Source organism: Microtus pennsylvanicus, chromosome 12 (assembly GCF_037038515.1).
Source record: "Microtus pennsylvanicus isolate mMicPen1 chromosome 12, mMicPen1.hap1, whole genome shotgun sequence".
Taxonomy (NCBI): domain Eukaryota; kingdom Metazoa; phylum Chordata; class Mammalia; order Rodentia; family Cricetidae; genus Microtus; species Microtus pennsylvanicus.
In genome coordinates, this window is record NC_134590.1 from 75,976,494 (window position 1) to 76,120,672 (window position 144,179).

The 144,179-nt window shown below is 39.4% G+C and overlaps 1 protein-coding gene, 1 long non-coding RNA gene and 1 pseudogene across 2 annotated transcripts in view; 1 reads left to right on the plus strand and 2 right to left on the minus strand.

Moving 5' to 3' along the window:
* Nucleotides 1-29,388: 29,388 nt before the first annotated feature.
* On the minus strand, nt 29,389-115,186 carry LOC142832328 (uncharacterized). The gene is made up of 3 exons (XR_012907225.1): nt 115,106-115,186; nt 52,841-52,969; nt 29,389-29,513 (listed from the first exon to the last, which is right to left on the minus strand). It is a non-coding gene; the product is annotated as an uncharacterized LOC142832328 (long non-coding RNA).
* On the plus strand, nt 96,997-100,677 carry LOC142832719 (chromosome-associated kinesin KIF4 pseudogene; annotated as a pseudogene).
* Nucleotides 115,187-141,046: 25,860 nt separating the features above from the next.
* Nucleotides 141,047-144,179, minus strand: part of Sec61g (SEC61 translocon subunit gamma) — a 7,290-nt gene continuing 4,157 nt past the window's right edge. The window contains exon 4 of the mRNA XM_075944386.1: nt 141,047-141,236. Coding sequence (XP_075800501.1) covers nt 141,227-141,236 — 10 coding nt within the window. The 3' untranslated portion in view covers nt 141,047-141,226. The remainder of the gene's footprint in view (nt 141,237-144,179) is intronic.

Below are 144,179 nucleotides of genomic sequence, written 5' to 3' on the forward strand. Positions count from 1 at the left end.
TACTCTTCTCTCCCTTGTGAATTTTAAATTCTTAATTTTCATCACTCCGTCACTCCACCCTTTGAACCCTTCATCCATCCATCTGACATTCTTTCTTTTTTTATGTTGCTTATCTATTTCAGGCTTTTTCATAGAAAGATTTTGTGGTGATTCATCCTTTCTATTTTTGTTGATGGTGACTTTTTCAGTTGGAAATTACCCATAATTTCTAGCTTCTGGTTTCTTTTGGTAAATTACATTTTACATCCAAAATTTCCATTTCTATTATTTTATCTCTCATTAATGAGCATTTAATGTCACACATTTTCATAGTGCTACACGTGGTTTTATAATAAACATTTTCTTGTTTTCCTGATGCAAAATTCCAGTGCCCATTGTTGAATCGGCATTGTCTCTACCTGTCAACCCCGATCTTCAGAGGGAAAAGATCACAGATGGGAATGACTCAATATTTAAAAGCCGATGGCACCCAAATGAAAAACATGTTGATTTCATAATATGTTAGCTTAAAACAGAAATGTTTAAAAAAAAAACAACCAAGATTCTTTTGTTGGGAAAAACGCAACACAGAAAATTAAATTGGGTAAAAAATAAATATTTACTAGAGTAACTTCAAAAGGATCTGAATTCTCAAGGCAAACATTTAATAATATAAAGCTTTCAGACTTTCTGCATTAGGAGCAGTTCAATATACACATTTAGATCTGTGAGTTTTTTGCAGTTCAACATACACATTTAGATCTGTGTGTTCCTTGCTTGTATTATGAAATTTAAACAAGTAGAGAAAAGTGCTGTAGGAATAAAATGCTATAACAAGTTTATCTTACTATTACAGTGAATTAAAATATACTAGAATGTTTAATAACTGGATTTATAAATAGGATTGTGGAATTTTCTGCAGATTAAATCTCTTCAGCATCAGTGTAAGAAACTCAGAATTTGCTTCAGTTAGAAAAAGGTCAGACCCATCATTTGGTATTCCTACTATAAAACTAAATCTGTGGCAGGATTAGAAGAATCTGTACTTCTGAGAGACTGCAGTACAGAATCCCTTGATCCCACAGCACACTGAGAACAAAGTTAAAAATTACATGTGCTAATAAACAACAGAATAATGACAAAGAGCTAAAGCACACCTCAAATTAGGAAGTGTGCTTTAATAATTGTGGGCAGTAATAATAAAAGTGGGCAAAAATAAGCCAAATATACATGTTATAAAAATGGAGACCAATCCCAACAGATACATCCACAAAACAACCCCACATCTAAACCTCAGGAATCATTGCAGATGAAAAGGCAGAAAGAATTTTTTTTTTTTAAGAGCTGGAGAATCAATGTATTTGCTGTGAGATTGTAACTCTTGGGAATGTCAGAAGCTACACCCATGAAGTCTCACCAGCTTCTCTCCCTAAACATGGGACAAAGACCCCAACCACAAACATATTAATGTGGACTAAGTCCATGAGGGTTTCGTCTTTACACAGGGAACTACAGGCAACCAAGGAATACTAGGAGCAGGAAAAATAGTCTTTTCCAGAGAAGAGTACACCAATTGGCTACCCAATATCCAGCCTTGAAAACATACACATACAAGTAACATTATACTGACTGGGTAGATTTTATTTATGTATTTAGGAATATACATGTATATACACATACACATATGCATATAAATGTAGCAATTGATGGAAAGAGGAAGTCATGAGCTTGAAAGAAGGGGTGGGTATACGGGAGGGAATGAAGGGAGGACAGGAGAGGGAGCGATGACGCAATTGCATTATAACCACAAAACATAAATAATTTTAAAAGTGAATTCACAAAAATAAAATGAATTGAATAATCTTACAGACAATTATTGAAAGTATACGAGGGTTTAAATACTAGAAAATGAATTACTATATTAACGGCTGTGAAAGTCACAAATAATCATTCTCAGAGATGGTAGTTGTAGAGGTGAGGCATTAAATCATTTCCCATAGCAGGAAATTGGCTGATGAAAGTGTAATCTCTGTAACTAAACAAGAGCAGTGCAAGTGTGCTCAGTGGGAACACAGCTAAATGCCAGGAAAAAATGACAAATGTCAATTGCAGTTACCACTTAGGACCAGGAAACAGAAGTAGAAAAGTATACATTAAGAGAAGCAATTCTTCTGATGGAGGATTTGCAACTGAATTTGACATTCTAAAATGTTTACAAGTATACAATGGTAAAAATTAAAATTTAAAAAGACATATGCCCCCATTGTATACAGTGCAAGTACACATGTATTAAGCAACATGCATAGCTTTAGAGTGCTATCAGATCTTTTATAAAACTTTCTTTTCATTTATTCTTTGTGCCTTTCACATCAAACATCTAATCCCATTTATCTCCCCTTCTATCAACCCTCTGCCCTTGCAACCTTCCTCCAAAAGTATAATAAAATAAAATTTAAGAGGAAAAAGAAAGAAAATTCAATCTTGCCACGTAAGCTCTAATGTGACACAGGGAGTCACACATTAAACCCTTTTATCCTTTTATTTTTATTGCAAAGAGTCATCGGTCTGGTTTGAGGCCTGTTTTCTGCTCATTTATAGATGCTCAGCCCTCACTGGGGCTCCTCTTGGATATCTTGCTTGTCCAATCTGGACAACATGCATTTTGTCAGTGATCAAGGCATGGGCAGTTCCCTGCCCAAAGGCCAGTTTTGCCAAGAAGAAAACAAGCTCCAAGTGGAGTGTCTTTGGTGCTGAACATTCTCTCAGGAATAGATCAGTGCTGCAAGGAGCAATCTTGTCTCACGTTAACAGAACTCTAAGTTATTTAAATTCCATTTTTTACAGTTTTTTTGAAGTGGTTGAAGATTACCTGTCTATGCAGAATACAATCTCTATGTATCTAAAGAACCTGATTAGCCTAACTATAAGTATGACAAACATGAGTGACTATTGACCTATAATACTTAATACCTGTATAACTTAAAGACTAAGACTTTATATCAGCAATTGAGGACAATGACCTCAAAATGTAAACAATGAACAGGTATCTTGATCAGAAGTAGAAATGTATAATGCAATATGATAAATATATTCTAAAATTGTATTAATATACAATATACAAATGTCTTAAACATGCATGCATACAACCTGACAAAATAACTTTGCATAGGTGTACAAATATTGTAAACAGAAATAGGAGCATATTCAATACAACAAATATAATTTAAACTTCTATACAAAAATCTATACCAATGTAAATTGTCCATAAATAATAGCTCACAAGTATTCATTCTATTACTCATTAGTATTATTGTTATTAGTGTGAGTAAGCTCACTCCAATCTACCTATCCCACTCAATTTTAAAGATCTCTGAGTCTACATAATTTCAACCCCAACCCTATACCAGTAATAATCAACCCCTAAATGATATCCTTAGCCCTGAGGACAAACTTTGTTGGGAGAGGGAGTATCATCTTCTAGAATTCAGCTATCATGGGTGGGTGATTTATTTCTATGGAATCCTGTAAAATAAAATGATAGTTAAATTTCAAAATTACTGGCTGGTATAATTGCAAATAGTCTCTGGATATCTGATAGGGTTTTTCTGAGGTTTGTATTTGGAGTTCTGGCCAGAACATTTTAGGAAGGTGCACCATTTCAGCTAACCAAGTTGAACCATCTTGATCTGGTGGTACCCAAAACCGGTCTTAAAGTAGTGCTATCAGCATCATGACATTATATCAACCAAGCGGAATCATTGTTGTGGGGCCACATCTTTGTCCTGGAAGCTTAAAGGATTCCTGTGAAAAAATAGTTTATTGTGGAAAACTTAAACATTATTTATATAGACATATATTCAACGAAAGATATGATATAAACAAAATAGGTACTGAGAAAAGTAAATGAATACATGCGATATTTGTCTTTCTGGGTCTGGATTACCTCACTCGAGATGATTTTTTTTCTAGGTTCCATCCATTTGCCTTCAGACTTCAGACTTCATGTCAATGTTTTAACACATGGCTAATATTCCATTGTGTAAATGTACCACATTTCTTTATCCATCCCTCTTTGGAGGGACATCTAGGTTGTTTCCAGATTCTGGATATTAACCCAGGTAAGACTCCTAACAATAGTGGATGTTGTAACCTGAACTGAGCCATCTCTTGTGACCAAACAAGACTTCCAGTGGAGGGAGTGGAAAGCCAACCCAGCTATACAACCTTCTACCTACAGTCTGTCCTGCCTATGAGATGTGTTGGGGTAGGGGTGGCCTAGTGATTGAGGGAGTAGCCAACCAATGATTGGTTTAGCCTAAAACCCATGCTGGGAGAGTATACCCACCAGACTCTGCCTATAGCATTAGGACCCAGAGGCTGGGTGACCCGGAGACCTAGGATAGAACCAAATGTGACTGGTGAAAAAAAAGTGTCCCTTTAGTGATTCCTAACGATATTCTACTATACTCACAGATTGGTGACTAGCTCAGTTGTCATCAGAGAGGCTTCATCCAGCAACTGATGGAAACAGATGCAGAGACCCAGAGGAAAGCATTAGGTGGAACTCTGGGAATCCTGTAGAAGAGGGGGAGAAAGAATTGTAACAGTCAGAGGGGTCAGGAAAACCCAGAGAATCAACTAATCTGGGTGCGTAGGAGCTCACAGAGACTGAACCAACAACCAGGGAGTTGGCAAGGGACTGACATAGTCACTGTGCATATGTGTTACAGCTGTGTAATTCTGTAGTGTATGGAATTCCTAACAGTAAGATCAGGGGTTGTCTCTGATTCTATTAATGGCTCTTCATACTGGGTCACCTTACCCAGCCTTAATACATGCAGGGGTGCTTAGTCTTAATGCAGATTGATATGCCATCTTTTGTTGATACTCACGGAGGCCTACCCTCCTGAACAGAAAATGAAGGACGAGTAGATTGGGAGAGTAGAAACAGAGAGGGTGAGGGCAGGACTGGAAGGAGAGGAAGGAGGAGAAACCAGCTGAAATGAGAAAAGAAGGAAAAAAGGAAGGAAGGAAGGAAGGAAGGAAGGAAGGAAGGAAGGAAGGAAGGAAGGAAGGAAGGAAGGAAGGAAAAAAGGAAGGAAGGAAAGAAAGAGAAGGAAAAGAAAAAGGAAGAGAAAATAGAGAAGTAAAGACTAGGATTATAGGAATGTAAAGGAACAAAAAACACATTGTGCATTAGAAGTACTTCATGCTTCCTCCATCTCAACACCCCACTCCCCCACGTTCTCCCCAGTCCTCCCCTTCTCCCTTCTCTCTCCCCCTCTCTCCTTTCCCCCACCCCATCCCCACCCTTATGCTCCCAACTTTTGCCTGGCGATCTTGTCTGCTTCCAATTTCCAGGAGGACCTATGTATGTATTTCTTTGGGTTCACCTTATTACTTAGCTTTTCTAGGATTGTGAACTATAGGCTCAATGTCCTTTGTTTATGGCTAGCATCCACTAATGAGTGAGAACATACCATATTTGTATTTTTGGGTCTCGGTTATCTCACTCAGGATAGTGGCTTCTATTTCTATCCATTTGCAGGCAAAATTCAAGATGTCATTGTTTTTTACCACTGAGTAGTACTCTAATGTGTAGATGTGCCACACTTTTTTTTTTCCATTCTTCCATTGAGAAACATCTAGGTTCTGGCTATTACAAATAATACTGCTATGAACATAGTTGAACAAATGCTTTTGTAGTATGATTGGGCATCTCTTGGGTATATTCCCAAAGGTGGTATTGCTGGATCCTAAGGTTAGTTGACTCCCAATTTTCTGAGAAACTGCCACACGTATTTCCAAAGTGGTTGCACAAGTTTGCATTCCCACCAGCAATGGATGAGTGTTCCCCTTACTCCACATCCTCTCCAGCATAGGTTATCACTGGTGTTTTTGATTTTAGCCATTCTGACAGGTGTAAGATGATATCTCAAAGTTGTTTTGATTTGCATTTCCCTGATAGGTAAGGAAGTTGAACATGTCCTTAAGTATCTTTTGGGCATTTGAAATTCTTCTGTTGAGAATTCTCTGTCCAGTTCAGTACCCCATTTTTAATTGGGCTATTTAAGGGAGCCATTTTGGGGTTGGTAAGAGTCTTGGCTCTACAGGGGTTCCCAGGTGTCCACGGGGATGTTCCCAGCTAGGACCCTGGACAGTGGAGGAGAGGGTGCCTGAACTGGCCTTGTTCTGTAGTCAGTCTGATGACTATCTTGAATATCACCATAGAACCTTCATCCAGCAACAGATGGAGATGGAGACAGAGACCTACACCAGAGCACTGGACTGAGCTCCCAAAGTACAGTTGAAGAGCAGAAGGAGGGCGAAGATGATCAAGGAAGTCAAGACTGAAAGGGGTTGGTCCACCCACTGAGACAGTGTGCCTGATCTAATGGGAGCTCACCAATGCCAGCTGGACTGGGACTGAACGAGCATGTGATCAAACTGGACCCTCTGATTGTGGCTGACAATTGGGGCAGACTGAGAAGCCAATGATAATGGCACTGGGATTTGTCTCTGCTTGCAGGTACTGGCTTTTTGGGATCCTAGTCTATTTGGATGCATACCTTCCTAGGCTTGGATAGAGGGGGGAGGGCCTTGGACTTTTCACAGGGCAGGGTACCCTGGATGGTGTGGGGAGGGCGAGAGTGGGACCGGGGAGTGGGAGATTAAGGGGAGGAGGGGAGGGAGTGGGAATTGTGAATGGTATTATTTATAAAGCAATAAAAAATAAATAAAAAAGAAGTACTTCATGCTTAATTGACATACTAACCTGTATCGCGTCAGACTCGCCCCCCACACTTCTACTGCCACCTGCAGTCTGTATAGCTTGGGCAACTATTGCTTCCATCCAGATGCTTCATGATATTCCAGGAACTTAAGGGTATTTGCCCTTCCTCTGCTGAATTACCTGTGAGTTGTGGCAGTTTCGTCTCCTTTTGTATTCCAACAGACTGCGTTCCAGCCTTTCCAAGTTTGTCTCAACAATCCTGCAATCCAGTGATATTACCATTTGCTCCTTTGCCCAATGGCAAGGAGGAGAGACTGAGCGTTCTAGCAATCTTTCAGTTACAGATTCTTTCTAGAAAGTATGTCTACTGTTCTGTGTTGCTAAACCCCGCCTCTGACTGGGACTTCCAGCAGCAACCGCTGTCTATAAGTGCCTCTAACTGTCCCTGGTACTTCAGACTCTTCTGCCAGGTTGAGCTCCGAGCATGCTGCTCAGCAAGGCCATGTACTTGCTGCTTTCTTTGTAGAAGACATCTTAGGAAGTTTTATTTCTGCCTTGTTTTTCTTTTTATCTTCAAGTTCTCTGTTAGTGGCTATACTGGTTAATTTTTGTCAACCTGACACTAACGAGAATCATTTGTAAACAGAGAGCCTTATTTGAGGAATTACTGCCATGGAATTATCCCATGGTTGTGCCTATGAGATATTTTATTGACTAATTATATGGAAGGACCTAGATCACTGTGAGTGGTGCCATTCCTGGGCTTATGGTCCCATATATATATATATATATATATATATATATATATATATATATATATCAAGCCATTAAGCAGCATTCTTTCATAAACTACGCTTCAGTTACTGCCTTCCAGTTCCTACTTGAGTTCCTAATTTTGCCTCCCTTGATGATGGGCCAATCATATTCCTTAATAAGCCCTTTCTTTGCTTATATTGCTTTTGAGTCAGGGCATATATCATAGCAATGAAAAGTAAACTAAGACAACTAGCTTTTCGTTGTAATTTTTTTTCACCCCAACCCTTGATCTTACCCATAATGTTTCTAGTCTCCCATCTTCTCGAACCAGAGAAGCAGATTTCTGAGTGTTAGCATCAGAAATAGAATAAATCTCCTGCTTAATATAGGCTATTATCCTGATCTGATTGTTACACATGGAACACCTGTGTTGAAAGGTCACATTGTACCCCATTCTAAATATATGTTTGTTGAAGCAATCCCTATAATAATAAAAATAAAAACTTAGAACATTGCTTTAAAAAGCTCTATCAGCTAAATTATGAGGGGCACACAGTTCTATTATAAAAGAACCAAGATACAATCAGAAAACTCATTTTGTTCCTCACAATATTTGCATTTTTGAACTATCTGTACTACTGAAGAAGTGTTTATTAAGTTTAAAACTTTAAATATGTAAATGAATACAAGCATTGTATTAAGTATGGAGGGATACAAAGAGGAGGAGTCTACATGCAGCCAGCAACAAGGATAGAATCCAGAATAAAGGCAGACTTTAAAGATGAACCTTAACTGCATCGGACCCCTAACCAAAGTCTTTAACTAATACACTGTTTTATCTTTGTATTTTGTTGCCCCAAGACTGTGATGGAGGAGGAGGCAACAAATCTTGTGATCGCTACTGTAATCTGAGAATAAAGGCAGCCTGTGTTGTTCACTGTCAGAATATTTTTATAGAATCAATATGAAGCTCTGCTGACTGCCTTGCATGCTACAATGCAAGAATAATGCATTAATTATTTGGAAGTCATTTTGTAGGTTTCTTCTTGCTTTTTTGCAGTATATCAACATTCCTTCTTTGAACTGGTATATCCTTAACTAAATATACTCCAAAATATTACTTTAATGTGAAAGGCTGATTATCTTTGCTAACAGAAACCCAATGGTGCAACTGGCTAATCCTGTGGTACTTATATAACTATACTTATTATTGCTTAGCATTTCTAAAATTTTCTTTTAGATAGATGTCATAAAAATTAAATCTTTTATCACAAAACAAAGGTATGTGGTAGACAGACAAACAGTAGGCTAATAGGCAGTGACTTTTCACAACGAGTTTGAAGTTTTATAAGATGAACCTATCAACAGATAGAAAAATGCATCTGGATAAAGACCAATTGCCTGCAGTTACATGCAATCTAATTTTATACACCTCCTACCCCAACTAGATACGTGGACAATATCATTGAGTCACTTTCCTGGAACAATTGAACAAGATTGACAAATCCATAATACTTCAGACCGTGTAATTCCAATTGGTCCAATCACAGATACATTTATCATGTATTATAAATACAAGTCCTCTTGTCTCTCTCTGTGATGATCCTGAATGAAATGGAGCCAGGGTTGACTGTAACCTACTCAGCCATGTATCTTTAGATAATATTTCTTATCGCAGGAACATTCTGCAAATTAATTGCTTTTCTTGCTAATTCTATTGACAAATACCATTACAAAATTGTATTGGGAAGTGTGTCTGCTGTGAGTAGAAATCATTGTATAGGAATAAGAAACATAAATTGTCTATCTCTGTGGGATATCCCAGCTGATAATTATAAAGTACCCTGTGTCCAAGACATGGGGCACAAAGAGGTAACCAAGTAAAACTGCAGGTGTGTATGGGTAGTTAGGTTGTCTGCTGGTTAGAATGCCTTTTTGTGGCTAAATATTCTGTAAGCTAAAGTTTAGTTCTTCCTCCTACATCAGAAATGAGCACCAGGGAATTTTCCCAATTGTCATATAAATGAAATAAAGAAAAGTCTATGTCCTCAAATAATTCTATATTCACTATAATATAATTTAAGCTGTGGAGTTTTAATTGGTTTGCTTATTTTATACATATGGATATTTTGCCTACATATACTTCCCTGTACCACATGTGTTCTTGGTACCTACAGAGGCCAGAAAAGGGTTTTGGATACCCTTTGACCAGAGTTACAAATGGTTATGAACCACCATGTGGGTGCTGAGAACTCATGTGAACATACACAGAAAAATAATTAAAAATAAAAATAAATCTTAAAAATACAAAAAAAAGGTGGTTGTGTAATTCCAATGAGCTTCTTAGGTATAAGTCACGATTGGAAGAGAACTACAATTAAGCATGTCCAGAAAAAGCTCTTCATGGCTTCTTCTGGCTCCACTATGTATCTTGCTCTTTAGCTGAGCCTGGGTCCTTCCTCTGTGATAAATTGTATCTATGAGTTCAACCATATGCTGTATCCTGCATCTATTCAAAAAATTTGGCAAACTGGAAAATGGGCATAGAAGTTACTTGATACATGAATCCTCTTTAGTCTTGGAATTCATGCATATACTTTTTCTAGATTTTCTACTCCCTTTGGATTTCTTTCTTGTACTTTCTGGTCTGGTTAGGTGTATGCAAACCAACATTTTCACTCTCTGGATCCATCCAGTCCAAAGCAGTTTCTGCCCAGATTTCTTCCTATTCCTGTCTTGTTTACATCAATATTTTTATTCTGTCCTTTCATGAAACTCCAGGAACTACTTTAAAGATAGGCTGTAATAAAACTATTCCTAGAAATACATATATACACTGAGCCTGTGAAATGGTCTAACATTCTAATAAACATTGAATTCTTAAAGTCTCTGAACCAAATGAGAAAACAAAGCACTTAAAGTCACTCAGGCAGGAAGGATTTAATAGGACCAGCTGTTACCTGTGGCTCGAACTCAGCTCCATATTCTTTGAAATGCTATAAATTCATCCCAAATCCTCGAAGGATTCTGCTACTTTTACTTTTCAGTGTCATGAATTTTCATCTTCTAGCTTTTGCGGGGAAGTTGCTAAGTGAGGAAACGGAGAATCAAAGTGGGACCCTGAGCCAGATGGAGCGCTTTAAACAATAAATGTTTCATGCATTTCCTAGCAAGGACTCTCTTTCCATTTAGTGACTTTAGCAGAAATCATGATGTAAGTTCTAGTCTGCAGCACTGTTAAAAAAAGTGTCTCTGGTAATTTAATATGAACTCTTAAAAGACAAAAAAAAAGTATTCGAATTAATTAGAGATAAAAATGGCTTTTATCTTCCTTCATGGAATGCTGCGTCTGTAGAGTGAAATTAAGTAGCTTTATAAAATTAAGTCCCTTTGCACAAGCTGCCAACTATGAAAATAATTTTGTCATTTTTAGAGCCTGCTGAAAAAGAACATGGTGTGCTATATCGAATGGAAGGAGATGGCTTCAGAACTGGCAGATGATGGCTGTGTTATCAGAAAAGAGAAGGTGAACATCCAAATGAAAACTTCATATGGGAAACACTAGATGGCCAGGTGTATCCATCAGCAATAAAATTCCACAACAACAGTGTGGTGGTTTGAATAAAAATGGCTGCCATAGGTTCGCCTATTTCAGTGCTTAGTCACCAGGGAGTCGCACTACCTGTAAAGATTAGGAGATGTGGCCCTGTTAGAGTAGATGTGGCCTTGGAGGAAGTGTGTTGCTGGGGGTGAGCTTTGAGGTTTCAAAAAAAACTTATTCTAAACCCAGAGCCTCTCCCTTCCTGCTGCCTGCGGATCTGAATATAAAATTCTCAGCTACTTCTCCAACAACTGTGTCTGTCTGTGTACCACCTTCCCACCTTGATGAGAATGGGCTACACCTCTGAAAGTGTTAGCAAGCTCCAATTAAGTGCTTCCCTTTACTGTGGTCATGGCGCCTCTTCACAACAATCGAACATTGACTAATGTCAACAAATAACCTCGAAGACTGAAGACTGCACCTGGTACCATTTGATCCCAACGTCAGAGTTTCAAAACAGCAAAAGAGAAATGCAGGGAAGACACCCCAGAGCAACAGGGTGGGAAGGCAGGTACCACTATAATGAACAAACACATGATGGAGAATTAGAAAAGACAGAAAAATGGTGACAGGTGAGAAAGAGGGCTGAGGTCAACATGCTGTCATTGCCCAGGAGGGACTGCAGGGGAGTATACTACAACATCCTGGAGCTTATGCAGATTCAGACTCTAGCTCTGAACCTGCCACCTGGACTGGGGATCCCCCTAGCTCTGGGCAACAACCCAGGCCCCAAGATGAGGAATGATTCACTATCTGGATTGGACCTCATCGAAGGACCACTGTGATCCATGATGCCACCAGAGACCATGCTGATGACTGTGGTCCATGCTTCTGCCCCCTAGGACAATGAAGTCTGACATCCATGTGGACAATGCAGTCTGGGCTGCTGCCTGAGGCTTTGATGATGTCCTCGGGCTTTGTTGCATCTGGGGCCATGCTGATGTGAGTGGCATGGGTAGCCACCTGAGGCCATGTTGAGATCCAGGGACCCATGAAGCTGATGGTGGCCATGAATGGGATGGTGGTCCTGATATGGCCAAGGCTCATGTTGACGTCTATGGCCCAAATTGCCATCTAAGCACATATGGCTGTCTGTGTTCTGGGCTGCTGCCTAAAACCGAGGATGCCAAAGAATTGGTCCTGCCCCCTTGTGGAAGAGCCAGACTTTTTCTCCAGTCAAAGCATGGAGACACCAACTTTGTCATGGGCTTGGGAGAGCTACACCCCTCACTGACAGCAATACAACAGTCCCAACCATGGTATGAATGTGGGAAAGACAGCCCCATAACACAGGTGGTGGAGTAGGCAAGGGAAAGGTGACTCCATTTTTCTCTGGCCACCCCACAGCTTTTCCTCAGTTGATGGCTTCTGGCATAGATGCAAGCTGAGAAAAACTCCTCCTCTCGTGGAAGGCTGTCCACTAGGAACTTGGCCATTCTCCAATAAATATATGAACAACAGAAAATGGACTTGTTTTCTTCTTTTTTGGAAGGTGTGGGTCATGAGGGAGGGGAGGCAGACGTGGAAAGACTGGGAGGTGAGTGAGATCAGGGTGCATGATGTGAGATCCCAAAATAATCAATAAAAAATGGTGTGAGCAAAGAAAGAAATACAGCTCCATTTTCATGAATATTTCCCCTTGGCTTCTAAATGCTATGTCTCTATTGGCAAAGATATTTCCTCGAGTTGTATATTAACTACAAGATAGGCCTTTCATTTTCTGACTCGCTTCTATGATATGTTTTTTGCTTACTTTCCAATGTTCTAAATATAACTTATTTTAAAAAAGTCCTGCTTCACAATTTCTGTTTGTGGTTTAATGGAATACAGAGTTCAACAAATCCACTCTTTCTCAAAATGACACAATAAAGTAGGATCCAACTGTTAACAACACCATCTCAAGACTGAAATGTGACCAGTGTCAAAGCAAAAGTCTGAGAAGCTTTGATGAACAAATAGTCCTGAACCTCAGGTTTGGAGAGTTAAGTTTTTTGAGCCCATCCTGCAGTGGTCCCAGTTCATTTCCCAGCACGACCTCAATGAGGGTCCTGATGGATAAACATCTTCTGCCAAGCATGTCTGTACCACTGCTGGTGGAGGCTCATCAGCCTAGAAAAGATGCTGACACTCTCCCTCTATCAGACAGAGTGGAATTCTGTCATTTGCCACAGTGTAGATGGAATTATAGGTAATTATAGGAAGTAGAATAAGCCAGGCACAGAAATATAAGCATGATAGTTCTCAGACTTTTGTGGTCATTGAAGACTAGAAAGGATGGCCCAGGCCGGACAAGTGACATCTGAGCAGAGGATGAGCTGATTCTGATTTTCTGGAGGACAGTAGGAAAACAGTAGGTTATAAAAACATGTGATAGATTTAAAATAATCAGAAAAATCCAAAATCCCGATGCACTAAAACACATAGAAATCATTATGATTTGAGGAGATGTAGAAGGAATCATTACTCTAATTTAATCATTATGCATTGCCTATAAATACATAATTCTCTTAGTGTTCCCAATAAAGATGCAAAAATGCTGTCTCGATAGGAATAGTCAAAATGAAACCAAACAATTAGATAATTCAGGGCAAGCAACAGAAAATGGGTTGCTTGTCTGAGGTTGTAGTTCTGCAAAGAAGAAACAGTGGCCCCGAAGATTAGCTAAAACATCAATAGTGATCAACAACGTTATCATTTGTGAACTGTGCGTTCAAACTCACATGGGAGACAATAATGCAAAGATATGATTGCGGCTTTTGATTTGCATCCCGCTAAAGAGAGCTTTCCACGTGCCTGTTTCCCCGACTTCATGACTTTTTTTATTAAAGTGTCTCTTGCCTTTTGCCTATTTTCCACATGAATAAATACTTTCTTTATTGCTCTGGAGTTATGAGCGCTTAACATTCTAGACTATAACCATCTTTGATATGCGGGCTGCAAATATTTTCCATTCTGCTCTTCTTCTTTTTATACTCTTTTTTAACAGAAAATATGAAGGAATATATTGAGTGTATATATATATATATGTACATATTATATATATATTATAGATATATAATGAAGAAGCAAAATCAAGTTTCTTTTTATGATGTTCAGAGCAACGTCAGTTGTTTACCTTTCAAGTTGCCTTTTTCAATAGAATTTTATTATTAAATTTACTTATTTTCAGTGCTTTTTTCATATAATATGTTTTGATTATATTATTTCCCATACCCCCAATGTCTTCCAGGTCATTCTCATCTCTCTACCTTCCCAACTTCATGTCTTTTCTTTGTCTCTCTTTCTCTCAAAATAAAAGGAAAAAGTCAAAATAAATTCTTTGCAGAGTCTTTGGCAGAAAAAAGTTTTCAGTTTTGATGAAAATGAATTTAACAACTTCTATGCTAAATCTAAACCTGTATCTGGAATATTTTATGTATGTTTACTTTCTTCTAAATATCTTTAAATTCTACATTTCACATTTAAGTTCATTATCTACTTTGGGTTAATTGTATAGGTTTTAGACATGGGCTGGACTATTGCTTCTGGTTGACCCCTTACTATATGCTGAAACTGCTATTCTTTTCCCACTTAATTACTTTTAGGGTCCTACCAAAGCCACTGGGCATGTTGGGGGGCCAGGGGTTAGTCTGGGCTTCTCTGTTCTAAGTCCACAGAGTCTCCCTACCACATAGTATAGTTTTAGTTATTATGTTTGCATGCCTTGAGTTGGGTAGACAAAATTAATTCCTTATCCTATTTCAGAATGTTTTGTTAATCTAGATACCCTGTGTTCCTGTAAGAATTGTGTATTGATCTCTAATATGTCTACTAAAAAGCTCTATGATTTTGGTAGAAAATAGACATTTAGAGAGCAATAGCATCCTCATTATGTGAGTCTTCCTATCCATTCAAACCATCTGGGATATGTGTTGAAAGGAGAGGGTGTGCAAAGAGAATACATGAGGGTTCTAGAAGTTCTTACAACAGGAAGGGCCCTGACTGGGGTCCATGAGCCCGTTTCCGTGCTCTGAGAAAAAGGCTAGAGTATGGGGTACAGGTTCATACTTCTAGAGACTTTACATAGATATCTATCATCAGCCAAAGTTATCAGTCTAAATTCTCTGTCTTTTTCTGTACAGCATGAAAAGTTGAATCTAGCCAGGCGGTGGTGGCACAGGCCTTTAATCCCAGCACTTGGGAGGCAGAGGCAGGCAGATCTCTGTGAGTTCAAGGCCAGCCAGGTCTACAAGAGCTAGTTTCAGGACAGGCACCAAAGCTACAGAAAAGCCCTGTTTCAAATAAACCAAAATAAGAAAGAAAGAAAAGAAAGAAAGAAAGAAAGAAAGAAAGAAACAAAGAAACAAAGAAACAAAGGAAAAAAAAGAAAAGTTGAATCGAGAGGCTAATGCCATCTAGGCTTATTAGCATAAGTCAAGTCTGAACTCTTGCACACTTAAAACTGTGAGATAGGTCTATGTAAAACTCATTTACAAATGGAGACCTCTAGGACAGAATTAATTGTAAGGGAGGGGAATGCTGTAGGACCATGGTTTTGTATTTTGTAAAGATTTGTCAGTTATATTGGTTTAATAAAATGCTGATTGGCCAAGAGTCAGGCAAGAAGTATAGGTGGGGCAACCAGGCAGGAAGTATAGGCATGGCAACGAGAACAGAATTCTGGGAAGAGGAAAGACTCAGTCTATAGTCGTGACCCAGAAGAAGCAAAATGAGAATGCCTCGCTAATAAAAGGTACCAAGCCACATGGCTAACACAGATAAGAATTACTGGTTAATGTAGGATGTAAGAGGTAATAAGAAGCCTGAGCTAATAGGCCAACCATTCTATGATTAATGTAGGCCTCTGTGTGTTTCTTTGAGACTGAACAACTGAGGGGCCAGGTGGGACAGAAACCTCTGTCAACAGAGAATTGGTTAGAAATGTCTATAAACACAGCCATAACAGGTAGTGAAGGAAGGCAATTTTGGTTTTATAAAGAATCTCTCACAAAAATTCACCCAACCTGGCCCACATGTCTGGGACTCCTGGCTGAACTCCCATGAGAAGGGAACAGGAATTTAAGATGTGGAAAAGTGATTGTTCACTGTAAAATATGTCAGATGTGAAGATCCAGACCAATACTATCTGCTAATCCTCAAACTACACACAGAGAAAAGCAAGAGAGAAAAAGTTTCCAGTTCTTCACAGAGCACAGCATTGCTTCAAATACACTGAGAGTTTGAGAAATCCAGTGATACTTGGCAGATGGTGGTCTTTATGAAGCAGTGATGAAGGCTTCCAGCAGCATCAGCATAGCTACAAACGGTGTATGATGATGGAGAAGCTAGATGGAGCTAACTAGCAGCAAGGGAAGTGCAAAAGAACACCAAGAAATGGAAAAGAGTGCAAGTTACAGCTGGCCTCAGGAGCTTTGGTGCATTGGAACTCAGTCCTGGCACAGACACCTGAATTCTTAGTGCAGTGTCTGCTACTAGAAGCAAGTGTGACCAGGAAGGAGAATGGCAGCTGCACCTTTGCTTAATGGTACTATTAATGACCACCCTGGGCCTTGTTATTGGATGGCATTCCTATTTCTGCAGAAACAGGTAGAAGGAGGAGGAGGCTGAGAAGATGTAATAGACATCACATTGCTTCAGATAGACGCAGCTGAAGTACTCTAATCTGTCCCAATGACCTCTTGGACTCCTTTACAACCAAGGGAATGGAAGAACTTAGCTTGCCTGGGTGTCTATGTTTATAGTTAATTTTGGAAACAATGTATCATGGTCTGTTTCAGTTGGCGGAATGAGACATGGTTATCAATAAACAAAGAGTTGTAATTCGACTTGTGGTTTCTGGTAGCTGGAAAATTCTAGATATATACATCCTGCTGAAGTCTTCACTCTGCTTTAACTCATGACTGAAGATAGTATAGGTGACGTGGACGAACACAGAGAATCATGGAGTAACTTTGCTTCAGACAACCTGTTCTATTTAACTGTTCTAGGCCTGTGACAGGAAGGATTCACTCAGTTCAGGAGATGACATCAGTCCCTTCATGAGGACAACATGCCCATGACCTGTGATGAATTCGGTTGCTAACATATCCTATTTGGGGAGAAGATACTAAAGCCATTTCATGATTCGTGTGTGTGTGTGTGTGTTGGCTAAAAACAGAGTGTGGTAAACATTTAGCTTTAAGCACATTAGTCTTAATCACCCATTTCCTATTGATAAACCCAAAAGACCAAGAGAGTGAGCTTAGTGAGCAGATGTCCCCATAAGAGAATGACAGCGAACGGCAGCAGAATGCGCACACACTGGAGTCCATTTGTCCTAAGAGCACAATTTTTATCTCTGTTTCATGTTTCCTACTGCGGTTTGCCTCGTAATTCTTTATACAGGATTTTCATTATTAAACTATTTCTTATTTTTCCTGTGGGCTGAAAAAGAAATTCCCAGATTAAATTGTACTATATCGCGTTCACCACATTATTAGTCTCTGCGTATTGCACCCGCTGGCACTGGGAGCTTCAAGACCTTTTACTCTTGCATATTAATAGCTTCAGTCTTGACATCACAGAGACATGTCATGGCAGGTTTTTTTTTCCTTCTGGATAGAACTGTAGGTTAAAAGAATAAAGGGGAAGAAACAGAATGTGGGGAGGTAGCTAACATTTGCACTCTGCCTTGCCAAATACTACACTTCCAAAGAGAGCTTCACACGAGGAGAAACACACTGGATCAAATAGAAATTCAGAAAGTCAGGAAAAACCGAATGTGAAAGTAGATTTTCTTTAAAAATACTAGCTCTGTCTTGCCAAATTATGCACATTCAAATTATCTACCTCCTGTTTAATTTTTTATCATAAAAGGAATATATTTTCTTTCATTCCAAATTTGCACTCTAGGAATAAAAATGGAAAGAAAAAAGCACTCAGTCGCAATTAACTCCAAACAACCATTTTCTTATTTGCTATAATTCTTTCAAATATTTTATATGGCTAGACTCTCCATTTAGGGATATGAGGTGTGTAATTGGTTTATTATTTTTAGTTATCATAAAGCAGAACATTCCATGTTTATTGTAAGTTCTCTAGAAATACTTTAATTTGGGGTACTTACTTTGAATTTATTACGAAGACTGAAAATTCAGACAGCATCATTTCAAAAACCTCCTCCTCTTAAGAAGAAATATGAAAGCATATAATAATTTTCTTTTGCTTTCTTTTTTCCTATGCTGTTTATTATTATGTTCATACTTAATTAGCATGGAATAATGGGATTTTCATAAACAACTTTTTGATTGATCCTCCTCTCTTAGTCCCCCCTCCCATCATCTTGACCCATGGCCCGGGCCTCACCCTCCTCTAAGTATCTCTCACCTGCTTCCATCTAGAAACACTGTAAACACAGTCATCCCTCTTACCTGAGTTCACTAAGTTCCAATGTAATGAGCATCCCATGCTTGCCCTGCTCGAACATACGCTTACTAACCACATTAAAGCAGACAATCTCTCCTTCTTTATTTCACATATTTCCTCACAATACATTCCAGTTATGAGACTGCAGACTAATTACTTTCTAATAAAAGTTTTAAAAAGTGTAGCTACCGCTTAACGTATGCATAAAATGGCCGTTTATCATTTCTCATTTTGCTTCTGTCATTTAAGGAAACAACGTTTTTTTTTTCCTACTCTATTGGACTAAGAATAACGCAATTATTTTAATAAGTTATAACCTTTTTCCTAAGTTGCAATAAGAGCAAGCATTTCTGTGCAGTTATGCATTAGCTAGCTTTGCTGGAGGCAATGGTGAGGTGTCTGCAACTTATTTGGAAGCTGCTGCCTTGGGGCAGGTGAGGTGGAGTGCTGGGAATGAGGTGGGCTGAGATGCAATGAGATACATGGCTGTCGTGATAGCCATGTTATAAGGAGTCACGGAGGAGCACAGCAGCGTGCTAAGTGGGCTTGTTTGCTAGAAACACAGCAGCCTCCGTCACAAATAAGAAATGTACCTTGGAGCATCCCAGGGCAGCAAGAAAGGACAGAAGACTGAGCTGTTGCCTGGAAAACCTGTTTCCAGACCCCAGGGTGCAGAGCTTTGCCCAACCTGGGCTGGGAGCGGGAGTAGGAAGAAGGTGGACCCCCAAGGAATCCTAAAAGTCATACCAGTCTGCTAAAGGAACTTACACTTGTATCTGTTTCACAGTTTACCCACTGGAGCCAAGGAAGCAAGACAGGCTGGTGAACACTATGTAAAAACCGGGCTTGTGAAGCAGGTTCCCTTAGACATATCAGACAAGACAAATTAATTAGAATTGTAAGGGAAAAAAATCTGTAAACCCACAATTATTTGTCCCTTAAAATAGTGTATAACCAAAATATGAAAACATGCATAGCAAAAAAAGTACTTAGATCTTTCCTGAAAAAAAAGCTGTCCACCACTTTAAATGATCAGTATACAAAATATTATTACATGAGATTCTCAGCCATTTGCTATTATTCATCTGTAGCTCCATGTAAGATTCTGTAATTGATGTCATTTTAATAGCCTATAGCAGATACCTAATTCCTCTAGAAATCACTCTTCATATTTTCTGAGCACGTGTTATTAAACAATCTTCATCAAGTTTCAACTTTAAATCTGGGGTTGTTGTATACACTACTTTTAATTAGATAGATACATCTCAAACAAAAATTTTGAATGAGTACTTCAGCTATGTGCAGGAATCAAGCCACACAGAGTTTTAACTGATTTCAGTGCCCCCAGCTTTATCTTCTTGACCAGGAAGCATATGTGTAAACACTTTCCTGATTATACATATGAAGATGTTTCAGCATAGCATTAATGTTTCAGTCAGTAGGTGACTAAAGTCAGTTGCCCTTCCCAGTGTGGATGAGCCTTAACCCACCTATTAAAAGACAACAGGCAGAAGAAGAAACCTTCTATCTGTACCTGTCTGCCTTTGGGTGGAGATATTGCTCTTGGAATCAGACACAAAATAAATCGTCTCTCCTGAATCTCCAGTTTGCCAAAGGAAGATATTTGTGTAACGGCGTAAACGAATGCAGACAGATTGTAAAAATATATATACAGCTTTAATGGCGAAATAGACTTACAAAACCACCCTTCCTGTGGAGACCAGGAAAGCAGAAGGGAAGGCTGGGAGCACGCTCTCCAAATTTATAGGCAAACATTAGCCCGAGGTGAACACGCCCCCCAAGGGGCGGGACTTATCCCTACATATTTGCGTTTGCTCTCTCTATATAACTATAATAGATAAATACATAGCTATACAACTATATAGTATAGTTTTATATATATACTATATGTATATTCTCTCCATGCCTATATCTATGAACCTCTATCTGTAAATCTAAAATAGATATGATTATTAACATACAGAGTTACAAATATCTAATTTATCTTAATGGTTCTATTCCTCTGTAAATCATAGCATGAAACAGTAAGTGAGTTTTAGGGACGTTGCAAAACCCCTAAAATTTTATCAAATATTTCCTCATACTCATACTGGCATACCTGTTCTTTTGGGTGGACATCTATAATTTTCATAAGATTCTTAGAATTCTTTCATTGAATAAATGTTGCTAAATAATGCCTTTTAATATGATTGTATACGAGGACCTAGTTTTCAACACTTGTCCCTTTTTTCCCTTTAGAAACTGGAGGTCTCGAGGTCTCTGCCTTTTCAGGGACAGGAATGGAACACTGGAATCAGCATAGGTCAGGATTTACTTCACTTTTGCCTGTTGCCATAAATGCAGCTTTGCAAGTCCCCATTTTGCATTTCTATGTTGTAGGTATTTTAAAGTGTGTGGAGAAGATGCCACTGATATCCTTATACTGATACCAGGTTAGTATTGTTCAGCTTGTTGTTACGGGGAGAACTGTGGGAAGTGTTCGTTGTTTTTGATCTAATGTCTGGAAATTCACGGAGGCATGGACCCTGTGAGTCAGGCACAGATAAAGCAATCTCCCCTGTGCAGTATTTGTGCGACATGATTCTGGGCTCTGCCCTCTTCCCTGGAGTGTGGGGGGAAGCATGAGATGTTGCCTCAAGGATCCCCACAGGTTTATCTGCAGAATATCCCCACATGTCCTCCAGGGACTCGTTACTGTGTTTGGGGGAGGCAGGATTGTCACTTCTCTGGCACTTCCGTTTCTATCCATTGGCAAAAGTAGAACAAATTACTTTACTTCCTTAAAACGAGATCTCTTTTTCTAATTTCCAAAGCAATGAGAACCTTTCCCTCACGTCTATAAATCTGATGAGTCATCTCAGTGAGCTGTGACAGGAGACAGAATGCCCAGAACCAACTCACACATTGTATTTTCAAGCTAAGCTCCCGCCACTCTTATCAAACTGTGAAGCCTTATAATTCAAACGTCCTCTGTTAGCAAGGCTGCCACTTACATAAAAGTCTGCATTCTCTCATTGCTGTGGAAGGCTACTACACAGCTCCCTTTCAGTTTCATATTTCTTCCCTAGAACTTGACCTGAAGGCGAGAAGAATCATAAAGCAAGTTTCCCTCACCTTTGCTGGAAAGCGGAAGCCGTCTGCATTAGTATTGGTTCTGGTAATGGAGTCCTGCCTGTCTTTTACACTATCTGTGGTACACAGGCTGATGGCTTTCTCTTTATCAGTGTCATGATTCTAACAACAAAATAGCTCTGGCTAACGGATAGTGACAGGTAAATCATTTAAAAACAATTGCCCAAAAAAGTTCTTTTCAGCTATGATGATCTTTCTTAATAGTATTTGCTAAACCTGTCCATCCTAATGATTCATGAAATCACTCTCTAATAGTATATAAAGTATGTACTGTCAAGGTTTTCAAATTTTATAGTTGTTATAAACCTGAAAAAGATGTTCCTTGCCTCTTCTCGCCTGGTGAAGAAATAACACTTCAAGTTTATGCTCTTAATAAAATAAATAAAAACAGAGAACTTCATACTATAGCAATGGATTTTTTTTTATTTTCACAGTAGAAATAACCTGTGAATTCCCATGGAATGACACACGACAGAAATGTTTAAGAGTGTTGAAACAGAAAACAGGAAGAAAATCTTTTTTTTTTCCAGCCACATGGCATTGTTGCATGGTTTTTATTACTGCATCTTTATGACTGCTTTATGCATGGTGTGGTCAAAGTGCACACTAGCCCAACAGGTGCAGGATAGACTCATTCACACTCACTATCCAAGACAAGAGACGAGTTAAGAAGACAGTAATCTGATTTCTCTTTCGGAACTAGCTCCCTGTCTTTGAACTGTGAGTCACTGGATAAACTGGTCTTCATTCTAAATTTCTTCTCTATCACTTTCTCCTCTCAGTTCTGTAACATTAAATATTAGTAAGATTCTCAGCTTAGCTGTAAGGGGGCTAATGGAGAGCAGCGGTGACGTGATGTGGATAAACAACTGTGCCAAAATGCGTGTGAAGTAAGAGATGCGATTCTATTTCCATGTTGCTCCTAAACATGGTCAACTTAGCTATGCTGGGAAAGATAGACATCAAAACAAAACAGAGGGATCAGTGGATCACTTGATATAAGATCAGCTGACATGACATTCCTTGACTTCAAAGGGTACACGATGTTGGCATAGTTATGAAGGAAGAAGGCAGGGACAGCAAGCATTATTTGAAGGGAGGTGCGCAGGACCAAGTTATAGGAGTCAGAAGATGGAGCTGAGCAGATGCCAGCCCTCACTGACTTTGAGCTGTAGCTACTGTGGTCACAGGTACATTTCACTGTAAAATAGGTTTGAACCAAAGTCATGTCTTTGTTTTCTTTTTAATTGTTGTTACACACACACACACCACACACACGCACACGCACACTCCTCAATATAGAAAAACAACTTGCTCAGTGTTTCTTACATGTATATCATCTCAGCAGATGCACATGAGAGGGTTTAGAGGGAGGAAAGGGAAGAGGGAAATGTGTAGGCCCATATTTCCTACATGGTATGACAGCCAAGTTCTTGGGCCATGGTTTCTGTGGCTACCTAACAGAAAGTTCAGGATGTTCTGCTCCTTCTCTTTGTTATTAAGTAGATCGCCTGGAAAGAGGTGTAAATTCCAAGCTGGTTGACCAAGTTGCAGGTGTGACTGTACTCCCAGCATCCCTGGAAAGAGAATATTAATGAGCTTCCACCTTGGTTTACCTAGGGGAATACAAACTGTTTGAATAATAAACACGGAGACTCACTTCTGATATTCCTGTGTGAACTGTGTCTCATTTTTTTCCCATGCCTCCATACCGGTACTGTTAGGGAAAAGTAGTTGTATGTTGGGGCATCGGACCCTGACAGAAATGATGTGATTATATTATGATTTCAAAAAATTTTAAAAAAAATCAATTTTTAAAAAGGAAACATTTTAAAAGATGTTAAAAAAAAGCCACAGTGATGGAGCAAAAGGTAGGAGAGTTGGGTGCCAGGTAAAGCCTCAATGTGTACATGAAAGACCTGCAGTGAGGACACTGCCTGTGTAGACAACGGGCCTATGGAATTCGCCTCGAACTGACTTTATAGAGTTAATGTGGAGAGAGGAGAGGCGCAGAATCTGGGAACATCCCCCAGGAGTCTGATTTCAAATCCGCTTGACGTCTACTTGTTAGATATTAGAATGGCTATACCAGCTAATACTTAGGTCAATTTGCTTGGAAAATATTCTTCCAACCCTGAGGTAAAATCATTACCAGTCCTATCTTTGATGTGGAGGTGTTTCTCCTCTGCTGCAGAAAGATGGTCCTGCTTTTGGATCCATCTGTTAGTATGTGTCTTTTTATTGGGGAGAAATATCAATGATCAATGACTGTTCATTCTTGTTATTATGTTGTTGCTGGTGGTGGTAGCGTGTGTGTGTGTGTGTGTGTGTGTGTGTGTGTGTGTGTGTGTGTGTATTTTATTTCTTAGAGCTTTGCTGTTTTGAGATTGTCTATTGCCTGTATTTTCAAGAGTGCAATTATCCTCCCTAAGTTGGAGTTTTCTTTCTAGTACCTTCTGTAGGGTTAGATTTGTGAATAAATATTGCTTAAATTTGACTTCATCATGGAATATCTTGTTTTTTCCATCTATGGTGATCAAAATTTTGCTGAGTATAGTAATCTAGGCTGGCATCCCAGGTTTCTTAGAGTCTACAGGACATTTGTCCAGGCCCTTCTGGCTTTTAGAGTCTCCATTGGGAAGTTAGGGGTAATTCTAACAGGTCTGCTTTTATGTATTCTGTGTCTTTAGTGTTTTGATTATTATATAGTAATATCAATTATATAAATTATAGTTATATAATAATTATTATATTATCATATTTATTTTCTGATCCAATCTATTCAGTTTTCTGTAAGCTTCTTGTACCTTTATAGGCATGTACTTCTTTAGGTTAGGAAATTTTTCTTCTATGATTTTGTTAAAAAATATTTTCTGGTCCTTTAAGCTGAATCCTTCTCCTTCTTCTATTTCTGTTAATCATAGGTTTAGTCTTTTTGTAGAGTCCCAGTTTCCTGAATGTTTTGTGTTGGGGAGCATATAGATATAGATATTTCTTTGACAGATGAATCTATTTCTTTATTGTGCCTTCTACAACTGAGATTCTCTTTTTTATCTCTTGTTTTCTGTTGGTAATACTTGGGTTTGAAGTTCCACCCTTTCATAAGTTAGTATTGTGAAATGACACGCTGGCTTATCCTAGAAGATGACACTTTAATTTATGAATATATTATGCCATGTGTGACACTGCCAGGTAGAGAAATGTAGCTTCTTTTTATTTGTACATAAGAAAGAATTGATTTAATTTTTGAGAACTTACATTTTGAAAAAGAAGGATAACAATGTATTGAAAGAATAATGTATTAAGCATGGCAAATACTTCCTTTCAGTATTTTGTCTGGAAGTATATGACAGAACTTCTTACACTATCAAAACACTGATCCAATTTTCATTGCATTCCTAATAATGCGCAGGGTCATTGGGACAGTGGAGATGCAGAAATGATTAACCAACCATCCCTGTCCCAAATGACTTGTCTTCTAGTAGAAGAGATGGTGGAGACAGGCAGAACCCACTCTATTAACAGCCAAGAGGTTCCAAGGGTCCAAAAGTAGAAAAGAAGAAGAGGAAGTAACAAGCTGACCAGAGTTCCCTCTCACCAGGCAGTGAGGAAGGTGTAATTTTCTCAGCAATCCAGACTCAGGAAGCAGGCAGTGGGGAAAGGCCTCAGCTCTTGATCCTGTTTCTATATCTTACATCTCTTAGGAGCACATCAGTCTAGCACGAGGCATGAGATATGATGAGTCTGTTTAGAATGTATGTCTGTCTGGGATCTCTTTTCTCATATTCTGACATGGAATGCTCCTCAAGTCGGGTGCAGTCATGGGTTGCATCTGTTTCCTGTGCCTTCCCAGGTATTTCAGTGAGACATTTAGAAAAAGCTGTTTCTTACATCACAGCTACTGCATTGTATCCCTGGCTTTGAGTTGAAGAATACCTCCTCGTGAGAAAAGTCCTAAGTAAGCCGGGCGATGGTGGCGCACGCCTTTAATCCCAGCACTCGGGAGGCAGACGCAGGTGGATCTCTGTGAGTTCGAGACCAGCCTGGTCTACAGAGCTAGTTCCAGGACAGGCTCCAAAGCCACAGAGAAACCCTGTCTCGAAAAACCAAAAAAAAAAAAGAAAAGAAAAGAAAAGAAAAGAAAAATCCTAAGTATAAAAGCCAATGTAGAAAACATAAAATGCAGGTGCAAGGACTGCATTATCATTAAATGTTTTAAGCTGAAACTTAATAAGAAAAGTAAATATTCATTTCAAAATAATATTAATATAATTCATAGGTCTTTTTAATCAATTAGAAATAACTACATATAAACTTAATGGCAAAATATAGCAAAGGGTGTAACTTATCCTTGTATGTCTTGCATAGAGAAATGGATAATAAATAGGGTGACAGCTGAGATGTAGAATACAGGTGGGAAGCAAGATTCATAGGAGGAAATGACAAGATTTGTTCTAAAATATACAGATGGGACCATCTTCAGCTGGGTCTGAATTCATACCTGGGATCCATGAATCCCCAAAAGCCCAAAACTCTGCAATGCTGAGGTTAATCACTAAAATTTGTGTGCAATTGGAACAGCTGGGCAGAAAAACAAAGCACTCATTTGAAAGTCAAGAAGAAAACTAGAAAACTTTTTTTTTTCAAAATTTTATTTCATGATGCTAGAGCAATTCAAGGACAAGTGAGAGGCCAGGCAAACAACAGTCAGATAGAGGGAGTCAGATAGAGGTAGCTAATAGGAGTGCATGCAGCAAGGAGTATATGAAAGGCAGTCCTGAAAATGTCCCAGTTGTCAGTGGTCTTGGTGAGCCATTTCCACTAGGATTGGATGACGTAACGTTAGTTGAAAGTAAGGAACACAATGTTGTTCTTAAAGTGTGATTTTAAATAGATTGGGAAAAGTGTTCTGAGAAAACATACATGATAAAATATTAATTAATCTGTTCTTGAAATCAGAAAAAATTGGCTCCTGCTTATATGTTTAAAACTTCACAGATATAGCCGGGCGGTGGTGGCGCACGCCTTTAATCTCAGCACTCGGGAGGCAGAGGCAGGCGGATCTCTGTGAGTTCGAGACCAGCCTGGTCTACAAGAGCTAGTTCCAGGACAGGCTCCAAAACCACAGAGAAACCCTGTCTCGAAAAAACCAAAAAAAAAAAAAAAAAACAAACAAACAAACAAACAAAAAAAACCTTCAGAGATATGAAATAACTTAGAACATATAAAGTTTTATATAAAGAGGATAAATACATGCTATTCTGTGGATCATTGAGAAGAGTGAATAAGTCAGATAAATTTACATGATTATATTAAAAATAAACATATTATAAAATTAAAGTTTTCTCGAATACAAGAAAAATAATGAATAATAATAGTAAGAGAGAATATAAAAATTTGAAAGGCTATTTGTCACCAAAATATGTCATACAAAGAAAAATATTTAAAAGACTTCAAAGATGCAAAACACTGGTAAGGCTCATGGTTAGGGGAGAGGAAACTGGAGCTTTGACTCATGATCCCTTCTTCAGTATGGAAGTTACACACAAAGCTTCCAATCCAAATGAAAATTTTTGAGTATGTGCTAAGATGTAAAAAGAATAAACTGCCATCCCACCCCACCCCCAACATCCCACTTTTCTCCCCGGCAATTTTGTATACTTCCCTTATCCAAGAGGATAACTATATGTTTTTCCTTGGGTTCACCTTCTTACTTAGCTTCTTTAGATTCGCCTATTGTAGACTCCGTGGTCCCTATTTATGGCTAGAAACCAATTATGAGTGAGTACATCCCATGTTCATCTTTTTGGGTCTGGGATACCTCACTCAGGATAGTGTTTTCTATTTCCATCCATTTGCATGCAAAATTCGAGAAGTCATTGTTTTTTACCGCAGCGTAGTACTCTAATGTGTATATATTCCATACTTTCTTCATCCATTCTTCCATTGAAGGGCATCTAGGTTGTTTCCAGGTTCTGGCTATTACAAATAATACTGCTATGAACATAGTTGAACAAATGCTTTTGACATATGATAGAGCATCTCTTGGGTAAATTCCCAAGAGTGGTATTGCTGGGTCCAGGGGTAGGTTGATCCCGAATTTCCTGAGAAACCGAAACACTGACTTCCACAGTGGTTGCACAAGATTGCATTCCCACCAGCAATGGATGAGTGTACCCCTTCCTCCACAGCCTCTCCAGCAAAGGCTATCCTTGGTGTTTTTGACTTTAGCCATTCTGACAGGTGTAAGATGATATCTCAAAGTTGTTTTGATTTGCATTTCCCTGATCGCTAAGGAGGTTGAACATGACCTTAAGTGTCTTTTGGCCATTTGAACTTCTTCTGTTGAGAATTCTCTGTTCAGTTCAGTGCCCCATTTTTTAATTGGGTTAATTAGCCTTTTAAAGTCTAGTTTCTTGAGTTCTCTATATATTTTGGAGATCAGACCTTTGTCTGTTGTGGGGTTGGTGAAGATCTTCTCCCAGTCAGTAGGTTGCCTTTGTGTCTTAGTGACAGTGTCCTTTGCTTTACAGAAGCTTCTCAGTTTTAGTAGGTCCCATTTATTCAATGTTGCCCTTAATGTCTGTGCTTCTGGGGTTATACCTAAGAAGCGATCACCTGTGCCCATCTGTTGTAGGGTATTTCCCACTTTCTCTTCTATCAGGTTCAGTGTTATCGGGCTGATATTGAGGTCTTTAATCCATTTGGACTTGAGTTTTGTGCACGGTGATAGATATGGGTCTATTTTCATTCTTCTACAGGTTGACATCCAGTTGTGCCAGCACCATTTGTTGAAGATGCTTTCTTTCTTCCAGATGGGGAGAGAAAAGGTAGAAGGAAAGGAGGGGGGACTTGGGGAAACAGGAGGATCGGGATAAAGGAAGGTTGGATAGGGGAGCACGGAACCCCATTTCTTAGTTAAAGGACCCACTTTAGGATGGGCAGGAGACTTGACCCTAGAGGGGATCCCAGGTGCCCAAGCTGAGGCCCCCAGTTAGTTCCTTGGGCAGCTGAGGATAGGGAACCTGAAATGACCCTATCCTAGAGCAATACTGACGAATATCATGCATATCATCCTAGAACTTTCATCTGGCGACGGATGGAGATAGAGACAGAGACCCACACTGGAACACTGGATAGAGCTCCCAAGGTCCCAAGGAGGAGCAGAAGGAGGGAGAACATGAGCAAAGAAGTCGGGACCACGAGGGGTGCACCCACCCACTGAGACAGTGGAGCTGATCTACTGGGAGCTCACCAAGGCCAGCTGGACTGTTACCAAAAAAAAGCATGGGATAAAACTGGACTCTCTGAACATGACGAACAATGAGGGCTGATGAGACGCCAAGGACAATGGTACGCGGTTTTGATCCAACGCAATGTGCTGGCTTGGTGGGAGCCTAGCCAGTTTGGATGTTCACCTTCCTAGATATGGACGGAGGGGGGAGGACCTAGGACTTACCACAGGGCAGGGAACCCTGACTGCTCTTTGGACTGGAGAGGGAGGGGGAGAAAAGTGGGGGGAAGGGGAGAGGGGTGGGAGGAGGGGGAGAAGAATGGGAGGAGGGGGAGGGAAATGGGAGGCTGAGAGGAGGTGGAAATTTGTTTTTTTTTTCTTTCTTTTCTTTATTCTCCTTTTATCAATAAAAAAATACATAAAAAAAGAATAAACTGGTCTATGAAAAGTCAAAATTTCTTTAAGTCTTTCAAAATGAATATATATATGTATATATAATATTGATTAAAATAATAAAAATCATCCACTAACACAGAAGGAAAAAGCAGAACTTCCCAAGGTAAGAAATAAAAGGTCCATTGACTATGCAGACATTGAAGAGTGAAATAGAAGTCCCATATGCCAACAGAGTTGACCAGCCCAAGAATTGGTTCCTGAAAAAAAAAAAAGGAATTCTAGAAAATGTATAAAAGTAAAAAATAATTTTTAAACAATTCAGACATTTTATAACTCTGCACATCTGATGTTAACATTTAGTGTATCTGGGTATTAGCAGCAAGGAGCAAAACAATAATCCCATGAAGCTGAAGCAATCACTTCATCACGCGGTTATTATCCCCTTCGCTTTCATCTCTCTGAATAACATGTGAAACGTATTAATCAGTGTGCTCATGGGTTGCACAAAAGTGGTTCATTATCTGTTCTATTAATAGAAGCCAGGTTTTTGAATCAAGAGTCGGTTGCTCAGAATGATTAATATTTAAATGTGTTGATTTTTCTCGGTTGAACTAAGATCTGATAATAAAATAGGAATGTGTGATTGAGAATAACACCAAGATGACCATTTTCCTCAAAGTCCCCTGTGTTCTTCTTGAAGACGAGAAGTTCATTTCCCATGACAGCCATCTCTCTGGAAAACAGGGACTTGTAGGTTATGACTGGGAGAAAATAGGTCCAGTGGGTCAAAGGCTACAAGTCCACAAATACAGAGGATGAGCAAATGCAATACAACTCATAATACTAGTAGACTGTTGCCTTCAAGCCCTTAGCAAAATAAGGATACTGTAGTTCATTTTGCAGAGAAAATGGATAAATATGATAGTATGATAATTCTCATCTGTTTAGTGAACTACACTAACCATTTTAATAGATGTAGACTTCATAACACCATGGTTTTGTTTTGGTTTAGCTTAGCTTTGGTGATTTGAGATGGAACTGAAATCATGACCCTCTGCCTCTACCTCCAAACTCTTTGGATCACAAGCTTTGCCACCAGGCCCACTTCTAATGTTATATTTTATTCCTTAAGTATTCCCAATAAGATGTATTTTTGAAAATATCTCTCTTGACAAGCAGGAATAAAGAATGGATACACTTATAAGCACAGTCCAAGGAGGCTGAGGAAGAAGGTTCATAGGTTGGCGGTCTGTCTCTTCTACACAGTAAGGCAATAAGAGATAGAAATAAGAGTCAAAATAGATACAAAGCCCACCACCAAAAGAAATGTCCCTCTTTCCCTCATCTTATCACCCAACTCCTTTTAAATTATTAACTTACCCATGGGTATAAGAATAAGATTTAGAATGTAGTAAGGAATTATGCAGGTCTAGAAAGGAGGTCATGGCAGGTTCTCTTTGAAGATCCATGACCCCAACAGCCCTGGGAAGTTGGCAAGATTTCCAGTACTGGGCCTGATTTCCCTTCTTTGAGTGGATCTCAAGTACAGCTAGTTACCAACATGTGAGTGCCACTTCCTGCACCTTTATGAAATCTTGACATGCTGGTAGGTTGCTGTGTGTCCCAGCTAGATAGGATTACAGAGTTGCTTCCTTCCCCTGCTAGAAAATACCATGGAAGCCAGACTACAGGAAAGAGGATTTCAGATCAGAAAGGCCAGCTCGAGTCATCTGAGTCCTATCTTCTAAGTGTGTGATTTTTTCAGCAATAGGGGGGTTACCCTCAACCACTAAGAGGAAATCAAAGCCTACATCAGTAATCTATATTGTTATGGGATTCACTTGGACTACCCGGATCAACCATTCAAAGGGAGTTTCTTGTGCTTCCTACTGGGGCTTCAATTAAAAACACATTTTAAAATTATGAACTTAATTTGTCTCATCTTCATTTAATGTTTCCACAAATTCATAAATTCTGCAGTTTCCCTCAAGAAGCTTATTTTGTCTTTTAAGGATCTCTCTCTCTCTCTCTCTCTCTCTCTCTCTCTCTCTCTCTCTCTCTCTCTCTCTGTGTGTGTGTGTGTGTGTGTGTGTGCGTGTGTGTATGTGTGTGTGTGCATTTGTGCGATTGTATTGTGTATATGGGTGTGATGCCCCTGGCAGCCAGAAGAGGCCTCAAATCCCCTACCACAGGAGTTATAGATGATTGTGAGCAGCTCCATGTATGTGCTGGAACCCAAACTATGGTTTTTATCAAGAGTCATAGGCGTTCTTAACTACTAAGCCATCTCTCCAGCTCCAAATCTATTTTCTCTTAATTTCTATCCGATTGAACCCATCTGCCTACATATTGCTGTTGACAATCATGCAGTAACATCAATATAGTCCATGATCTGACCATTAATAAATCTCACCTATTGAGGATTTGTGTTTTTTCTGATTAATAAAATAACTTTTCCCTCTTTGTTTTTGATTTGTCTGATAATCACATACATGCATGCTATGTGAATTGATCAAACCATCTCTAACTCCTCTCATACCCATCACCACGTTTCCCTCCCATATTCATGTGCTCTGCCTTTCAACCCCGAGTCCACATAGTAGTGTCAGCTATGTGCATGGGGGAAGAGTCCTCTAATGGAACATAAGCAGGTTATAAATAAAACATTTTCTCCTTCCTACAGAAATTCTCAGCTACCTCTGGCCCTCACAATTTTTCCACACCCTCCTTTCTGATGATCACTGAATCGTAGAAGTTTTACATGGAGAGAAGCATGTGGTGTGGATATCTCATTTATGACTAAACACTCCATAATCTTATTTTCTGAACTTTGACTAGTTGTGAGACTGTATTAATCACCAGCTGATGAAGAACAAAGCTTCTTGAACAAGGGCGAGAGCTGAATTAATCTATTAGTATAAAAACATATATTTATGTTTAGCAGAGTAATATAGTAGTTCTTTCTTGGGGCCCATGACCTATCCAGCTATGGCTTCTTGGCCACGTTAGCAGCAAAGTTATAAAATTTTCAGGTAAATGGATGGGGCTTTAAATAATCATCCTGAATGAGGCAATTTAATCCTTAAAAAACCCTAATTTTTAGTCTGTATATGTTATGTTTAATCTGAAGTACCTATAACATCTAGGAAATTAAAGAAAGGCCATGGAGGTTGGAGTTTCAAAGGAATGGGTAGTAGAATACTGTAGGCAGATTTTTCTGTCCTGCCTACCAACTCCCAAATCATGAAATGGAGACTTATTATTAATTATAAAAGGCCAGCCAATAGCTTAAGCTTGTTCCTATCTGGCTCTTAGAATTTAAATTAGCCTGTCTTTTTATTGATCTACATTCTACCAGGTGGCTTTTACCTCTACCCTATTTTGTGTGTCAGACTCGTTCCATGTCTGTCTGGATTCTTAGCGCTTCTTCTTCCCAGAATTCTCTGTACCTGGAAATCCTGCCTAACTATTGGCCTTTCAGCTTTTTACTAAACCAATAACAATGACACATATTCAAGGCATCCTAGATTACTCTGCACCAGAACATAGGAGGTATGAAGAGCAAAAGAGGAATAGAATGACAGGAGTGAGACATAGGATGGGAATGGGACAGGGCAGATAACACAGTGAGAGGGGGGATAACTAACACTAAAGACCTTAAAAAAAAAGCCAAATGGAACCATGTTATTTCAGAAGCTCCCTAAAAGAATATATGCATGCATATATAGAAAGGCTTAAGTTGAGATGTCTCGTATAAGAGGGAGAAAGTTCCTCTCCCACGTGCCAAAGGCTAATAAACAAATTCGAAGGGCCACGTTTATGTCATCTCCCTTCAAGTTATTGTTCAGTAGAATCCCATAAATGCCCAAAACAATGCAGGCAGTAGTCTTTGCTGTGCTACAGAATTTGATGGTAATATCCTACTGCTGAAGATTCCATCAGCTTGAGTCATAGGATGTAGAGAGATCAAGCTGGTACTGAACTGGAGGTTTAATCCCTACTGGTTGCCTTTCATAGTTGCCAGAAGATGCTCTGCAGGGAGCTGGAGGGGAAAAGTCATCAGTGACATCACCTACCCATGAAACTTACAAGCAGCAATAACAACTGGCCTGCCAAGATATACCAATTTTAGCAAGAGTGGCATGAATATTAGGAAGAAACCAACTTAATTTTAAGCCAAACTTAAAGCCTCCTCACAAAACTAAGAATCTGATTACATTAACAATTAAGTTTATCTAGTTTCTTACCCTCCTCCTCTAAGGATTAAAATTCTGTCAGACAAGAAACGAACAAATGAGATGTTCTCCATTCCTTTTATAGCAGAATATTTACTAATGGATAAAAATGAATTAATATTTTAATGAAGATTATTATTATTGTTATTGTAATCACTTTACAAAAAGCCTTTAATTGCTTTTAGTAATGGCGTGGTTGAAGGGTCACAGAGCTGTAGAAACCCACAGGGTCTCTTTTTCTTTGCTTTAGTTGAGCAGGACTTCCTTTCATTAGCAAACAGATGAAAAGAAACAGCAAATAACGCAAATGCCCAAGGTGCCGGAGTTTGTTTGTGGGAAGTGTTCCAACTGTTTCAGAGTCTCTTGTGGTTCTTACATCTGTGTCTTATGGGGCCTGAAACAGGTTGAGGAAATCTATGGAATCCTCCTCAATACTCAGATTTAAACCCATTAAATCTCTGAGTGTTGGAATTAGGAAGCAAAGTGAATGCCAGGAAATTGAGGGAATGCAAACAATTTCACAAACTTGGCAGAACTTCTAGAAAGAAAATGCTTACTGAGGTTGCAAGTAGGTTTCTGATGCCTCAGATATTGTTAGAGTTTAAATCTGGGAACCCCTAAGATGAAGCCATGTGTTAAAAACAGGCTTTGCTCCCAGGGTGACGCACTATAAGGTGATAAGCCTTTTAGAGAAGGACGTGTTGGCTGTCATTACAGAGGTGTTCTCAAAGGCCAGATGAGATCCATAGTCTTCCTTTCTTTAGTTACTTAGGCACTGTGAAGACAGCACCTTGTACCCCAGTGCACTCCCCACCATGGTTTACTGCCTTTCGCAAGCCCAAAAGCAAAAAGACCAAGGAACCAGTGACCTCTAATGCTATGAGCCAGAGTAAACCTTTCTCGCATCTTTTCCTAATTATCTCTGGCTTTTTTTTTTCAGTCTCAGAATGCTGATCAATACAGATGTATCATACCTGAATCTAGCCCTATCTCAGGTATTTCGAAAACCGAGACTGGTGGGAGATGAAAAATAAGAACAAGGATTCTGACTTGGTCTCTTAAAGGGATCATTATTTATTTCCCCCTTTCTCTTCTGTGTGCTTCTGGTGACACAGACACTGTGGTCCATGAAACTATTCTTTTGCTTAGCCCTTTCCTTTGTTTAACCAACATAATTGGGGTTTTCTCTTCTGTTGAAAAGTTTCTCAGCACCAGGGCTATACGATTTTAGATCTGTCCTCTTATGGGAGCCACACTGTACTTTTTAACACATTGAGCAGGAATCTGGACCTCTCCCTACTAATTGCCTGTGGAATGTCCCACCTAGCTATGCCAAACAAGCATGTCTCCAGACACTGACCCCTTAGCGCAAAGGTGTCCTGGCTCTCGCCTGCTCCTTACACATCACCTTTGTCACAGTTGGATCCTCTCAGCCTTCTCATTTGGTTTCCTCAAAAATATGCTTAAGCATTTTGACGGCACTCACAAATCTAATGAAGACTAGAGAAAAATCAAATAGATACCCTGTGCATGTGTAAAATAAAGAGTAGTAGGACCTTGACGTGATTACTCTGAATTTTAACCTTAATTAGAGCAAAAGAGAATACTAAGAAAAGGCCATAATTATTAGAAATGGAAGAAGACTTTGGTCAACAAAATCAAAAACTGTTTTAGACTACTAGGTAGTACTGTAAATGCAATCAAATCATGAAAGAGGATGTTGTGGAATAGGTATTTACACTCTAATGGTCCTAAGATGCTTTCTAATTGGTTTAATAAAGAGCTAAATGGTCAATAGCTAGGCAGAAGAAATATGTGGAACTTCCTGGCAGAGAGGAAATGTGAGATGAATCTAGGTGCATGATAGATGCCAGAAAAATGACAAATGAGGCACACAGCATGGTATAGAGGTAAAAGCCTTATGGTAGAATGTAGATTAATAAAAATATGGGTTAAATTAAGTTATGAGTGCTAGTTGAAAGCAAGCCTAAGCTAACACCAACCTTTAATAATAAATAAGTCTCTGTGTTATTATTTGTGACCTGGTTGGTGGGACAAAAAAGGACTTGTAGTAGGACACCATTTGTTCATTTCCTGGCCACCCAGACTCCTGAAATAACCACACAGAAACTATATTAATTAAAACACTGCTTGGTCAATTAGCCCTAACTTCTTATTGGCTAGCTTTTACATCTTAATTTAACCCATTTCCATTATTTTATATTTTGGCACAAAGCTCGTGGCCTACCAGCAAAGTTCTGGCATGTCTGTCTCTGGCAGCAGCTCCATGGCTTCTCTCTGACCCCACCTTCTTCTCCCAGCATTCAGTTTAGTTTTCCTCACCTAGCTCTACTCTATCTTATCTTAGAGCAAGGAAGATTCTTTATTCGTTAACCAGTCGTATTTAGAGCATACAGAGGGGAATCCCACATCACCGACACATTACATATGGCATCCAATGTGGAGGCTCAAATATCCACATAAGGCCTAAGAAATTTTCCTGGCAACTGTGGTCTCTCAGGTAGGATTGGGTACACAGGTGCAGGTTTCAAGAAGTTCTGCTGTGCAACTGTGCACATGATCAGTCAGCACTGGGTACAAACACTTGCTACAGACAGACACAACAACTTACTAGAGCTGGGGTACATAAATGTGGCTGGTGCCGCTGGCATAAAGCTAGGCTCTCACAGATCTGAGATAGATGGGGCCAGCCATCACTGCAGCACAGTGATTGATTATCCAAGCCATTTAAGATTTTGCTCATGAAAAAAAAAAAGATTTTGCTCATGTGGTCAGAAAACACTGCAGATTCACAAACCATCACATCGAGACCAAGAAAACCTCTAAACAGATACAGTATGCTTGAAAATGTACTTAGCGTTGAAGGAGTGGGGAGAGGCAGGGAGGGGAGCAGAGAAAAACTGTAGGGCTCGACAAAAATCCATTAAAAATGTACTTAGGTGTTTAAGAAAGAAAAGAAAATGAGTATAGACAGTCATAAAAAATGAATAGTTTAAAAATAATAAGTAAAGTCTTTAAAGAAAGAGTAAAGCAATGAAAAAAAAGAATAAACCAAGTAAGGATGGGAAATACACAGGGCATCTAGGTCCTAGATGGTGTTTTGATTTTAAATTTCAGTAAATGGCAGCTGCTAAGAGACATCGGATTATGGAAGGAACTTTTAAATTAATCCAGCCTATATGTTTTAGAGACATCTTGGCTTCAGAATGAAAGCTGAGGACTATGTTGGGATGTGGGAAAGGTTATGTTTTTCTTTCCAAAGGAGATGAAAAGTTATGGATTCCTTCAACGTTAATAGAGAGCAGATTTGATCAGGGAGACTTCCTGAGGATCTTGACTACAGACATGAGGGAAAAAAAGCAAAAAAGACTGCAGTGTGTGTTGATCCCTCTACACAGAAAGAGTTCTGACACTGGATGAGACATGACAAATCTTGTTGGCTACAGAGTCCTCATGATTTATTATTATTACATTCCATGCTTTCATATGGCATGGATACAGGTTTGCTTATACAGTCTAAACAAACTTATAAAGTTAACCTGTTTTTTACCTGCTCAAATATAGAATAAAAAATCATCTTTAACTGGCTTGGGCACACTGCATATTCCATACTTGTGTTAATGCAGATACATATGTTACATTTTATTTATTTATTAAAGATTTCTGCTGAAAGACCCTCAAAGAGGACCTTTCCTCTCTGATGAAGACCCCAGAACCAGGACACTTCGAGACCAGGCCACAGGATGCAATTAGCAAGAGGTTTATTGAGTAAACACAGGTACCTGTGGGCAGCAAGTCTTTCGGAGTACTTGCGCACCTGCAGACTGGGGGGAGGTCTTTTTATAGGGAAGAGCAAAAAGCAAGTTTACAGAAGCAAAAGCGTGGTTATCGGTCAACCGGAATGAGGCGGGGGCATGAATGGTTTCCTCTCTCAGCATGGGTGTCAGCAAGAAGCAAGTTTACAGAAGCAAAAGCGTGGTTATCGGAATGCAGCAGGGGGCATGAATGGTTTCCTCTCTCAGCATGGATGCCTGGCAACAATCATCCTGTTCCTATCTTATAGCTAACCTGCTTTGTTGACATATTGCCTTGCCATCTTTCTATCTCTATCTCATATATATTCTGCTCTCTCAAGCACATGGGATGTTCTTGCGGGAGCAGGCTGGCTGCTGATCCGGAGAATTTTTTAAAAGCAAACAGGACGTTCCCCCGGGAGCATGCTAGCTACAGGTTTTGAGGAGGGGGTCTGTAGGGTCTTTCACTGCCTCTTCCGCACCACCGTCTCCCATTTCTCTCCCCCTCCCCTGATCAAGTCCCCCTCCCTCATCAGCTCGAAGAGCAAACAGGGTTCCCTGACCTGTGGGAAGTCCAAGGACCACCCACCTCCATCCAGGTCTAGTAAGGTGAGCATCCAAACTGCCTAGGCTCCCACAAAGCCAGATCAGCTGGAGATGGTAACCATATGTTACCTTTAAAAGCTTAGGTGATTTTAGAAAAAGAGGACTAGGCACCAATAAAGACAAGCAGTCTAAGTGATCCAGCCTCTCAGAATGCCTCTGTTACAGTTTCCTCAAAATCCTGCATTCATAATATCAAAGCTGTTAGCTAAGATGGTCCAACCTCACAAATTATCTAGCCAAGATTTCAGGTGAGTTCTATACTTTTCCATTACACAGAGACTAAGTAAATAAGTAATGCAGCTAGCTTTCCCAGGACTTGACCATTATTCCAAGTTTCTTAGGGGTCTATAAATATGCTATCATTCCAAAACAACAGCAAGCAATATAGAACACTAAAGTGGGTGGGTTTTGGTCATTTGGTGGATTATGAATGTTTGTCATCATTTAGGGAAGTTGTTTACAAGTTGTTTTGGTCACTATCAGGAAAAAAGCCAAACAAAGGAGATTAGATTCAGGAATCTTTTTCTGAAGGAAAAAAATGGGGGGGGGGGAATATAGCATTAAAATGATGGGATAAAAGGGTGATGGTTGAATATACTTTTGAACAACCACTAGTCTCAAATATTTTACATTGGTATGGATGTTTGTACATTAACACCATTTTAAGGTTATTTTTGTTATAATGTATATTTATTTCTACTTTTGTTTAAGGTATTGTACCTAAGCAGTTCATTTAAAATGCAATGTAAAGCTTTAGTGTTAGAAATTTATTTAGGATAATAAAGAAAGAAAGGTTAACAGTCATCTATAACAATTAAACTAAATCAGGTATGTTTTCAAGGTCAAACAAAGATATACTTTAAATAAACATATAATTTTCAAACACTTCTAAAACCTACAGAATATGCCATTGAAAATGTTTTAATAATGTCTAAGACTTATCATGACAGTGCAATATATCTCCTCCTTGCAGCACCAATTTACTTCAAAAAAGGATGATAGGCATTGAAAAACCTCCATATGGAGTTTGCTTTCAGTTTGGCAAAGATAGCCATCTGAGTAAGAAACAGCCCTTACCTTGACTGGTGACACTATGCTGTCCAAGCTGGAAAAGCAGGATACAAAAGAAAGTGACTGCCAAACTTTGACAAGACAAGGTAGGACAGTCCTTCAAAAATCTCTGATTCACAGAAAATTTTGTCAGATATTCTAGGCCTGAAGGCTGAAGACAAATGCTCCAACATTGCAAAGGAAACTTTGGTGACTGTCCAGGCATCCAGTTGCTTCTGTAATGTCTACAGATTTGGAATTTGCTTGGTCTGTGCTTCCTGTTTACTCAGGTTACATCATATCCTTCTAAGGTCCCTGACAGGACTGAAGACTAGATAGTTATAGTTACAGTTTTCCTTGTTACAAAATTTAGAAAAGAAACTCACAAGATTGGTGTAAAATATATAGAGTTGAGAGACATAAAAGCTTAAGTTGTTCATCTAAGAAAATATAACTAAAAAGATAGTTTGGAGATGGTAATACAAGTTAGGATAGAAAGGAAATTAGATACACAATTTTTGACTCACCAAGGTAGTATAGATAATGGAATATTTTCTCTAAATTTGCCAAATACAGATAGACTAGACATTGTAAATATAATTCCTACCTGATAAATTGTTCTTATTGTATATAGTTTTACTATGATAGAACTAAAACCTTTCCTTTTTATTTGGACAAAAAGGGGGGAAAGTTGCAAATGTTGCAAACAAATGGAATATTTGTTTATACTGTAAATGTGTCTCTGCCTAAGGCATCTTTTGACTGGTTTACCGAAAAGTTAAATGGCCTATAGCTAGGCAGGAAAAATATGTAGGCCTTCCTGGCAGAGAAAGGAAACTCAAGATGAATATAGGTGTATGATAGATGCCAGTAAGACGCAGAAGGTGTAAGACATACAGAATGGTATACAATAAAAGCCTCATGGTAGAATGTAGAAAATATGGGTTAATTTAAGTGACAAGAACTAGTTGAAAACAAGTCTAATCTAAAGGCCAAGCTTTCATAATTAATAATAAGCCTCCAAGTCATTATCTGTTAGCTGGCTGGTGGGACAAAAAGAAAAAAAATCCTTATGAAAGGAGAAAACTCATTCCAACATTTTTTTTTATTTTTACCATTAGTACAAGAATGTTCTGAGGATGATTAAATAAGATATGAGACTCATTTTGAAGCTGATTAAAGTTCTAAAAATATAAACCCAGAAGTCAGAGAGAAATAATATGACTACACAATTACCATTTATTTCAATTTTATCATTTGTGTCGCATTACTTTATTAGAAAGTAATTATTTTTTACATTTTTATTCTTATTTCAGATTAACTTTTTACTAATTCAATAAATTCTAATACAAGTATACTTAATCTTCACAATCCAGAGCTCATGATATAATTTGCGGGGCTTGCATGGTTAATTAGTTAGCATATAGTAATATACTACAGCAGTACCTGCTTTCTTTCATTCATGTACATCCCCTGCTAAGCTTGCTGATGGTTCTGATTTGGTGTTTCTGGAAACGAGCCTGGGGTTCTGTCTATGTTCCCAAACTGGTCCAGATGCAACTCTGTGAGAAAGGCCCTCAGCCCTTTCTCCCAAGCATCACCATACCTTTGAATGAGTGTCATGGCACTGACCTAGTTTGGTGGAAGTGGGGCATTGATCTTCAGGTTCCTGTTTCAGACCTAACACTCCTTTTAAGAACAACAAATATTGAAAACCCTTTCCCCAGTAAGAGAAACTCAAAGAGGTAGTGCTGAAATTGCCAACAAAGACAAAGCATAGTGAGGTAGCCCTCTTATTTTCCAGGTTTCAGACTAAAGGAACAAAGGCAAAAATCCTAGTTCAAGCCAGACTATAAAACGCATTAGGTACTTACAAAAGAAACTACAAGAGGCCAACAAGATGTCTTAGTTGGTCAAGGCACATGAACTTGAGTTCAAATCCCGGAAGGCATCAACTGACCTGTCACATGTGCACCCTCACCCAGATACACACAACACAAATAAAAAATTAAAATATTTTTCAGAAGATACTCCAGGCACTAAACTGAAAGAAAATATTGAGACCTACTTTCCAATTTTTCTTCAGACCTTATTTCAGACAACAGAATGTAGTGAACCATATGCCCATGGATGATCTGAGAACAAATGTGTCCATAAATTTTCATGTTTTGAAATAAGCAGTTACAAAGTTACATAGAGTGGGACTGAAGAAATGTCTCAGGAGTTAAGTGTTGTACTGGTTACTCTTCCAGAAGACCAAGGTTCAATTCTCAGTTCCCCTGTGAAAGTTCACAGCCTTCTGCAACTCCAGTTCCTAAAGATCTGATGCCCACTTCCAGATCTCTACACACGAGGCATAAAATTGGTCCATGGATATACATGCAGGTAAAGACCCAAACATATAAAATACAATTAATTTTTTAAAACTATATTCAGCAAAATTGCATTTATTTAATAACATCTTCATTATATAAGTGGTAGTAAGTGTTCTGAAAGGGGGTGTTGAGTGTAATCACAATATCCCTACTCTACATGGTGAAGTCATGTCTTAATGTGGCCTACATTTTACTAAAATCTCAATAATTCTTGTATTATAAAACTATAAGAGAAGACCATTTCTAAATGCCCACATCCAATTTTCCCATTAAATCATTATTCATTATAGAGAGTGAGTAAAATATGTATTAACATTAAAATGTGTCATATTGTTGCCTGGTTATTATAAGAACTTAGAGACAAGTCTTTCCTACATGTTCTTGCCAATATTTCTTTTCTTTTCCTTTAGGATTAAGGTGTGTGCTCCTTAAGGTGTGTAGAACACAAACAATCAGAAGCAGAGGTAAATTAAGTGGAGATCGGCATTCAACGACAGACCCAGGAAAAGCAAATGAATTCTATCATTTGATATATGTCACTGCTTCTTCTTTCCTGGGTGTGACAGGTATCCAGTTTTTCTAGAGGGGGAAAATGAGTAAAGAATCCAGAGCTGTCCTAAATGTTCATCCAGTGTCTGTGTGGTGACACAGCTCCAGGTCTCTGCACTCTGTTCTGCCAAAGAAGGACATTTGACAAGACAATCCCTAAAGTACCTCTCAATTCCATGATTCTATGACTTTAATGCATTTCATATGGAGGAAAATGTGCATGATAACGTGTCCTCTTAGCACATCATCTAAAATAGGACATGATTAAATAATAAAATGTCAGTTTTCAGTTGCATGCCGTAATTTTTAAAAATGCATTTTAAGACAAGAAGATTGTTCAAGGCTTTTATAGACATTAATGTTTTTTTAAAAATTATTCTTTTCTTAGGTGGTGTCAGTAGGAATCATTTATTCCTGGAGATTCTCTATCGGCAACATCTACCTTCAGTCTTGCTCCAGACTATCTTAGGGTGAACAATGCAGAGATACCAGAATCATAAAAATTAAACCTGAACACGAGTCCGAAATTCCTACTGAGAAAAAAATACAACAGAATTAAAATTCAAATTTGTAGTGGTTCATTTTTTGAAGTTCACAAATATATGAATGCATTATTAACTTTTTGGAAGCAAACGATCTGACTCATTTTTATTCCTATGTCATGTTCCAGGAGGAGATACTGGTTTAAAATGCATTAAACTGGAGTGCAGGAGACAGGGTGAGTCTCAACTGGTCTCTCCTCTTCCTTCTATGTACCAGTCACTGGCCCTTGGCAGGAGAGTGGGTTGTATTTCCTGTGTGGAAGATGCCTAAGAGACCCAGTAGAGAGTGACTCATCCCAGATCCCACACACTACAGCCTGATGGGCTGGGTCAAAGGAAACATTTCCCCTGAACTATTTTGAAGACCATTGTTCTAGGTCAGATATTGTAGACTATCTTTAAGATGAAAACACATCATTAATAATTCCCCAGGGAAGGACGGCGAAGTAGTGTGCAACCCTGTTGTGTGCCACATATGTATGTGTATTTAAGGCAACTTTTATGATGCTTCCTCAGTACTGTGTCAATGGGAAGCAACAGCATACATCAGCTACCAGAGTGCTAACATCCAAAATACTCCGTGAAAAAAAAAACTGTACAATTACATTACAATGAAAAATTTAGGGTGAGTGTCCACATTATTAAAATAGTTTACATTCATGAAATACAAAAAGAAAAATGACATTAGGCAAAAGAGAAACTCCAACTGGTCCTGCTGGGCCAATCACACTGTAAACGAACAAAGTATATTGGAGCGTTTTCCTCATACCTTGCATATTGCCATGCGAGCAAGGCTGTATCATTCAGCGTTCAGCACACTGACATTTCAGCAGCTTATGTGTATGACTTGAATAATTGTATTGTAGTATCACACTACCAATGCAGCACTGTCCAGTGGTAAGAACACACTACTGTCTTATTTGCCCTCTGTATCATTCAGGGAAATTTCAAATCCCAGGAGGTCTAAATTTTTCAAGCATATTAGCAGCAATGGGCAGGTCCTGCAAACAGTAACCTGTAGGTCACACCTACCCACAGTGTCACTCTTCTCTACTCTTTCTTTCCTTTTCATCATTTTTAAATTCATCTATAAAATAATAGGTTTATCATGGCTTTTCATAATTCTTTTTAAATTACTTCTTTTTGTTTGCTTGTTTGAGACAGGATTTCTGTATATAACAGCTCTACTATCCTGGAACTAGCTATGTAGACCAGGCTGGCTTCAAACTTGTAGAGATCCATCTGCCTCTGCCCGCTTTGTGCTGGAATTAAAGGTGTGTATCACCACTGCCTGACTCTTTTCTTTTTTTGAGATTATAATAAAATTAAATCATATTCTTCATCTTCCCTTTGCTTTGTTCAAACCCTCTAATGTGCCTCTCCTTACTTTCAAACTCATGGCCTATTTCTTCATTAACTGTTGCTAGATATGTGAGTATGTATGCATGTATATTCCTAAACAAATAAACACACCCTACACGGTCCATATAATGTTACTGTATGCATGTGTTTTCAGGACTGACCAGTTGGTACTGATAAACAATTGGTGTAATCTACCCCAGGGAAGATTAGTTCTCCCATTCTCAGCATTCTTTAGTTTCCTGTAGTTCTTTATGCAGGGCAGACATACCCTGAGTTTCCCCTGTTCCATGCTAGCATGCATATAGGTGTCCTTATTCATCTCATATTTAGGCAGCCACTTTAGCGAAACTCTATAGGTATAGCTTCTGACATTCCTAAAAGACATAATCACACACATGTAAACACACATACACACACACAAACCCTCCCTCTTCCTCTGATTTCTTATAATCTTTCTGCCTCTTCTTTTATAATTGTAGCCCATCTAACAAAAATACCATCACTAAGCATGAGAAATCCTCTCTTGAGTTGTTAGCCAGATATTATTTCTATTACTATTGGCTTTGATGGCTTCCCAGATGTGGAAGATAAAACCCTATTGCTGAAGACACAATGTGCTTCAGATGTAGAGCTCAGATGTCCTGAGCTGGAACTGATATGAAAGCTTCTTCCATGAGGACTACTTTCCATGGTACCAGAAGGTGTCATGCAAGCTTTCAAAGGAGAGAAGCAACCAATAGTCCTGCCTAGCTATGGTGCCCATGAGCCACATCAACAACCAGCATGGCACCATAACCTTAAGACTGCAGTAGTTTCATGCATATTTTGGTGGTAACCAACAGTTCTCTGATAAGATTTAAGACCCACTCAATACAAGGAAAATCATGCCTGGTCTTATAAACGAAGCCAACTACTCAGGGCTAGTGAAGCCATGGCACTAGGGGACAAAGCTCCAACCTCCACTTTATAAAACCAGCATAATTGCTAACTACATTTTAAATTTGTCCTCTACCCACAGATCCCACAGATCAGTATAGCCCTTATCCCCCATCAAGGAAATTTCTCTTTACAAGAGACAGAGTTCACTATAGAAACCCACAACCAACCAAAATGCAGAGTTGTGGAGCCTTGCCCCCCCCAACAGATAGATCTATAACACAATTACTCTATACCTTAAATGCTGCATCCAACCTACCCTGCAAAAAAGTTAGCAACACTTCTAAAACAAGCAAAGTGTGAAAAGATCTATTTACAGTTGTGGTCAACAATATTTTTCATTTGAAATTGTGTAGTATTGAGAATCTCTAATCCTGTCTACCTTTTTTCCTGCATCTTAAGTTTTAGCCCTGAGGGATTTCTTGAAGCCCTTAAATCATGTAATTATCTGGGATTATTAATCTCACCAGCCTACATTTCAACCTTTGGAAACAGGAAACAATGACGCTTAAGAAATAGCAGACAATGAATGTGGCCTTCTATGCGCACACAAATTTCGTAGGAAACAGTTGTCTTCACTAAGTATCTCTGCTGTCATCACAAATTAATTCTCACTTCAGCTATAGAATCATCTCAGGTTTGAGAACAACTAAAAGCACAATACTGCTAAGCATTGGGTTTAGCTCATCACTTGGCTGTCTAGATCATGATGAATGCAGTGATTAGAAATGGTGTTGTTGATTACTATTGCCAGTGTGAATATGCTAATGAAGTCATGTGGACAAATACGGTGTGAAGCTGAGTGTTACAAGTAGTTGGGCCAAAGTTCTGAATTAAACATTCCACAAACTTTAAAACTAAAAATTGCGTATTAGTGTGTATATCCATTGTAGCAACAGTTCATCATAATCTTGACTTAGTTCAAAACTTAAACTTTTATGGCGAAATACGTCTTAGTATTCAATACAGTTATGAGAACCGACTGTTTGCAAGCAGAAATTAGTGTTAGAAGAGTACCTTCCACTTGGGGAAAGAGAGAAACACTGTACTAGAGAGCTGCATGATGGAGCAGCTTTGACAGAAGAAACTGGGAAGGGTGATGTGGGAGTGTCATATATCAATCTGTTGATTTCATTGGTTAAGCAATAAAGAAACTGCTAGGCCCATTTGATAGGCCCACCCTTAGGTGGGTGGAGTAAACAGAACGAAAGGCTGGGAGAAAGAAGCTGAGTCGCCATGATTCTTCTACCCCAGGCAGATGCAGGTTAAGATCATTCCTGGTAAGCCAGCTCATGGGCTACAGCAGATTATTAGAAATGGGCTAGTCCAGGTGCAAGAGCTAGCCTAGAAGAGGCTAGATATAATGGGCCAAGCGGTGTTTAAAAGAATACAGTTTCCATGTAATTATTTCGGGTAAAGCTAGCCATGGGGGCGGCCGGGTGCCGGGGACGCAGCCCCACCGCTCCTACTACAACAGAAGGGGAAAAGCTGCACCAGTGCTATTTCTACTTATTTCCATTTCTATGTCCTTCCTTTTCTGCAGGACTAAATCTGACCACAGGAGTCCATCCTTTTCAGTACCCTCTGTTTGACCCCCATTCGGTGCAACACTTGGAAATTTATCCTGAGTAACCTTTCCTGGGTGCATTCACTAAGGACTCTTTCAGTGTCATTGCTTCTTTGCCAAGGACTCTTAACATGCTACACGCTTTGATAACTTGTTTATTGCCAAAGTCTGTTTTTCCGATTGCCTCCTTGACATATCCACAGGGATCTAATGTTTAGTTTAATGACTAACAGTAACAACGCTGCCCTTGCCTACCTCAATCAGTAACAACATCTCACCAGCTCTTCCAAGGTGTTCAAAGCAGAGACTGAGAGAAACTTTGTGTTCCTCTTACTGGAATCATCACATCCATTTGGCCTCTCAGCCTGTGCTGTCTCCCTGACTTTGAGAGTGCATTCAATTGACTTACCTTGAATCTCCTGTGCAGTAAGCATTCTATGCATCCAGAATCATCTTTTTAGAGACGAAACTCTAGTTATTTCTCTCCTGCTTTCAACTTTTCAATGACCTTCTTTGACACTCACAATACAGGCCAAATTCATTTCCCTGCTGCTGGTGCCTATTAGCACCGGGGCTATATGCCATCTCCTGCCTTAGACTCCAGCCACTAAGGAGTTTAGCAGCTGCATTCTTCTTCAAGGTAGTTCAGTTTTTCCCATAACCTGAACTTTCCCAACTTTTCTCGTGCCTGATATCTGCTTCTTTCACTCAAATATCATCTGCTTGTGACCTTCCATGGTGATCCCATCCAGGCAGTCAAATAGGACCCTAGATGCTTTGCAATGTCTTTGCTGATATTTTGTAGTATTTGTGCATTCACAGTCATCTCTATAGCCCTTACTGCTTTTACTGTTCCAGCTGGAACGTAACTCTATGAATGAAATAGCAAACATGGGACCAGGGAAATGACTCAGCTGGCAAAATGTTTGCCTCATTGGCATAAAAACTCAAATTCAGTCCCCAACAGTTATGTAAAAGTAGGATGTCTGGATATCTGTAGTTCAAGCACTGGGAAATGGAAACGAGATTCCCTGGGCCTTGGTAACCCACCAGACTACCCAATCAACAAGCTTCAAGTTTAGTGAGAGCTACCCGGTGTCAAACATCAGGTGAAGAGTGACTGAAGAACACAATACATGCCAACCTCTAAACATACATGTTATATCCACCTATTTACATATGTGCACATGCACTAGCATATGTGCACATGCATGTGCTCTTGCATGCCCACAAACACACAGAGACACACAGACACACACACACAAAGTAACAAAAGGAAAATTGGCAAACATGTGCTTACTAATGTACAGTCATTCCTCATTGATTGGAATTGGTTCTAGGATGCTCCAAAGGTAGTAACTCTGAAGAAGATTGGGTCCCTCAGATATCAGATGGTACCATGGAAACTCCAATTGACTCAGTGTGAGGTCAAAGACTCCCAAGATACAATCCTATGCCCTTGCCAGGTTCCAAGCACTTACTATGAGCCACAAGAACTCCAACAAGCCCAGAAAAAATCTGAGACCCACGCACTACAACCCTGTCTCATTGCTTAGCTCCAGGTTCCTTCTAAGATACAGAAAGATTCTGATCACCTGTGTGAGGGCAGAGACCTATGTCCCATAACCCCAAACCCTTGCCTGCCTGTAGCTCTCATTGGCAGCCATGCATGCTCTAATCATTGCTTATATGATCAGAGACCCTAAACATGTAAATTCCATGCCTAATCCTAGCTCCTACACATTAGGGTCTTCATCTCCTGAGGTCACAGACCACATTTAAACTTGTCAACATAAGCTACATCCATTTACATTCTATAAAACCCTTTCATTAGGCCAAAGGGCAGTTTCCAAGCTGAGGGGAGAGTATCATCAGCCTTCCTATCCACAAGTCAACATCAAGAGTCCCACAAATGAACTTTGGGCAGCACCTACTGAAGTCAAGATCAGCTAAGCTAAGAGAACGCTGAGAAACAATTTAATTGCTCACTCAACCTTGATTTGTGAATAAGGCTCAACCAATGAACTAATTGCAAATGTGAATGTACAAAATTCAGAATCAGAAGCAAAAATAAAATTAATAAACTATTTCTTTAAAAATTGCCAATGATAAAGGTTCCTAATGAGATCCACTTAAAATTACAAAGAATTCAAAAGAGCAATTCTATGTATGTTCAAAGATTTCAAAGTAGATGCAAATAAACTCCCAAATGAATTTAAAGAGCATAGGAATAAATTCATGAATGTATTCCAAGAAAACATAAGTAAACAGCTGAATGAAATATGAAATCCAGCTCAAGATACCAAGATGGGAATTAATAAAGAAATAGAAGTGCTGAAGAAAAGCCAAACTGAAATAAAGCTGGAAATTAAAATAAAACAAATAAAATCAAACTCTCAGATGAAAGCCTCCTCGAAGCCTGAATCATATACAAGGCAGATTGTGGGGCAATCAAAGAAACTGATAAAAGGGAGGTAGATCACTTGACTGGAACATGTTCTACATTAAAAGGCAAAATCTATAAATTATAGTATGAATGAAAAGAATGAATTCTAAGACAAAGTTATAAACATATTTTCAATAAATTCACAAGAAAAATTTTTTCCAGATCTAAGGAAAGAGATGCCCATATATGTACAAGAGGCACATAGAACACTAGATGTGAGCAAAACAGAAATGCCCACGTCAGCTTACACTCAAAGTGCCAAATATGCAGAACAAAGAAAGCAAACTAAAAGCTGAAAGAAAAGGGCCAGTTACCACAAAGGGAAACCCAAATAAAAGTTGGGGTTTTTTTATGAAAACTCTACAATCCAGGCCTAGAATTCATGGAATCCAAGCTCTGAATGATCACAGCTACCAACACAGACCAATGTATTCATCTAAACTGTCGTAACTGAAGGAGAAAGTAAGAATTTAGATGCTAAAAAATGGGCTGAAGGAATTGTTATCTCTAAGGCAGCTCTAAAGAGGACACTACAAGGAATATTTCAGATCGAAAAGGTAGATTAAACACGTCCAGTAGACCATGGAGGATGCAGAAAAAGATGTCTACTCTCTCCACTCCTATTCAATACAGTGCTTAAAGTCTTAGCAAAAGCAATCAGGAAAAAGGGGGGGGGAGGACAGGAATGAAAGAGAAACAAATAGAAGAGGAAGTGGACAAATATCCTTATTTGAAGAGAATACAATTCTATGCATAACCCTAGAGTATTCACCAGACTGCTCATGAAGCTTATAAACACTTGCAGCAACATAGCATGATCCAAAATTAACATACACAATTTAGTAGGCTTCTTATTTATAAATGAATTAGAAAACATGCTGAGGAACAAATTAGGGAAACAACCCCAGGGAAAACCCTCTATAGTGAGAACTTTAAAAAACTGAAGGAAAAAGTTGAGGAAGACCCTAGATGGAAAGATTTTCCAGGTATATACATAGAAAGAAAGAAAATTGTGAAAATAACCATGCTACCAAAAGCAGTCTATAAATTCACTGCAGTTCTAGTGAAGACTCCAGTGAGTTTCTTCACAGACATGTAAAAATATCCTAATATTCATATGAGTTCACAAAAGTCCCCACAGACAAAGCAACCCTCAGATGCTGTATTCTGTTGTTGAGGCTTGTCTTTGAGCTTCCTGTTTGAGCTTCTAAATATTTTACTTCCAGATTTCCCTTCATTTGGGCTTTCTTTATTGATCCTACCTCCAGATAAATAGTCTTGAACGTTTTATGCATTTTTTCATTTGTTTGTTTGTGTTTCTATAGATTGCATTAGTGTATTTTTATTTCTTCTTTAAGGATTACTGTCATATTCATAAAGGCTATTTTAATGTCCTCATCCTGTGCATCAGGTATGTGGCATTTCTCAGGACCTATCATAGTAAGATTTCTGGGCTCTAGAATAGACATTGTCCTGGCTGATACTGATTGGGTTTTGACTCTGGTACTTACTCATATTGGTTTTTGATGATGATAATTCTCAATGCTGATATATGTCTTGTCTGTGTTGGGTAGGGGTTTGTTTCTTGTTTTCTACTGCCCTCTTTTCTTTGGAGGATAAGGTGGCTGTGTTTTGCCTGGAAACAAATGCTTCTAGAATTCTTTCAGTTGTGACCACTGAGGGTTCCAGGTACAAAGTGTTTCTAGGTATTGGGAGCTGACACTTATGAATGGGAATGGACTGACTAGAAAAGAATTGCTGGGTCCTGGGTATTAGGGATTTTTTCTAATGTGAGTTCTCTGCTGATGCAAAATCCCAATCATGCCAAATCAAAACAAGCCAAATTAAGAAATATCCAGGTTTAGTGGATTCCTGCACTCTCAGGTGGCCCCAAGAAAGAACCAAGAGGCCATGAACGAGACCACCAAGAGGAAAGAAAAGGGACCACGTGTTCCTCTTTTGGGAGTTCATTTAAATACTCTGTGGGAGTGGTCCTGGCCTGCTGAGATTTGGAGTCCAGAACAATACAACTCTCAGGCTTGGGGGCTGGGACAGATGCGTGGGGCTGGGGCCTATGCTCCCAACTTAATACTGGGTGCCTCCACAGAAGGGGGTATTCCACCAGGATTTGCTTGGAAATGTGGGCAGAGAGTGAGGAAAGGCCACAGCAGGTAGTTTGCTACAGAGCTGGGGATGAGACTGGGGTATTTGGAGGACAGAAGGGAAAGTAAAGATGTGAAGCTTGCCTACCTACTTGTAGTCTACTTGTTTCTCTGGCAAGCTTAGCCCATGGGTTCCCAGAGAATGCCTGCTGGAGTTGTGGGTTAGGATAAAGGGGTAAATGGGGGAAAGGAAGGTAGATCTGCTGGGTGTAGCGCCTGCTGGGGATGGTATGCAAGCCGGGAACTGGCCTGGAGACTTAAAAACACACGCACACATAGACAGACATAGACACAGGGACACAGATCATCCTTGATACAAGAGCGCCAAGAATGCCTCCTTTATTGTGCTCAGGGGCAGCTTATCTAGAGCTCTGGCCACGCCCCAGCTCTCCTGATCTTTCAGCTGTAGACTCATCAGAACACTCGCCTGCCATCAGGATCCTGTGCTCAGAGTAGCTACAGGCTGCTCAGAGCAGAGGAAAACAAGTTGTTTACAAGAAATTCAGGGTCTGGTAGTCAGGCAGACCTCAACAGCAAGAGAAGAAGGGGAAGTCACAGCAGGAGGGGATAAGACTGGGGTTGGATTTGGAGAAGAGAGAGGTGAAGATTTGCAGTTAGACTACCTGCTTCCACTTTGGAGATCTTATTATTTCCATCCTTTTGCCCTAAGCCCATTTGTTTTTGCCAGTGAGCTACAAGATGGGCCCTGCTTTTTCAATCCAATCTATTATTCTTTGTCTTCTGTTTGGAGAATAGAGGCTATTAACACACTGAGTTAGTTTTACAAGTTATTTTTCATTCCTGCCATTTATATGTCCACTATAAAAAAAATAGTAAAAGTCAGTTCTTTAAAAAATGACTCTTTAGTTCAAATAATTTTAAAGAAGAAGGGTAAAACAAATAAAGATCACTTTGAATGCTTTGAGCTTCCTGGAAATACAAAAGTGGGCTGGAGAGATGGCTCAGAGGGTAAGAGCACTGGCTGCTCTTCCAGAGGTCCTGAGTTCAATTCCCAGCAACCACATGGTGGCTCACAACCATCTGTAATGAGACCTGGTGCCTTCCTTGCCAGCAGTACATTGTATGCTTAATAAATAAATCTTTTAAAAAAAAGTGATCCTAATAAGTGTTAGGAATATTTCCTAACGTGAGCTCCCTGACGAGGCAAAAATTCCCAATCAAGCCAAATCAAAACAAGCCAAATTAAGAAATATCCAGTTTTAATGGGAGATCTGCGTTCTTGGGTGGCCACGAAGGGGAAAGCGAGAAGCCGCAGGAATGCCACCCCTGGGAGGAATAAAGGGAAACCATGTGTTCTTCTTTTGGGGGAATCACTTAAGTACCCTGGAAAGTGCTGGGATTTGAAGTCCAGACCAGGCCTGGGGGCTGGGATAGATGTGAGGGACTGGGAACTAAGCTCGCAACTTAACAATAAGGACTCCTGTAATAGGGAATAGAGAGCATAAATTGGCCATATCTCGTTTCCAAGGGAGGTTTCCAGTACTGGTACTGGGTTGCATTCAATTAAATTATTTATTATTCAAGGGAGTCCCATAAAAACCCCCAAACAATCCAGGCTGTTGCTCAGATAATAACTTACTAAAAAAAAAAAAAAAACCCAGAGTGGGTAACCATTGCCAAGAACAACAGCCATACAACTATGTGGAGCCTTCACCCCTATGTTCTAATCTCTTTGGTGAAGGAAGGTATTTGGAAGGATACTGAAACAGAAAGGTGAACACCAACCTACCCATAAAACCTTTGACCTAAATCAGTTCTACCTACAAAATAAGCTAGGGCAATAGTGGCACAGAACTTGTGGAAGTAGTCAACAAATGTCTGATTTGACTTAAGTCTCAGTCCATGAGAAGGAACCCATACTGCATGCTGCTTAGTAACCAAGAACCAGAGACTCCTAATGATATTCTGCTATAAGTACCTTATCCAGTCATCATCAGAGAAGCTTCTTCTGGCAGCAGATGCAGAGACCCACAGGCAGACATTACACAGAGAAAGTGTCTAAATGGGTGGTCTCCATCAAATCTTCCCCTTCAGAATTCAGGGAATCCTGCAGAAGAGGAGGAAGAAATAGTGTAAGAACCAGAAAGTGTGATGGACCACAGGAAAACAAGACCCTTTGAATTAACCAAGCAAGGCTAATAAGAGCTCACAGATACTGAAGCAGCAAGCACAGGACCTATATGGGTTTGCACTAGGCCTTCTGAGTTATATATATCATAGCTTTCAGCTTAGTATTTTTATGAGACACCTGTCTATGAGAACGAGTAGATGTCTTTCTGACTCTTGTATCTGCTCTTGGGACACTCTTCCTCATGGTATCATATCAACTGTGATGTTAAAGTTTTTGCTTCATCTTATCATATTTTAATTTTTCATGTTTGCTTATTTTCTCTAAGAGCCTGTTCTTTTCTAATGAGAGATGGAATGGGAAGTGGCTCAGTGGTGGAGTGGGAGGTGAAGGGGAAGAACTGAGAGAAGTAGGGAAGGACAAACTATAATCAGGATATATTGTTTCTCAATAAAAGGACAAAGAAAGAAAAAGAGATACTAGTTGCTGCGAGTATAACTGGAAAAGAAACAACCAAAGTAAGAAATGTAGTTAGTATAGAAAGATAAATGAAAATAGATCCAGGAAAACTACAGAGAAAAAGGAAACAAAAAATTTAATGTAAAGAAATGAAGTGGTTTTGTCTAAAAGCAAAACAAAAAGTAAAAGCAATAAAGAAGACAAGATCTCCTGGGTAAATTGGGAGCATGGGGTCCTTGGGGGAGGGCTGAAGGGGGAAGGGAGAGGCAGGGAGGGGAGCAGAGAAAAAAATGTAGAGCTCAATAAAAAGAAAGAAAGAAAGAAAGAAAGAAAGAAAGAAAGAAAGAAAGAAAGAAAAAAGAAATGCAATTGGACAATGTAAAGATATCCCAGATGTCTAGGATCTGACACAGGCTCCCCACTGCAGGCTAGTCTGTGTCCTTAGGAGAAGACTGTCAAAGAGAAAAAGAAAGAGAACACAAACATGGCTGAGTCAGGCCTGCTAAACAGACATTAGGCATTAAAGGAGAACAGTGTAAAGTGAAGGGACAAGAGCTATGTGGCAACTGTGCCTTGCATCCAGCTTGTATTTCACAGTTTAAGCAGCTAGAGTTTGCTATAGGGATCCAACTCAGGATCTATAACATATAGATACCTCTCTATAACCATCATCTCTGGGGCTATTTCTTTCTTCTAATGCTTTGACTAACACTGTACATATCGCTGCCTTGGTATTTATTGTTTTAAATGTGCTTATTTAATGTGCAATAGACTGAAAACAAAGTCAAAACTGAAAATTAAGATTCTTCACAGAGATTGATGTGAACTATTATTCTGGAGCCAGCCCTAACAGTGAGAACACCCAACCATGACGGAAATGCCCTGTATCTTCTGCCACCAATTGGCACCCACTAGCCACAGACACTCACTGAGCTGGAACTCAGAAACCATGGCTACTACACCTGAACTTCTGAATGTTTTATATTATTCATTTAAAATTGACAGTGCAGACAAGGAACACAGTTTAGCCTTTCTCATCTGTGTTCTCCACAGCATAGATGTAGCCATTTGTGAATTTAAAATATTTGGGGGAAAAACGTTTCTTTGCTGAAAAATGTGCAGATATTTTTCATGTCATTACCTAATCAATACAGTATGAGCATTGTTGTTATTGTATTAGGCCATTTATTACAGGCAATGTAGAAATGACTAAATATATATAGGATGACATGCATAAATTCCATGCAAATAGAAAGCCATTCATAAAGGAACTTCAACATGCATAGATTTTGCACCTACAGAGAACTGAATTAATTACTTACATATATCAAGGCATTAGGTAAGAAGCAGGCTCTACTGCTTGCTTGTTTTGTAAATTGGTCTCTTAAAGCTTCTATTAGCTTATCGTAAAATGACAACTAAAATAAATTCAATCAAACAGATTACTTCTGAGCCTTAACAAAATGCCAACCCTAGATGTTTCGCATCTGCTTCCACAGGTGGCTTTCAGTAAGCATTAGTTAAGGATGGGGTAAACAACACTAAAGATGGTAACAATGACAGTTTCAGAGGTCATTTTAAAAAAGTGGTTTGGGGTGGGGAGATAAGTGTTTAGCTAATTTATGCAAGAAATAGGATGCCTTGTGCATCTTGGGTAAAACTGGAGGTGGAGAGACTTTGTACCTGGCTAACCTGAGCGGGGTGGGGTATGTAGTCTCAACAGCCTCATGAAGACAGCGGATGTTCATTTTTGTAAGCTGTTGATGCAGAAGTTCCTCTGGGATGTGTCAAATATAAACAGCAGCTGGGCACCATTTTTTTGGCCCATGTCCATCTCATTTAGCCCAATTTAAGACATACATTTTGGACATATTTAGTAAACAATCATTATCAAAGCATATATTTACCTAGTTCATCTAAAAATCTCTATCAGTTGTTTTTCTTGACATAATTATATAGTCTGACCCTGTCCAGGAGATGTAAAGCACAGATATGTTAAGGAAGAGAAATGTCAAGCATTGTTTGAAATATGAAGCAGGAAAGTAATCATTGAGATAGAAAGGCCTCAGAGTACCTGAGACAAATGCCTACCAAATGACACTCTGTGTGCAGTCAATATAGCCTACTGGATCAAGATAAACTTTTCTGAATTTGCCATGCTGGTCCGTGGTGACTGAACAAGGGAGGATTGATATTTCTAAGAGTCAAAGCCCAGAGTGCATATGTCAAGAATGCTATAGTAAGCAAACTTCAATGGCAGAGGTAAACTGAGGCTAAGCATCCACATGCAGGAAGCCAGCAGAGATTAGCCAAGAACACTTGACTTAGGCCAAGCATCTTTCTATGCTGAAAATATAGAGCTGGCACATGGCATGCTGTAGGGTTTTCCACTCAATATCCCAGAATGTCTTCTCTATGGCTGGGGATAGAGAGCAAAGTTCAGGGGTTTGGGTCAGGACAGAGGCCTGTGCTATCTGATATTTGAGTTACAATGTCACCACACATGTTAAGAGTCATAAAAAGTACATCAACAGCACATTAAAATAGAGAGCTACATGCTAGACACATCTAATACTAGAGAATCACGTTTCAGAACAATGAAAATATAAAAAACCACACACTGTCTAATAGCCTTAAGGAAACAAGGAGAGCCCAAATAGAAAGCACTGATTTCTACCAGTTTTACTGGGGTGCCAGTTGACAAAGGAAAACTATGAGAAAGGCCACGTCCATTGTTTCAGACATTTGATAAAGGACGGGTTTAGAGAAAAGTCAATAAACTAGCAAGTGGCAAACTAGCCTATGCCAGCCATACCACCAACTTTACCCATTCATGCTACACAGGAAACATTGCCTGCATCCTTCTCTGCAATCAATTAGAAGAATTGTTGTCAAGGACATCATCCTTTCTGTGTCAACCCCTTGGGTGAGTAAGAGCCAATCATCATCTTAAAATTAGTCAGCCCAATAGACAGAGCCAATGAGAAAGGAGATGGAGATGAAGAGACAATGTCTTATCTTTTGAATTAAGGTCAGCAATGTAGATCAGCAAGCAGCAGAACAGAAGTTAGGTCTCAGAGAAAATAGTGAGCAAACCCAATGTCTGGGCAAAAATGATTAAAATTTTGGTCACTATAGAAAGAAGAGATAGGAAGGGGGAAAGAACAGTAACATTTTTTTTAATTTTTTTATTGATAAAAGGAGAATAAAGAAAAGAAAAAAAAACAAATTTCCACCTCCTCCCAGCCTCCCATTTCCCTCCCCCTCCTCCCACTCTTCATTTTTTGAGTTAGAAATCAAGGCAGCAGATAATCCCTTAGTTTCTGCATTTCAAAGGTCTGTAGGTCTCTGTAACTGTCTCCATCTGTTACAAAAGGAAGCTTATTTGACAAAGAGTACATTATTTTTGTCTATAAAGATAAGTATTTATAATATAGTTAAAATTATACTGGTGAAAACTCAGAGACTAGGAAGCAGCAGGAGGCTCAACTTCTACTGATATATCTGCAACACAACCCCGACACCTAAGACTCAGAGAAAATCATGGAAGAGGAGTCAGAAAGATTGTAAGAATCAGAGGCCCAGGACACCCATAGCTAGATACCATCCCCTCTGCATGACAGAGAAAACATACCCATAAAATCTCAGCAATATGGTTGTGTGAATAAGACCAGCATAATGACAATACCCATTGATGTGCCAAAATTGACAAGGAATATTCCATAAGGTTTACCAGCAAATAGAGAACTACAAGTGATCAATGACTACCAAGAGAAGGAGAATCCATTTCACCATGAACAATACCCTGCATAGGGCATCCATTTCCAAGGGGTCAGCCCTGTATACATGAAAACAATGTTAAATAGACTCAGTTTTTGTGTGTGTGTGTGTGTGTGTGTGTGTGTGTGTGTGTGTGTGTGTGTGTGTGACAGTAATAACTTGAAAGAGACTGTGGAGCTTCATGGGACCAGGTCCAGTCCAGCTACCTCTGTGGGAGCAGGCCTGAGGTCAGGAACATCCTCGGGAGCAGGCCTGAACCAGAGACCTCTGTGGGACCAGGCCTGAGCCAATGACCTCCACAGACCAAGCCCAGTCCAGCAACCTCTGCAGAACATCCTCAGCAGCAGGCCTAAGTCAGTGACCTCTGCACAACCAGGCCCAAGCCAGTGACCTCCATGGGACCAGGCCCAGACCAGCAACCACTGCAGGAGCAGGCCTGAGACAGGGACACACAGAAGTAAGCTTAAGCCAGTGACCTCTGTGGTATCAGGCCCAAGCCAGCAACCTTCCCCAGAGCAGATACAAGGGAGTAACCACAGGCAGCAGGCCTGAGCTAGGAGCATCTTCAGGAACAGACCCTAGCCAGCTACCTCTGCCAGAGTAGGCCAGAGCCAGCAACCTCCACTGGGGCAGGCCTGAGTCAATGACCTTCACAAAAGCAGGCCTGAGCCAATCACCTTCATGGGACCAGGCCTGAGCCAGTGACCTCCGCAGAAGCAGTCCCAAGCAAGTTACCTCTGTAGGAACAGGCCCAGTGGAACTTCAAGATTGCTGAACAACCCCCTGGAATGCTAAGTGTTCTCTGACTTGACTGAAATTTTGGCACAGACTCCATCATGAGGAACAACCATCTGAGCCTCAGATCCACTGGCACCTGGAAAAGTGATCATCAGAGACACAGCCCCATCTACACCAATCAGAGGAAAAGATGAGAAGACAGGGCAAGAACACACTCAATACCACAAAAGGCAACACAATACCAACAAAACCTAATGGCTCTAAAACAACAAGAAGTAAACACTCCCAATACACATGAAGCAGAAGAAAATGACCTAAAAAATAACTTTAGGAGAATGTTTGAGGCCCTTAAAAAGGAAATTAAAATTTGTCTCAAAGAAATGGAGGAAAAGACAAAAAAAAACTGGAAGAAATCAACAAATTGCTTAATGAAAACCAAGGAAAAGCAATCAAACAGGTGATAGAAACGATTAAAGACTTGAAAACAGAAACAATAAGGAAAACACAAACCAAGGGAATTTTGAAAATGGAAAATATAGGGAAAACTATCAGGACCCACAAATGCAAGGATAGCAACATATAAGAGACGGAAGAGAGAACCTCAAGTGTTGAAGATACAATAGCAAAATTATACTTACCAGTCAAAAAATATTAAATCTAACAGAAACTTAGCACAAATTATTCAGGAAATATGAGACACCATGAAAAGACCTAACTTAAGAATAATAGGGATAGAAGAAGGAGAAGAAGTCCAACTCAAAAGTACAGAAGATATATTAAACAAAATCAAAGAAGAAAACTTTCCCAACCTAAAGAAAGATAGGCATATGAAGATACAAAAAGCTTACAGAAGACCAAATATACTGGACCAAAAAAAGTCCCTTTACCACATAATAATCAAAACACTAAACATACAGAATAAAGAAAGAATATTAAGAGCTGCAAAGGAAAAAGGCCAAGTAACATATAAAGGCAGACCTATCAGAATTACACCTGACTTCTCATTGGAGACAATGAAAGCCAGAAGGTCCTGGTCAAGCATTCTGTAGACATTAAGAGGCTACAGATGCCAGCCCAGACTACTATACTCAGTAAAAATTTCAATCATCATAGATGAGCAAAACAAGATATTCCATGACAGAACCAGATTTAACAAATACCTAGCCACAAACCCAGCCCTACACAAAGTACTAGAAGGAAAACTCCAACCCAAGGAAGTTTAGCTACATCCACAAAAACACAAACATTAGATGACCTAACACCAGTACATCCCAAAGAAGGGAAATACACACAGTAACATCAACATCAACAAAAACTAAAGGAACAGGAACTAGCAATCACTGGTCATTAATATCCCTTAATATAAATAGACTCAAATCACCTATAAAAAGACACAGGCTAATAGATTGAATACAAAAACAGGGTCCATCCTTATGCTGCATTCAAGAAATATACCTCAACCTCAAAGACAGTCATCACCACAGCATAAACGGTTGGGAAAAGATTTTCCAGGCCGGGCAGTGGTGGCGCACGCCTTTAATCCCAGCACTCAGGAGGCAGAGGCAGGCGGATCTCTGGGAGTTCGAGGCCAGCCTGGTCTACAAGAGCTAGTTCCAGGACAGGCACCAAAAGCTACAGAGAAACCCTGTCTCTAAAAACCAAAAAAAAAAAAAAAAAAAAAAAAATTTCCAGTCAAAAAGACCTAAGAAACAATCTGGTGTTGCTATCCTAATATCTAACAAAATAGACTTCAAACTAAAATCAATCAGAAGAGACAAAGAATAGCATTTCGTATTGATCACAGGAAAATTATCCATCAAGAGAAAATCTCAATACTGAACATCTATGCCCCCAAATGTAAGGGCAACCTCATATGTAAATGAAACAGTTCTAAAGCTTAAATCATATATTAAACCCTACATACTAATAGTGGGAGACTACACTACCACCCCCCTCACCACTGGACAGGTCTGCAAGACAGAAACTTAACAGAAAATAAGGGAACTAGCAGATGATATTATTCAAATGGACTTAACAGACATCTATAGAACATTCCATCCAAACATAAAAGAATATATCTTTTTCTCAGAACCTCATGGAACATTCTCAAAAACTGACCACATACTAGGTAACAAAGAAACCTCAACATATACAAAAATATTAGGAATAATCCCTGTATCTTATCAGATCTCCATGGCTTAAAATAATTTCAGAAAGCCCACAAATACTTGGAAATTAAACAATGCTCGCCTAAATCACCAATGGGTCAAGGAAGAAAAAAAAACAAGAAGAAATTAAAGACTTTGTAAAGTCCAGCAAAAATGATCAGACAGCATACCCAAATTTATGAGACACAATGAAAGCAGTGTTAAGAGGAAAGTTCATAGCACCAAATGCCTACATAAAGAAGCTGGAAAAAAATCCCACTCTTGTGAAAAAGAGACTGTGAATTTGGGAAGAGGGGACATGGAAGGAGTTTGATGGGAAAGGGGGAGATAAAAATGATGGAGATGCATTTGGCTATGTCATCAAAATTCTGGTTTGTAAAAACTATATTGCATCCAAATAGTTTTTTAGTGTATTTTAAACTAAATCTTTTTATTATGTCAGTTTTTCCTCTTGTTAAATGGTAACATATTTTTTGCTCTATTACAGGAATTTGAACACACATATTTGTTTCATTACCAATTCTGTAACTCTGGATACTTGATTATTTATTAAACTAAACAATTAGCTTTGTATTATAAAAAAATGATGGAGATGTATTGATCATATAAGATGTTCTAAAAATAATTTAATAAAAATTTAGAAACATACAGTCTTAGCAGTGAAGATCTGTAAGCAGCTGCCTGGAGGGAGGAGCTCCTAGAATGTATACCTTATTGTATCAAGGGAATAATTATTCCTATCTGTTTATGCTGTCTTCAGATAAACTGGCTTTCCTGAGGAGTAGTCTCCTGGCCCGGTGATTGACAGGCTCAGCTGGATTAATGACCAAGAGTAAGTATGGTATGCAAAGTTGTAATGTTTGCAGTAGATCCACCCAGGGCAAGAGGCAGAGCTCAGTTTCCATTCTTCTGACTAGGAGAAGTAGCTTTACTTTGGTGGCCTTTAACTGTAGCCCTGATAGCTCCACCTTTGCATATGGTGAGTGGGAGGTGGAGTCACAAGCTGATCATGGGGGACAGTTTCATCATGAGTGGCATTTAAGCCCACTGTCCTTTTCATTACCAACAAGACCCCTAATAACTCATAACAGATTTGCCTCATAGCAGAATGATCAATGTATGATTTCATATTCTTGGTCTCTGATATAAGGAGTAAGCACAAATTTCAGCAGTAATAAAGAAAATGGTGCCAAATACTTGCATCAATAAAATGAAAAACAAAACTCAAATCAATCAAATAAAATGCAATTAATAAATCATGCCAACCATAACTCAGGATATTCTTACCCTTTTTCTTTAAATCAATAAAACAAATATTTTATTTGATAAAACATAAAGATAACTCAAGATATGAATAAATGGCATTGTTATCTTGACTTAGAAAGTTCTTTGGGGGTAAAAACAGGCTCTGGAAATTGGTTAAAGTCATTATTCATTGATCTGCTTCTGTCTACTAATTGAAGCTCTCTTCCCTGTCTACTATTTTTACCGTCTTCCTTTCCAAATCATCAGTTTTTCTACACTTTCCTCCTCTTCACCTATTTCAGTGATACTGAATATTATTTTCAGGTGCTATTAATTATATGTTTGTGAGTTCTCTTGGCCAGATTGCCATCATCAAAGCCAAGGGAGGATGCCGTCTTGAGAGAACTGAGTGCCAAATGAAATTACTGCAGGTGAAGGCTTTGATTTCACTCTTTTCCTCAACTACGCTTCAAACATGTGGATGAGTATTTTATGTGTGAATTCACAGCGCATGAAATCCGTGTAGCTCTGAATGAGGAGAAAGAAGGCTAGGTGCTGGCACTGCCCCCACTAAGTCACCTGTGCCCTCTGCTCACCTGACAACGAGACTGGTGGTGAGGGTCAGGACCAGTTCTTCCAGGTTCTTCGCCTCTTGTCCAAACAGCTGAAAACAAGGGCTCACACGGATTTTCAAAGCAATCAAGACAACTTCAGTCACAGCAAAACTATAGTGAGGTTATCGAGGGAGACAGTGTCAAGATCGACAGCAGGGTCACATGAGTGCATGGGTGTGCAAAGATCTTCATTTTAGAGGGTTCAAGAGAAAGAGTAGTTTGATTACTGAGAAGTATAGTGAGAATGTTTCTCTTTTTACTAAAAGATTAGCTGATATGTTCCTTGTTCCCACTGTGCAGGTCCCTTCCCATAATGCACATGATTAAAATCAGATGCATATCCAGATATGCATAGGCATAAGATGGTAAGGAAGATGTTCTTCATAAAAGATTACTAGGAGACACAGTTATGCATTACTTCACATTCATCCAAAATACACCCAAGCTAGACTGACCTTCCAATTATTCATGCCCAGATGCATTGCCAATGCACCTGAATAGAAACCAGCTAAATTCTGCTGTCTCTAGGGCTAAGTAAACTTGTACTGTAGTTCAGAGATGGGGTACATGTAACCTGATGCTGCTGAGGGATCGAGGGAGTTCTGATGTTTTGAAGTGCGTGGTTTGGGGAGATCTCTATGTGCACATATCTGTCAGTAAAGGAACAAGGCTGCCAAGTTCATTATTAGAAGGATGTGCGTGCAAAACCCCACACCAAATAGGGTCCCAGGGTACTAAACTACTTCCTCTGTGTGCCTCCATCAGGTGGACATGGTTGGACACTTGCTGTGCAGGGCACTACCCTGACCACTCCCTAAACAAGCCAGGCAGTGTCCAAAGACTCTCAGCCTTCTTTCAGAAGAAGATTGACCATAGAGTGTGAACTCTGGCTAACTTCAGAGAATCAGATAAAATGATATCTCAGAGGAGGGAACAGTAACAGAGTGTCTCCGTGGAAGGACAGCTCAAAGCCAGGAGCCGGGGAATGTTTTCAGCAATGAGAATTTCCAGGATCTTGACCTTACATAAATTCATTATGTAAACACAGATAGACTGCTAGAGGCAGGAACACTTCAGGTCAACAGCGAGAGTCATACCCTTGAACTCTGAGTCCATCATCCCGCAGAGGGAAATCACCTTGCATAAATTGTTCCCAAAGGGTGCTTGCTGCACGAAGCAGGGATGAGCCCTCTGTGTATAAAGTCCTCAGGGTCTCACCTACCTTGAAATAGATGTAGGGATATTCCGTTCAGACCAGCATGAGGGGAGACTAAAAAGACTCCATCGGGTATATCAACAAAGTAAATGAGGACAAGGCATGACAGAAATTGGTGGTAGCTTTTAGAAGCCGAAGAACCGAGATTTCCAGAAACTAGAAAGATCCCTCCCACAGCAAGGTATTGAGAGATGATAAGGAGTCTCAATCAGATGACGCTGAAAATTAAGCCAGTATTGATGAACATACCATCAATGACATTTCATGCCGAGGGTTAAAAAAAAAACCGAGGGAGGGGTGACGCGCAGTGGGGTGGGGAGCGTTAAGCTTCAAAGTAACAAAATCGGGCTCCATTTTAGGGAGCCACTGAAGACACAATGCGGAAGGGGATAGCTAGACACTTCAGAGACCTGCAAGGTGCCCCAGAGTGCGAGGGAAGGAGCAAACTGCATTTCGAAACAAAGTCTGAAATTTAGACATTCCGTAAACAAGTGTTGAGCATCCCTTTGCATTTAACGATCGAGCCTTAGTATTGCATTCTACAGCCTAGAAAATAGACTTCCAAGCATCTATATACTACAGAGTCGGAGCCCAGAGCTTGATCTGGGTTGTCCTCAAGTAACAGGCGTTTGGCGTCTGCTTTTAAAAGTCGTGCTATGGGATTCCGGTTTCTTTCCCTCACAGCCACACGCACGGGATTGGGAGGGTTCAGGTTCAGCCTGCATTAGGGAACTGAGCTCAATCAAGTACAGAAAACAGGCCAGTGTTCAAGAATTCATTTCGGAGCTAGCTGGGAACGCCTAAACTTCTCTGCAATGCCGCCACCTACTGTCCTGATCAAAGCTGAGCACAGGCGAAGCGGCTGCTGCAGAGCTACCGCGGGATATGGAAGCAGGGGAGTCTCTTTCTTGAGCTAGGAGAGAAGGCATTAACTTGAACTTGAAGCATAAAGCGTGATCTGTAACTCGCGCTGACTTAAAAGTCAGGCTAAATCCTGAAAGAGAAAATTCTTTAAAATTAGATACGGCTCCAAACTCAGGGCCTGGGATCTCTCTCTCTCTCTCTCTCTCTCTCTCTCTCTCTCTCTCTCTCTCTCTCTCTCTCTCTCTCTCTCTCTCTCTCGATGGGGTGGGGGGCGTGAATGATCCAGCTAATCCAACAACGTCTGTCTACCTTGGAAAAGTTCAAGATTTCAGTAGCTGTTCATTTCACGATACTAGACTTCAGTTTCCTAGATATAGATTGCCACCAGATGGGACAGCCCAGATTTAGGGTGGATCTTTTTCAAGAAAAAGATCTGGATTTGGGTTGGGTCTTTCCACCTCAAATGGAAAGTCAATCCACCAAGAAAAATCTCTCACAGCTGTATCACAGTGCGTATCAAGTTAACTAGTTAACTAGCTGTCAGCGGCAAGGCCCATCTGATGCAGTGAAGAGGGTTTCTCTTCCTGCCTGAGAAAGAGGCGAAAACTGGAAAGATGAAGCAGTTAGCAGAACTCCTCAGGCTACCGGAGGTTTCTCCTTTCCAAACTCAGAGTCTATCGGTACCAGGTACTGTGTACCATGTGTCCCACCCCCACCCACCATCCTGGCTCCTCCCTCAGAGGGGCAGCCATGCGGGGAAGCAAGTTGTCTAAAGACCAACTGAAGAATAAAGTGACAGTTCTCTCATTCCATAAACAAGGACAGGACCATGGCATCAAACACCACTGGGAATAGTGAGAGGCAGGCATAGGCCACCACAGACTCCTGCCTACCCTTGACTCCTGCAGGCAGATTCGCCAGCCTACTGCACTGGATGGAAAAGCCCTCCTGAGAATCTAATGCTGCTATCTGAGAGGAAGGTAGTCTCTGCTCTGTATTGCCTTAGATCTGCCTTCTTCAGAACTCTCCCTTGTTCAACAGGCTTCATTACCTTAACTGGCACTATTTCTTTGGCTAATAATTTCTTTCACACTGTAATTCCTGGTAAATCTCCGAGTTTCTGTTTCATTTACTCCCAAACTGTTCTTTTCACCTATAACCAAAGCAACGTATCTTCCCAGAAGATAAAAATCAGCCCTTTCAAACCTTCATTTTTTAAATTTGTTTTCTCAACCCTTGCCTATATCAGCTTCAGAGAGGAGAAAACAAAAGGGAAAAAAAATTCCTCTGATCATGGCCATCAAGCTTAGTTATAATAAGGCTATAGCTCAGAAACTTTTATTTCAATATCTACTTGCTTTTCATGTTCCCAAAGCTTTGGAAAATGCAACCCTTCGAACATTCAAGTCTCTTGAAAATTGGCCATATTTTCTGAGTTCTTCTCTGCCTTTGAGTAGCATGCCAATACAGTCTATTATAGCAGATAATATATTCACACTTCAATATCTTCTCCAATTACTGTTACGACAGTTGCTGATCTATGAGTCTCACACTAGATCTCCAAGGATATTATAGACAGTAATTGCATTTAAGTATTTCCAAGGTATAGCATTGCTTACTATCTACCTCAAATCAATATCAGATATAAGATTCTGTAGCTAAAATTACTTCCTTTTGAGGGACCAATTCTTGTATTAGTCCTGATAGTTTACTTTTGTGCCAATTCTCAAATTTTAACACATGAATATTTCTTTCTTCCTTATGTAGCAATCTAATCAGAGCTGTCGGGATCACCATCAAATCATGACTGTGGCCAGCCCGACTCATTTCTTAGCAAACATCTTCATATTCAGCACACACCCTCCAAAGAAATCCAACGAATGAAGACCAAAGCTATCTATGAAGTCTTTTGGGTGCTCGTTTCTAATAACAATCATGTTTCTTCTTAATACAGCAGCCTTTTCGGAGGGTCTGCTAACTGCTGGGTAGCAATCAAGCAAGGAGTCAAGATATGGCAAGAACACAAATAATTTTATTCCCAGCTCTTGTGCTTTTCTCACTCTATTAGAGAAGATAAATGTGTGAATAACAACACATTTAAGCAGTAACTGATTACTGCGACAAATAATAGGTGTATTAAGTATCGGACAATGCAACACAGCAACAGGCCTAATTCGGCTGTGAATAGTGGCTTGACATTTGGGTCCAAAATGACAAAGAGATGTCAGAATGAAGAGGAGAAAGAAGCGTCAAAGCTTTACAAATGGGTGGAGGAGGGTACCACCCATAACGAGTGTGGTATCTACCAAGACTGTGTACATGTTTAGGGAATACTAAAACCACAGTTCCCATGGCATCTTTGTGTAGAGATGTCAAATAGACTAAGGCAGAAATTATTGGAAAGCAGTACCGTAATGTTATATTGTTTTGCTTTCTTCCCTTTGGCTAGCATTCTCATTTTAGAAGACAGCTTAGTAATACTCTATTCCTCCCACAAGATATACTTCAGCAACTGCTATGGTGCATATACTAAATGCACACCCCAAAATGCCTGCGTATTAAATATTTAATCCCCAGAGTAGCACTATTGGAAGCTCCTGGAACTTTTGAGAGGTGACTCTAGAAGAGATCCTCAGATCATTTAAGGTGTGCTCTCAAAGGCACTACAAGGTCTTATCCTCTTCCTTTTTCTCTGTTGAGTCCTGGGCACTGAGAGATTTTGTTCTAGCTCATTTCCACCATGCTGTGCGGCCTTGCCATAGGACCAAAGTAAATACCAAAGCCTAAACCCCCAAATCTGTGAGCCAAAACAAACCCTTCCTCTTTATTGAACAGGTTATCTTAGATAGGTTTGAGATGAGTGTCAGAGGAGCCCTAGGCAGTAAGATGATGGTCCTTCCTGGAGAAGGACACAAACATCTGTAATTAAGTAGCCACAAATAGCCCCCACCACATGGGTGCCAGCCTCGTACTCAATAGCGTTTAGACAGACTTATCAGTCCATGTCAGGGAGGCTAGCACCAGGAGGAAATCTGCCATTGCATGCACAAGGATGGCATCAATCATTCCATACCCCATTAGTCATTCTTTGAAAACCACAGATTCCACCACATGAATGGTTTTGTTTCTCATTCTTGGAGCCCCTCCTATTGAGCAAGAGTTTCTCCTTTGTTTCTCTAATACATTTGCATATTGAGTGCCCTTTCTCTTGATTCTGCAAACTTCATTCTTCATAGCCCCGGAGACCTGGCCCTGGGTGACAGAAATGAGCCAATAGGTTTTCATAGTAAAATATTATTTAAAAATTTTACTCATTAAGGAAAACATATATGTGCAACAGAGAGAGACCATCACTGAAAACCACAGCTGATCAAGCTGCAGAGCTGTGGAACTCAGTGCCAGAGATACATCGACGACATGACTCCGGCACTAAGGCTCACGAATCATTCTGCAGGACTAATTTTAAATGAGAGCATTCTCATTGGCAGCCAAAAGATTTTTGACAAGTATGAATCACTGAACTATCAGCGAGAAAGTCTTGGCACTTTAAACTATCACTTTGCATACTCAATATGCCAGTAATAACAATTAAAAATTGGCCATTTAGTGAAGCTGGGGTTTTGGAATAAGAGAAAAGTCCCACATGGAAAGAGACAAGGCCACTCATTTTCCTGTTTTATTCTGTATAGTTTATTCAGTCTCGTAGGCAGCAAGCACGGGTCTGAAATTCAGCTTCTTATTTTAAAATTGTGGTTTTGCTTGTGGAATGAATGTTTATTGTAGACCCTTAATGTGAATACATTGGTAGGAGTGCATTTACTTTTAATTCAGTTCATGATTACTAAAGCTTATAGAATTCTGTCTTGGAAAACCTCAGAAAATTATTTTAAATGACTCTTTATATAAATGGAAATCTTCAAGAAAAGAGGGAAAGAGAGAGAGGGGGAAAGAAGAGAGAGAGAGGGAGGGAAAGAGAGAGGGAGGAAGAGAAAGAGAGGAAAATCAGCTGAAGGTCATCATGCAAGGAGACCACGATGCAGCAACAATTAAGAGCAGGCATCTATTTTAATTTTTCAGGTGTGTGTTGATGAGGTGAGTTGGAACTGTTTAATTGCTAATCTCTCAAAGGAAGGAACACACCATGTTAATTAAATGCGGTGATGATAGAAAATGTGGAGGTGGATTAATCACTTCTAATGACAGAACAATTTTCTCTAAAAGTGAGTTTTACAAATAAGAAGTGGAATTAACCAAAAGAGAACGTTGTCCTTAGAGAACGCAGGCACATATGCGAGCATGCTCCCGCGCGTGCACACGCATGCACTCCCCCACACACACACACACGTGTGCGCGCACAGGCAGTCAAGTCCTCCTGCTGATTAGATTGCGGGGTGTTATGCTTTTAAAGTTATTATTTTAAAATAACTCACTAATGACAAGCATCTAAATCTCACTCTTTGAACTAAAACAAGCAAAGAACTTGCTATATATATATAATTATATATATAATTCTGACTTGGAGTGAGAAATAAGTGCACCTCTTTAGCTGTTTAGGTCCACTTATGTAGCTATATGGTCTTTTATATCAATTATAAGCAATCCAAATCACTTTTCTCTGGCGCCTCCATAAGGTAACATACAAAACCTTTTAAAGGAATAGAAATTTGAAGTTATCATTTTCTTAACTGAAAATGCATTAGATGTCTAGCCACGAAGAAAGTAGACATCTCCAGGAAACATGTGAGTGTTGATTTACAAATATAGAAGATCTTATGCAAACTGCAAGTTACAGAGATTACATAATGAAGCCTTAAGAAGAAAATATGTGAGACTGCCTAATATCTCAGACTAAACATCAGAGTGAGGAAAGCTGCAGGTGATGCTGATTCATGGCTAGCTAGACATGGAAATAGGACAACCAGGGAGGAGTGGGCAGGGACCAGGAGGTACGATTCCTGTATGGAAAAGGAAGCTTACCATGTTTTTCTCTCACATTAAAACCAAAATTAGCTATCACCAGTCTGTCTCTTATAAACTTGGCACCCGACTTTTAAGTCTTAACACTCCACCCCAGCCCTCAAAGTGCCTGGGAGCACAATGGACCCCAAAATGAAAAATTGGCCAGTATCATGAGACAAGCAGTCCATTGCTAAAATGAAAACTCACACTCTCACTCTCTCTCTCTCTCTCTCTCTCTCTCTCTCTCTCTCTCTCTCTCTCGATGGTTTTCTTTCTGGGCATTAGAACACTTGGGGATAAGTTATTTAAAAAGTGGCTACAATATTTTAATAATTATTTTCTCTTTATTGACACAAAATACCTGACAAAAGCTACTTCAGGAAAGAATGTTTTTTTTTTTGTTTGTTTGTTTGTTTTTTTTTTTGATTTTTCGAGACAGGGTTTCTCTGTAGCTTTTGGTTCCTGTCCTGGAACTAGCTCTTGTAGACCAGGCTGGCCTCGAACTCACAGAGATCCGCCAGCCTCTGCCTCCCGAGTGCTGGGATTAAAGGCGTGCGCCACCACTGCCCGGCTTCAGGAAAGAATGTTATTTTGACATGAAGGTATATTTCCCTCTCATGGCAATGAAAGTGTCGGGGTGAAAACTGTCGCAGAAGCAAAAGACACCTAGTCACATGGCCAGCAGGCAGAGACAAACAAATGCTGGCGTTCCCCTGATTTCTCTTCTACATTCCTTCTGGGCCAGAGGACACGGTGTGATGCTTCCATGTTCAAGGTAGATCTTCCTTCCTCAGTCGAACCTCTCTGCAGATACACTCACAAACAAGCCCATTGTGTTTCCCTGGTGACTCTCTGCTTCCATGTTGACAATCAAGATTAAGCACCACAAATATCCTCCTTGAAAACTTGGTACCCAAAGTTTAAATATGAGCACTCCACCTGTGATCTTCAAAATGAATTTAGCTCATCTGTATAAGTCCCCCAAACAATAACTATCATAGTACTGTTCAACATCCCAAAGTATCTTCTGAAACTCAAGAGAGAGTCTTAACTGTGAGCCCTGTAAAATTAAAAAAATAATACACTGCACACATCCAATATGCAGGGGCACAGAGTAAAACGTTCCCATTCCAAAATAAGGGACAGTCAAAAAATAGTGAACTAAAGAAGCCCTTAACCCAGTGAGGTCAATACCAAACCTTGAAGGTCCATGTTTGGCTTCTGGTACCTGTAATAGGTAAATATATATCTGGTACCTGTAATAGGTAAATATATATCCTCCAGTTCTTCCACCTTCTGAAGCACATCTAGCTAGCCTCTTACTTGGACTGGTCCACCCTCTCAGGGGATGTAAAATTATAAGCCTGGCGTCTTCATCATGCTGAGGTCAGTTTTCTCTGCAACCTGGCACTTCTTCACCAGAAGCAATGGGCTCTCGGGGCCTCCTTGCAAGAAACTGGACTCTGCTGCGTATCTCCAGATCTCACTGGTTTTCTAGAGCCTTAACGTAATCTCTTTTATTTTTCATACTTGAAAAATGAGAACCGTAAGATGACTGAGTCATTGCTGAATGTGCTGCCACTTCAAGATGATGCTTGCCCCCTTCCAACACAGCTGTAAAGACTCCGGTGTGCCTTGGCAGGTAACCCTGCCGAAACACTTCCCGGGGAAGTGGTTTTCTGCAGAGGATCCTTTCAGTGGCATTCTCAATTTGAGGTCTTTCTTTGTAGTTTTAAACGTTAGCACTATCCGTTGATGAATCTTCTTATTATCACAGTGAAAGAGGTTGCTTTTTTAAATGATACTAATCTCTTAAAATCTTATAGCTGCTCTGCACATCTTACCTTACCTTGTATACATCTTTAAACTCTCACAATGTTTTTTTAATGTATCACGCATGTTCATATTATTCTGCACTTTCTCAGTGTAGAGCTAGGAGCAGTAAGTACTAATCATGACAAATTCTAGATGTTATGATGTCTTGAAGTTCCCCTGATAAATTAGTTAGGAATGCTTTTGAATATACCTTCACTCATATTTCCAGAATGTAATATCAGTGGCCTCTAGCCCAACCAACTCAGTCTTTGTTGTCTTCCAAAATCTCTATTGTCTGAAATTTCCTCTTGGAATTTTGGTCTCACATCTTCCATGATGTCCTATTAAGCTTTGCTTATTTGCAACATTCAAGAGCATCTCCAGTCTGCATCTCCATCTCCATATATTTTCATATCCTTACTGAAAGCAAGTTCCAAAGGCCTATGAACTGTATGGTCAATCATATCATAGCAGCAACCCTACTCCTAGATACCAAATTTAAGTACTAGTTACTGCTCTCTCTGCTGTGCCAAAATGACAACTGAGAGCAACTTTAAAAAGGAAGGATATTTGGGGTTCATAGATTGAGCATGTAATCCATCATCACGGGAAAGGCCTGGTGGTAAGAGAGGCTGATGCCACTGTAGACAGAACATGAGGGAGCTTATCACATTGTGTTCACAGTCAGGAAGAAGACAAAAATGAAGTCTGATGCACCACTCACATTTCCCATTATCCAGACTTAAATCCTTGCCCTTGGTATAGTGATACCCATATGTAGAGTGGGTCCTTTTCCCACCACAGTTAAACATCTTTGGAAATAAAGACAAACACAAACACATGTCTTCTAGGTGCCTCTAAATCTTGTCAAATTGGCAAGCAAGATTAAGCATCACAGAAACTTGCACAGTAAGCCAGAAGCAGTTTGGATCTCTGAGCATGTTTGTAATCACGCGCTATGTTCTTAGCAGAACAGCAGATGCTCACAAACTCCACTGTTTCTTCCACGCTCTCAAATATGTAATCTCTCCACCAACACATTCTTCTGTTAGCTACTGCTGTATGGAATGATTAAATACAAAAAGACATACTGGTGCCTCCTTCCCCATTTCTCTTTTATCCTTTCCAGCAAAATGGTTGGTGTGTAATAGGCAGTAACAAAAGAAAAACATAACATTGTAGGTACCTCTGGTTGTTCATCTTTAGTAGCATGGAAATCCTCACGCCCATATTTTTTAACTAGAGCAAATTCTGGCTAAGATAAAAATTGTGAGATCTCCAGGTTGCCATCACTCTGACAACTCCACAGATGCACCCTTCTTACCTGGTGGCTTACTGGAGTCTCTCTGGAATCTAGTAGGTTCACTAGAATTCCAATCTTATGAAGGAAAAGAACTGTGCCTGTCCCACACAATTCTAAAACGTTATTCAGAACGCCAAGATGACAGTGGCATGAAGGGTGGAGCCCTTTCAAAGAGTGGTCCCTCTGTGGGTCAGGCTCTCTGTCACTGCAGATGCTGTATACCCATGAAGTAGCCCTGTGTAAACAGCTGATAATGGCACAAGGAATGAAGTGCCAAAATTCCCCTTCTATTCTATCTTCCCAAAGTCCCAAACAGACCAAAACTTAAACTGGCATTAGATTAAGAAAAGACAAGAATAACACAAGTTCCTCACGGCTCTGGAGCCTCTTCAGCCTTCGCAGTGACTTGAAGGCACAAAGAAGGAGTTAGTGTCAATAATGTACAAAGAAGAATAAGCTATAAAACTGCCTACAGCAAATTGCCTACTGGTCAATTCAGTAAGGAAGTGAATCCAGGAAGGCTTGGATTCATTTTAAAGAATTTGTTTATAATGATTTTCTTTGCCTTAATGTTTAATCTTATTAATATGAATGCTACTTTATAGAGAAGATTCCTTCTGTGTGGAAACCTTATCTCCTACTTTAAGAAAGAACACAGCAGAATATTTGTATCTTATCCTCTTTTTTCAGTTCCATCTTGTGAGGGGGCGCTCCTACAAGCCAGAATATAATGATTCTTTGCAAGAATTTCCACCAGACATTAGAGTTTTTCATTTTTTCTACTTATGCTGTAGTTTAAGGAGACAAGCTTCAGGGCAGGCAAAGATGGCACCACAACAATATTGCTATGTACTTCTTATTTAGCTTTTATCAAATGTCTGATCTGCACAAAATATTGCATGGAATAATGTGGCCCATCACCCTGTTTTGCAGGCTTGACCTGTGAAAACATCACCTCCAGCACCTACATGGCTGCTTCCTGTCAGCTTTGATTTACTTTCAAAGGGATGACTACACAATTAAAATAAGCAAGAATACAAAACAATAGAATGGCTCATTTTTATAAAAGCTGGAATGGAAGTGCCCAGGCATTCAGAAGTATATTTTATTTTATTTATGGTATGTACTTTATAGAGGGACTTTGCACTGTTATAATGTAAAAAGGTGATGTATTAAAAAAAAAGGTGATGTATATGTGAAGTAAGGTTCTTGTAACATTATCACTGACTCTTTCCCATCTCTAGATTATGATACTTCTGTTGATTTTGCTCATAAACAAACAGCAGTGTTCAATAGCAAGATTTAAGCACACTTTGAAGGCATCTTCGTCTTTTAATTTTTCAAACCTGGAAAGTATCTGGTAATGATAAGATGTGATTGAGTACAGACACATTAAGAAAAAAAACCTCTCTTTAAAAAAAAAGCTGGAATAAAACATAAAAACAGTAGATTAATCTTCTACCTAGAGATTTAGGAAGAACTTAATAAGCATGTATGGAATTATATTGGGTTCCTGTAGGCATCTGATTAGTTACACAGGTACTTCCTAACACAGTAGAACTGAAACACAGAGAAAAGTTCCTTGTTACCATCTTCAGATATATACTTACAAGATTTTTCTTCATATTTACTTTAGAGTTTTTTTTTTCTTTTGGTTTGGTTGGTTTTGGTTTTTCAAGATACGGTTTCTATGTGTAGCTTTGGAGCCTATCTTAGCACTCACTCTAAACCAGGCTAGCCTCGAATTCACAAAGATCCTCCTGCCTCTGTCTCCTGAGTGTTGTGATTAAAGGTGTGCACCACCACTGCTGGCTTAGAGACTTTTGAGAACTCTTAACATGCACACATACACAACTTCAGCTAGCTACATCAAAGAACTGAAAACAAAATCAAAATGTATGCAATGAGGAAGTAGCACTGATTTCTTCATAAGTGATGGCAAATTTACTGCTGAAGATTCAATAGATAAAATAAGCCTGGGATGTTTAAATTAACCCCACTTGGTGAAACTTTCAAATGAGAGATGCCTTGATTTTTGTTTTAAAATTAAACTTCTTATTCTTTGTGCATTGATCACTTGTGGGTTTCTGTACTAATCTACTGAAAAAGAAGCTTCTCTGATGAGGGCTGAGAGATGTATTGAACTATGGATATGAAGATAAGAACCTAGGGGGAAGCTTATTACTATGTCCACTTAGCAGAATAATAGTGTTAAGTTCTCCCCATGGGGCACATAACCTAGCCAACCATAGCATTTTGACCTACTTAACAAAGGCATGCATGAGTTCTATATTATGGGCAGACTTTCTATCCAATCAGAAAGCAGTTGATTATTCCTATAACATTTGTGTCACTACTGCACCAGTGAGCACAGCTTAACAGGTCAGTCATTATCATAACTTACAGTAGTCACATCCGGGTAAGACTGCTGTCACTTTTCTTCCCTGGAGTTATGCATAGAACTTCCCAGCACTGTGAAAACTGACCAGTAGAACTGCAGCAATCAGGTCAGTGCCAGTTAGTTTTCTCTGTCCTATGACCCAAGTATAGAGTAACCAACACGAAGAAAGTAAAAGAGTGCAGAATGTGCTGTTTTAATGGGACATCTATATCTCACTCCCTACCATTGAAGCTCAAGGATCACCATGTAAGAGCCAGAGGTAGTGGGCATTTGCAGCAAATAATATAATCTAGACATGAAAGGACGGTTGTGCCCAGGAACTTAATAGAAGCTGTTATTGCATGTACAAGATCACGTTGGCTAAAATATCAGCATTGATGGAGGGTTTATAACACACCACCTCTAGCTGAGGGTCTTTTAGGATGGATAACAGGGACGGAAAGTCATTTTTCTTCAGATATGTAGCCATTGAGAGACTAATCAAGCTCAAATAAATTGTCCTATACCCAAGTATATACAGGTAGCATAGGTAGACTCAGCAGGCTAAAAAATAATAAAAGTACATGAAGTAGGGAGAAGGAAATGGTAGGTGAGCTAAGAGAGAAAACTGAGGGAAGGAAATGGAGGTAGATCTGATCAAAACTTATGTATATTAAAGTATGAAACAATTTGTATTTTTTAAAAATACCAAACTTCATCTCTTTGCACAATTGCTCTAGTTGCCATGGCTACCAAATACAAAGTCTAAAATGACATCAGTTATGCTCAGAGGGCCAAAACATTCGACACTTTCATTTCCCTGGACAATTTCCTAATTTAACTTGATATAACCATATGTGGCTATACATGATTCTATATATACATATAAAATCTAGAAGCCACAAACAGATTTTTTTTGTTTTTTTCATGACAGGGTTTCTCTGTGTAGCTCTGGCTTTCCTGGAACTAGCTCTGTAGACCAGACTGGCCTCAAACTCACAGAGACTCACCTGTCTCTGCTTCCCTGAGTGTTGGCATTAAAAGCCAGGCACCACCACTGCCCAGCTCATATTTACCTTTTTAAGACTGAGTTAGTTAACTTAATAATACCATTTGTACCATTCTTCTACAAATGATAGAACATCATTTTTCTTTATATAATAATCAGTTGTATAAAGACACGATAGTTTCGTTATCCATTCCTCTGTTGATGAACACCTAGAATGGTTCCATAACTTAATTATTGTGACTGGTACTATAATAAGCACTGGTATGCAAGTATCTCTGTGATATGTCGATTTGCTGCCCTTTGAGTAAACACCCTGAAGTGTTAAAGAGAAATCATAAGGTAGAGTTGCTTTTAGTTTAACATGTTGTAAATCTCCATCCAATTCTGTCACCTTTAACTGTTCATCTTTATTTCAGCATTGGACTGGAGTAAGCAGCACCACATAGTAGGGCACTTATTATGTCGTACTGAAAGAATTGAACAGTGTCACGAAATGCTGGAAGAGGAAGCAAAGGAGCAGGTGACATCTTGGTGCACATGAACATAACCTAATTGTATCATTACTTTGACAATATGATTTGAATCATTGAGGGTGCATATAAAAACATAATATGCAATAGTGAAGCCTGTGTGTTCTTCACACTGTTGACACAGTCATATCTAATCATATTTTTCCTTTTTGGCTTTGATTTATGCATTGTTTGTTTGAAAAATCCTTTCTTACACTGTCTCTAAATGCTTATTAAATATTCTTTGAGTTATTTAAAGACTTTCGTTCATTCCATGTAAGTCCTTAAGCCATCTGTTATACATTTAGGATACTGTGCCAAAACTAACTGTGGTCTGGCGAGATGGCTCAGCAAGCAAATGTGTGTGCTGTGCATGGAGTAATCTGAATGAATCTAGAGAACTCATGTAACGGTGGAAGGAGAGAACTAATGTCGCCAATCTGACCTTTGACCTCCACATGTCCACCACAACATATGCGTCCTCACAGCATATGTTCCCATGTGTACATCATACTCTCTTACAGCCATTGCTCTAAGGTTCTAGCCTCAAAAACAAGCTTACTTACAGGAGTCAATTTTAGTGTAGTCTCTTGGACATTCTATCCCAGAAGGAACAAAGAAGGTGTCACAGGACCCTCAGGCCTTCAGTCATTTCTATGTAGGTCTCCCCTAAATATCTATTGCCTCAGGGTCTGAGGAGGTACTGGAGCAATAGGTTCTGAAGTCCTCATCTATGTGGCTTTGGGGAAGCCATCACCCATGATGCATGAAAACTTTGCAGTGTGGTTTATTTGAGCTCACTCTCATTTCTGTTACTGACCCCTCAGCCACACTTGGTAGGCCCAGTAAACTCATGGGCTCCCTGGGATGAACTTCGCTTTGCATGAGGCTCATAGGAAGAAGGGGTAGATGTTATTCGCATTGCAATCTTGCTCAGGAGAGAATTTTAACAACACCCTCAACCATGATTATCATTTTCATCATCATCATCAACATCATCATCATCCTCAAGGCTGTTATTCAAAAAGTTAAACATGGAATATCAGTTCTTTATATTATCTTTCTTAGCTGAGAAGGTGTGTTAATTGAGCCTTGAAGGTGATACTATGGAGTCAAACCTGAATTGGTTCTTCTCAGACCATTTGTGCAAAACTTCCAGAAGTTTTATACAGCTGCAGCCATTCCCAAGTCTTGAAAACAAATTTTCTGTGGCTTCACTTTTGTTGTGGTGAGTTTGTGTGTTTAGTCGGAAAGTAGGGAATTAATCACAGGAGCTAAACATTTTGTGTCATCAAGAAAAAACAAAGAAGCAACAAAGAAACCACCTCTCAGATTAAAAGATACTCTATATTTTAATATATATTTAAACATTTTCCATACTTTGTTAACATCACACCTTAATTTTAAGCAATAAAATAAACTTGAACTCATTTTTTTGAATGATTGGAGTATTGTACGAATATTTATAAAACATTAATCATATTCAAAATTGATTAAGAGCCAATTTCTGTCTAGGAAAGTATCACATATCAAAATTCACAAACCTTTTGATTGTCTATGAAATATTTTTAAAGAATATTTGAATTATTTTATAGTAAATAAATATGTGTACTCACTACTGATATTGTCTGGAAGTTCTGATTTATGGAAGATGCCCCTCCATGTAAACAATGAGGCACTTGGGTCCCTGAGCATAGCCTAACACAATACTTGCTTAACATATGTAAGGAACTGGGTATAATCTTCAACCCTATCATACAGAAAGTAGTTTTATAGTATTTTCAGGTGATGTGTTCATTTATTTAATACCATTTCAGGACTATGGTAACCTATTTCGTTATCCTAGAAGGATAATTTTTAAAAAATTTATTTATTTATTAAGGATTTCTGCCTCCTCCCCGCCACCGCCTCCCATTTCCCTCCCCCTCCCCCCATCAAGTCCCTCTCCCTCATCAGCTCGAAGAGCAATCAGGGTTCCCTGACCTGTGGGAAGTCCAAGGACCGCCCACTTCCATCCAGGTTTAGTAAGGTGGGCATCCAAACTGCCTAGGCTCCCCCAAAGCCAGTACGTGCAGTAGGATCAAAAACCCCCTGCGATTGTTCTTGAGTTCTCAGTATTCCTCATTGGCCGCTATGTTCAGCGAGTCCGGTTTTATCCCATGCTTTTTCAGACCCAGGCCAGCTGGCCTTGGTGAATTCCCGATAGAACATCCCCATTGTCTCAGTGTGTGGGTGTACCCCTCGCGGACCCTAAAAGGATAATTATGTGAGAAATTTTATCTGTAGTATTACAGTTCTAATAGTGACATAATACAAAATACAGAGACAATAACTGTTTTCCTAACAACACACCAGAAAAATCAGTAATAAAATAGCTTGGAGAAAAGCATTGCTTCCACATTTCATAACCCAGAGCTGCGTTTCTCTAGATATAAACGATTCATCAGATTTCAAGTCTTCCAACCTTGGAATACAGGCAGAGGACTGTGCAGGTTTCAAAACATTTTAAGCAGATACCCAGCTGGTACTTCAGCTCTGTGAAACTTGGGTTTCCCTGATGTGGGAAATAAGAGGAGACTTGGAATGACTTTGATTGAATTATTAAACCTGGTTGGGTTCAGTGTTCATATCAGCATGAAGGAACAACTTAGTAGCAACCTCATTTGGGTGGAAGATATAAAATAACATAGGTAAGAAATCAAAAGTCTTCCTAGTGCACAGTAGGTACTTTGGTGTTATTGTTGTGTTGTGTATTAAGACAAAAACATGTTTCATAGTTAGAAAAAAATTAAAAACTCTAAATTTATTTTTAGATGAATTAAATGTTAGAAAAGAAATTTGAAGCATATAGAATAATTACACCTGGGAGTGTTTATTCTGTGGTTAATGTGCATTGTCAGTGAAACAGAATCTATATAATGAGTGGTTCATGGAGCCATTTTTAACAAAGAAAATGTAAGTAAAGGAAAAAAAGGATTGAAGATGAGGTAATGTGATAATTATAATCTTTGATCATAAGAAAAAAATGAGCCAGGAGCATTCCATGTTGTAGAAAAAAACATTCTGGCTAAGACTAAATTTCATGAACACCATCATGATCGCCTGAAGTACTTGGACACTTTTTGCATTTTAATGCTACAATAATTAGCAAAACTGCATTCAAATTATTCAAGTGCATAATTATCAAAGAAGAATGAGATGGTGAGGAAGTTTCAGAGAGCTTGTGTGAGAGCGTTCTCACAGTCTAATAATGGTGTCCATGTCTACCCCTCATATCCCCTGCTACAGTATCACAACTATCTCCATATGGTGTCCATGTCTGCCCTTCATATCCCCTGCTACAGTATCACAACTATCTCCATATGGTGTCCATGTCTGCCCTTCATATCCCCTGCTACAGTATCACAACTGTCTCTATATGGTGTCCTGTTGTAGGAGCTGCGGGTTGCATTCCGCCACCCAGCTCCCGTCACCAGCTAGCTTTACCCAAAATAACAACACACAAACTGTATTCATTTAAACACTGCCTAACCCATTTCATCTAGCCTCTTCTAGGCTAATTCTCACGTATTAATTTAGCCCGTTTCTAATAATCTGTGTAGCACTGCTAGGTGTGCTTACTGGGAAAGATTCAGCATGTCTGACCTGGTGGCTTGCTTCATCGCATCTGCCCGGGAGAGGGGAGCATGGCCTCTGAGCTCACTTCCTTTTCCTCCCAGCATTCTGTTCTGTTTACTCCTCCCACCTATGTTTTAACCTATCAGGGCCAAGAAGTTTCTTTATTACTTAACCAATGACATCAACAGATTGATATATGACACTCCCACATCAGTGTCCATGTCTGCCCTCTATGTCACATGATACGCTATCACAACTGTCTCCATATGGTATACATGTCTGCCCTCCATATCCTCTATGACAGTATCACAACTGTTCCATATATTTTTCCATTTGCCTCTCTGCCATATATACAAGTACATTTTACATATTATTTTTTTTCTGAAGAGTTGTTCTCAGGGAGCAGTCACCATATTTGTTGACCATATTTTAGAAATTAATTCTTTTGGCAAAATCCCAAAGAAGGTTAAGCCACCAAGTTTCCAGTTCAATAAATAATTCATTATTTTCAGGTAAAAGTATGTTAGGAATCCAGCCCAATAGTGCTCCCCTGAGTACAATGCAGGGAAAAGTCCCCTGTGTGCCCAGCATCTGTCACCCTCTCTTTTTCTTTTAAACAACCAGAACTGAGGAAGAGGAACATGGCCGTCTTCAGTATACTATCAATCAACACTATCATGTTCAGAATAACCTAAGAGATATGTTTCTGGGTACACCTGTGGGGGATTATCTTGATTGTGTTACCTGATGTGGGAAAGCTAATCTAATGGTGGGCAGGTCCATTTCCTGGGCAAAGGGCCCTGGAATATATAAAATGGAAGAAGGGAGTCACTCACCAGCTACTCTGCATTTATAGCTCTCTACTTCTTGACTAGGCCGTAGTGTAAGCAACTTTCTCAAGTTCCTAACACTATGACTTCCTACCAGGATACACTGTTGCCTAGAAATGGGAGCTAAATAATATCTTACTTCCTTAAAAAAATGGTAGAACATACTGTTCATCAAATTATACTGAAATGGGCTTTCAAGGTGAAAGAACATGATGGTTACTACTGATTTGGAATCTTTGAATCTAGGAGTCATTGAAATCACAGCTGAGTAATGCTGGCCACATCACTGTGAAATCAAAATTAATAATGACAACTTCAAACCAGTGGTTCTCCATCTGCAGGTCATGACCCCTTTGCAGGATCCAGTGATCCTTTCACAAGGCTCACCTAAAACCATCATCATAAAACACAGATATTTACATAACAACTCACAGTAGTATCAAAATTACAATTATGAATAATCTAAGTTATGGTTAGGCATTACCACAGCATGGAGAACTGTATTAAAGTGTCACAGCATTAGGAAGGCTGAGAACCATGGCTTTAAATTAAATGTCAAGCATTGGCAGAGCTTCTACCACCAACAAAGCTTTCAGTGGGAACTGAAACAAAATGGTTGGGAATGGCGGCTTAAGGGACTGAGCAAAAAGTAGACACCAGAGGATGAAAAACCATCAAGCTAGAAAGACTACTCCAAGAACAATTCCAATGTTCATAACTATGTAGTTCACAGTACCAGACAGCAACAAGAGAAGGAGAAATATACAGTGACAGCTATGAATACCTAGACCAGGGATCAGGGTCAGTGTTTAGAAAACACACAGCAGCCTGTGTTCTGGGTTAAAAAAACTTTTTTGTCATATTGCTGATGATATGATTGTTTACATAAGTGACCCCAAAAATTCCCCCAAGAAACTCCTATAATATCCAGTAATACAGCAGGATACAATATTAACTCAAAAAATCAATAGGCCTCCTTTATACAGATGATAAATGGGCTGAGAAAGAAATCAGAGAAACATAACTTTTTGCAATAGTCACAGACAACATAAAGTGCCTTAGAGTAACTCTAACCAAACAAGTGAAAAACTAATAAGACAAGAACTTTAAACCTCTGATAAAAGGAATTGAAGAAGATACCAGAAAATGGAAAGATCTCCCATGCTCTTGGGTAGGTAGAATTAACATAGCAAAAATGACGATCTTCCCAAAATCAATCTACAGATTCAATGCAATGCCCATCAAAATCTCAGCACAATTCTTCACAGACCTTGAAAGAACAATAAAGGAACTTCTAGAGGCATCAAAATCCATGACTTCAAACTCTACTACAGAGCTGAAAATAGCTTTGTATTGGCATAAAAACAGACAGGAGGACCAATTGAATCGAATTTAATAGAAGACCCAGAAATCAATCCACACAATGAACACCTGAGTTTTGACAAAGAAGCAAAAAATATAAAATGGAAAAAAGAAATCATATTCAATAAGTGGTTCTGGCATAACTGGATATGAACATGTAGAAGAATGAAAATAAATCCAAATTTATCTCCATGCTCAAAACTCAAGCCCAATGTATTAAAGACCACAACCAACCACACTGAACTTCATAGAAGAGAAAGTGGGAAGTACACTTGAACACATTGGCATAAGAGACCACTTCCTAAATATATCCCCAGTAGCACAAACACTGAGAACAACAAAAATGAATAGGACCTTCTGAAACTGAGAAGTTTCCATAAAGGAAACACAGTCAACAAGACAAAATGGCAGCCTACAGAATGAGAAAAGATCTTCACTAACCCCACATCAGACTGATCTCCAAAATATTCAAAGAGCTCAAGAAATGTTATCAAAAAACTAATAATCCAATTTTTTTTAAATGGGGTACAGTATTAAACAGAAAACTCTCAACAGAGAAATTTTAAATGACTGAAAGGCACTTAAGGAAATGTTTGACATCCTTAGCCATCAGAGAAATGCAAATCAAAACAACTCTGAGATTCCATCTTACACCTGTCTGAATGATCAAGATCAAAACACTGATGACAACTTATGGTGGAGAGAATGTGGGGTAAAGGGAAAACTCCTCCATTGCTGGTGGGAGTACAAACTGGTACAGCCCCTTTGGATATCAGTATGGCGGTTTCTCAGAAAGTTAGGAAATAACCTTCCTCAAGACCCAGCAATACCACTTTTGGGTATATACCCAAAGGATGCTCAATCATACCATAAGGACAGGTGCTCAACAATGTTCATAACAGTATTATTTGAAATAGTCAGAACCTGGAAACAGTCAAAATGCCACTCAACACAAGAATGGATAAAGAAGATGTGACACATTTACACAATGGAGTACTACACAGCAGAAAAAAATGGCATCTTCAAATTTGCGGGCAAGTGGATGAATCTAGAAAGCATGAGTAAGGTAACACAGACCCAGAAATGCAAATATAATATGTACTCAATCATAAGTGACTTTTAGACAAAAGAAAGAAAAACCAGCCTACAATTCACAACCCCAGAGAACCTAAAAGAGGCACATATTGATCTTATCTACATGGGAAGTAGAAAAAGACAAGATCTCCTGAGTCAATTGGGAGTGTGGGGATCATGGGAGAGAGTAGAAGGGGAGAGGGGAGGGAGGGGAGTGGAGAAAAATATATGGCTCAAAAACAATAAATAAATACCGTGGGGGAATAAACAGCATGACATTATTATAAACTCAGTTAAATAGAATACAAGTAAAAAGTGGAAAGTGGAAAGTTATAAAGGAGAATGAGATCATTAATTGTTGCATATGTAAGAAATATAGGTCAGTTTGCAAATGAAATATTAATTTTCTTCAATGTAGTTTCACTGGAGTTATAAGCCACACTTAAGTGTAGGACCCAGAAAAAGTGACATCCATGCCTCGGCTTCTGCCAAGAACCATGTCTGGGTCTTTGTTCCTCCTCAGTCAGAGTCTATGTTGCTGTTCATGGCCCATGTTGCCACCAAAAGTCACAAGGAGACCTGGGTTCTGGGCTGCCACCTGGGGCCATATTGGAATCCAGGGACTACGCTAGTGTTTGGCCCATTCTACAGACAGGTCTGTGCTGCCACCTGGGATCATGGTGACAACCAGGCCCAAGCTGCTCCTAATGGCCCTGTCTAGGTCCATAGTCCTGATGCATCTGGGGTCGCTGTTGATAACTGTTGATAACATGTTGCCCATGTTACCACAGGGGCCCATGTAAGTCATGTGTTGAACCGTGTGTTGAAGTAGACAAGCCTTGCAGAGCCAGTCCCCCCTCACTAGAGACCTGCGCCTGCTCCCTTCTCTCCCCACTCCTCATAAGAGAGCTGTCCCCTCTTCTACTTCTCCTCACTTGGGAAAGCTGGCCCTACTCCTCACCATGGTCATGGGAGAGCTGGCTTTGCCCCTCACCTGAGGGGTGTGGTCCCAGTAGCCTGGACCGACCAACTCAGCTACCACCCAGGCACACATCCAGGACTTTGAGTTGGCACTCCTCAGCATCTACCCACCGGTGACTTGCTGGAACATGTGAAAAGACTGGCCCTGAGGAACCATAGCTGCAGGAGCTCATGACTTAGGGCACAACAGGGCACCCTACAGGCAATTCGGTAAGGGCCAGCATTGATGATATACCAGAGGCCAGAAACCTTGAACCTGACCAACAATACACTGCACGATGAACATTAGCAAGTAAAGCTGTTTAGACAAAAGAGTATAATACACAGCAGTCCCCAAGGCCACTAAGGTGAATGAAGAGGTACTGGAGAGGAAGGCAAAATGGAGGAGTAAAGTGGGCTTTGTTTTGTTTTGTTTGCTTCTTTGTCGTTTGTTTGGTTTGGGTTTGGGTTTTGATTAATATTTTTATTTTTTATTTTTATTTTTTTATTATTTCATGTTAAGTTTTTCTTTGGGGAGCATTACAAGGATGAAGGGTAGAAAAAGAAAAATTTGGAAATGAGTGGTTTGAGGGTGCATGATGTAAATTTCCCAAAGAACAAAAAACAATATATTTTAAAAAGGAAGAAGAAAAAGAGTAGGCCCCAGGCCCGGCAAGAGATGAGCAACACAAAAGCAAGTAAACAGTGTTTTCCTAGAATATGCTTTATTTTGTTTGTTTATTATGGCTTCCAATTTTCTGTCCTTATTGGTTTTATTTGTGTATGTTTGCATGTGTGCTTCTTGTGTTATTTTGCTTTTCTTTTTAATTCTGTTTTTTGTTTAATTTGCCTATTTGTTTTCTAAAGAGAGAAAGGAGGCGTAGAGTTGGAGGGGTAGGGAGATGGGGAAAACGTAGGAGAAGATAGGGAAGGAGAAACCATACTCAGAATATATTATATCCATTTTCAGTATAAAAAAGAATAAATTGAAAGAGGAAGCATGGGTTAATAATTTTAAAATAATGATGGGACAGTAGAAATATTAATAAAAACAAGAAGTTAAAAGGATCCCCAGTCCAGCGGGCACCAAAATAAATGTGTAGTGATAACTTGCTACACAGCAAGAGAAACAAAGACAGAACTTTTCAGGGGTTTGCTTAAACCCACAACTAATATTATTAAATACATAAAAAATGCTATTGATATTCCAGTAAAACAGATGCTGCAGGAAGTGGGAGACAATTATGTAGAAATATGGAAATCAATCAGCTAATAGATCAATTTAAGTTTGGAGTGATGAGTATTAGTACCAAGAACAAATTAAGATTTTATAAGAAATGGGAAACACTAACCATGCGGCTCCATATTTTCATAGGATTACAAATATAGATATTGATTTAGCCATAAATTATTATGTAACTATGTTAAGCAAATTGGTTGTAGAAAAGCAACCTGGGAAATCAATGCAGTAAGTCCAATACTAACAAATCAAGAGACAGACAACACCTCTTTAAAATGTGGAATGTTGGGAAAGCCGTGAGCTAGAGGAGTTGAGGCTGGCTCTTTAGGGAAGGTGTGGGTCAGGGGAAGGCATGCAATGGCACAGAGTTTGTGTGGTGAGACACTTACTTACCTACAAAGTAACAGGCAAACAAGCTTTCACCACATTCAGCATTAAGTGGGACTGAAGGAGAGCCACCACAGACTGCTTACCTCCCTTTTGGAAATCTTGGTGCCAGTTGGTACTGTAGTTTGAATGACAATGGACCCCATGTGATGTTAGCAAGTGAGAAGCTGAGTGTAAATGTATAGGAGCACACCATTATCTCATAGGTTTGCCTTCAAGTCTCCTTAGTTCCCATATGTAATTTCAGCAGTAAAACAACGAGATATATTCCAGTGTAAATTATTTAGGTACAATTTTTTTTTAGCGGGGGGTGGGGGATTTTAAGTCAGGGTTTCTCAGTGTACCCTTGGCTGTCCTGGAACTCACTCTGTTGACCAGGCTGGCCTTGAACTCACAGAGTTGACATGCAAATTTACAGAAGTCAAATTTTAGTAGCAATCTTTAACCGACTGTCTTAGTCAGTGTTCTACTGCCATAAAGAAACATCATGACCACAACTATTAGTCCCAGAAAGACAAGCATATTTATTCACTCATAAGTGGAAACTAGACATAAAGCAAAAGATAGCCAGCCTATAATCCATGACCCCAGAAAAGCTAGGTAACAAAGAGAACCCTAAGAAAGATCTACATGAATCCCTCTGGGAAGGGGAAATAGACAAGATCTCCTGAGAAAATTAGGAGCATTGGGGGAGGTGGGGAAAAGGAAGGGCAGAAAGGGAAGGGGAAGAGAGAAGGCAAGCAGGAAGGGGAATGTGAGGAAATTGGAGGGCCGAGATGGGGGAAGGACAGAGAGGGAGAGCAAGGAAAGAGATATCTTGATTGACGGAGCCATTAAGGGGCTAGTAAGAAACCTGACACTAGGGAAATTTCCAGGAATCCACAAGGATGATCCCAGCTAAGACCCTAAGCAATAGTGGAGAGGTTGCCTTCCCCTGTAATCAGATTGATAACTATCTTAATTATCATCACAGAAACTTCATCCAGCAACTGATGGAAGCAGATGCAGACAGAGATCCACAGCTAGCATTGGGCTGAGCTCCCAGAGTCCAGCTGAAGAGAGGGAGGAGCGATAATATGGAGCAAAGGGGTCAAGACCATGATGGGGATACCCAAAGAAACAGCTGGCCTGAGCTAGTTGGAGCTTAATGACTATGGACTGTCAACGGGGAAATCTGCATAGACACACACTAGGCCCTCTGAATGTGCGTGACAGTTGTGTGGTAGGGACTGTAGGTGGGGCCTCTGGCAGTGGGACCAGGATTTATCCTTAGTGCTTGAACTAGCTTTTTGGAGCCTATTCTCTTTGGAGGTATACCTTGCTCAGTCTAGATATATGGGGGAAGTCATTGGTCCTCCCTCAAAGTGATGTGCCAGACTTTGTTGACTCCCAATGGGAAACTTTACCTTCTCTGAGAAGAAGATGGTGGGTGGGGTGGGTGGAAGGTGGGGGAGCGGGAGGAGGGCAAGGAGAGGGAATTGGGATTGGTATGTAAAATGAGAAGAATAAATAAAATAATAAAAGCACTTAATTGGGGCTTGCTTACAGTTTCAGGGGTTTAACCCATTTTCATCATGTTGGGGACCATGGTGGCATACAGGAAGACATGGTACAGAAAAGTTGAGAGTTCTACATTCAGATCCACAGGCAGGAGGAGGAGAAAGCCACTAGGCCTGGTGGGCTGCTGACACCTGCAAGCCCACCTTTAGCGGAAAACTTCCTCCAACAAGCCATGTCTCCTAATCCTTCTGAGTTGTGTATGTATGTGTATATGCATTCAGTGGTTTTTATTTTGAACATTCCGTATATATAAATAATGAAGTTTAATCACCTCTATGTTCCATATTTCCTCCAACTTCTACCATACATTCCAAACATGGCCTTCACCCCAACTTCAATTCTATAATCTTTTCTGAAAACATACTAAGTCCAGTTAGTCTGGCTTATATGTGTATGGGTGTGGGGCTTTTTACTGAAGCCTGGGAAACCTACCAGTAGCGACATCTTCAAAAGTGGAAGATTTCTCCTCCCCCAGAAACAATGCGTTGCCAGTTCAGTAAGTGGTGATTCCTGGATGTCAACTACCCCATCTCTGATGGGGGACTTTTGCTGATATGATCTTGTGCACATCTTATACAGATAAACCCACTGCTATGAGCTCCTGACTACAACAGTCATGTCGTATCCAGGAGATAGCATTTATGCAGTACATCATTAGTGATCTTTTATAGATGGAACTGAACCAGTTTACCAGTATTTTACTGAGAAACTTTACATATCTATCCATCAGGGAGATTGGCTTGTAATTATATTTTCTTCAATGTCTTTTTCTGGTTTTAGTATCATTATAATACTAACTTCATAAAGTGAGTTTGGGAGCCTTATTTTATTTTCTATTTGATGGAGTAAAATTTGTGCCAATTCTTCTTTGATGTTCTGCTCAGGCTCTGCAGTACATCCTTGGGAAAAGGAGCCTTTTCACTTGGGAGAGATTTTGTTACTACTTCAATACCATCTCTGGTTATGGATCTATTTAATTAGTTTATATCATTTTTGTTTTACTTTTATATGTTGCTTGAATCTAGGAATTTGTGCATTTCTCTTAGACTTTCCTGTTTTGTGGAATATGAATTATTTTAAAGTATTATATTTAAAGTATTTTTTCTTGAGACAGAGTTTCTCTGTGGCTTTGGAGCCTGTCCTGGAACTAGCTCTGTAGACCAGGCAGGTCTCGAACTCACAGAGATCCGCCCTTAAAGTATTATATTTAAAGTATTTTTTTTTTGAGACAGAGTTTCTCTGTAGCTTTGGAGCCTGTCCTGGAATTAGATCTTGTAGACCAGGCTGGTCTTGAACTCATAAAGATTTATCTGTCTCTGCCTCCCAAATCCTGGTATTAAAGTTTTTTGCATGTTATGCTTTTATTTGCTCTCAATTCTACGAATTTTTAATTTTTCTTTCTATATTCTTCATGACACAATTATCATTTAATTGCGTGGTGTTTGGTTTGCTTGACGTTTTGTACTTTCTGCGGTTTTCACTGCTGTCAACATTTAGCTTTATCCCGTCATAGTCAGATCTAATACAGGGTGTTAATACATTTCTCCTATATTTCTTGACATGTGGTTGGTGTCCTACTGTGTGATCAGTTTTGTAAAGCACTACATGGGCTGCTGAGAAGAACGAGTATTTTTTAGCGCTTTGGAAGAAGGTTCTGTAGATGTCTGTTAGGTCTTTTTGATTTATGATATCATTTAACAGCATTGTTTCTGTGTATTGTGTTTGTCCAGATGACCTAGCTGTTGGTGAGAGTATGCTCTGTTATTCAGTCCCTACCACTCTTCTGGAGTTCATCTGTGGTTTTCTCATCTAGCCTTTTTAAAAATTATACTGAATCTGCCTGTGTTTGGTAATAATCATTAGGATTGTAACATCCTATTGCTTAATTGTTATTTGATAAATATGAGTTGACTTTCCTTATCTTCTGACTGGTTGTGGTTTGAAATTTATTTTGTCAAATATTAGAATAGCTACATTTCTTGTTTCTTAGTCCCAGTTGCTTGGAATAATTCTTCCCACTTTTTGCCCTAGGGTTATGTATACCATTGATGATGAGTTATGTGTTGTTTTTAGTTTTATTTTGTTCTGTTCTTCGGTTTTTGTTTTTTCAAGTAGCAAAATGATAGATTCTGTTTTCTAATTCCATCTATAATTCTGTGTCTTGTTATTAGATAACTGAAACAATTGATATTCAAATTTATTTTTGAAAGTTATATATTAATGTCTACCATTCTATTGATTTGTGGTGTTATTTTAGACCTCCATGCTAGATATATTTATGTCAACATGACACAAGCTCAGGTCATCTGAAAGGAGGAAACCTCAATTGAGGAAACACAAGATCAGTTGTATAAAAGCCAGTAAGGACCATTGTGGGTGTTGCTATCCCAGGGTTCTATAAAAAAAAAAAAAAAAAACAGGCTGAACTAGTAAGTAGCACTCCTCCATGGTGTCTGTATTGTTTTCAGCCTCCAGGGCCTGCCCAGTTAAAGTTCCTGTCCTGACTTCCTTCAATGATGAACAATAATATGAAGGTGTAAACCCTTTCCTCTCAAGTGTTTTTGGTCATGATGTTTCATCACAGCAATGATAACCCTACCTAATACAACTTCTTTTGGTCAGCTCTCCTAATGTTTTATTTATCTCCCCAGGGCCTTTTAACTATGTTTATCTTTCTCTTAAGACAGAAGAATTCTTTCCAGGATTCTCTATACAGCTGGCTTAGTATTTATAAATTCCTTTAATCTGTTTTAGTCCTGGAATGATTTATTTCTTTTCCCTTTTCAAATAGTGTCTGGATATAATGGTATGAGGTGACAATTATCTTTCAGAACTTGGAATATATCTTTCCAAACTCATCTAACTTTAAGTGTTTCTATCACGGAATAAGGTGTTATTCTGATGGGTCAACCTTTCTAAGGGGCTTCTTTCTCTCTTGAAGCTTTGAATAGCCCTTCTTTATTCTACGTTTTAAGTTATTTATTTTCATTTCATGTGCAGTGGTGCTTTGCCTGCCTGTATGTCTTTGTGAGGGTGTCATATTCCCTAGAACTAGAGTTACAGACAGTTGTGAACTGCTATGTGGGTGCTGGGAATTGAACCCAGGCACTCTAGAAGAGCACTAAGTGCTATTAACCACTGATTCATCTCTTCAGCCCCTATTCTGTGATTTTTTAATGTTGTAACTATAAAACCTATATCATGAGGAGATTGGTTTGTTGTTGTTTTCTGGCCCTGTCTACTCGGAGTTCTGTGGACCCCATGTGCATAGATAGACATAGATTTCTCTAGGTGTGGGTGTTATCTTTATGATTTTATGAAAAATTAACTCTAGAACATTGGCATGGTGTTGGTATTCTCTTTCGTCTATGCTCATAATTGAAAAAGTTAGGTCTTTCGATGTTGTCTCAGAACTTTCCCATGTTCCATTCATGGATTTTTATTAATGTACCTTTACAGAGATATCTATACCTCTACCTTATCATTCAGCCCTGATATTCTCTTTTCAACATGATCCATGCTTTTGGTGTGCCTTTCCACTGGGGCATTTTTCTGGCTTATTGAACATTGGCTTTTCTTAAGTAAGTTCTTTTTATTTTCATATTTTGTATTAACTTATTTATTATATCTATCTCTCTGCTTTTGTCCTCTAGGAGTGTATTTATTTTATCTATCTCTCTGCTTTTGTCCTCTAGGAGTGTATTCATGTCTTCTTAAGTTGTTTTAACATAATTGTAATTTTTTCCTTTGTGTACCTCATCTAGAAGTTCTTCCAGGTCATCCTCACTAGAGGTCATTATTATAAGATTAGTAATTTTGAGAGGAGACATGTTGCTGTGGATTTTCATTATATGTTGGTTTCTATACTTGTCTTTGCAGTCTGGTTGAGTGGAAGTGTGAACTTGGGGCTTATGCTCTGGGGTATGTTTGCATGTCAGTGCCAGGAACTAGGAGGACAATGAGAATATAGGCCAGAGGCTCAGTGTCTTGTAATTACTTACCTATTTTCACTGAGAGCTAGTGGATGGCAGAAGCTTGGAGTGAGAGCTCGTGGTCAGGGTTCCTTCTATGGGACCATAGAGTCTCAGGGAACAGCAGTGATTTGGTAGGTGCTAGCGTATGGGGACTGATTACCTGTCCAGACTGTGAGGTGAGGTGATGGAAAAAGTTTGAGATGAGATCACTGATTCCAGAGGCCAGTTGATACAAAAAGTAGAAGGTGGCAGAAATTTGGTCCAATTGCTCAGGCTCTAGGGGATCCCTCATTTGTCACTGCCAGGAGCAGAGGGGAGGGCTGAGTATATGTAAAGTTTTAGTCTTCAAGCCATCTGTTAGAAATATGAGCACATTAGTAGGCTAAATTTGCTAAGATCTAGTCTAAGCACACCGTTTTCCTTCCTTTTTCCATGTCTCTATATATTATGAATTTTAAATAAATATACTTTTTCCGGAATCAAAAATTATAAAACTCATAGGGTATCCTATTAACATGCAAATTTTAAGTTTTAAGCATCAATTTTAAAATCAGTTTTACTAATTAAGATTTTTTAGTGGACACCAAAGATCAATGTGATTATATATGTATACTGACACAGAGGGAGGCTTAAGGCAACTTATTTTATACTTAAAACCTTTAAAAATACTCAGTTATCATTGTTATTATGTTAGAAATTAAGATTAGAAATGTGAAATGTATTTAATTGTGCTATTTGCAAATATTGTATATTTATAATATTAATTGTAAAGTAGCAAAAAATAATATATAAACTTTGAAAAATTTGAAAGTTATCTACTTGTTTGTTATTATAACTTTAATAAGGAAAAAGTATAAAGATAATAGAAAAATTATGAAAAAATTGAATATAATATTGCTTGACCTTTGGATAAAGAAAAACTTGCTATATTTAGAAACCTTGAAATTATACAAGAAATTAGATAATTCAGCAAAGAGCAAATATATGATTATTTTTTCTTCAGGTAGGTTCTGACTAAATACTTCACACAATCATTAAACTTGTAATTCTTGTACCTCGGTCTCCCATATGCTGGGAGGTTGGTTTATGTTAGTGTGCCTGGCACCCATGATTGATATTTTTTATATTTAATCATGATACTGTGCACAAACATAAAGAAAATTATTTCTCATATAAAAACGAAAGACAACATGAATTTAGTAAAACAAAAAATAAGGTATTGTATGAAGAGTAATCTATAGTTGTATGAATAGTAATCCATAGTTGTATGAATTACAATCCATAGAGATGGATGAATAATAATCTATACAGTTGTATGAAGAATAACTTCTTTTTTGTTTTTCTAATAAATTTATTTGTTTGCTTGTTTTGTGTCCCAGTTGCATCTTCCCCTTCCTCCTACCCTACCAGTCCCTCGCCCCACCTGCACTCTGTCACTTCTGCCTAAATCCACTCCTCCTCCATTCCATTTAGGAAAGGACTGGTCTCCCATGAGTATCAACACAACATGGCATATTAAGTTGCAGTAAGATCAAGCACTTCCCCATGCATTAAGACTGGGCAAGGTAACCTGGTATGAAGAGTAGGGTCCCAAAAGTCAGCAAAGGAGTCAGAGATAGACCCGGTTCCCACTGTTAGGAAACCCACAAGAGGACCAAGCTACATAAATATAACATATATGCAGAATGTCTAGGTCAGTTCATGCAGGCTCCCTGGTTGTTGGTTCAGTCTCTGTGAGCCCATATGAGCCCAGGTTAATTGATTCTGTGGATTTTCTTGTGGTATCCTTGACCTCTCTGGCTCCTACTTTCTCCTTCGTTTCTGCAGAATTCCCCAAATTCTGTTTAATGCTTCACCATGGGTCTGCATCTATTTCTATCATGATGGCGGGGCTAAGCACCAATCTGTACACACCTGACCACCGAATGCCCTCACCTTTCCAATAGTCTCTTTCAGCACTCACATTCTCCATTGCCCCTAACGTGATCAATCAAGTTCCCATCACCACCCTCCTTCAGTTCATTTGCAAAATCTCTTCTATTTCCCCTTTTCAGAAAGATCTGAAAGGTCTCCCTGCCCCATAAAGCTTCCTTGTTACCTAACCTCTCTGGGGCTGTGGATTGTAGCATGGTTATCCTTTATTTTACAGATAATATTCATTTATGAGTAAATACCATGATTGCCTTTCTGGGTCTGGGTTACCTCACTCAGAATGATTTTCTCTAGTTCCATCTATTTGCCTTCAAATTTCCTGTTTTCCTTGTTTGTAACAGCTGAGTGATAATTGTGCAAATTACCACATTTTATTTATCCAGTCCTCATTTGAAGGACATCTAGGTTGTTTCCAAGTTCTGTCTATTATAAATAAAGCTGCTATGATCATAATTGAGCAAGTGCCCTTGTGATATGATAGAGTGGTATAGCTGGGTCTTGTGGTAGGTTGATTCCAGTTTTCTGAGAAACCACCATACCGACTTCCAAAGTGGTTGTACAAGTTTGCCCTCCGACCAGCAATGGAGGAGTTTCCCCTTGTTCCACATCTGCTCCAGCATAAGCTGTCATTGTTGTTTTTGGTCTTAGCCATTCTGACAAGTGTAAGGTAGGATCTCAGAATTATTTTGTTTTACATTTTTCTAATGGTTAATGATGTTGAACAATTCTTTAAGTGTTTCTCGGCCACTTGAGATTATTCTACTGAGAATTCTCTCTTTAGATCTGCGCCCCATTTTTAATTAGATTATTTGGTTGATATCTAGTTTCATGTGTTCTTTATATATTTTGTTAAATCAACCTCTGTCAGATGTGGAGTTGGTGAAGATTTTTTTCCCATTCTGTAATTGTTTTCTTCTATGATTTTGTTAAATATATTCTCTGGGTTTTTGAGTTGGGTTTCTTCTCCTTCTTCTCTTCCTATTATTCTTATGTATAGTCTCTCCATTGTGTTTCAGATTTCCTGGATGATTTGTGTTAGGAATTTTATTTAGATTTAATATTTTCTTTGACTGATGAATCTTTTTTCCTCTAACATGTCTTCAATTTTTGTAGGAAACTGCTTGTTTGTTCCTAGCTGCCCAGACTAGAAATAACCACACAGAAACTGTATTAATTAAATCACTGCTTGGCCTATTAGCTCTAGATTCTTATTAACTAGCTCTTATATCTTAATTTAACCCATTTCTACTAATCTATTTATTGCCACATGGCTGTGGCTTACTGGCAAGATTCCGGTTCATCTGTCCCTGGAGGTGGCTATATGGCATCTTCTGACTCCAGCTTCTTTTTCCCAGCATTCAGTTTAGTTTTCTCTACCTATGTCTATTCTGCCCTGCACAGGCCCAAGACAATTTCTTTATTCATTAACCAATAAAAGCAGCACATATACAGAAGGGTTTGCCACACCATTCAATATCTGAGAGTCTCTCTTCTATCTCTTGCATTCTGATGGCAATCCTTGCATCTTTCTTTAGTACCAATTCACTTACCCAAAGTTTCCATTTTCAGGATTCCCTCTATTCATGTTTTCTTTCTGGCTTCTCTTTCTATTTCCAAGTCTTGAACAGTTTCATTCATCTGTTGGTTTGTTTTTTCTTGACTTTCTCTTAGGGATTCATTGATTTCTTCCATTTTTTTGTCTTTTCCTCAATTTCTTTAGGGGATTTCCTCATATTGTTCTTAAATTCCTCTATCATCTTCATAAAGCAATGTTTAAGGCCATTTTCTTGTGTCTCAGCTGTGTTGTATTGCTCAGGTCTTGTTGTTGTAGGCTAGCTGGACACTGGTGATGACTTTTTGTTTTTTCTGTTACTGATTATGTTCTTACAGTGCTATTTAGGCATCTAGATTTGGGGTAATTTTAGGTCTAGGGGTTGATTCCTGCATTTCTCTTCATTGGATGGGTGTTTTGTTTCTCAGTTTCTCTTTCTTCTCTGGTCTTACAGCCTAAAGGGACAAGGGATCTGGTGACTATCATGATGTTAGGTCCTGTAGGCTGTTCTCTCTTGGGTTTGGGGAATTAGGGATCCTTAGATCTGGCCTAGCCTCTGGAAAAGCCAAAGTCTTCTTCCAAAGTTATAGACCAGGATATGGAGTTCAGGGGAGGGGTTCTAGCCTTGGGGCCCTTAGATCTGGTTTATTCTCTGTGGTCTCTAGGACCAGCCTGGTCTCCAGTACAGCGGTTGATGCTGGAGTCCCTAGATCCCTAGTAAAGCAGAAATCTTCTTCTAAAGTTTTAGCCCAGGATATGAATCCAGGAGAAGGGGGTGGGAGTGGAGGGCTATGCAACCAGGGGTTGTTGGGCAGGCTTAAAAGGGGTTTTGTGGACAGTGTCTTACCTGGAGTTCCTAGAACTAGCATGACCTTCGATAAGGTTTCTGGGTGACTGTAGGCCCAGGAGAGGGGCCACAATCTGGAATTGCTGAGAAGGCTTTAAGGAATGTTAGTGGTCAGTGGGCAGTGTCTTACCTAGGGTCCCTGAATCCTGCCTAGCCTCTGGTAAAGCAGAAGTCTTCTAACCATAAGGTTACATTCACAGGCATAACGGAGAGAACTTAAGCATTTCTGGGAAAGGATGTAATTCAACTCAAAGCAAATATTGACAGCTGAATGCTGATGTGATTGATAGCAAAGCGCATTATCGTAGGATAGTGGATGCTTCCTAGAACCTTTTGAAAACTAGGAAATAGAGGTCATTTGTGTCACAGCACACACACACACACACACACACATATATGTATATATATATATATATATATATATATATATATATATATATATATATATATATACATATATATAGGCTAGCACCAATGTCTAATGATTTTGAAAGATATTAGAGTAATCCAAAATTCATTAGTTCCTATAATATTATCATTGTTGCCTCCAACCTAGAAAGTAATTTTCGTTTTACAGCCGAGGTAGAGAATTGAGAAGGAAATGGCCAGTAGTCAATGCAGGGTATAATATGGTACAAATGCTTTGGAAGATTGTTTGGCAGTTTCTTCTAAAAGCACAGCATAACGTTTTCCCATGTCATGGAGTCTACAGAGGAAATGGGCACATCTGTTCCTTGCTTGGCACATACAGGAGCGCTGATAACTGCATACCAGAAGGAACTTGCATTTCCACTAGTCAGAAACCAATATATGCGTAACGAGACATTCATACAGGAGGAAATTTCTCAAAATAAGGAAGAATGGCCTAGTGCCACAGTCACAGCATGGGACACTTCATAACAGAACATGGAACAGACAGGGAGCAATGAGCACTTACATAGAAATAAAGATCAGAGGTAAGGGGCGGTGACAGAAAGATTGCATCTTGTTCTTCCCAAGGGCAGTCAGGTCAGCAGGTCACTTTCTGTTGTGGTAGAGAGAGGCTCTGGCTTGCACTGAGAATGTTTATGTGCAAGTATTTGAGTATGGAATTTCATTAGGATGTGCACTAAAGGCACATCTTGGAAAAAACTGAGGAGTTTGCAATGTACTGAATGTATACCTATCTGAAGGAGAAATACAAATGGCTGACAACATATGAAAAATCTTTGTCTTCATTTCCCTTCAGGAAAACACAAATCAAAACTACTAGATACCATCTTACTCCGATTAAAACAGCTATTACAGTGGGCTCAGGCTGTCTGCGCTGCGATTGGCTGGCGCCTCCGAGCTCAATTTGAAACTTGGCGGTTAAACCTCCAGTTGGAACAGGGCGCTAGGGAAGATCCGGGAAAGGGATGTTTAGTTTGACACCGCAGTGTTGAGACTGACAGACCATTAGGCAGTGGCTGAGTGTGAGTGAAGGGAGGCGGTGATCTCGCTGGGAGGGAGGCTGCCTGCCGAGTTCCCAGGTCCCTAGGTCCTCAGGGCTTTTGTACTCCTGCCTGTCTCCAGAGCCCCCTCGGAGAGCCGGCTTCACTAGGGTGCGCGGATGCCTGCTGAGCTGCTACCATGAAAGAAGAGGTGAAGGGAATTCCTGTGAGGGTCGCACTGCGTTGTCGCCCCCTGGTCTCCAAAGAGGTCAGTGAGGGCTGCCAGATGTGCCTGTCCTTTGTGCCCGGAGAGCCTCAGGTGATGGTTGGTAATGATAAATCGTTTACTTACGATTTTGTGTTTGACCCCTCTACTGAGCAGGAAGAGGTATTTAATACAGCAGTAGCTCCACTCATAAAAGGCATATTTAAAGGATACAATGCAACTGTCCTGGCCTACGGGCAGACTGGTTCTGGGAAAACCTATTCGATGGGAGGTGTATACACTGCGGAGCAAGAACACGAATCAACGATTGGGGTCATTCCCAGGGTAATACAGCTTCTCTTCAAAGAAATTAGTAAAAAGGGTGACTTTGAATTTACTCTGAAAGTGTCTTACTTGGAGATTTACAATGAAGAAATTTTGGACCTTCTATGTCCGTCTCGTGAGAAAACCCAAATCAATATCCGGGAGGATCCAAAGGAAGGCATAAAGCTTGTGGGACTCACGGAGAAGACTGTGCTTGTCGCCTCGGATACTGTTGACTGTCTAGAACAGGGTAACAACTCCAGGACTGTGGCCTCCACGGCTATGAATTCCCAATCATCTCGATCTCATGCCATCTTTACGATCTCCATAGAACAAAGAAAGAAAAATGACAAAAACAGCGGTTTTCGTTCCAAGCTGCATCTTGTAGACCTTGCTGGGTCAGAGAGACAGAAGAAAACCAAGGCTGAGGGAGATCGTCTGAGAGAGGGTATTAACATTAACCGGGGCCTCCTGTGCTTGGGAAATGTAATCAGTGCTCTTGGGGATGACAAGAAGGGTAGCTTTGTGCCCTACAGAGATTCCAAGCTGACTCGTCTGCTTCAAGATTCTCTAGGAGGCAACAGCCATACGCTTATGATAGCCTGTGTGAGTCCTGCTGATTCTAATCTAGAGGAAACATTAAATACCCTTCGCTATGCTGACAGAGCAAGAAAAATCAAGAACAAACCTATTGTTAATATTGATCCCCAGACAGCTGAACTTAATCATCTTAAGCAGCAGGTCCAACAACTGCAGGTCTTGTTGCTACAAGCCCATGGAGGTACCTTGCCTGGAAGCATCAGTGTGGAACCATCAGAAAATCTACAGTCCCTGATGGAGAAGAATCAGTCTTTGGTAGAAGAGAATGAAAAATTAAGTCATGGTCTGAGTGAGGCAGCTGGTCAGACAGCCCAGATGTTAGAGAGAATCATCTTGACTGAGCAAGCGAATGAGAAAATGAACGCCAAGCTAGAACTACTCAGGCAGCATGCAGCCTGTAAAGTGGATCTTCGAAAGCTGGTGGAGACATTGGAAGACCAGGAATTAAAAGAAAACATAGAGAAAATATGCAACCTACAACGAGTGATTACTCAGATGTCTGATGAAGCTGTTGCTTACATGACTGTAACCATTGATGCTGCAGTAGAAGCAGATGCTCAAGTGGAAATCAGACCAGATACCAGCAGGTCTTCTCCTGCTTTCAGCACCCAACATGCTCTTCGTCAAGCTCAGATGTCCAAGGAGCTGATTGAGTTGAATAAAGAACTTGTGTTGAAAGAAGCACTAACTAAGAAGATGATTCAGAATGGTAGCCAACTACAGCCCATTCACTTCCTGTACAAGGATAACATTAAAAATCTAGAGTCGGAAGTCCTCAGTCTACAGAAGGAAAAGGAAGAACTGGTTCTTGAACTTCAATCAACAAAGAAGGATGTCAACCAAGCCAAGTTGAGTGAGCGCCGTCGCAAACGTCTCCAAGAGCTAGAGGGTCAAATAGCTGATTTGAAAAAGAAACTGCATGAACAGACCAAACTTCTGAAGTTGAAAGAATCCACTGAGTATACAGTCTCCAAACTGAACCAGGAGATACACATGATGAAAAACCAGCGAGTACAATTAATGCGTCAAATGAAGGAGGATGCTGAGAAGTTTAGACAGTGGAAGCAACACAAAGACAAAGAAGTAACCCAGTTAAAAGAACGGGATCGTAAGAGGCAATATGAACTGCTCAAACTTGAAAGGAACTTCCAGAAACAGTCTACAGTACTCAGACGTAAAACTGAGGAGGCAGCAGCTGCCCACAAACGTCTTAAGGATGCTCTCCTAAAGCAAAAGGAGGTTGCAGATAAACGGAAAGAGACTCAAAGCCGTGGAATGGAAGGCACTGCAGCTCAAATGAAGAATTGGCTTGGAAATGAAATTGAAGTTATGGTCAGTACTGAGGAAGCCAAACGGCATCTGAATGACCTTCTTGAAGATAGAAAGATCCTTGCTCAGGATGTGGCACAGCTCAAAGAAAGAAAACAATCTGAAGAGAATCCACCTCCTAAACTCCGAAGGCGCACATTCTCACGTGATGAAGTGCGTCGTCAAGATTCAGCAACAGAAGATTGTAATGCAAAGAAGATTGAAAGCCAGGAGACTGAACTGGAGCTCAGGAATGCTCAGATTGCAGACCTCCAGCAAAAGCTCCTGGATGCTGAAAGCGAAGATAGGCCGAAAAAACACTGGGAGAATATTGCCACAATTCCTGAAGCCAAATGTGCCATAAGATATTTAATTGGAGAGCTAGTCTCATCCAAAATACAGGTGAGTAAGGTTGAGAGCAGCCTGAAGGAGAGCCAGGCCAACTGTACTGACATGCAGAAGATGCTGTTTCAAGAGCGGAATCATCTTACTGAGATGGAGACAGAATTAAAAGCTGAGCTGATCAAAGTGGAGCAACAGAATCAAGAAAAGGTGTTGTATCTTCTCAGCCAGATACAGCAATGCCAAATGGTGGAGAAGCAGCTGGAGGAGCCGGCTAGTGAAAAGGAACAGCAGCTGCTCAATATCCTGAAATGGCAGGATGAAGAGCTTAGGAAGATGCAAGAAGTATGTGAGCAAAATCAGCAGCTTCTCCAAGAAAACAACGCCATCAAGCAGAAACTGACCCTCCTCCAAGTAGCCAGCAAACAGAAACCCCATCTTATGAAAAGTATCCTTCAATCTCCAGACTCTTCTTTTGAATATATTCCCCCTAAGCCCAAACCTTGCCGAATTAAAGACAAACACTCAGAGGAAAGCTTGGACATGGAGGAGTTACAATCTTATTCAGAGCATTCTGCCACCAAGCAGGAGGACAGTGATGATTGTGCTGATGAGGAGTGGATACCAACAAAATTAGTCAAGGTGTCCAGGAAGAACACCCAAGGGTGTTCCTGCAAAGGCTGGTGTGGGAACAAGCAATGCGGATGCAGAAAGCAAAGGTCAGACTGTAATGTGGCATGCAGCTGTGACCCCACAAAGTGTCGGAACCGACAGCAGAGCCAGGATAACTTAGATGCTACTGAGCCAACCCAGGATTCTGAAAGTTCCTTTAAACTGGAAGACCCTACAGAGGTGACCTCAGGATTAAGCTTCTTCAGCCCTGTCTGTACAACTCCCAGTAGCAAGATCCTAAAAGAGCTATATGATGCAGATCAGGTGCTGCTGGGCAGGCCTGCTTTTGTTCCTTCCTCTGAGCACCCAGAACTGAGACCTTCAGAATCACAAGAATATAAGGTCACAAGCAAGAAGAAGAAGCGAGCTCTAGCCAGCAATACCAGCTTCTTCTCTGGCTGTTCTCCTATACAGGAAGAGTCCCACTGAGAAGGTGCTGAGCTATCTGTTGGAGAGAAACTAACTGACCTTCCTGATGACCGACTTATAGGATACCTGTCCCCAGCACAATCTAGCTCTTTCTTTGCAAGCAATTGAGTTGTCTCCTCGTGCCGCAGAGGCCAAGATGTTCCTCTCTCATGGTCATATCAGCTGAATGGAGGAGCCTCGTGCAGGATGTAGACCTGACTCAACTTCGTCACGGCACCTCAGGAGTGGGGCTGGGAGTTTTCAACTGCTCTGTTCCAACTCTGGATTTTAACAGAAACTTCAACTGTCATCATGTTGCTAAAGTGAATGAAACATTTTTAAATGTTAAGAAAATAAATAAACCTTAGCTCATCTATTTTTTTTTTTAAAAAAGAAAAATATCACACTGGTTCCAATTAATACACATAATTAATACTTGTTATTCAAAAACAAAGATAATAATGAAAGAAGGCATTAAAAGGTAAATAATTAGAAGCTTGATAAAAAATAAAAGCCATTTTTCTCCTTCTTTATATTTTATGCCTGCATGACTTTCACAAAACAAAAACTATAAAAAGTTAATGTTACATTTAATCTCATTGCTAATCTCTAGACACATTGATATATACCTTTCCTTAACGTTCATTTTTCTTCTGAAACATATCTCACTATACCTCACCAGTTGTCCATTCTAAGTTTTTTTTTAAAAAAAAACTAAATGTCTAATTTATCTACAATGATAACTCTGTTAGTGTAACAGAATATTCAGAGGTATATAACGATATATTATGAATTCCAGGATATTCAGGGATATATTAAATTGCAAAGGTACAAAGATTGGTGTAAGACACACAGTCCTGTAAGGTGATTGTGCTGTCCCAGGAAACAAGTTAATAATGGTTTAAAAGCCTTTCTTTTGTCACATGAGAAGCGGAAAGCTGTATGTTGTGTGTTTCACAAGTACCCAGTATGACACAGGGGTGAAGTAGCTCCCTTCCTAATATTCAGTTCTAATTGAATTAGTGGGTAGCTTAGTAAGTGAGCTAAGTCTGGAAGACAAGGTGTGCCAGTTTCTGCTTATATGACAAATGCTAGCTCCTGACAGAATAATGGGGAGACACACAACAGTATAACGCAATGCCAGGGGACTTTATCAAACCCAAAGGATACCTGAATTTTACCAAGGGGCTGAGTGTGGGCTGTGCTCTGAGATCAGGCAATGGTTGGTGCTGACTGAAGACCCCTAAGGTGAGTCATGGGAGCTCAACGCCAGAAGCTAATGTTGAACACTGAGTCTAGTTTTAAAGCCAGAAGCCAGATGGGGAGACACAACTGCAGGAAAGCAAATATCTGTCCAGGAAGATACCCCAAAATACAGGGAAGTCATACACTTAGTCACCATCAAACATTGCTACTCAATGTTCAAAAGAGCAGATCTAGTTTTGATCAGACCTCATGAGATGTTCCTGTCAACACCCCTTCTCCATGTCTCAAATGCGAAATGGTCAGTTGTTAGATTTTTTAGCGTATTTAGGAACATCAGCTATTGGTTGAAACTGCACAGTCCAGGAACTGCTTGGAAACACATTTTGTATCTTGAAGTTCCCATGGGACTTTTTGTTAACCTCAGAAACATAAAAGGTATGTTTGTTTTTAAGGAGAAAGGGGGTTTTCTTTCCTAAAACTATTTTAAAATGGAAATGAGGAACCAACTAACTTGAAATTTTGCCATCCTTTTAGTTGGGCCAATTTCATATACAGATGAAATTTCCTAAATCAGAACCAAGGGCCCACCTAACGCTATGCAACTCAGGTGGATAAGACACCCACGGGGCAGGTTGGGGCCTACATGGCAGGGCAAGTGGGTGCCACTATGATAAGCAAGTATATGTTGGAGAAACAGGAGAGAAAGAGAGGCCACATGGTTCCTGTGCTGTGGTAAGAGTCAGATATGAAGAAGAGAAGGCAGCGAAGAATGGGCTGATGGTGGCCTGCGTGCCACCAGAGATCAGGGTGATGTCTGGGATGCTGCCTAGGGCTATTTCAGTGTCCATAGTCCTACTGCAGCTAGGGTCTGTGTTGATGTCCATGACCCATGTTGCCACCAAGGCCATAGAGATACCCGGGATCTGGACTGCCATCTGTGGCCATTTTGGTGTCGAAGGGTTATGCCATCACTGGGGCCATGTTGATCTGAGTGACCTGTACTGCCACCAGGAGACATGATGACATCATACCAGGGAATGAGCTGCTACCAGGGGCTATGTCTGAGTCCGGGGCCCTGCAGCAGCCAGAATATTTATTGCTATCCATGGCTTTATTAACAACTGAAGGCCATGTGGATGACTGGGTCTGGCCAGACACCTGAGTCCATGTTGGTACCCACGGGCCACACTGCCACTGAAGCCACTGTGATCTGAATGTCCTGTGCTGCCACCCAGGGCAATGATCATCTCTTGTGTGGGGCCATGACTCCTGATACCACCAAGAGCTGTGCAAATGCCTGTAGTCTGGGCTGTCACCTGAGACTAGGTGGGGACCTAAGGGTCATGCTGTAGCCAGGGCCATACAAATATGAGTTGCCTCTACTGTCATAAGGTGTCATAGTGATCTCTGGGTCAAGGCTGTATCTGGAACTCACATGATATGGCTCTGTGTCTCTGATACTATCAAAGGCCATATTGATGCCAGGCTTTCTGGGCCACCACCTGGAACCAGGTATCTGAGAGCCACGCTGATACTGGAGTCATGCCAATTTTGGTGGCCTTGCATTACCACTTGGGATCATGGTAACATCAGAGTCCAGGCTCCAATGACCATGCCTGTGGCCCTCCCATAGGCAGGGTCTGTAGCGCATGTTACCACCAAAGGTCACAAAAATGACTAGGGTCTAGGCTGAAACCTGTGGCCATGTTGGCACCCAAAGACCATGCCAAAATAGGGGGCACACCAGTATGAGTGGCCAATGATGTCAAAGCTGGGACCAGGGTGTCATCCATGCTCAGGCTACTACCTAGGGCCATAACTAGGTCCATGGCCCTACCACAGCCAGGGTCTGTGGTTCTTGATACCACTGAAGGCTATGCTGATGCCAGGCGTCTGAACTGTAGCCAAAGGCTTTTATTTTTGTCCTCCGTGGTCCTGTAGCTGCTTATAATATAATCACTTAGAGGCCTAATATTAATTATAATTGTTTGGCCAATGGCTCAGACTTAGCACTGAATAGCTCTTTCATCTGAAATTAACCCATTTCTATTAACCCGTGTATCATCATGTGACCCATGATAATTACCAGTGATACTCTGGCATGTTTCTCCTTCGGTAGCTGCTGGCATCTCTTGATCCCGCCCTTCTTCCCCTGCATCACTGCTTGGATTTCCCATCTAGCTATATTCTGCCATGCCATAGGACAAAGCATTTTTATTCATCAACCAATAAAAACAACACATATTCACAGTGTACAAAAAGACATTCCAAATTGCTAGGTACCACCTGGGACCATGTTTATGACAGAGGGCCACATGGGACCAAGGTGTTTTCTGGGCCTGGGTTGCTGCCTATGGCCATGTCTGGGTCCTCATCCTAGCATCAGTCAGTGCCTTGGTTGATGGCTGATGTCCATGGCTCTTGTTACCATCAAGAGGTGTGTATATGCTGGAGGTCTAGACAGCTGCCTGAGACAATGTTTGTGCCTGAGGGCCTGCTGCCATGGGGCCATACTGGATCTGGCTGGCCTATGCTGTCACCAGGACCATGGTGATATCCAGGCCTGAGCTGCTGCTGAAGGACATGTCTGGATCCATGGTCCTGCTGCAGCTGGGGGTTGTGATGATGTCCGTGGTGCATGTTGTCACAGGGGTTCATAGGAACCATGTGTTTTGAAATACAAGGGCTGTAATGAACTGGCCTGTTCCTCCCTGGCCCTGGGATAGCACATACTAAGGCATGTTCTGCAGTATTTGGAAGTGCTACTGAGATTTTGCGTGTACCTTTACTTGGTCTCTCAGGTAAGAACTTAAAAACAGCTTGGTTCAGGTATGGCCATAAGCACATTCCTCTGTGAAGTATCCACACGAGTCCAAACCCTTCCTATAGGACCATTGCACAGATAATGGTTTTCTCTTCCTTTTCATGAACATGGAAGCTCTTTCTCAGTTGATTCAAACCAGTTTTGGCTGGCAGAGTCCACAGCCCGAATGGCTATTACTACCATTCCCGCTTGCATCATCAGTTTGCATTTCAGCTCTTCCCCTCTGGGGTGAGGACAAGGGATCCACAGAGGATGCACTTGGGCTCCTTCGCCACAGGAATTCTATTGTATAACTTGTTGAATTGATTGCTTGGCTCATTTATTTTACTCCGAAACAAAAGGACTAGGCTTCAGAGTTCGACTAAATCCCATCAATATTTAAATAGCCTCCTCATTAATTTCATTTTATGAGTAAGCCATAATTATTTTTTTTAATTTCCTTTTTGGCCTAGAAATTTTTGTTCTTTAGCATCAGAAGCATGAATCAGTGAATAAGCCAACCCCCTTTTCTAATTTTAAACCTTATTTCAGTTGTTCTATATATATGTCCCCCACCATATGAACCATAAAAGAAAAATCTCAAATCATCAAAATCCCTATTTATCTGCCCTTGGGAAGAAGCCTACCTCAGCAAATCCCATAATCATTTCCTGTCTTCCATTTCTGTTCAGGTTCTGGTTAAATTTCCCCATAGCTCACAATATTTACAGTAAAATAACAGAGGGGTTTTAGTGCATAAAAATGTGAGTTTTATGATAGTTTCTTCCCTATCTTATTCATACCCCAGCCATTCAAATTTAGAGGAGGCTTCAAGAGACTTGTTTATATAAATTTTAGTAGATTCAAATTCAATCCACTAAGGCTATCAAGAACACCTTAGAATTGAAGTTAGTTGGGACAAATTCCTGTATTTTGTTCAACATGTACAGTTAACTTTAAAATAACTGTACTGAGAAGAAAAGAGAAGAAAATCGGTAATAATATGTTTGGAATTTGGAGAATGTACAAAAAGTTACGTTTGCAAAAACCCTTATGGTATGTGAAGTAAAGGACCTCACCAAAGACCCTCAATGGCACTGGGTGAGCAACCGAGACCTTACACTTGAGTCCACTGTCCTCCTTCTTCTAGGCAGTTCTTATTTGCTGAACAAGAAGAACAGACGTAATAGGCTGGAGGAAGTTGCAAAAGAAAATCCATTTTATATCTTTCTCCAGATAGTATTTAATCCGTCCATTCTCAGCACGTGTCACAGGAACAAGGACATTCAGTTTCACCCCAGTCTTGTTAGAAATGTAAATCTGTAGGCCTTCCATGATCTGTTCAATCAGTATCTGGGGATGGGGCCCAGAAAACTGAAGATGGGATCAAGACACAAGCACTTAGTTATAAAATGAATACCCTGGGTATCTAATCAACAATATGCTGACTATAGACAATAGCACTGTATTATATACTTGAAAATTGCTGAGAAATAGGTCTTGTGTTCGAAATACACAGAGAGAGAGAGAGAGAGAGACAGAGAAAGAGAGAGACAGAGAGAGAGACAGAGAGACAGAGAGACAGAGAGAGATAGAGAGATATTACAGACACTGGAAGATTTATTAATTAGCCTGATTTGTATATACAAATATTTGAAACACATTAGTTGAGCATATATATAGTTCAAATATATAAACTGTCTAATTATTTTTACTATGTTTTTAATTTTAAAAAAGTACAATCACTTTCTTCTGTTCCTTGCCTCCTTTCAGTCCCTCCCAGCTACCTGCCCTTTAACTCCTCCCATGTCTCCCACCCACTTTCAAATGATAGCATCTTTTTCTTCATTATTGTAACATGTGTTTTTGTGCATGTGTACATGCATGTGTGTGTAACCTACTGAATCTGTTTGGTTGTTGGTTGGCATATAGTTTCAAGACTGACCATGCTGCTTTAGACAAATAAGGGGGCTTATACCTTGAAGAGAATAATTCTGCTCCTGCCATGTGTATGTGGTTCTTTGTCTAGGTATGGGGTCCCATGAAATTTTCTCCTTCCTGTATTTCCATGTCTACTAATATTGTCATTTTCCAATATTGTTTATGCATTCATTTCTGAGAGACTGTTTTATAGCAGACTTCCTTGTATTCTGGCTTTTACAATCTTTCCAGCCTCTCTTCAGAAATGTTCCCTGAGCCATAGATTCAGGAGCAGTGATGTAAATATCCTCACTGAGTCTGGGGTGACCACAATCTATTGATTTCTACATTGTGTCTACTCTGCTTTAATTATATACTTAATATAATAATCTCCATTTGCAGTAAAGACAGACTTCTTGGTAAGGGATAGCAGCTACGCTAATCTGTAGGTATAAGGGTAAGATTTAGAATACAATATGAAATTATGCTGCCCTAGTAAAGTGGTAGTGGTAGATTCTTTTCTAATGTCCAGAGCTCACTATCTCTAGAAATCCAGTGAAGTTCCCAGTACCAGGCATGGTAACCCTCCCATTGAGTAGGCTTTAAGATCAATTGCACAGCTGTTACCACCAACATGTGAGTATCACTTATTATACCAATATGTATAGTTTGCCATGTTGATGTTTGTAAAGGTTCATAGGTATTGTAACTGGGTAGGAGTTTAATTGCCTCACTCCCTTGGCAGCTTGCATAGTATCTTCTGAAATCATGGAAGTTGGACCATAGAAAAGAGGCTTTCAGGCCAGACCTAGTTGAATAAACGCAAGTTCTGTATCCTCAGTGTGCACAATGTCATAGTGGCCCACCCTCAACAACTGAGAGACAACCAAAGGCTACACTGATAATCTATACTGGAGTACCATTTTGGAGTCTCTAGGATGTTCTGTGCTTGGTACTGGTGTTTTTGTTAATCTGTGGTTCTCATGAGGAGCATTGAGAGTCCAAGTATCTTAATCTCCATACATATAAACAGTGTGCATGTGACATGTATGTATTGTGCATAAAAGTTCTGCAGGAAATTTTAAACCTATTAAAGTTTAATGACCATTGAAATAGAACAAAGTCAAGTAGGCAAGCTAAGAACAAATGCAGACTCAAGGAGTCACAACTAACTGGAAAGCACAGGCAAATAGTCAGCATGATTTGGGGGATGGTACAACATAGCCCATGGGGTGAAGGGCGAGCTCTTGGAAGAGGACTGGATTTGGGGGCTAGGCAAGCTAGAGGGCATTCTCCTCATGCTATTCCAATAGGAAACTGATTACTAAGTGGGTAAACTAATATTCAAGTCTGGTCATAAGATTAAAATGAAATTAGGATCTAATATAATCATTGAGCTAATGGGATAAGAAATAAACAATGCTTCACGAAAAGATATGTAGATTACCTAGAGCCAGCAAGATTATAGTCAAAATATAAAGGTCACATCCTATGAGTCAACGAGGGACCTCTGTTGTATTTCTGCTTATTTCACATTGTAAAATGAGCTTCATCACAACGATGCTTAGGTTAGGGGAAAAGTTGCAGACAGAAGACAATGTGCAGAAAATGAGAAACCAATAATCTAGTTGTATCATTAAAAATCTAAGGTTCTAACAAAACCCCTAGTCCCAAGAGTACTAAGATAATCATTTTATACTCCAGTAAATAGTTTCTAACTTTCTAAGGTACATAATGCATTTAGCATTGTTCTTACTACATTGTCAGTGAAAAACGTTATTACTCTAATGATGAATTTTAAAGAATCCAAAGGAAATCATGTGATTTGGAAGCATTTGTTTCCAAAAACTTACATAATGGCATATTCTGTTATATAAGAAAAAATAATAAGCAATGTGAATTTGTGTGCAGTAGAACTTTTGAAATATCACTGTTCAAAAAAGATTTTAATTTCTGCCTTCATTCACTATTGCTGAATGGATATGTAGTTGCAGAGCTATGAAACACCTGGAGTGACAATGCTTATGCCTCCAAAGCAAAACCACAGAGCAGATGTGTTGCTCATGAATTACAAGCCGTTGAATGAAGCACTGGATCTCAAAACTACCGGACACTAATGAGATCTCCAAACAGCTGCAGGGTAAGAACCCCAACTTGATTTGTCAGACTTGGGGTGTCCCCTGTGCTATGTAAGTACTCACAAAGAAGACCACATTTCTTTAACTTGAGCACTCAGCTTTTGTTTTACACTTTAGATTTAAATTGCTAACATTCAAATTTTCTTTAATAAAGTTGAATTGTATAAGATCTCTTGATTTGTCTAAGGAACATGAAACCCTTCTTCTAGATTTTGATTCCATAAACATAATCTTTAGGTTCTAGATGATATAAAGTGCCTTTATTTGTTTGTTTTTAAAACATTGCAATAAGGGGGAGGGGGAGGGAAATGGGAGGCGGTGGCATGGAAGAGACAGAAATCTTTAATAAATAAATAAATTTTAAAAAAAAAGAAAAAAAGCACTGCAATAAAAGGACATTTTATAATACTAAGCAATTTCCATAAGCCTTATTACAGTGTCTTCTTATTGATATCTTGTGGCCAGAAAATGGTCATATGTGAATTCCCAGAAAATCATGTCAGCTGTGTTCATGGATTCACAGATGACATGAGAAAAGAGACAGAGAAACTCCTGAGTGATGTGACACTCTCCAACCTCCAGGGTGTGAAAAAGTCTATGAAGATGCACAAAGATTTATTAAATGAGTCTGTATGAGATGAGGATTCTAGTTTAAGATACTGTATGGTAAGAAGGTTGAATTTCTCATTTATAACCTCTTGTTAAGTGGTTAAATAATGTGGACAGACAGCTATGTACATTTATAAATGAGCAAACACAAAAAATGATTGAATAAATAATAATTATCCACAAGAAAATTGGGATAAGTTATGAAAAGGCATAGAGAGGGTAGTAAATAGTCAATGTGACTGGGACAGACATAGTGAATGAACCAGTGGGAGTTGGCAATGAATGGGGGTGGGGTCAAGATGATAACGAGTGGGTAGAGTAGGAACAAGTACTCAGTGGATAAGTCTGACAATAGTTAATGAGCATGGAATGGAAAGTAGATAGTAAGCAAAAGAGTAAGTATGAGAAAGAATGGGACGTGAATGGGCAGATGGTGAGTATGTTGATGTTGAATAAGTATCAAGTGTATGAGAGCAAGGAGGATGCAGTAAGTGCAATGCAGTGGTGATGCATACAGAGGAAGAGGCAGCTGATTTGGGGATTAGGATAAAGGTTTATAATGAGGACTGCAATCTCTTGTTTATTTAACCTCTGTCATTCTAACTCAAAGGTAAGAAGTTAAAGGCGATTAAATAGGTATAGGATAGTAGATAATAGGGGGAGATGAGGTTATAGATAGGTATTGGATAGTAGACAATGGGGAGAGATGAGGCTAGCTGTGTGAATAGTGAGTAGTTTTATGTAACAATCTATGTAGCTTCTCTGTGAGATACACACTCTGAGGGGTGTGATAGTAACTAGTTAGGTAACTAGTGTAACAAGTCTTCTTTGGTTCAGTGTATCTGGTCTCATACTTGGAACTTAGTCTTGAAACCAGTCTTTTAAGATTTGGAGAATATTACTGTAGGGTTTCCTGATTGGAGAGTTGCTACTGAGAAAGTAGCTGTTCTTCTAATAGATTTTCTTGTTTATGTGACTTGTAGAATTTTTTGGCTTTGTTGTTTTGGTTTTGTTTGTTTTTAGTGGGGTCTCACTATGTAACCTTGGCAGTCCTAAAACTAGCTGTGTTGACAAGGCTACATTTGAACTCACTGAGATCCTTTTACCTCTGCTTTCTCAGTGCTGGGATTGAAGGCCTGTCTGTGACTTGAACAGTGTCTTGCAGCTTTTAAAACTCTGATTTTGTTCAATATATTTCATGTATTAACTAAAATAGCCATTTTATAGCCATATCTGTTTGGTGTTATGTGTGCTTCTTGTATCTGAATGGGTTTGGCTTTCCTTAGTCTGATCTAGCTTTCATTTTTATTTATTAATTTTTTCTATGGTCTTGTTGAAAATCTGGTCTATGCTACTGATTTGGGATTCTTCTTCACTTGTGGCCATAATTTGAAGATTTTGGTCTTTTCATTGTGTTCCATACTTCCTGCATGTTCCATTTATATGTTTCTTTAAGTTTTTCATATTCTTTGTGATATGGTCAGATTTTCAACTTCATTTTCAAATTCTTGTATTCTTTCTTTTACTTGTAAAGCTTTTTTCCTTCATTTTCTAATGGGGTTACTGAGTTTTATTTATTGTGTCTTCATTATACCTTAAATTCTTTTCAATTTTTCTATCTCTTTACTCCAGCCAGTTTTCAAATTCTGAATTGACTTTGTTACTTCATTCAGCAGTATATTTGTAATTTCTTGAGTTTCACTCTGGACATTTACTGCTTTTCTCATTAAATTAATTCTTTACACTTGTAAAATTCTTTAGTGATGTTTATGATCATTCTTATAAGTTCTGAGTCCTCTTCAATATAGTGCTGGAAGTTCTAGTAATAGCAATAAGACAACATAAGGGGATCAAGGGGATTCATATTGGAAAGGAAGAAGTTAAACTTTCATTATTTGCAGATGATATGATAGTGTACATGAGCAACCCCAAAAACTCCAGCAAAGAACTCCTACAGCTGATAAACACCTTTAGTAGTGTGGCAGGATACAAGATCAATTCCAAAAAATCAGTTGCCCTCCTATACAGTAAGGATAAGGAAGCAGAGAGGGAAATCAGAGAAGCATCACCTTTCATGATAGCCACAAATAGCATAAAATATCTTGGGGTAACTCTAACCAAGGATGTGAAGGATCTATTTGACAAGAACTTTAAGTCCTTGAAGAAAGAAATTGAGGAGGATACCAGAAAATGGAAGGATCTCCCTTGCTCTTGGATTGGGAGGATCAACATAGTAAAAATGGCAATTCTACCAACGGCAATTTATAGATTCAATTCAATCCCCATTAAAATCCCATCGAAATTCTTGAGAGGACATTAATCAACTTTATATGGAAAAACAAAAACCCAGAATAGCCAAAACAGTCTTATACAATAAAGGAACTTCTGGAGGCATTACCATACCTGACTTCAAACTCTATTACAGAGCTTCAGTATTGAAAACAGCTTGGTATTGGCATAAAAACAGAGAAGTAGATCAATGGAATAGAGTAGAAGACCCAGATTTTATCCCACAAACCTATGAACACCTGATTTTTGATAAAGGAGCTAAAAGTATTCAATGGAAGAAAGATAGCATCTTCAACAAATGGTGCTGGCAGAACTGGTTGTCAACCTGTAGAAGAATGAAAATAGATCCATATCTATCGCCATGCACAAAAGTCAAGTCCAAATGGATTAAAGACCTCAATATCAGGCTGAACACACTGAACCTGATAGAAGAGAAAGTGGGAAGTACTCTACAACATATGGGCACAGGAGACCACTTCCTACGCATATCCCCAGCAGCACAGACATTAAGGACAACCTTGAATAAAAGGGACCTCCTGAAACTGAGAAGCATCTGTAAAGCAAAGGACACTGTCACCAAGACAAAAAGGCAACCCACTGACTGGGAGAAGATCTTCACCAACCCCGCAACAGACAAAGGTCTGATTTCCAAAATATATAAAGAACATAAGAAACTAGACTTTAAAATGCTAATTAACCCAATTAAAAAAATGGGGCACTGAACTGAACAGAGAATTCTCAACAGAAGAAATTAAAATGGCCAAAAGACACTTAAGGTCATGCTCATCCTTTTTGGTGATCAGGGAAATGCAAATTAAAACAACTTTGAGATACCATCTTACACCTGTCAGAATGGCTAAAATCAAAAACACCAATGATAGCCTTTGCTGGAGAGGTTGTGGAGGAAGGGGTACCCTCATCCATTGCTGGTGGGAATGCAAACTTGTGCAACCACTTTGGAAATCAGTGTGGCGATTTTTCAGGAAATTCGGGATCAACCTACCCCAAGATCCAGTAATACCACTCTTGGGAATATACCCAAGAGATGTCCTATCATATGTTAAAAGCATTTGTTCAACTATGTTCATAGCAGCATTATTTGTAATAGCCAGAACCTGGAAACAACCTAGATGCCCTTCAATGGAAGAATGGATGAAGAAAGTGTGGAATATATACATATTAGAGTACTACTCAGCGGTAAAGAACACCTGATTTTTGACAAAGAAACCAGAAATACCCAATAGAAAAAAGAAAACAATAAATGATGCTGGTCTAACTGAATGTCTGTATGTAGAAAAATGCAAATAGATCCATAATTATCACCTTACACAAAATTCAAGTCCAAGTGGATCCAAGTGGAACATCATAGAAAAGACAGTAGGTAATAGACCCTAAGCAACAGAGGGGAAGTTGCCCGACCTGGCCTTGCCCTGTAGTCAGAGTGAAGAATATTTTAAATGTTACCATAGAACCCTCATCCAGTGGCTTATGGAAGCAGAGGCAGAGACCCACAGCAGAGCACTGGACTGAGCTCCCAAAGTCCAGATGAAGAGTGGGAGGAGTGAGAATATGAGCAAAGAGGTCAAGACCATGATGGGGACAGCCACTGAAACAGCTTCCTGAGCTAATGGGAGCTCACCAACTGCAGCTGGACAGGGATGGAACCAGCACAGGTCTAGACTAGTCCTCCTAAATGTGGGTGACAGCTGAATAGCTGGGGTAGATTGTGGGGCCACTGGCAGTGGCACTAGGATCTATCCCTGGTGCTTGTATGGGCTTTTGGAATCCATTCTCTTCGGATGGATATCTTGCTCAGCCTGGATATAGTGGAGAGGGCCTTGGACCTTCCCCAAAGCAATGTACTTTACCTTCTCTGAGGAGTGAATGGGGATAGTGTGGGGGGTAGGTAAAGGGAATGAGAGGAGGGGAGAGAGTGGGAACTGGTATTAGTATGTAAAATGAAAAAAGATAGTCTGTTTTCTTTTTTAAAAAAGTAAAAGAAAAGAAATTTTTAAAAAAGAGAACGTAGGTAATAGCTTTGAACACATCAGCACAGGCGTCAGTTTCCTAAACAGAACACTGATAGGATAGGCACTAAGATTCACAATTAATAACTGGGACCTCATGAAACTGAAAAACTTCTTTAAGGCAAAGGACACCATCAATAAGACAAAACTGTAGTCTACAGAATGGGAAAAGATTTTCACATTCTCCATATCTGATAGAGGCCATATGCAAAATATATAAAGAACTTAAAAAACTAGACATCAACAAACTAGACAATCCAATTAGAAATGGGGTACACATCTAAATAGAGAATTCTCAGCAGAAGAATCTCAAGTTACTGAAAACACTTAAAGACATGCTCAACATCCTTAGACATCAGAGAAACGCAAATACCAACTACTTTGAGATTCCATCTTCTACCTGTCAGAACAGCTAAGATCAACAGCAATGACAGTTCATACTGACAACGACGTGGATCAAGGGGAACACTCCTCTGTTGTTGGTGGGAGTGCAAACTTGTACAGCTACTATGGAATCAATATGGTGATTCCTTAGAAATTTGGGAATCTATCTCCCTCAAGATCCAGCTATACCACTCATGGGCATATACCCCAAGACACTCCATTTTACGGCCACAACACTTGCTCAACCATGCTCATTGTGGCTTTCTTCATAATAGCCAGATTCTGGCAACAACATAGATGCCCCTCAACAGAAGAATGAATAAAGAAAATATCATACATTTATACAATGCAGTATTACTCAGCTGTTAAGAAATGATATCATGAAATTTGCAGGCAAATGGATGGAACTACAAAAAAAAATCATCCTACGTGTGGTAACCCAGACCCAGAAAGATAAACATGGTATGTACTCACTTTAAAATGGGTCTTAGCTGTAAAGTAAAGGATAACCATGCTTTGATCCACAGACACAGAGAAATGAAATTTAAAAAGGTGGGGGGGGGGAGTCTGGCAGGATGCATGGATCTCTCTGGGATGGGAAAATAGACTTTGAGAATGGACTCGGGGCAGATGGAGATAAAAACAGAGAATTTGTGTCTAGGAGAAATGAATGGAGGGAGAGATTGTGGACTGATATGGCTGGAATAAATGGGCATTTAAGGAGTGATGTGGAAGCACAGAGTGGCAGATACATCATGGAACCTATGAGGGTGACCCTAGCAGCGAAGTCTCCTAGCCTGAACACCAACCAGTCACACAACCTAAGCTCTACCAAGCATACTGACTACCTGATATGCTGGGGTAATAGTGGCTCAGAATGTGTGGGAGTGGCCAACCAATTACTTGTCTAACCCAAGGCCCAAGCCACAACAGGGAGCCCATGCCTGTCTCTGCCTGGATGGCCAAGGTCTGGTAGCTGGATGACAAGAAAAAAACCAACCAAACAAACAAAAAAACACCTCAATGAAGTAATTCCTAATGGTATTCTGCAATACTCATATATTGGTGCTTACCCAATCATCATCAGAGTCTTCATCCAGCAACTGATGGGAGCAGATGCAGAGACTCACAGCCAAACATTAGGCAGAGCTCTAGGAACCCTACAGAAAAGGGGAAGGAATGGTTGTAGGAGAAAGTGAGGAAAAGGACACCAGGAGAGCAGGGACCACAGAATCACCAAACCTGTGCTCTTTGGGGGCTCATGGAGACTGAAGCAGCAAACACAGAGCCTGCACAGGTCTGTGCTAGTTCCTTTACATATACATTCTGGTTATTTAGCTTGGGGGTTTGTGGGACTCATAAGTGAGAAATGGGGGTGTCTCTGACTCTTTTGCCTGTTTTTGGGACCTTCTACTGGGTTGCCTCTCCCAGCCTAGATATGAGGGTTTGCACCTAGGCCTATTGCATCTTGTAATATCGTGTTTGCTTGATATTCCAGAGAGGCCTACTCTTTTCTCAGGGAAAGGGAAAAGCAGTGGATCTGGGGGGAGTGGAGATGTGAGTGTGTGTGTGTGGGGGGTGTTCTTGGAGTAGTAGGAGAAGGGGAGGCTGTCAGAGGGATGTATTGTAGGAAAGAAGATTTTAAAAAGAAAAAGAACTACTACCTCTGCAAGTCACCTGGGCAAACAGTAGCAGGCAGTAGTAACAAATAGAACATTACAGGCTGAGAGGCCTGTTGTGCAGGGAAACTTTCTGAAGTTCCAGGAAGAGGCAGCATGCCAAGAGTGTTGTCTTGGGAATATAATACATGGAATACTAATTACATACTGCTAGAACATACACCACAGGAATATAATTACATTGAGCAAGCAGGAAGGCAGATTATCAGAGCAGAAAAAAATGGAACATTACCTAATAAGCAATAATTGAACATTAATAACAGATTTCTAAAAATCTATCTTTACTTCCACAATGATGCTAGAAAAACTCTGATTAACATAAAATATATAAATATGAGAAGCTTTTTTTAACAGTATGATAGGAATGCTGTTTAAAGTGATAGGAATGAGAAATAGGCATAAATACAGGACTTTTGTTATAAAATAAGAATACAATAACTAAGGTAGTATAACTTAGGGCTTATTTGATATACTCTAAAATCTTTATAGTGGTATAGTGATTACGTAATATTATGTTTGCAAAACTATGATCCAATAACGTCATTTCTGCAAAAATTATTTGATGTCATTTAGCTATCTGTCCAAATTCTGCTTACACTACACTCACGGGTCTTGAGTTATGAGAGAAAAATGGACATCCTCTAGTAACTTTCAACCAGAACCTTGCAGGCCCTTCCAGACGACATTCTGAGAAGAGTGCTTGTAATATGACCTTTGGTGTGTGCATGCACGAACCCACTTTGTAAACCTGCTTTATAAGCAGTGCAGGAAGTCTTTCCTAAGTAGTAGGAAACATAGGGTTTCTTACGTCAATTCGTAAACATTATTATTCATTTTGTGATTTAAGCTCATCAAAAATAGAAAACACATACACGGGAAAATATATCTCTAAACACAGATATATCATACTGTGAATTGAGAAAAATGACAGGCAACATGTTAGTAAAGTTCTATTTCTCGGTCTGGGTAACATATAAATAGGTTAATGTATATTTGAAATTTTGCATGAGCTATATGAGAAAATGTTCACTTTTATCCATTGTTTTTGCTCCACTACAATATTTATTGAAAGTAGTGGAGGGAATATTCTATACCTGAGATGAATTAGGACACTATAGCTCACCAATGTCTACATGTATACTGTAAACTAAATGCAGAATATGAGATTGACTCTCAACCATCATCACCTCTGAGTAAGAAAATGAAAGAGGGTCAGTAAGACAGCTCACCAGGCAAAGGTACTTTGACCTGCCTGACAGCCTAAATTTGATCCTCGGGATCCACCTGCTACAAGGATGGAGTCTTCTCTTGCAAGTTGTTCTCAAGCTCTACACACATGCTGTAAGCGCACACACTGAATGAATGAATGAATGAATGGCCTGACAGGAATGAATAAGTGATGTTATAAACAAAGTCTAAGCAACTTTCTAATGTCTCCACTTTTTATCTAAGTGTCCCTTTCCTTGTATAAACACAAATGTGTTGTGTAAGTTAATTTGTAATCAGAATACCCCTAACTTTTGTGATTTAGAATACCATAAACATCCAGCATTTGAGCCAACATTTCAGAGAAGATAGTGTGTATACATGTGTGCATATGTGTGTGCATGTATGCATGTGTGTGTGTGTGTGTGTGTGCGCGCGCGCGCTGTGTATGCAGGTACCTGAGGAAGCCAGAAGAGGGTGTCATGGATGCTGGAGCTATGGGAGATACAGGTGATTATGAACCATATAGCATGGATACTGAGAAATAAAATACTGACTTCTCAAAGGGCAGAAATGAGTTCAAACAGTACAGCTTTGTTCCAGACTCAGCTTTTGTTTCCAATCCTAGTTCAAGTTGGTTACTACAGCCTGGATACATTGCACACATTAAGTTTTACTGTCCGTGTAGGTTTAGTTTAATTAAATTTAGGCACTGTTCTTCTATATTCCACTTTCCAGCCAACATTCCTCCCTTCTTATGGTCAGGAACAATAAGAGATTGAACTAGAATCCCTGTTAATAGGTGACAGCATGTCCAAAGAATAGTATTTCTCCTTTCTGCTTAAGAAAGTGACATGTGGTGGTATTGTTAAGTCTGGACACTTGGAAACATGGCAACTAGGTAATAATATCAAGAACTTTGTAGGAAAAGTAGTAAAAAAGGTAATTCTTTCAATGTAAAAAATGCATCTTAACTGAAAGATTTACAGATATGGAAAAGACCTGCTTGGGATTTCTTGAATATGGTGACTTGTAACTAGGTATCCCATTGACTGATACCCAACAAATACAGCCTGCACAAATGTTAGAAGGGACAGAAGCTCCTGTGCATCATCGGGGCTACCGAACAACCCAACTGAGAAGAATAACAAGTCATTGTACTTAAAATTTTACCCGGGGCCAAAAAAATGTTTGTCAGATGGCCTTATGGACTGTTTCAAGGACTTCTCTAGAAGAGGAATACCTCTTTTTGTTTTGTTTTGTTTGTTTTTGCAAGACAAGGTTTCTCTGTGTAACAGTCCTAGTTGTCCTGGAACTAGCTCTTGTAGACTAGGCTGGCCTCGAACTCAGATCTACCTGCCTCAACCACCCAAGTGATGGCATTAAAGGAGTGTGCCACCACTGCCCGGCCAAAGAGGAACGCCTTTATTAACAATTCTGCACTAATGTTATGGCATAGTTCTTATGCTATATCTCCCTAAGTTAAGTTCTAGTGTAGCCTGTATTAGTCTATGAGCTTCAATGTTCAACTGACTTTAGGAAAACCCTTTGGCTAATGATAAGCCACTATCATGAGCACAACGGTCTTCTTGAATGTAGCTAATAGGCAACACCAATAAGTTTACTTTTGACGAAGTGTACAACCTACATGCTAAACTTAGTGTCTTTTGCTCTCTCCTTCCACATTCCATGGAGGTGTATCTTTATGTTGGCTAACTCATATTTCCACTTCTTATTGTTGAGTTCCCTCCCACTTCTGTCTGGAGTTCCGGACTTAAGTATGGCAAAATGTCCATCACTGCACAAATAAATAAATAAGTAGGCACTGTTCTTAGTCTTTATTTGGCAAGTTTAACATCTGAGTTACTTGTAGTCCAATTTCTATTATCTTCTATTTGTCCTGGTTTTTAATCATCCTTCCTTTCGTGGTGATGTCTTAGTTACATTTTCATTGCTGTGAGACAATACTGCAACAAAAAGTAGCTTAGGGGGCCAAAGGGCTTGCAATTTCACATTACAGTCCATCATTTTGGGGAAGTCAAAACAGAAGCAGCAGGGAGATCTTGTCATATCACATTAACAGTCAGTAACAGAGAGAATAAAAGCATCTTTGCTTGCTTCCTCTCCTGTTATACTGTTCAAAACTCTCTGCTCAAGGAATGGTGCTGTCCATTATGATTGGTTCTTCCTACGTCAAGTAATAAGTCAGATTCCTACAGATACATGCACACAGCGACCCGATGTAGATAATCATTCACTGAGACTCTCTACTAGGTGGATCCAGGCTCAGCACAATCGACAACTAAAGCTAACTAGAAGAGCAATTTGATATGAACGTCTCTGCTTTCAGTTCGGATAACTAGCCTTTTTATTCCTAGAAATCCCATTACATAACTAGCTTTTTATTTCTAGAAATTTTACTAGCTAGTTTAAAAGTTTGTCTTTTTCATGTGATCTTTTAAAGTTACGGTACTTATTTCTTCTTTGCATTTATTATTATTTTGAAACACTTCTCTAATCAAATATCATCAAAATAAAGAATTTCTTTATTCTGAAGTTAAGTGCTTTATTTGGCTTGATTGTTTAACTGTCTATTAAGTCAGATATTTTGGGGGTGTGGATTATTAATTGTGATATGTCATGGAATAATATAATGTCAAATATTATCTACTTTTATTGTTCTCATATTTAATACTTTAATTTGTTGAAATATTTCATATATTCTAAAATCTAATCACAAATTATAAATATTTATAAGGTAGTATCTACTGATTGTAGATCAAACTTATTTGTTAAGGTTGTTTCTCCTACACAAGAGTTTAAGAATGAGTCTTCATTATTATTATTTTTTTTTTTTTTTTGGTTTTTCGAGACAGGGTTTCCCTGTGGTTTTGGAGCCTGTCCTGGAACTAGCTCTTGTAGACCAGGCTGGTCTCGAACTCACAGAGATCCACCTGCCTCTGCCTCCCAAGTGCTAGGATTAAAGGCATGCACCACCATCGCCCGGCTAATGAGTCTTCATTATTAACATACACTATTATACTCAGTCCTTGGGTCATAAAAAGAGAAATACAGACAATAAGACACAAACCCTTAAATACTTCTGCCCAAAAGTGACACATCATTTTCTGAGCAGTCTATTGGGCAAAGAAGCATGTCTCTCTCTTTTTTTTAATTGTTTTTATTACACTATACATTTTTCTCCACTCCCATCCCTTCCTCCCCTCTCCCCTTCTACTCTCTTCTGTGATCCCCATGCTCTCAATTTACTCAGGAGATCTTGTCTTTTTCTCCTTCCTATGTAGATCCATGTATGTCTCTCTTAGGGTTCTCTTTGTTGTCTAGGTTCTCTGTGGTTGTGGATTGTGGGCTGATTTTCTTTGCTTTATGTCTAAAAGCCACTTATGAGTGAGTACATATGATATTTGTATTTCTGGGCCTGGGTTACCTCACTCAACATGGTCTTTTTTAGATCCATTATTTGCATGCAATTTCAAGAAGTCATTATTTTTTTTACCCCTGAGTAGTACTACATTGTGTAAATATACCACATTTTCTTTATCCATTCTTCAGCTGAGGTGTATCTAGGTTGTTTCAAGACTCTGGCTATGACAAATAATGCTGCTATGAACATAGCTAAGCACACATCCCTGTGGTATGAATAAGCTTTTTTGGGGTGTATGCCCAACAGCATGTCTCTTAGCATTGAAGAGGATAAAGAAATGAATTAATGCGAGTTCCATAAAGGAATCACTGGAAATGTTGAGGAACAACTTTAGGTATTACCAGTTACAGTGTCTAACTTTTTATGTGCGAATCATCTTTGTTTGGATCAGTCTTTTACTGTGGACTAGCTATGTCTTTTATACAGTTGTGCCTGCATTTTTGCCTGAGTACATTGCAGATATAACCATTTGAGAAAATGTTTCACCTATGGCCTATCCACCCTCCTCACACTTTATTGACTCAATGCCAAAGTGTGAGTTTTTTCACACAGATAAACTTCCTAATTGCTCTTCTATAAATGTCATATATCCAATATGAAAAATGGAATTGGATGTCAAACTTCCATCTTTACTTCTGTGTGCATTCTACAGTCCACAACTGCAACACCCTGATATCTTTACAAACATTATTCTACGTACTTAGGATTCTCCAAGTTAGCATCTTTTCCCTGCTATTTGATATTCCCTAGCTATTCATAAAAATTTAATCCATATTTATTCTGTATTATTTTGTATTTTGTCTGTTTTATCTGCTATGTTAACAGCGAAAGTGCTATGTATTTGCTAGAACTAACACAAAGAACTATGTCAATATACTGACCTTCTCTCCATCTTTAATCCAAAAAGCTCAATAATAAATATCATTACTAAAGAGTATAATACAGAAATTAGTAAAAACAACTCTCAGTACTTTCTCTTTCTCTAAGTTATGCTTTTCCTCCCATCAAAAGACAAAATCCCTTTCCCTTGACTATGAGCTGGCATTCTGAGTTACTGACAGTAGAAAACACTAGTGTGCTGTGAGAATTCACAGCCTGTTTGCTAAAATAACAGTAGCTTTACTTTATTCTCCTGGAGTTTGTCATCTGCACATCAGGAATACAGTAAATAAATGAGACCCCAGAGACAAAGCCTTAGGTAGCGGTCAGCTGAGTTTCCATGGGTGTGCCTGTGGATACATGACCTCAAGAGCTCCAGGAAAACCACCAGTAGAGGCTGGGACAACCCATGGATTTGTATAAAATAATGAGCTGCTTCTGTTTATGATACCAACTTTGAGATTGTTTGTTGTATAATAATTGATATTTAGATAATGACCAGTAACTATTTATGTTAATGATATTACAGAGGAGAACTTATCTTAAATTACATCAGAATTCTAAAATGATGATTATCTCTCAACTGGCATAACTACAAAAAAATGTTGAAGCAACTTTCAATGTCTTAATTATTTTCAGATTATGGATGCATTAATATTTGGGGACTGGGCTCTTCTTAAATTGAAGATGTACAGTTAACTATTCTGATGTTTTCAATTAATTTCTGGAAAGTATTTCTGAATTTAAGAAGATTTGCCCTCAAATAAAATATATAGCCAGGCATGGTGGCACACACCTTTAATCCCAGCACTCGGGAGGTAGAAACAGCAGATCTCTATAAGTTTGAGGCCAGTATGGTCTACAGAATAAGTTCCAGGACAGCCAAAGACACACAGAGAAACCCTGTCTCAAAAAAACATACATAAAAAGCAATATATATGTTGTTTTACATTAACCCAATAGAAATTTCTTATGTAGAAGAAAGTATCCATCCTACAGATTTCTGACTGTGGAAACTAACCTTTGTATTCACACTGGGATGAATTCAGTTCCTTACCGGTCTTTATTTCTGGCATTTTAAAAATAAAGCAAATGGCACAACTCCGGAATTGATGCCAAATGCATGCTGCAGCAGCAATCGCCACGAAGACTGTAACTTTCCATGCTTTTGACATTTCATAAATTCTAACTGTAAGATGTAGAGAGAGTGGAGCAAATTCTTAACTGTTAGCCTATTTTATTATAAACATAAAAGAACACATTTCCCATTACAGCACAGTAACTTTTATTTTATGAATGTCCAGATCAAAGCATTAAGGCTATTTCTATGTACTCCAACAGGATCTTCCAAAGGATGTGCCAGGCTTTATGAAAGAGAACAAGCTGGGAGGAGCTGCACATAAAGTATGCCTTGGTTTTATGATTAGTGTCTGCCAACTGAAAAGTTTCTAAAACACAAGGACCTGAAAATTTCTCCAAGCATAACATTCTTTATTTGATTCTATAGAAATAAAGTATATTTATCATCCATATTACTGATGTTTATGACTGCCTCATAAACAGAAAATAAGAAGAAGGAATGGCCTCTGCTTACTGCCAAGCACAGCCTAATGAAACCTCTGCTTCTGTGTGTTTTCTGAAGAACTGCCCTCTGCTCTTAAAATCGTTGTTCTTCTGCCATTATTCTTCCATCAAATCATCACATAGGTAATTGTACCCTACGGACAAAAGAATCCACTGAAGCACACTTTCCTTTATACCAAGTAAAGGCCGCAGTAAGTGTAGACAACTATTATGTAAATAGCAAATAAATTCAACTCTACAGCAAATATCATTATATGCATGCATTGCAGACAGGAAAGGTATGAAACTGAAAACACAAATTTCAAGTTTAAGATACATGTAAAACTGCTGTAGTATTTTGACAAAGCATGATGAGATATTATAAATAAAATCTCACTGGTTCTTCAGTGACAGAAAGAATGAAAAAAATTTTACTACCAGTTCAATAGAGCATTACCTCTTTTTTGCTGATTTAAATAGTCAATATAATATTAAATAACTATAATAATAATGAAGGCTTATATAATCTCTTTCTTATATCAGTGCATATTATAATATATTAACTTATCCATGAATATACAAAGAGAGAAAAGAAATTCTTACAGCTGAAATTTGATTAAAATAATTACACTTTTTAGCAAGCCATGAAAAGAATTTCTTTCTCTAAACTAAAATTATATTTATAGTCAATAGAAGTAAATGTAAATTTTGAAAAGGAATTTATCTTGAATACCAAGAGACATTGGCTAAAGATGATTATTCTAATTCAATATATCCATGTGGTGGTGCAAGTATGCTGCTTTTTGCTAAATATTCAGTTGTCTCCTCATAGAAACAAATCTTAAAACCACAATGTGCCACTCAGTCCTTGTCATTGCGCCAAAACACTTGAAATAATAAAATAACCCAAAGGTTCTAGCACTCCACAGGCTGATGTGGTGAGAGAAAGGGTTAGTTTTGGTTTAGAGCTTCAGCTGTCATATTCCATTACCCATCGCCACAGAGCAGGTGTGTCCACAGGAGTGGGGGACCAGCAGCCTCACCTACAGTCAGGAACCAGAGAGGAAACACGAAATGGGGCTGGACTATAAAACCGCACACCCTTCAATCAGTGAGTCACTTCCTCCAGGAAGGTGTGACCTTCTAGAGTTAGAAACTGTTCTGAACAACACCAGCAACTGGAGAGGAACTGTCCATGCACAGGAACCATAGCGGGAAATTTCATATTCAAACAACAGCAGCTGGCAACTAATCCTTTGGCATATAGGCCTCTGGGGAACATTAATAAATTAGTTTTTATTTAATTAAATACAATTACATCATTTCCTCCCTTCTTCTCCTCCCTAGAAATCTTTCTACGTTTTTTCTCCCAAATTCATATCTTTTTTAATTACATATATATATGTACGAATAATACATATGCAAATAAACATATAAATAGAGTCTGCCATATCTTTCTAGTGTTTCTTGCATTTGTATCTTTTTAGAGTGGACAAGTTGGTGTTATATAACCAATTGGGCTCATCCCTGGGACAGATTAATTATCGTTCTTTCAGTAGCCTTTGCCTATAGCGTTTCATCTAAGAGCAGGGTACTCTAATAAAACCCCCAACTACATTAACAAATTAGTATGGTCAATGCTTGGGTCTTGTTTAAGTAGCCATGTTGTTAAGCTTATGAGCTTGGCTTTCCTGTCAGATATAGAAGATTCACCCTTGCAGCAGTGAGATCACGGATCTTAGAGGAGAATCTACTCCCACTTTCCCATACCATTATAATTCCTAACAAATTCTAAGTATGTCTCCTTTTTCCCACAGAGAAACGTAGCTGCCACTTGCCAGCAAAGAAGCTTCTTGCAGCACAGCCCACTGCAGAAAGCCACAACTGGTCAACATGCAGACAATGGTGAGGTAAGGTGCCCAGTTTCAACTGATAGATACACTGGTAATACAACCCTTACACCCAAGGCTCAGGAATTATCTAGAAAGAAAGGGTGGAAAGATTATAAGAGCCAGAGGAACTCTTGGAGACTTTTAAAAATACAAACCATCCCTGTGAAATGTATTTTATATGACAGATGCTTGGCAAGGCAGTGAGTCAGGACTAAGACACTGGGATAAGGAACGAAACTAGTAAGGAACAATGAACAGGTGACAGATGAGGTGTGTGCTTGTCTTCGATCAGAACAAGGACTTTGAAATAGATTGGTGTAAGTTTGCCACACCAAAAATATGGACAGCGAGATATAAACAAAATCAATTCTGCAGTGAGAACCCGGAGAAGCTGACTTCATAGGAGTCCAGACAGCCTTAGTGCTGAGACTGGTTCCGTAAATGACAACATGGTTCCTCCAGAACTCCAAGCACCAAGTTGTCTGTACTCTCTCCTGAGATCATATGAACTGCCTTGTTATATGTGTTATATTTGTCATACATGTACAATTTTAAACCATATAAACGAAAAGTTGTCTCATCTACCAATACATTTACATTTGATTGGCAATATCACCAACAGCCATAGACTTCTGTGTGAAGACTCAGCTCTAAATAACTGCACTGAGTGCATTCTTCCCCTGCTTGAGTCGATAGCCTGGTTTTCAACATGAACAGTGTTGACTCTCTGATTCCTGACTACAATAACATAATCTTTCTGCCTGTGATGTGTGGTAGGGAAAGGAGTCTTTCCAACAACTACTAGCCTTGACTTGAGAGTAACTACTTTAAATCAAAAGAGTATTTTAGCGTCACATTTTGAGTTGTAGGAGAATAATGTTATCATGAAAACCTTAAGGATGTGCCACCAAGATTTCTCAGTGGGCAGGAGTACTTGCCACACAAGAAAAACAGTTCAAGGTCCATCTCTAGAATCTATGTAAACATGAAAGGGGAAAAGTCTCCATGAAGTTGCTCTCATCTCTACCTGAGTACTAAGGCTTACGTAACTATCACACACACACACACACACACACACACACACACACACACACAAGCTTTTAAAATGAAAAGCATTTTAAAACATTAAAAACCTGCTCTTAAGAGATGACAACAGTATTTATGGCAATAGGACCACAGGAATCACCAAGGCAACATTCTGTTGTCTGAACTCTGGCAGGTGCTGAGATGGAAAACAGTTGAGAGAGCAGTGCTTTTATTTTATATTATATTGATCATAAAAATCTCCCTCGTTAAATGTTCTAAGATTAAAAACAGCATTTCACTTTGTCACCAATGTGTCAGGATGCTGGCAAAATTGATAGAAATTGTGTACTCTCCATGGCATTACCTAACCGTGTGTTGTGTTCCTGAGTGTTCTTTAGCTCCAAGGACCAGGTAAGCACTTATGTTCACCTCAAGTGTAGAGGTCTCTTCAGAGGGCAGTGAAACCTCAGGTTAACTCAGATGAAGGAACAAAACCGAGAAGAAACTGAAAACATCCTTTCCCAAAGGCTCCCACTGATCCTATTTCTCTGCTTCCTCCTACACAAGGCTCATGGGACTCCAAAAGGGCAGGAGAAAGTGACAAAGGTTTGCCATGAGAGAGGGGAGAGAAAAAGTTCATACAAATGCCACTGAAATTAAGGTTTTACAGAATTGTTTCACAGAGAAAAGAAACAGAGTTCTGGGGTGGTACACAGGACATGACTTAATTCCTTAGTCAAGAGTTCTACTGGAAAAAGTAACTTTTAAAGTGAGACAAGAAATAGCCAAAGGAAACGAGGTTTCTGGATCAAACAACGTCCTGTCTTAGTGAGGTCCTTAGAACTGAAAGATTGTGTGATGCTGAACTAGGTACACTTTTGGTGCGGGAGAATTGTCTGTATTCTGTCAATCATGTTTTAAATAAATGCTGATTGGCCAGGCAGGAAGTATAGGTGGGTCAACCAGACAGGAAGTAGAGGAAGGGCGATGAGAACAGGAGAATGCTAGGAAGGAGGAAGCCTATGCCTCCTGCTCCTGCCCAGACTCCGAAGAAGCAACATGTGATCTGCCCCACTGTAAAAGGTACTGAGCCACATGGCTAATTATCAGAATAATGGGTTAATATAAACTACAAGAGCTAATAAGTAGCCTGAGCTAATGGGCCAATCAGTTTTATACCTTATGAAGATTTCTGTGTGATTTTCTTTGGGACTTGCCGGCTGTGGGGTATTGGCGGGACAGAAACCCCAACAAGCTGGCCCTTCATGTTACACACTTCTATGGGAAAACTCAACATTTTCCTTTCTGGGTCCTTATTGGCAACTTTAAACACTAAGACATTATTTTTAAAAGTCATTAAGAAAGAACTTAAGCAAATGGAGCATGTGTTCTGAAACAGCAAAACAGTTGCAAATTGTAGACCATCTGTGGAACTAAACGAAAGTTCAGTAGAAAGAGACGAAAGGGGGCCTGACTCACAAAGAAGCTCCCTTCCAAGCTCCCACTTGGCTAGCTATCTAAATGAGTCCTTGCTGGTTGATTGCAAGCCACCACTTTCTGGTAAGGTCAGGTAGCAAAATGAGACCTGGAAAACATTTACCCTGACCATGAAAAGGAAACACATCTCAGACAGGGACTTTCAAATTTCAGGTTAATAGTTCTCCCAGGAACACAGAATTCATTTGACCTTCAATTCATACAAAGAAATTGCAGACTCTGCTATGAGCTTAGACATATCTAAGTACTTTAGACACTTCCTAAAAATTCAACATTCTTTAAAGTTCATAAGCATCATAGACCCTATCTTAATATTGTCCTCACTTGTATTCCCTTCATTCAATTTGCTACTAGGCTATCATAATCTTTGTGACTCCATTGTAATATTACTTTCTTTGACAATGGGGAGCTTAAAACAATTACCTCACTGTAGGAAATGTTGATCATATATTTGTAGCCTCTTCTATTTTTCTGACATTACACCAAGTCTACTTATGTCAATGAATCGTAAAAGAAGTGAGGCAAGACATCTTTCCTTTGTACAGAACCCTAGCAGGGATGACCTTCCATTATGTCATAAGCTGTCTAGAAATTTACTGAGTCTTTTTTTGTACTGTCTCCTTTGATATCCAAGAGCTTTTACAGGAATTATTTGGTAACCATTGACATAGATTCACCAATCAATACCTGAGTACAACCATGGATCATGTATTAGATATGCGCCAATGTTTTCAGGTTATAACAGAAAACTAGTGGTATTCAGGAGCTTGTATTGAAAGTCTTAACAGCTGTTCAGTCCTTCACAAACACCTGTCTGACCCCTTCCTGCGCACCAGGGGCGAAGGGGCGAAGATTCCCAATGTAGTAGTGCTAATGAGGAGTCTGATTCATTCATTCACTGTCCCCGTGCGACAGATCACAAGGCTCAAAAGAGAGTTAGAGCACAAAGAAGCAGATGCCTGCCACAGGGCTTTGGGGGCTAGCAGGACTCACAGGGTGAGGCAGGACTAAGAAGTCTTTTACCCCAGACTAGTTTATGTGTCCTCTACATTGTCCCTGCAATGAAATGGCCCAGTCTCTGCTCAGCTCTCTCTGACACAGCTTCAAAATTGTCCTGTGCCTATGTGAATCCTCCAGGACCAAACCATTCTTTCTATATTCTGAGTGCAGATAAGATTGGCTCTGGGCTCTCTGCCCCGCACACTATGCTTCTTCCAGTTCTAAAGATATGCCATGTATACTGCACCGTCTCTCTCTTTCATTAAGGTTATCTATGACTCAAAAATGAAGTCTTATAAAGTAAAAAATATTGAAACTTTTAATGGTACTTGTTGTATCTCTAAATTAGTATACAAAGTGTTAGGTTTCATTATATCATTTTCAAGCATAATTTTTGCTGATCCTTCCCCCCCCAATTCCCATCACCTCCTTGTACCCTTCCATTTCTAAAGTCTACTTTCTATTTTTATGTCACATGTTCAATTGCCCTTCACCATTCAACACTTTTGTTATAATTAATTAAATTTGAAGTTGTAGATTTTTTTGATACAAATACTATTTTTATTTAACATAAAATTATACCATTTTATCACCTCCCTCTCTTCCAACTCCGTATCAAATATATGACTATTTATTCTTGAATTGTGTGGGTGATATGTGTGTGTTATAAAATCTGTTGGGTGTTTAGTGCTGACCATTTGGTACTGGATACCATTTAAGAGGCTTACCATTGGAGTTTAATTCTCCCTCAGTAGTCTTTTAATTGCTCATAGCTCCCCGTGTAGGACTGTGGCCCCTTGACATCTCCCCTATCTACAATAGCACACGAACTGTAATCATTGTTCAGGTCTTGTTTAAACAGCCATATGGTTGGGATTTAATGGTGTAGCTTCCCTGTCAAATCCAGAAGACACCATCTTGTAAATTTCCCAGTCCTTTGGCTCTTATATCTTTTTTGCCCCCTTTTCCTATAGGTTCCCTGAGCCGTAGGTGTGTGTGGGTGTATGTGGTGGGGTTGGGAAAGGGGGTGTTGCAGATTTATCAGCTGGGGCTAGGCACCCCACAGTCAACTTGTTCTCTGCTTTGTGACTAATTTAGCTTTCTGTAATGGCCATCTGCTTTAAAAAGAAGCACCTATAATAAGGAGTAAGGGCTACACTTTTGTATGTTGAAGATGTATTTAAGATCAGTTTAGGAATTATACTGGCTTAGGAAAATGTCAGTAGTAGGTCCTCTTCTAAAATCCAGAACCTCAACAGCCAAAGTTAGCTGCCTAGGTTTACTGTACCAGGAATGACTTCGCTCCTGTCAAGTTGAAGTCCAATTAGATGGCTGCTGGTTACCAAGATGTAAGTACCACTACCACACCTTTACAAATGTAGTACTGTTGCAGGGAGAGGCTGATTGTTCATCCCGGCCACCCGGCTAGCTTAGCCCCAAAATAACCACACAGAAATTGTATTAATTAAATCACTGCTTGGCCCATTTGCTCTAGCCTCTTATTGGCTAACTCTCACATCTTGATTTAACCTATTTCTATTAATAGTATATCGTCACGTGACAGTGGCTTACTGGGAAAGATTCAGCATGTCTGACTCTGGCTGCTCCATGGCGTCTCTCTCATTCTCCTTTCTTCCTCCCAGAATTCAGTTCTGTCTTCTCTGACTACTTAAGTTCTGCCTCTATCAGGCCAAGGCAGTTCTTTATTCATTAACCAATACAAGCAACACATAGAAAGAAGAACCTCCTACACCATAGTACTTTATCAGTTATTGTTAAAGTTTATAGGAGTCACTCTGGGCAAGACTACTAAATAGTTTTCCTCCCTTGTCAGCTTGCATAGTGATTTCAGTACTGAGGAAGCTAATCCTTAGGAAGGAGGCTCATGGTCAGATCCAGCTGGAGTTCTCTTAATCCTGTGTCCAAAATATACAGTATCCTCAGGAATAGAGACTTACCCTTAACTTCGGGGAGGTAACAGCATAACAACAAACTTGAATTCCCCTGATCAAGAACTCAAAAGGTTTTACATGTTTGGTTCTGGGGTTATGTTAGTCTATGGCTCTTTGGGGGAGATATTATCATTTCAAGAATATTAATTCACACGTATGTAGATGTAACATGAGGTCAGTGGTGCAGGAGAAATGTCGGTATTCTGTCAATGATGTTTTAAATAAACACTGATTGGCAAGGCAAGAAGTATAGGTGGGTCAATGGCAAAGCAGGAAGTATAGGCGGGTCAACCAGACAGGAAGTAGAAGCAGGGTGATGAGAACAGGAGAATTCTGGGAAGGAGGAAGCCCATTCCTCGGAGTCCTGCCCAGTTCCCACAGCCGGTAAGCCCCCAAAGAGAATCACAGAGAGTCTGCATTAATTATAAACTGATTGGCCCATTAGCTCAGGCTTCTTATTAGCTCTTGTAGCTTATATTAACCCATTATTTTTATCTATGTTAGCCACATGGCTCGGTACCTTTTTCAGTGGAGCAGGTCACATCTTGCTTCTTCCATAGTCTTGGTAGAACTATGAAAAGGGAGCTTCCTTAGTTCTTGTTTAGTGTTTATTTAAAATCAGTGTTTATTTAAAGCATCATTGACAGAATACAGACAATTCTCCCGCACCATGTAGAGATATATGATATATACATATATGTGATATGTGTGTGTATAATGTGTGTAGAACACACACATACACATTTCACATACACACCTATATGAAGCAACCCTATCAATTTTAGGTAAATATAAATGATTTCCTGTATCCAGAGGAAATCCTTAGCTTTATTGTCCCACCACCCTTAAGATACCTCTAGTATCTTTTTTTTTTTGAAAGCGCATGTACCTTACAAGGTTCACAAATACAGCTTCTTAAGGCAATATTCCTCATCCATCAAAGCAATATCTACAAATCCCCAACCCCACACTACTAAATCTTAAAGAGAATTAGATGAAATAATCACCAGCCCACTGGCTGGAACCATGGGCTGGCTAAGAAGGAAGAGCTAAGCACTAGTATTCACCACTTTCAGCTTCCAGACTGTGGTCACAATGTTACTGGCTGCCTCAAACACAACACCATGGTGGACTGCACCTTTAGATGGTGTGCCAAAATAATCCTGTAGTCCTTCAATTGCTTTGTTCAGGTATTTTAACAGGAGACAAGTCGCTAAATCATAAAACAAGGTAATCTAATACAAAAAGTGATACCAGCAAAAATTGGTTCCAGCAATGGAGTTGTGTTTATAATAAAGCTGACTACATGGCATCTCTGAGGTTTTTGCAATGGGTTTGAAGTAGAAATAATGGAAAATTTGGGAACATTGGATTCTAAAAACACTTAAAAACATTTATAGTAAAAATACTATAAGCAGAGCTAACTGAGCCATTGTGGTGGAAGCTTGGAAGGCAAGAATGCTAAAAGAAATGAAGACAGCAGAGGACAGGTAGATGAGGTTTCAGAGGGCAACAAGACTTCTATAAAGAATTGGGCTATATGACTTCGGCTTATACCATGGTAAAGAATCCAGTTATATTCTGTTTGTGTCTTAAGACATCTAGTGAGGTTGAATTATGTACTATATATGTAATGTACTAACTTACACAGCAGAGGGAACTCCAAGACAGCACAGCATTCAGGCTGTAGCAAGGAAACAGCTCATTTAGGTCTACAGTAAGAAAAAGCAGACATGAAAAATGAGCAGTTCATCAAGCAAAGTTGGATGAGCAGGTCTGTTCCAAAAAACCCTGACTAATGCAGACGTTGGTACCAGAAGCAGTTTTATTTTTTTTAATATTTATTTATTTATTATGTATACAATATTTTGTCTGTGTGTATGTCTGTAGGCCAGAAGAGGGCATCAGACCTCATTACAGATGGTTGTGAGCCACCATGTGGTTGCCGGGAATTGAACTCAGGACCTTTGGAAGAGCAGGCAATGCTCTTAACTACTGAGCCGTCTCTCCAGCCCCCAGAAGCAGTTTTAGAGCAACAGAAGTCTAAGTGTGAAAGTTTTAAGTATTGGAATAGGCATTCCAATTTGCCAACAACAGCTACCAAAGCCTCTCCAGTTAGGGAAATTTCTCCTAGAAGACTGGAGATACTGAAGCCCATGGTGTGAACTACTTTACAAACTTAAGGAAACAAATACATTTATTATCCTGACTGACCAATTGCAAAAGACAAAAGATTTATGACTGTAAATAAAACTTTTGGCAATTTGTAGGAAAATAATGATGCTGGTTGGTTACTTCTAACATCTCTAGAAAAAATCTCTAGGAAAATTGACAAAGGAAAAGAAAAAGCTCCATAATTAAAAATTAACCAACTTCTAGCATCTCAGAATATGGTTAATAACAACAATGAATTCAGGGATAAAACTGACTCCAAATGTGTATAAATAGCCTAAAAGTTTCCAAGTGTGTCCTGGAAGAGAATCTTCCCTCCAGTAGTCAAAGAGCTCAAGTTGTGGAAAGTCAAACTGAAGACCTCATTATGAGGCTGGCTGAATTACTGTGAAAATTTAAGTCCCAGGCTAGGCAGTTAAAGTAAGGGCATTAATTAGTAAAGAATGGGACCTATAACCTGGGGTGGAAATGTATGGGAAGACTCTAGTGAAGAGGAGAATTCGGAATCCTAAGGAATATACATAAACAACACACTAACCTATTGATGAAGGGATCATTTTATTTTATTTTATTTTTGGTTTTTCGAGACAGGGTTTCTCTGTGGCTTTGGAGCCTGTCCTGGAACTAGCTCTACTGTAGACCAGGCTGGTCTCGAACTCACATGATGAAGGGATCATTAAAGATGTTGGAAAAAAATTCAAAAATTGACAAAACACTTGGCTAATAAAAAGGAAAGACATAAATTAATAAAATTAGAGACAAAACAGCTCTCAATGAAACTCAGGTCATTAAGACATACTTAAAAACAAGATCTCTTGAGTAAATTGGGAATGTGGGGGTCACGGAGAGTGTAGGAGGGGAGAAGGAAGGAAAGGAGTAAAGAAAAATGTATAGCTCAATAAAAATAATTTTAAAAGAAACTACAAAAAACACACTTTATACCTGTATTTCAATACATTGAAAAAGTTTTATAAATAATTCAAACTTGACTTAAAAAAATAAACCAAAGAGATATTAACAACTTAACCAATATGCAACACATAATGAGACTCAATTAGTAACAAAGTATCCTAGCTGAAAAAGTTCAAGCTCAGACAGATTCACTGTTGAATTCTATCAAAACTTTAATGATGACCTAATACCAATGTTGCCCAAACTACTCCAGGGAACAGAAAAAGAAGGAATACTAAGACTTATTTCATAATCGTATCCTCCAATACTAAAACCAAATTAAAAACACAAAAAAAATTATTGGCAAATTTCTCTAATTAACAATAATATAAAATTTCTCAATTAAAAAACTGGCAAGCAGAATTCAAGAATTACCAGAATATCAACAAAGTTAATTCACGATGAGTAAGTTGGCGAAATTCTGGGAGGATAAAAGTAGCTGAATGACTGAGCATGGTGGCTAACACCTTTAATCCCAGCAGAGGCAGGTGGAGCTCTATGAGTTTGAGGCCAGCCTGGTTTACCCAGTGAGTTCCAGGACAGTCAGAGCTACATAACTACTTTAGTCACTGTTCTATCACTGTAAACAGATACTATGACCAAGGCAACTCTACAAAAGAAAACATCTGATTGTGGGCTTAACAGTTTTAGATGTTAGTCTATTATCATCATGATGGGGAGCATCACGTTGTATGCAAGCAGAAATGGTGCTGGAGAAATAGCTTAGAGTTATACAATCGGACCCACAGGAAGAGAGAATCCTGCTGGACCTAGTGTGAGCTTTCTAAAACCTGCAAACACCTCCCCCCAAAAGATTTTGTCCCATAAGGCCACACCTACTCCAACAAGGTCAATTCTTCCAATCCTTCTTAAGTAGTGTCACTCCCTGGTGATTATGTATTCAAGCATGAGCCTATGAAGGCCACTGTTATTCAAACCACCACAGTAATAGAGACCTGTCTCAAAAAACAAAAATGATTGAATGTACAGAAATTAACAAATCTAATATATCACATTAATAGACTAACTCAAGGATAGAAACCAAGAATCGTATCAATAGATGCAGAAAATAGCCTAAAGTACCTACATAAGAAACATATCTCAACATCATCAAGGCTATTTATGACAAACATTCATTCTTCTAAATGGGGGAAGAATATTTCTACTGCAATCTGGAGCAAAACAAGAGTACTCCACTCTTTCTATTCACTTGAATAAAGTCCTTGAAACCTTAGCTAAAAGTGATAAAAATAGGAAGGGAAGATGTTAATTATACCTATCTTTGGATAATACAACCTTAAATGTAAAAGAACTTTCAGGTTCTTTAAGAAAATTCTTATAACCAATAAACATTTCCAGCAAAGGAGCAAAAATCAAAATTAACACACAAAATAATGAATAGGTTTTTATATAAGCATACTGAAAAAGGAAACAACCTTTCCAGTTTCAAAAATCAATAAAGAATACCTTGGAATAAACAGACCACTGAAGAAAGAATATGCTATAAAATGAGCATGCCCCCATAGATCCTATGTTTGAATACTTGGTCCCCAGCTAGTAGAACTGTTTGGGAAGAATTCGGTGTAGCCTAGTTGGAAGAGGTAAGGAGCTAAAAGTGGGCTTAAGGTTCCAAGACTTGTTATTCCTAGTGCGCTATATGCATTCTGCTCGTCCATCCTAGTAGGAGCTTAGCAGACAGTAGGGAATCCATGCGGATTCTGGAGACCCAGATCAAACGGTTTAAGAGGGGAACAATATTAGCAATCATGCTTGAGATATTTTGGACAAGAATGCTAATATTGTTTAAGGAAAGCTGCTGAAGCCAAGCAATGTGTGGCAAGGCAGTCCCTGCATGAAGGTCCATGAAGACCTGAGAGACCATGAAGATGTGAAAATAATGTCTGGGTTCAATTAGAGATTCCAAGATATTAGAGGTGTAAGGTTCATGGGATCTCTGCCAACAAGAATTGCATTCAGGGAAACTGGAGACCTAAAAATGTGAGTCTATTTCCACCTTGTCTAAAGATCAGTTTTAGCTTGTTCAAAGTTGACAACAAGCATGGCTACACACCCTAACCTAGGGTGTGGTTACTTGGTCTTTTTGACATTAAGATAGCCCATACAGGTAGATCCATTCTACCCTGACCAATGGTCAGGATATTCAAGTATACTTCTGTTCCTTCTTTTGAAATAGGTTTGACCTTGGGAGTGAGTGGCTGCCTTCAGGCTACTAGGTCTAGGGTGGGTTCACTGCCTAAAAAACAGAATGCTAGTGACTTGAAGTCTCAAAGTGTTGAAGCAAATAACTGTTCTGCTTGCCCTTTGTATCATGTTAAAGCAGTCTTTTGTCTTTTTCCCTTTTCGTATTGTGTAAAAAGTATATGGAAAACTAAACACAGCAATTTCAGTATTCACTGAAACGCCCTCCTGGTACTATCCTGTTTTCTGCTTTTATTATGTTCACTTGTGTCTTCGTTCTCTTTACTATTTTTCTAATCCCCATGCCCCTACCTTGGTAAGTTTTATTTTTGTCAAAGCTGGTCTCCAACAGGAAACCAGCTCAAAATATGTTGCAGGAGCAAAGTTGAAAGGGCAGAGCCATATAAGCCCTTTGACATAAAACATAAAGCTACAAGATTTAGAGTTTGTACTGCTAGGTCACAGTCTTCATTTGGTCTAGTATTTCCTCATTATATCCCCATCTTTCTCTCTAGAATGGTAATACATCGTCTCTAACATAATATTTTGCAATATGTAATATGAAGTATATAATATGCTTTTCCACTTGATGGGTTACAAATAAGAGATTGCCCTGAATCTGAGAAAAACTTGGATTTTGGATTTTAAAGTTTGATGCTGAAATTGTAAGACTATGGGAAACATTTGATGTTGAATTAAATGGATTTTGAACGATGGGTGATATGGTGACAAGTCTATGGCGGCTAGGAAGTGGATATGATGGTTTGAAAAATGGCTTCCATTGGCTCATATCCCTGAATACTGGACCCCCACTTGTTGGAACTATCTGGGAAAAATAAGGTGTGGCCTTGTTGGAGATGTGTCAAAGCAGCTGAGAATTTAAATGTATTTCCGCCTCCTGCATGTGGATCAAGATGTGAGCTCCCAGCTACTGCTCGCAGCACCTATAGTTGTTCCTTCATTCCATCATCTAACTCTAGTCTCTGGAACAATACATCCAATTAAACTCTACCTTTTATAAATTGCCTTGGTCATAGTGTTTTATCACAAAAAAAAAAAATAAGAACACACAAACAAATAGCCAAAATCATCCTTGGTGGTGGGAAGCCAACTATAAGCAGCATCGTACTTGATTGTACAATGTACTACATAGCCCTAGTACCAAAACCAGCATAGCATTTAAACAAAAACAGTCATATAGATCAGTGCAGAATATACAACCCAGAAACAAAACTACAGCTACAGCCTCATAATTACTGACAAATATCCCAAAAACAAACATTGGAGGGGAGAAAAAAGCCTCTTCTACAGATGCTTCTAACCAAACTAGGTATGAGCAATGCTGAAGAATGAAACAAGAACCCTCTCTAATCTTATATAAACTTCAACATTACAGGGACCTTGGCCTTTACTGTAGACTCAGGACAGTGCAGCTGCCAGAACACAGATCCCGGCCTTTACTAAAGATACAAGACAGTGAAACAGCCCAAAAAACACAGATCTCAGCCCTTACTGTGGACCCAGGACAGTGTAACTGCCAGAACATGGATCTCAGCCTTTACTGTGGACCCAGGACAGTGTAACTGCCAGAACATGGATCTCAGCCCTTACTGTGGACCCAAGACAGAGAAGCTGCCAGAACACAGAGAGTAGGACATTTCTGAGCATGCAACCCAAGCAGCCCTGAGTCATCCTTAAAGGGTCATCATTATGCACTGACCAGAAACTGTGATAAATGCACTTCCATCTGAAATAGACTCTGTTACAATCTTCATCAAGGACTATCACTGGGAAGGAGGAAGAAAGCACAGGAAGCTAAAAGCCCAGCAAAGCTAAGCAGTTTGAGAACCCAGACCCCGTTGTTAGGTGTTTGGTACTTCTCTGAAACTCGATCAAGGCCAGAAAAGATAAGGTTTCCTTTCTGATACTGTAATAGGCCAGTGGCCTAAATAATCATGTTTCATATCGCATGTGATGGCAATTCTTGTTGTCAACATGACGGCATTTGGAATGAACAAAACCCAAAATGGGGCACAAATGTGAAGGAGTTTTTGCTTAAGTGAGAAATCTACTTCTAATACAGATCTTAAGCTAGGAAGACATCCCTTTAATCCAGATCTTTTGAGCTGGGAAAACCTACCCTCTTGTCTGGACCACACCTTGTGCTGGAAGCCTATCTGAGGACATAGCAGAAGGAAGTTTTTGCTCTTTGCTTGCTCTCTCCTCACTAGCAAGGACATTTCTTCACTGGCATTAGAGCCAGTTTCTTCAGGATTCCAGCACATACTACAAACCAGCAGCCTTGTGGACTGAACTACTACTCTTGAACTTTCCATTCCTAGGCAGCCATTGTTGGATTAACTGGACCACAGCCTGTGATTCTAATAAATGCCCCCCTGGGTGTGTGTGTTATACATCCCTATATATCTATTCTATAAGTTCTGTTACTTTACAGAACCCTAATTAACACAGTATCTTTGTATGGACTAAGTAAACTTCAATTTCATTCCACTGGGAAAAAAATGTTAGGTAGGTACAATGTGCAGTCATCACTCTACAGACACCTGGGATAAAGCGGTAAACCAATCAGTGTCTACCTTTTAGCAGACAGAAAAAAGTAAAATATTCAGGCAAGATGGTAGAAAATGCATCAAAATAAATAAGAAAAAATAGAAATTCAACCAGCTTCCCAAGTATTTCGCTAAAGAGCAACGATATAAAAATGTTAAGTGAAATAAGTCAAACCTAGAAAGTTGAGTATCACATTTTCTCTCAAACACAAGATCTAGACTTTAATTCGTGTGTGCATGTAAAATCATAAAACTTGAAAGGGGACCACGAGAGAGTAAGGAGATTTAGAGGAGGAATAAAGGAGAGAATAACAGAGCACACAAGACATGAACACTACAGAAGTTGGGGGGCTGCAGGAGGGAAGGAGACAAACTAGAAGGCAGGACAGTGGGGGAGGAGAGGGAACAATTAGGAACAAAGTATAAACGCTACAATGAAACGGATATGCTGCCTTTAAAAAATTGCCTAAGGTGACATATAAAGTTGTACCATTTTACAGCACAAATTCCATCAGGTCTCATATATTCTGGGTGAATAAAACAATCTATATCTACTCTTTCCTATTTAAAAAAGCAATTGCTGCTTATGAAGACTATTTTCTACAAGTGTTCTTGGTCAGCCCTCACTGTATTTACATATATGCACACTAAATATTCACACTACTCCTTTTTTTTTTTAAACTTTAACTTTATTTCATGTGCGTTGGTATAACGATGCCTGATTCTCTGGAACTGGAGTTACAGACAGCTGCAAGCTGCCATGTGGGTGCTGGGAATTGAACCCAAGTCCTCTGGAAGAGCAGTCAGTGCTCTTAACCCCTGAGCCATCTCTCCAGCCCCTACTCCTTTATTTGTGTGCTGGAAATCACACATCACCAAACTCACCATTCAGTCTAACATACTACATTCCTCCTGTAACAAACAACAAAAATTAATACTCAATCCTATCCTTCAACATGTCATGTGTTTAAAATGTATACTCTCAAGTGCAGATATATAGATGTGTAAACATATACAGATAGACATTTGTACCCACAGTTTTCCTGCTTCTATGAAAATGTTTAAAAGACTATTTATTTTCCCTGGACACCTGGGAGCCCCTCTAGAGTCAAGTCTCTTGCCAACCCTAAGATGGCTCCCTTAATTAAGATATATACTTCCCTGCTCCCATATCCACCCTTGGGCAGCTGAGGAGAGGGAACCTGAAATGGCCCTACCCTATAGCCATACTGATGAATATCTTGCATATCACCTTAGAACCTTCATCTGGCGATGAATGGAGATAGAGACAGAGACCCACATTGGAGCACCGGATTGAGCTCTCAAGGTCCAAATGAGGAACAGAAGGAGAGAGAACATGAGGAAAGAAGTCATGACCGTGAGGGGTGCACCCACCCACTGAGACAGTGGGGCTGATCTATTGGGAGCTCACCAAGGCCAGCTGGACTATGACTGAAAAAGCATGGGATAAAACTGGACTCTCTGAACATGGCGGACAATGAGGGCTGATGAGAAGCCAAGGACAATGGCACTGGGTTTTGATCCTACTGCATGGACTGGCTTTTTGGGAGCCTAGCCTGTTTGGATGCTCACCTTCCTAGACCCGGATGGAAGGGGGAGGACCTTGGACTTCCCACAGGGCAGGGAACCCTGACTGCTCTTTGGACTGGAGAGAGAGGGAAAGAGGAGTGGAAGGCAGGGAGGAGGAGGAAATTTTTTCAATAAAAAAAAAAAAAAAAGATCTATTTTATGGTATCCTGAAGTTTAGGGACAGTGAATGATTTGCTACCTTTTCACTTCTATAGGCAAAGCTATTCAAGATTCAAACACTATCAACACTTCAAAATGAGACTATCAGCTACAATCACAATGAAAATAAACAAAGGATCTAAAAGGCAACGGATTAGGTTACTTCCTATGGCTTGAATGTGTTTCCCAGACAACATGCTAAAAGGCTTAATCCCCAAAGCAACAGTGTTCAGTGTCAAGGTCCAGTGGCAGATGTTTAAATCATTGAGTCTTCATTTTCATCAACTGATTGAAGGACAATTACAAAACAGCTTGAGGTTGCCAGTCTACCACTTCCTTCTCTGTCAGTCACTATCATAGGATGGGGCTGCAATAAGAACCTTGCTAAACGCTGGGTAGAACACTGCAATACCCACCCTTTGAATTCCATTACCCAATCATGCCATGACGCTAGCAATACAGACACATAAAGTACCTGCTGCCTCAGGAACTACCAACCAGTGCTTAACCAAGCGTGTAGGTAAATTCAGAAAATACAATAAACCGAGAATGCCAACATTCCTGGGGGTGTGACTAGTTAGTACACCTTGGGATGGAAGCTCACTTCCAGACTTTAGCCAGGATTTTCAGAAAGCTGTTTCAAGTATCACCCAAACTTCTGCATGATTATCTGTTGACAATCTGAGTGCAATATGGAAAAAATTACTATCCTACCTCCAAAGTCATGTGTCCACTACCTGTCCCATTCTTTACTTGCTTTGTTCCTACTACAGCAAAACATCTGCCAAAAGATGCTACCTATGATTTTAACGTGTCACTCCAAAAAAATCACATGGAAATTTAATCTCCATTACAGACTATTGAGGTTGTGTCTGTAGGAGGTGATTAATTCACAAAGCATGCCCCCTGTAGGTGGGATTATGACCCCTACTAAAGCCTCTTCACAGTGCTGTTTGGCCGGCAGCCACACTGAGTGCTGCAGGCCACTGTGTGAGCACTGAGACCAAGTTCGCAGCAGACCCTGCATCCGTTAGCACTGCTACACTTGGACTCCACAGCCTCCACAATGTGAAAATTAATTTATTACCTAAAAATTATCCAGCTTCAGGCATTTTGTTATAGCCCACGCAGTCTAAGGAAGAAAAGCATCTCAATTTACAATGCTTCAGCAGTTAACTTAATTTTTCCTTCAAACCAAAAGGCTCAAGGAAATAAAATCCAGTATAACCTCCCACTAAAATTTGATAAATGTTTCTCATGGGAAAAATGTTTATTTTGAAATTATTTTAGTTTAGAAATACAAAACCTCTTGGGGAGGGAAAAAGGAAAGGAAAACACAAAGTATACAGGCAACTTTTTACTTCATAAGCTTCTCACACCCTCATTTGCTCCTAGTTCCCGCGAAGAGAAAGCATTCAGCCACCCCTGAAAAAAAAAGAGAAACGGTCCCTTTTAAGCAGAGTACAGTAATAATCATCTGAAACACAGCACGCTGTGATCTTACGAAATCAAACCCAGCTTCAAGAGAACAACCCCTCACTCTGTCCCAAGACGGCAGAAAAGAACAATACTGATTAAAATCTGACTCTGGAAAGTCCTTAATGATGGCCTGGCTTTGAGCAGACGCATTTTAACACTCATTATGCTCCTTTGGAAAATGTCATTTTGGAACAGTCTGACATGTCTTTCTAAACTAACAAATGCATTAATTACACAAGAAGTTTTTCAGTGTTACATGACATACAAGTAACAAGCCAGTTTAAAAAAAAATAAAGACTAGAGATGGGCACCACTGCTCTCAACCACTAGACTAGCAGAGAGATTCTGAATCTGCTTTAAGCACAATGAGAATAAAACTAACATTTCCACAGAAGACCTCCTCAATTTAAAAGCATGACATTAGTAATTTATTCTAGCGCTATGATGTCAACTAGAAAAAATAAGCCATTACTAGCTGAAAAGTATATACCCAAGTATATAACTTTACAGTTATTTTATGTTATGAGGTTGCACTGCATTAATGTACTAACACGTTTTATTCTAACTCCTTTGAATTATAGTACTGCAAACATAATTTACACGCTGATTGTAAAAGAAAACAAAAACTCAAAAACCAACCCCCAGAAGTCTATCCCAAGGGAAAACTGTGATTAGAATGTAATCTAGTGAGAAGCTTGGGGCTGTATTCCTCCTGCCATCCTCTCCAAACGGTTTTACATCATTTCAAGCATCTAAACAATTTCTTTCAGTTCTATAGCTATTGTAGTGTAATATGGGAAGTGAACTGTTTTCTATAGTCCCCTCCCCACCCCCCAACCCCACCCCAAAAAACTGCTTTGTTTATTTGGCTTTCACTTTGGGAGGAAAATATTATGTGGTAAATAACTTGTAAAACAATGAAGTATCTTTCTTAATTACAAAAAATAAAAGCTTTCCACGCAGCTAGACAGGCGGCTATCATCGCAAACGTTTCCTACGCTGCTCTAGCACTTGGGAACCCCTCAAGTTATTCGTTGTCTCTGCCTCGATTTCTTCCTGAGGATTAGATGAGTTGATTCACATCTGACTGAACTAGGGTAAAAGCTCAGCAGCAGTTAAAATCCTCATGTGTACTAGAAAAGGATAAAGTCTTTGCTTAATTGTACTAATATTTATTCAGTGTTCTTAACACCTACATAAATACCAATCTATGTCTTTGTGTACGCACATGACTGTATGCATTCTCAGTAAGATTAGGACCATTACAAAGGCCTCTCCTCCCAGCCTCTATTGCTTACTGTCCTTCTGTCCCATTTACCAAGTGAAAACTCAGCACGTGAGAATCATGGTCAAGAACTCACCAGAGCCGGAACTCACTATAGCATTATGAACTTGCATTTCAAAAAGAACAAAATTTGTATAATCTGCTAATCAACCCAGTCTTGGGGATTTTGTTATAGCAGCCCCAAAGACCATGACAGAGAGCATTCGATATACAATATTCATTAGTTCTTTTTCCTATGAATCAAAATAGTCAGTGTCAGAAAAAAAAACATCATTACTCTGTATTATTATAACTGACTAATTGTCTATAGTGGAAAATACTTACTTTGAAATAAGTACAGTTTAGAAATCAAACACTCCAGGGAAGGGATGACAGGAAGAGAAAAACAAGTATACAGGCAGATAAGTAATACAGGCCTGCCTCCAAACTCACAATCTTAGTACGACAGACACACATATCAAAGTATGACCCACGCTCACCCGAGTCTGCCAAGAAAGATAAAAGCTTTCTGCTACGTAAGTGAATGTTTGGGGGGGGAAAAAGGGCAGCAAAACTTTATTTGTTGTTCTGGAGGGCAAAGTTAAGGACATCACCACAGAAAACAAGCTTTGTGTCATTAAAACACCTTCAAACCAACTAACATTTGGCCCTGGCTGTAACGCGAGGAAAGAGGATGCATACACACACTGACTTGAGAAGCTACTGCACTTCTTTCCCACTGAGAAGACAACTGTGACCCAGTCAGACTCAGGTTTCTACTCCGAAATCTCTCCAAGATCCCACAATTCCCAAGTTGGCCTTTCCCATTACTCATACAAATGGGGTTTTCAATGGACAGAAAAGAGTCAATAATTTGGTTCCTTCCAGTTTTCGGTATTTTTTGTTTGTTTTTTTTTTTTTTGATACATGGTTTCATTATATAGCCCAGGTTGGCCTCTTCCTGCAGCAATCTTCCTGCCCCTGATATTCTAGCCCGAAGTTGGTGGATTTTAGGCATATACCAAGCATGTCCATCTTAACCCTAGACAGAACTCTTTATCATCCCGAAGTATCACTGTGTGTTACTTTTGTTTAAACACATCTAACAGTATGCATTTAGTCACATGCTATGTAAGAAACTCGTCCGATATTAATGGTAAAATATCTACTATTGAAGAGATTATAAAAATTAAGGGGTTTCCTAAGTACATCTAAACTTTACCATCCAAAAAATCAGTATTATTAGTTCCAAATTGAAGAGGAAACTGAAACATTATAACTACAAAACTATAGACTACAGAAGAAGCCAGAGAGCTGCTCAGTCATTAAAAGCATGTGTTCTCTTATAGAGGACTGGGGTTCAGTTCCCAGCAACCATTCCAGGCAATTACAAACAATTTGTAATTTCAACTCCAAGGAATTCAGCACCCTTCTGTGCCCCCAAAGGAACACCGTACTCACACGTACACACCCCAATACAGGCATACAGTTAAAACACAAAATACATTTTAAAAAGTCTAGAGTATGTGCAGAAACTCATACCAAGTCTTTCAACTAAACTGTTTGTAAATAAATACGGTTCCTCTAACTTTTCTATGCCATAATATGCACCAATTTTCTGTGCC